At 37.6% G+C, this 144,179-nt stretch overlaps 1 long non-coding RNA gene across 1 annotated transcript; it reads right to left on the bottom strand.

Annotated features, from left to right (window-relative positions):
- Window positions 1–47,179: 47,179 nt before the first annotated feature.
- On the bottom strand, window positions 47,180–142,196 carry LOC106042214 (uncharacterized). Its single transcript, XR_010829582.1, has 11 exons — window positions 140,533–142,196; window positions 112,957–113,116; window positions 97,216–97,257; window positions 95,499–97,107; window positions 93,195–93,250; window positions 89,790–89,822; window positions 87,920–88,010; window positions 58,665–58,723; window positions 50,175–50,230; window positions 48,437–48,537; window positions 47,180–47,877 (listed from the first exon to the last, which is right to left on the bottom strand). It is a non-coding gene; the product is annotated as an uncharacterized lncRNA (long non-coding RNA).
- Window positions 142,197–144,179: the final 1,983 nt, after the last annotated feature.

The following is a 144,179-nucleotide window of genomic DNA, read 5'->3' as shown; positions in this document are numbered from 1 at the left end:
TGTCAAAGGATGGTTTTTTGATTGTGAGTGCTAGTATTTCCACCAGCTTCACTGTGATAACTCATGAATGGCAAGTAGGAATGGTTCCCTCTCAGTTGCTGGCACACAGCTAAACTCAGGATTCCAACACAGCACTATGGTGAAAAAGCAAGCTCACCCTCGGTCTAAGCATGGCATTCATATTCCAAACACCTCCTTTCACAAGGGAAGAAAACAGGTGTCTGACTTGAGTTCAAGAGTCTGACAGTCAGTTACGCTTAAGTGCTTACAAGAAAAGCACTGTGCAGTTAACGCTGAAAAGGAAATACTGGGATTATCACTCAATATTGGGCCAGCAGCAGTGGAGAGCGCAAGTAGACTTCTACTCTGGCATTTCACAAACCTAACAGAGAAAGGCGAGGAATTGAGAGCCTCTCACCTTTTTGGAAAGGCACAACTAGAGAAGAGGATTACCACTCAGGAGAAAGTGATAAAAAAAATCTTGTAATATATGCTGGTAATTGAAGAGCTACTGCTTAATCCTGTTCATAGGTTTAATAGCTTCTGAGGGAATTTAAATAAGTTAAAGAGGTTTAACATTCCCTTGAGAGATGAGTCCATGTATAACCTTGTATTTCATAATTAAAAATCTCTTTGATCTGTATGACCCAGAAAATTGATTATAGTAAATTATAATCTGAGCAACCAACTACTTGATGCTATGAATAATGCAGGAAAACTTCAGGACCAGCTTTAGTATGTCTGGACAGTCTACCAAGGATGTGGGGCAATAGAGGACTTACCTGCACAAAAGACAAGCATGTGCTTTTTAACAAGAAGAATAACATCATAATCTGCTTCCCCTCACTCCTCATTAGCACTATTCATAGAATAGGAAAATGTGCATAATTTTAGCAGTGATGTAAGGGTATAAAAGAACCTGTAATCCCTGAGCTGGGCTGAATGCCTTAATAAAACAAAATTAAAATTAAAAAAAAAAAAAACACTTTACTGTGACCAAGAAATATAAACTGAGTCAAAGGAAGCGCAATGCAAATAAAATAACAGCTTGACCTAGGGACAGATTGTCATGAGCTAGTTTGACTTCTATAAAAATTGTATTCATTTATTTAGATTAAATATTGGACATGTCAATTTAGTAACTAAGCTAGACATAAACAAATGTAGGAGAATACAAATCGAAAGCATATTAATATTTAAAAACAAAAACCAGAATCATTCCCTTGCCTTAAGTCTCCATCTTGCTCTCCCTCATCAACCTGCTTCCAAAAATCATTCCTTTTTCCCAGGAAACTGTATTTGGAATTAGCAAACAGGAAATATGTCATTAAGGTCATAAAGACAAAGACCAAAGACCAACCATGGGAAATAAAGATGAGGAATACAGAAAGGGGTTTTTCAAAGGCAGTGGCAATATGGAACTATTTTAAAGCAAGAACGTTTCAAAGGAAAGGAAAGCATAAAATTCCTACTTCTCAGACTATTCTGAACTCTACCAAGGCAATTGTTGTCCTTTACATTCAAACTGTGATCCCATAGACAATACAATATTGTCAGTCTTTTCCCTATAACTGAGCCATTCCAAACCAAAGAGCTATGCCATAATTTATTCCATATGGGAAAATTATAAAAATAACTTCATTCAGCAATCTGTCCATCCCCAGGTAGTTTTCCTATGAAACCGCATGGGAAATGTATGCTACAAATCAAAGCCTTGTGCAAAATTTGCATAGATAATCATTATGAGGTGTGAAAGAAGCACTATCCATGGGAGTCACACCTTTATTAGCTTTGATTTTTCTTTTTTCCTTAAACAGGTTTTATTTGGGGATGCTTGTAATTTTTTCTCTACAAAGATGAAACCCTTAAAGATGAGCTTTTTGATCTCAGATCTAGGTCCTAAGAAGAAAGCTCCTTAAATATCTTGTTTGTTGGTGACAGATCATAAATTGTTGGAATACAGCTTACATTTTGCCAGCAACTGAATGTTGACTGAATTTCAGTTGTAACAGATTACAGCTGGAAAGAGCAAGTTATTTCTATAGAAATTCAACTAATTGAATTAGTCCCTAATTTCTTTGGCATAAAGAATATAATTAGAATATAATTAAGTTTTGTTGTTGTTGTTTTTTGTTGTTGTTGTTTTTCCCATTTAGATAACATCATACAATTCTGTAACTGCTTAAATAACTTTTGGACTGTTTCAAATTCACCATTTTCAAAACATATTCCAAAATATGTACTTAAATTTCAATAATACGGGTCATCCTATTTAGTCTTATTCTTTGGACTAAAGACATAAGTTTATGCCAGTGTAACTATTAAAGGTAAAATTGGTAGGAGACATATGCTAATCTTAACTAGACTAAGATGAAAACTCGCCTCATTTTTTCTTCAGTAGGATTTTATACTTGGATAACTATGTTCAACTGTGCCTCTCAAAGGAAACATCCTCTTGCATTGAAGACATACAACTTTTTTACTCAGCAGTTCAGCATGCAAAATAGTTTCATAATCTCTACAGCAGCTTGTACTCAATGAGACAGAAGTCTCTTTCCATGCACCTCATTTCAATGTTGATTCCAAAAATTATGACAGATAAATACTTTCAGAATTTTCTACTATTCTTTCTTCCCTCCTCAGTCAATCTTGTAATATTTTTGTTTAATTTCTACTGAGATGCAACTCTATAAATTAAATACATTCCATAAAATAATAATAAAAAATAAAAATCACTTTCTTAAGACAGTATCACTTCTCAGTGATTAGATATCTTTAACAGATGAAAGGCATACCATTCATGATCCCCCAAAATAACAGTAAGTCATCACATAGGTGTTAAACAAAACACATTCACAAAACATCTACTTCAACCAAAATCACCTGGTATCCTATCCTGCAGGCACATAGTCTGCACTAAAGTCCATACTGCATTCTAGCAAGAATACAAACATATACTGTAGGCAATTTTGATTGAATCTGATAAAGCCTATCCTATATTCACCAATTAGAAGAATTTTCTGTATACTTGACTATAACTTTCCATTGTGGGGTTGAGACTTCAAGGTCAAACTTCTACTGTAGCCCTGCCTTTTCTTTTAAGTATCTGTTGCAGTCATTTGATTGCAGCATACACAGCACACAGCCAAATAAATAAGAAAAGCATTAAGCAAAAGCCAGATAAGAGGTGATTGCTGAGAGCTGTGAACTAATGATAATGCTTTTTCCTCTTTTTTTTTTTTAGTGATGTACCCAGCAGTATACCTGCAATAACTAAAGTAGCAGATAATCCCCCTATCTTCTTGTAGAATCCCAATGATACCAATTATTGTCAGAGGACTACATTTTTAGTCTTACAAATAGCATCCACTGGCTTCAATTTTTCCCTCTTAAGAATGCTCAAAATAGCAGCAGCCCTTTTACACTTTGGTTGACACTGCAAATCTATGTCTGCTCATACTATGTCTATGTGATAGTTCTTCTAATTGGATCTATTTGTGGGAGGAGGAAGGATCAGTAACAGAAAGCCACACAGAGGTATATTTTCAGAGATGAGCTAGGAAAAATATTGAAGCAGAATTTTCATCAGTATGACAGGAGCTCTGCATCTAATTTCCATGAATTTGAAAAATAGAAAATTTTTCCTTACAAACATGATTTTAAAATAGACTAACATTCAACTAAATCAGATGTTGCTTTTTTTTTTTTTTTTTTTTAAGTAAGTCTCAAAATATCCATTCAGAACATTTAGGTAAATCTCTGAAATAAATCACCTGTAAAAAACAATGGAGATTCTGAGATACAGTCCTTGATGGACATCAGCAGTGGTACAGGCAGAGGCTGAACTCTTCATAGCCTACAGGTAATTTACATTAAGATAAAAATAAATTACCATACCAGTGAAAAGTATAGTAACCTTGCCATAAATAGAGCTTCTATGCTGCCTTATTACATCAGATATTGTACGAAGAAAAGTGTTCAACTCCTTAACATCTTTTAACAGAGTAATGTCAATGGCCTTTTTCTCACATATGGATTCACAGGAGATACAGATGTTTGGTAAGGAACCACAGCAATTGTTCTGTTCATGACATGAAAACTGTACCACTCATGGACATGGATCTCTGCCAGTACCTTAAAAAAAAAAATTAAATTAAAAAAATAAAAATAAATAAAATAAAATAAAATAAAAAAATAAAATAAAAAATAAATAAAATAAAATAAAATAAAATAAAATAAAATAAAATAAAATAAAATAAATAAAATAAAATAAAATATAAAATAAAATAAAATAAAATAAAATGTGGTATATAGTTTTTTGCCTTGTATTAGTACAGGAAAATGCTAATAGTAGAGGCTGGCAAAAAGGAAGGAGAGAAGTGGAGGGGAGGGGAGTATGAGAGTGAGAGAAGTGTGATGGTGAGGGAAGAAAAGAGGAAAGAAAAAGGGGGAGAGAGGAGAAGAGAAAGAGGGAGAAAAAGAGGGAGGGAAAAGGAAGGGGGGGGCGGGGAGAAAAAGAGGGAGAGAAGGAGTATGGGGCAGGACAGCGAATGTCAAGTCAGTTGAAATGGCTTATTACTTTACCCCAGATACATAATGAGCTTCAAGCTAGAAGAAAAAACAAACAACAACAAGAATTAGGGTTGTTTTGCCAAAGGAAGTAGCACTTAATAGCTCAGCAGTTTTAACTCTATACGAGAATATAGGAGACCGAGATCCTATTTACTGCTCAGCCTGAGGGAGAAAGGATTCAAAGCTCATACTTTTCACCGTCCAAGAGGTGTCTTGGCCATTAGCTAAGGGGGATGAGCTCCACCTCTTGCTGTGAAACCTAATCCGTTTTGTAAAAGCTATAAGTTCAGTGGCAGCAGGAATGGTGCCCAAGTGTCCCAGCTTCCACAGAATTGTCTTACTGGGATATTTTTAGACCACTCTCAACACCTGTCAGATTACATAACACAAATTTTCACAATAAAACCCCACAGTTTTTGGCCTATCATCTTAACAACAGGACTTTGATTAAGTCTTGTAGTACTGGAGAACAAATTGATTGAAGCCAAAATCTCTCTCCTTTTCCCACCAAACTGCATAAATTAAAAATTTCAAAGCCCACTGTAGTGTGTACAAACAAGGTCATTTTCAGTATTTATATAGTATTTTTCTAGCATGTTCTTCATCACATTTTGGGGAGGCCTGGAGGCAGGGGACCAAAAAAGCAACAGCACCTAGAAAGGTTAGTCACAAGTTATTAACAAGTGATTATTTTTGTTTCAGGTGTTTCCAGCACAGACTTTGTAAGGTCAGCATGAGCACAGAAGTATTGTTTAGATGATAATAGCATTTCCATGAGAGTGTCATTCTGTTCTCCTAGTGACTTCCCCCAATCCAGAGGGATATGTTACAATTCTTGCTTCACTGCCTTTAGTTCTGCTTCATGCTAAATTGATCCCATGCTGTGGCATTCTTGCCAATAGCACTTTTTTCTTACAATAAACAACTCTAAACTTAAGAGTTAAAGCCTCTGGTTGCTGCTGCAGTGCTCCCCGAATTTCTGCTTCAGATAAGAAACTTCTGAATCAGCAAGAGATTTAGTATGTAAATATCGGCATCAAGTTTCAGGGGAATGTCTGTATTCCCTTTCACAGAATTATTTTTTGTTGCTTTGATTCTTACAGCTTATACTTCAAGATGAGGATAGCTTAACATTCAAATTCTCCTCTAGAAACTCCAGAGTATTTTTTTGTTAACTGCAAGAATTTCCATTGTTGAACTTTAAACATAAATAAGTCATACTGGTACAGCTGTCAACTTCCTTTTGTCTCTCTGTTCCCACCCCAGTGAAACTGTGCATATCAGCTCACTTCAAGACAGGCATATACCTACATTTCACATCCAACATGGACCACCAAATCTCTCCAGGATGTTTACAAGAGGGCACATTTTGAGAATGACGCTCTCTGCCTTGAAGCAAAGCAGTATAGATGCACACACTGTACTTCTGACAAACACAAGGGGAGCAAGAAACAGCACTTTGTCCCTGGCTGCCCAGAGAGAGACAGCGAGAGTAGCGGTGTGGCAGTTCTTTCCAAAGCTGCTTTCCAAGCTGCATCCTGCAAGCCTCAGGAAACAGTCCAGAGGAGGTTCAGAAAGCAACATAGCCCAAGAGTTCTTTATAAGATTGGCCCATAAGGATGATATATGGTTAAGAAACAGTGGGTCTTAACTACATTCCTTCTGGCACAAGCCTCTCTATTGTAAAATCTCCCAGGAGATAGCTCCAGAGGGGCTCTGGGGCTCTCAGGCCACTGGGGTTCTGACTCCTCACAGTTGGTGGGACAGGACTGCAAGCTGGTGAGAGGAAGAAGCTCTCCAGATGTGGGATATACACAAATATTTCATCTTGTAGAAACTGATCTGTGTCTGTTGTACTGCAGTTAATTATAGAGAAACTTATTTAGCAAATGAAAATATCCCTTTTTTTTTTTGAATCTGTTCAACAGAATCAAAATAGCATTATAATAGAAAAGCTGTTCCCTTTTTAATCGTTCCATCAGAATGAGCCTGCAACAAACACTTTATAATTGAATTACTCGAATAAATATAGCAGTGTAAATCCAGGTACTTTCCCTTATTAAAGAATTCTGATTATCTTCATTATCTTTAATATGAATTCTGGACAGAAAAAAAGAAATAGAATATGCAAATTAATTACGTGCTTTCCCTTTGTGAAATTAACTATTCATAATATAAATGTTTCAAACATCCAATTATTAAATATCTTGTCTTAAAATAATAATTCCAGGAAAATTCAAACCATGCAGAAACCATCAGAAACTCTTCCATTAACTTTAGTTCACTCAAATATCATTGTAAAAAAAATAGCTCCTTTCTTTTTCTCACTCAGCATTACTTTTTAGAAATGAGTTTCAACAGCAAGACAAATACCTCTGACAGCATCACAGAACATACATACTTGAGAGAAAAGAGCAAAAATCTGTATAAAAATAACGTTTATTTAGGGCTAGGTATGGTAGCTCTTTTTGCATACAGCATTGTAGTAAAACCAAAAGAAATGTTTGATCTTGCTATTTGTATGACAGAAAAGAAAATCTGGGGAGTAGGGAGCAAGTTACCACACAAATAACTGGAAATTCTGCTTGGAGTGTTTCACCTGTTCTTTCTCTTTCTATGGATGTTCACACCTCGTGTGTAAAATAACAATGAAGCTTGGCGCATTATGTCATGTATCTTACAAAAGGTGCTGTATATTTGTTGTTTCCATCAAAAAAACACTTACGTCTTGTTTCCTGGAAGAGCTCAATACATGACCAAATGGTGACATAAGCTTCATTTTTTTTCAGGTCACATTGCTTAAATACACGATATCTTTTTTCTTCCCAACATCACAGCACTGATCAACTAGTTGAACATATGGCATTTGAGAATTTATGTTGTGTCTAAATGGACTTGTCACATTAACTTTCAACAGATATTTTATTAAAAAAGACCATTTATAATCCTAGGGTTTTCTTTACATAGATTTCTTTTTAGATAATAAAAATGTTTTGCATCAATTCCTGAATTAATTACACACATTAATAACAATATTTAATGCCACACACAAGCACATTGCAGTACTCAAGAGAAAGCATTTTACCTTCCATTACATTATTCAGTGTTTGATATATCTCTCATATTGCATTAAAAAGTGGCATGATTACAATTACAAGACATGATATTTGATGTCATTTGATGACCTGGATGACACAGGTTCAAGAAAAATAATTTATGGTGCGACCAACTCATTTAAGGTATGCACACGTGAATTTGAGTTGCCTAAAACTTTCGGAAACAAACTAGTCAAGATAAAGTGAGTCCTAGTAAAATCAATGAAAAGACAGCTGTTTCTGAAGATTGCTATAGGATGGTCCAGTCCAGTAATATTTTTGCACGTGTCACTGATTGTGCAGAGCTGACCAGCTAAGATACTCCTCACTACCTGAGCCAGCTGACAGTAAACTCTCACACCCAGCCATAGAGTGTAAACAGGCAGTGGTAAAATCCCTCCCAATATCCACATGCTTACTAAAGGCAGAAGAAAGCCTGACATGATGCAAAACACCAACTGACACTGAAGTGACTTCCATCTTGTCTCTATTATCAGCTCACAAATCTGTTTTAACAATTATTATTATTCTCTTGTCTATTGAATGTATTTGTCAAAGTAAATTTTATTTGTCTTCACCTACTGAAAATATTCAGATATCACCTTCTCCAGTTTCCTCAAGGAACTTTTTAAAACAAAATTTAATCTATGCCCAAATAGCTTGGCATAAGTTTATGGTTTCTGGAGTCGTAGTCCTAGTTGGCATCTGGCTAAAGCACTGGTATCTAAGGATTCTACTTAAAATCCATTGATGCTACAGTAACAAATGTCCCTACTGAAAGTATCTCCCTGCTAACGGATACCATACATCTTATTACCCTCTTCTTTACAATGTATGGTACAGGCAGACAGTATAAGTGAATAGCAGGTATTGTCACATCCCTTTCCAAAGTTATTTCACTTTTTGCATCTTACAGAGTGATAAAAAGAAAGGGGACATGGTCTCTCTCCTCATTTCCATCACAAGAGGACAAGTATAAAACTTGAGAAAGAAGATACTGATCTAGGAGACCTATAAAGGAGGTCTTTTTTTAAATCAGCCTCTTCAATAAAACCAGCACTTTTGAGAAGTTCCAACCGCTGCCTAAGAACTGATCTCTGGACTTTTATTCAAGGAATAGCAACATCTAGGAAAGTCTGAGAAAAAGCCCCAGGATGACAAAGTTCTCTGATATCTTACTCCTTTTCCTGTAAATCCAGAAGACTCTTGTAGGAAATCATGATGGCTAACACTGGTATAAGAAACACCATCATTTTTGCTAGTTTTTATTTTTACTCTGAGAATACCTTCTGATGGCAGCTTTCCACAGAACTATGTCCTTTCAAGTTCAGCAGTGGGCTGAAGGAGAAACAAGAACAAAGGCCCATTTTATTTTAATCTTTTGCTTATTGGGTTTCTTTCGGGGGCAAGGGAAGTGACAATATGAGCAGTTTACTTCATTCAAGTGAATTACCTTTATAATCCAGTATTATAAGTTACTTCCCTTATGACTAAGACAAAGTCATTGTCAGCATCACTAGTAATAGGTTTAAGTAGTTCTTGAAAGTGTTTCTAAACTAAATGTAAGAATATCCAGGCTTTATTCCAGCAAAGTTTGTAATCCACTGCAATCTCACCCAGATTTGATCTTTGGCTGTCTTTTTCCTCAGCTGCATCAGATTCTCATTTAAAAAGAAACCTCAAAAAGAAACATAGCATGTGAAAGAGCTAAGTGGAGAGGCCTTTAAAGCCTCCAAATGAAACACCTGCTTCCCACTGCCAGAAGTGGTTACCACCAAGCTTCTAACAGAACAGGAGCAAACCATGTTAACCCCCCAGATACTTGCAGAAGTGGTCACCTCACCTGTGTTCCAAACAAGCTCACTTGCTGAAGGACTGATGCTTTCCCTTTTGCACTGTCCACAGACAAGGGGCAAGGATAAAGACCTCAGGTAACTGGCAAGGATGTAGGATCACTTACCTGCCTGACAGCCCCGACGCCATGCTGATGGGGACCAGCTGCTGATGAGCTGTATCCCTGTTTTTTTTTGTTGTTGTTTTTTTTCTGATGATGATCTGCCATGAACTTGGCAGAAATCCAAACTTTCTGGCATGTTCTGGTTTCATTGCCCCCTAAGCAAAGTTGTGTAAAATGTGTCACACAGACCAGGACAGCAGCAAAGAGACATAAGTAGGTAATGTGTTGACAAATGAAAGAGGTTATTTATAAAAATTACATACATGGAGAACCCAGCACAAAAAAAAAAGCAGAAATGTTCCTAAGTTTCAAAAAAGAAAGGGCATGCTTGGGCTAAGAGCAATGATTACTGCAAGAAAAGCTAAATTTTAAGATCATACTGAAAAAGCACATTCAATTTGGTAATCTTAGTTTAAAGAGAGAGGTAAACCAACAGATTCGTATGCACAAATGGAATTTTAAATCATCCTAGTTTGGTCATGTCACATATATTTATGTCTTTTTAATCTGATCTGATAAAGAAAATCTCTCTTCATCTTAACACAGATCAGACTAAGAAATATTTTTCTACTATTTATTTTTCATTAATAGGTTTCAAATTGAGCATTCATCTTATTTTTTGATTTGTCAGAATCATATCCGAGCTATTTAATTTTAACACAACTTTATGATGGCTGCTGAGAACGTTTCTGCCTGCAATTCATAATCTCAAGAGGTGCGACACCTTCAGACAAAGAATTGTTATAATTAGTTACTATCAGCTGTTAGAAACCAATGCAACAGACCAAATTACAATGTTGAGGCAAACCACGTTTACTGATCAGTGTAAGTTCAATTGCAATAACCGCTGATCCATGTTATAGCTGACTTGTAATACAAGCCAATGTATTTAAAATACAAAATGCCAGCTTTTACCCAAGCTGCTAATGCCTGGGAAGTAAAAATGCTTAGTTGCATGCATCAAGAGAAATAAAAGTTGCTGAGTTAAAAATATCTTCATTTGAGCTCTACAACCTCAGCAATTCTAAAACAAGCGGGGCCCATTTTATGTGTCTTATATAGCTTTCAACTACCATCACTGTTAGGTCAAGTTCTTTAAAATTTCCCAGAGGAACAGAACTAAAGTCAAAAGACAAGATTTGTAGCCAAGAATTTCAAATGCATGTATTTTATTGCATATTATACCACTAAATACATGGCATTTTTTTGTTCGTTTTACTTAAATTGTTTTTTGTTTTTTTCCACTCTTAGAAAGGTACTTATCATCAAGTAAACCCTTTCCTGTAGCAGGCTTCAAATGTCAATGCTTTAAAAATCACTTTGATACCAATAAAATATGTTTTCACATATATAGTTTCCCTCAAGATTAGTATTCCCACTTCTAGCTCATCATCCTTAACTATCTTACCATTCTTGTGCCAACCTCCTAGTATTTTCACTGGATATCAGTACTAGTGGAAATGTTTTTGTGTCCCTTATATCCTCTTGCGTATTGATGCACCAATCTACAATGGCTGCATACAAAATGTTTCCATGAAGGAATTTTCACTGCAAGGCCAAAAGGAAGAGAGATTGTCAAGAGAACACTTTGAGGAAATTAGGAAATTTCCCACATCCGTATTTCTTAAAAACTCTGTGTCTCCCACTACCCAAATCAGATCATTTAGCTTATTACCCAATATCCTGCATGGTCTTTGATGATACAGATGGAAAGCTATATTTAATCTCAACATCTCAACATCCTTTGACTATAGATCTTATTTTTCTAAACAGAATACTCTATGTTTTCTCAGTAAATATAAGATCAAAATGTCCACATTTATGAGATTTCTCCCACACAAGATTTGAATCCCCCATATCAGGATTTGAATTTCCTATCTTCGTTTCACTAGGATCTAAAAAATAATATGGTAAAAGCAGCAGGCTTTCCTAGCTTGTAGCTTTTATCATTCACCCAGTACAAAGGATTACAAACACTCTTAGTATGACAAATGAAGAATGAAAAAAAAAATAAAAAATGAAAAGAATGCTTTGAATCCTATTCACACAGTCTGTTCCAGCCCCTGCAAGGAAATATACACTCATGATCTTTACTGTGGGCAGTAAAGAAAGTAAGTTTTATGTATTTTTCCTTATTCTTGGCTTCAGTAAGTGTGATTTTGTGTTTGGTAAGTCATCTGATTTTTAAGATGAGTAAACAAGATTTATTTTTTTTCTTCTAAATAAGGAACATGATTCTTGGATCAATTAGAAATATTAGCACAACATAAAAAAGGATCATAAAATCATAGACTTATCTAGGTTGGAAAAGACCTTAAAGATCATCAAGTTCAACCGTCATATTAGGAAAGGGAATCCACACACAAGCTCCATGAAACTCTGTTAACGAAAGTAACCCACAGCCTTTGAAACTTTTGCTGCTATAAAGTAATATGACTATACCTTTGCTCTGCCAAGTTGCTTATGTAACAAATGCTTGTGATTGTCTGATAGCTCTACAGCTTCTTACAGCATACAAAAAACATATTTGACTATCTCTTTCCATACAGAACCACAACTATATCTGCTTCTCTATACAAATAATGGTTGTTTTTTTTTTTATTCCACGACTGCTTACTGTAAGCTGTAAAGCAAGTGAAATTCCAGTAATAAAAAGATTAGAAATGTCTAGTAACCTTCATCAGCTTTAATCTCAACATGACCTATCTTATCTGCTAGGGGTTATAATCATATCGCTTTGGTCTCCTACTTGATTTTAGTGATTTTTTAAATTACTTGCAGTTAAAAAAAAAAAAAAAAAAAAAAAAGACTTCTACCAGGCATCTCTACCTGTTATCTTTTTTTTTTTTTCCCTTCAACCTTGAAACTACAAAGACTTCAAGAGAATACAAAACTCGCAGAAATTACATTGTGTAGGAAAAATCCCAAGTTGGCTGAGAAAGAAATGTGGTTTGCTGTTCCCCAATGAAGGGATGGTGAAGTCTGCAGGAAAAAAAAAAATCCTAACAAATAAACAACAACAAAACATTCCAGTCAAACATGTTTTAAAATAAATTTTTATTCTGTGCTTTTTTATACTAGAAATACCACTTTACAAGTCTTTTACATATAATTGGTCATTTTCTTTTTTCTTATGAATACCTCAAAAACATTTTTTTCAGACATGTTGAACGGTTCCCAACAAGAACAAGCACTAATATACTCTTTGAGGCATCTTTGGTTCCCTGCAGGAATTCTGTAGCACTCTATCTGCTATCACAGCCCCAAAGTGAAACAATAAGACAAAGACGCTAACATTGCATGAAACCTAAACATCGCTTGTATCAACCTTCTCTTTCATTTGGGCTGAGAAACTAACAAGACTCTCTGAGTACCACCTGGAGACTATTTTATAGCTATCAGCACTTTGCTCTTGGTGCACAAATGCTTGGTATTTGTTGATATGAAACTATTAAAATATCACAGCACACCCATGCTTTAAATTCATGACTCCCAGAGAGTATGCCATTATGTTCAGACATAAGAAATCATTAACACACTAACAAGGCAGAAAGAATATCACAGGGAAAATAAAATTTGACTTGGTTATTGGCTTCATAAAATGCATCAAAGAGTACAGATAGTATGGCTGTTTCTGTCAGTGCACTTACATGGCACCATTTGTTACTCTTTTCATATTCTTTCACATCATATTTCTTATTAAGTGATTGGCTTAAATCAGAGATCAACAAGGAAGGTATACCCTGAATTTACCAGTTTACCTATCTGGTGATATAAGAATGATACTGTAATGGGTCTGCACGTGGTGTTGTGGCTAAAACAGTGTTGATAATGCATTAACGTTTTGGCAACTGCTAAGCAGAGCCTTGAGGCACAGCCTTGAGGCTTTCTCTTCAGACACCTCCCACCAAAAAATAACAGGCTGGGGTTGGGCAAGAAGTTGGGAGGGAACACAGCCAGGATAGCTGACCCAAAATGACCAAAGGGATATTCTATATTATACAGCATCACACTCAGTAATAATAGCTCAGGGAAAGGAGGAGGAAGGGGGGAGATTTGTGGTTATGTCTTCCTTAAGTAGCTGTTTCTCCAAATAACTCTTAGACATACCAAGGCCCTGCTTTCCTGGAAGTAGTTTAACATATTAACACTACCCAAGGCAGGTAGTGAATAAGCTCCTTATTTTGCTTTGCTAACACATGTGGTTTTTTCTTTCCTTATTAAACTCTCTATATCAAGCCACAAATATCCTCACCTTGCTTCTGATTTCTCCCCAAACCACGGGAGAGGAGAGTGAGCAAGAGGCAGGGTGGGTATTTGATTTCCAGCTGAGGTCAAACCACCACAGTAGCACCCAACATGGGGTTAGAGGATTCAAGATAACCACAGTAACTGGGAGAGGAAACACGCAAAATGAACCAGACCTTTGTCAGGGAGTAGAATAATTGCAGGGAATTTTTTTTTTTTTTTTTTAAAGCAGTGAAGGGGTGAGGGCTGGAGGTTTATTGTCTGTCTATACTATCCATATTTGTTTGTGTCATGATGACTTTACTTTGATATTAGTGTTGGAATCTGATTTTCATGCAAACGAAGTTTGTGAAGAGTATGTGACAAATGTATATTTAAATGACAGCTCATAAATATGGGTGGAGAGAGGTGTTCTGATTTGAATTTGGTAAAACTCTATTTTAATTGGAAATAAATTAATTTTCTCTAAGTCAACCCTATTTTGCCTGTGACAGTAACTGGAAAATGATCTTCTGTCTTCATCTTAACCCATGAGCTTTTATACTGTATTTTCTCCCTCTGTCCTGTTGAGGAAGTGGTGTGAGAGAGCAGCTGGAGGGGGGAGTCTGGTAACAACCTGATGTCAACCCACCACGGCCATTTTAGATACAGGCTTGTCAATCCCAAACTTGCACTGTGGCCTCCATCAGCACCTTTTATGCACATGTCTCTAAGTACAGCTGTGATAAATCTAACAGCAAGAAAACATTGCCATTCCACATTTATTTCCCACTCACAGCTTGAATAATCATTTCACTCTGTTATGAACATACTTTTAAAGGTCTAGATGTCATCAGTAAAGCTTCTTCCTTGCAAACACTGATATTGAATTACAATATTTTTCACTGCATCCAACATTAGAAAGCAATACTTTGTCAGTAATCCAAGCAATTCTAATTGACAAAAAACACGCTCTTAATGTCTGTCATTCAGGCATCATAATTGTAAAAGCAATTTTCACCAGCACTACCCATACAATGTAATGAATATTATTGCCACTCGAACTAAAGTTCCAGAGAACTGTAGAATTACAAACTGACACAGGTAATGCATGAAGCACATGAAAATCTTCACAAAGTGTTTTGGGTTGTGCTGTATAAAGAAAAAGTCACTGATAAAAAGGCACAGAAATGTGTCTCAGATCAAACCATTATATATATATTCAAATTGTATTCAAACATATTGGTACTGAGGTAAAATTAGGGTCAGATTAAGGTGTTTTAAAATGTAATCTTACCCTTAAATTGAAAAAGACCTCAAAAGAGAGTTGAGGAATATGCATCACATATTAACTGATTGATTAAAAAAGAAAAAAAAATCCTTCATGATATTATCTTCGCAAATTATCATTGCAGAGAGCTAATAAATCTTGCAAATACATGTTTGTGTACCCTAAAGAAATACCTTAGTAAATTAATTAACTGGAGGCTAGGATGAGGTTTTGCATATCTATAGCCTTGCCCTAGGGCTAATCCTAAATCTTATAACTGCCTAAAATATTGTGCTTGGTTTTAATAGAAAATAGCTGCTTTTGCTCCCTTTAATAGCTGACAGCTCAAAAGCGTTCTTTTATATCTCCTGAAATATCTAAACAGTGACAGTAAACGAAAGCTCCTTTTATATATCTCCTAGGTGACACTTAATATGAATTCTATTCAGTTATCCTTGATGCCAGTCAAACAGAGAGAAAGAAAAAAAAAAAAAAAAGCATCTACATTCCTATACTTAAGTAAAGTTATACTAAAACCTTCAAAAAATCAGTAAGCAGCTTCTTCATATTCCTTCAAATTATGGTGAAAGCAAAATTAAAAAAAAAAAAAAGCCAAAGACAATATTAGATATTTAGATTAACATTTGGGCTTGTATGTTAATGGCTTATTCTAACTGATCAGCAACATGTACATTGTACGTAAACACAATCCAACTATAAAACATAGCCATATAGCTAGCTTCTTATTACCGCCTGGGCAATATTGCCTGGAAAATTACCAGCTGGACAATATCTTATTTAGTGCAGCCAGTTCTTGCAGTTTATGACTACGCTATGCTAAGACTGTTCCTCTTTAAGACCACTTTTAAGACCTCTTCCTTTTTTAAATAGGAAGAGTGCTTCTTCATCCCAGTTATTGTTGGCTTACACATTGTATTGTACATGCATCTACTTTAGAATTATTTAAGTAGATCTTTAGAAGACAACTATTCTCTGTCTTCCCAATTTAAGGTTAATCTATGATTCTGTGATTCTGATCACTAAAATACAGTACATATGATTAGCATGTATTGAGCAAAAAGACTATCTAGAAAATAGTTCTCTTAATATTCAGTTTTGATACTCTATTTGGATCTTGAAAATTGAAAGATTTACTGTAGCCCCATCACATTTTTTTCTCACTCTTTCTGTAAAGTTAAAGCCAAAAATGGAATCTTTTCCAGGACAACCTCTACATGAGCTCTGCCACATAGTATATTTATCAATTTTTTACTTGCTTAACATTGAAGGAATTACAAAAAATGGAAGCTTTCATTGCTGATTGAAAATATCTGTTTCTGTAGTCTCTCTTCTTACAAGACCTTTTTGTTCTGTCTTTATTATTTCCCACTGAGAAATGATTCAACACGGATGTTGGTATAACTGCTAGTAATTTTGTTTTCCAAAACATACATTTCAAAATACAGCTGAAAGCTTTGCATTATTATTAACTGTAGCTTTTTTATCAGATATCTTTAGCAATTTTCACTAAAAATTTTTCCCAGCACACATACATTCATGTCCCTCCTCCAAAACTTCAAAACATTACAAGAGATAAGAAAAACTGGATGAATTTTAAAGTAAAAATAACATTGTTTTTTAGTACTAGCTGTTTTTATATCAATCCTAGATGCACAACTCTTCATAGGCCAAGAATAGAAACATTGTGGAGGATCATTGAATCAAAGCTATAGAACTTAAGAATTTCCTCCAAATTTTATAAAATGCGTTTATTATTATTAATCCAAAGCATTTAAAACATCATTAGCTAAGCAGACAAAACCTTTGTTTAAGGTACAATTATTCTTTTTTCTCTCTGATTGACTACAGTTTGGTCAAGTTTCTCTCAAACAGAAAGACCAGAAACCATTTTGAATTACTAGAGCTATGCTTTAGGATACATTTAGGAGGATGTGTATGCTGAGGCACACTTCTGCTCCACTCACACTCTCCTTCAGATGAAATGGGACCCAGTTCTGCTGTAGTAGTGGAGTACCACTTTGCTAAAACTACAAAATAAATTGAGAATATTAGCCTGATCATGTCTATCTTTAAGGCAGCTTCTTAGTTTCTGCATCAGAATATCCAGGTCCTTTGGAGCACCAACTGGTGTGACCTTCTCTGCCCAAATACCTGGTTTTAAAGTGAAAAAAAAAAAAAAAATAAATCTTTAAAACAAATGCTTGAGTTTCTAGTTTAAAATAAACAAGCCTTAATATCAGGTTGCAAACTTTTACACCTCTAAAACCTCATCTCTAAAAATAGGTAGAGGAAACGTGTTTTCTACTGATAATCAAATAAGAAATCTCAGATTAAGGCTGTACATTAGAAATTCTCTTGCTGCTTTACCACACATCTTTTACCGAGGGATGACAGCTGAGATGAGACCTCAGAGGCTGAGAGTGAAGAAGCACCAGAATCCAAATGAAAACTCCAGCCAGCTTGCTTGAAATCTGGGTGTGCTGACCTACCAAGTAGCTAAAACGTGTTAGAATTAAAGCTTCCAAAAAAAAATTCTCAGAAGGAAGTATGTGTAAGGAAAACATTTTAATTTTTCATGACAGATGAAATTACAACATTCTGTTAAAAGCATGTTTTTTCAGTCAATGAAATTCTGTTAAAGGTTTGTTGACAGCTGCACTGAATCAGGATACTAAAACATGCTATAGCTATATGAGGTCTTAAACTCAGTCCAGTGGGTTATCTTAAATGCACACTGGAACTGGAAAATAAGGTTTTCCTCTATTTTTAGCATGCATTTGAGATAACCCTTTTGTTCTGATTACTGGATATTTTTGTCCTTCTGATGGTAATGTAAAATGTTCCATCTTGTTATTGGCATTAATGAACATTGAAATATTTTATCTTCAAGCTCAGAACCTGACAAAAATACTCATATAATAATTGTAGACTGCCACTGCCCCTAATATTTTAGACTGAAAAATGGCCATTTCTGTTAGGTTGTCTAGCCAACACACTGAAAATACTTGCACCAAGTGTATTGTAGCAAACTAGGAAACATACTTTCCCTTTCCCTGCTTTAGCAGAAAGGTGAAAGCCACATTGTTTTTTTTTCTTTTTTTTCTCTCCTGGAACAGGCTTCTTTTCCTGTCAATCCTGTATAAACTTCAGCAAAAAGAAAATATAACTACACATTCAAAGGAAGAAAAAGACAAGGACAGATTTGTTTTGTATCATTTAATACATGACATGAATAACTAAATCTTTTTTCTCTTCAATTTCTATGCACAGATGCCGTCGTTCAGAGTGAAAACACTGCCCCCACTCAGACTGTTTACAGGTGTTATTAGACACCATAAAATCAAAATCACATGCCTGAAAGTCTATTCTGAAAATAGTGAGCTTCTGAAGAGTACATATTAATTATGCAACTTGCCTTGGCATGAAGTTTTAACTTTCTCCATTAGGGACAATTAAAATGTTTCTTCTGGTCTAAAACTTGAGTTAATTTTTTCATTAATTAGCTGTGATGTATAATGCTGATGCACCGTAACTGTGTCATGAAACACTGTTGAAGAAAAATGAAGGAACTGCAACATCATATTTTAGCTGTGTGGAGAGGCACACTAAAAATAAATTCTGAATGCTTTAGAAATGAACACTTAACAACCTGTAAATGAATGATTTAGAAAGTTTGTTATAGGTATGTTTGATAACGTGCATTTACACCTGTCTAATCAGAAAACTATTGCTTAAAACAGTCCCAAGATGCTGATTACCATCAGTACATGAATAATAAAGAGCTAGGCAGCTTTGCTCATAGAGGGAGTTTTGTACATCAAGCAAGAAAAGTTTTTTAATAAAGTGGCTCTGGTAGCTCTGATTCAGAATTGCCCGCAACGCTGTTCAAAGTGATGGGTCACAGTATCACAGTATCACAGATTTCTAGGTTGGAAGAGACCTCAAGATCATCGAGTCCAACCTCCGACCTAACACTAAGTACTCCACTAAACCATATCGCTAAGCTCTACATCTAAACGTCTTTTAAAGACCTCCAGGGATGGTGACTCCACCACCTCCCTGGGCAGCCCGTTCCAATGCTTAATAACCCTTTCGGTAAAGAAGTACTTCCTAACATCCAACCTAAAACTCCCCTGTCGCAACTTTCGCCCATTCCCCCTCGTCCTGTCACCAGGCACATAGGAGAACAGACCAACCCCCACCTCTTTACAGCCTCAGTCAACCTTCATTACACCAGGAAAATACAGCTCACATATAGAATGTTACAGTTTGACATCTTAATGCAACAGACTCCTACAAAACGCTACAGCTGTAGCCCCACAGCAGGAAGTCACCTATTCTTGGCACCCAATAGCTTATTAGGCTGGCACAGCACTGTCCAGCTGGAGACACAGGGGCTGGACCAGGGCCTACAGGATGCTCCTGGTTCCCCACAGGACACTGTGGAGGGAAAGCCAAGCAGTGAGGAAGGGGTTGCCACCACAGCCCAGGCCCCCAGCCAGTGGCAGAGCAGGGATTTGGCAGCGGTGGCTGCTGCTTGCATCCCCGTTGGCAGTAGCAGACTACCTGTCTGTGCCAGACAGAGCACGCAGTGACGATCTCTGGCAGTGGTAAGAGGGTCTGGAGAGAGAGAAAAGAGAAGGGAGTTAGGGCAAAGTGGCCCTAACATTCCTGTAGCAAGCAAGGTTGCAACACAGCCTTAAAGGCAATAAAATAAAGCATGCTGTGTGGATGAAGGCAAGTCCATATCTTCCCTCAGTTCCAAGAAAATATCAGTAGAAAGCGGATTCTTAAGAGCCTGTACATGAAGTCTAGTCTGCTGTGAAATTTACTCATCGCCACTCATTCCTGAGGGTGTTCGTATTTCTGCAGGAAAAAGAAACAAACAAAAAAAAATCAGATCCATTTTTTTCATCAGTTTGTGAAAGAGGTCACTGGATGTACACAAATGCAAATGACCTTAATTAATCCCACTTCATCCCCCTACAATCCTGGCAACGAGCACAGGGCAGGGGCACAACATAGCCACTAAAATAAAGTACCAAATGAGTTCACCTGGAGGGGGAAAGAAAGCAAAAAGTGGGAGCAAATCCTGCTAATGTCTCACCTACTGCCATTTTGCCTGCCCTGACATCTCAGCCCGGGCCATCACTTCAGCCCTTCCTTCCCTTCCTGTTCCATGTAAGACAAGGCTTTTTTTACTTAATGGTTTGCTATATTCAAGCCCAGGATAAATAACAATGAGTGAATTTCAAAAGTTTTCAAGGTTTAATTCAGGGAAACATCTGAACGGGCTTACATCCTCTCAAATTTAATGAGCTGAAGAGCTCATAGGAATCAGGTCTCTGTTGACATTTCCAGTAACCTGTTCTTAACAGCAACTGAAACATTACAACAGCCTCTCCTGGTCCCTCATTATTTCTTTATATTTTCCTATGCAAAATCAGACATAATAGAATATGGGGGGAAACAACAGGGAACAGAATGAAAGAAAAACACCATTCAAAAGTATTTCGAGTTTTGAAAAAAAAAAAAAAAAGGGGGGGGGGGGTTAGCTAGCTAGTTGTAACAGAGACCAAAGAAATGATCTGACTTTTGATCATAATAATGTCACACCTTTGGCAAAGTGTGAGCTCTTCTTCAGTACAGTTTAATTTGCAATTTGCTTGTTCAGGCTACCAAATTGTGCTAAATCTGAATTATCATTCATAGATAACATAATCCTTGTCAACAAGGAGTATTCCTTTTTCACAGGTCATTGACTGATACCTAAGATTTAGCATGGATATAATACAAGGTAGGCAGAACTGACACTAAATTTGCTGTATGCAGCCTTGAAATTAACTTACAGATATGGTTTTTAAAATCTGTGAAGATGATGTCATCAAACTCTGTTCAAATACACAACCTTTCTTAATGTAATGTACATTTTTATTGTGTGATAATTTTTAGTCTTTCCAAAGTGTCAGGCTGTATGATTTCCAAGTTACGTGATGGGAGTATTCATTACTGAAATACCTGCATCCTTGATAACTCAACCCCCACAGGGTTAACTTCAGTTTAATATCCAATTTCAGTCCCATGAATTCTCCGTGCAGAAGCTGTCCCCTACAGCCATGGCACTATGTCACCCTATGGCACCATTAAGGGAAAAACGCATTCTGGAACAGATTGTTCCCTGCTGTAATGCCTTTGAAGCCACTTCAGTTTCATCAAGGGTGAACTCAGATCACAGACTTTTAAATTGGACCCCTTAGTATTTATTGAAGGAAATCTAAAGAATGACCCGTTGTTTCAAAAAAATTCTCACGGACCTTTTTCAAGTACTCTTGTGTATTGTTTCTTGACAGGGTCATTTTATGTATGATATTAGTCTAATCTGAAATGTACAATATCTTCTGAATTTTCCAAAACACAATTACCTTTAAAGTACCTGAAATGAAAAGGTCGTAGCAAAGATGTTCTGAGTGGATTTAATAAACTGAGGATAGGTCTGGGTCTCCAGTTCTTAAGTAGGGCTTGTCTATGATTGCTAATATCCCTAGTTTCAAGCATAAAGAAAAGTTTACAAAAGTTACTTCTTCAGTTGTTAAACCAATTATCCCTACTTTTATCTTAAGTATATCATCTTTTTCCATTCCCTTTCATTTTCTCTTGTATTGGCTAAATCTTTTTGACCTCTGAACAAGGATGTCAGGATTTTTTCCTATTGTATTTGTATTCTATGGTCTGGAGGTTCTTCTTCCATGTTTTAACCTGTATCTAAAAAGGCTGGGAGGTTGTATTAGCCTCAGAGATACAGAAGTAGCTAAACCTTTGCGAGCTTCACATCAACTATAACAACAACAATGGAAGAGAAATAGAATTTTATGTGACTTTACCCCAAATAACCATGCCAGTCTGTTTGAACTGGAAGGGGGAAAGTATGCAATTCCATAAAATCAAATAGTCCATGATATGTTCAGTAGTTTGATGAACTCACAAGGAGGCTACAGTCACACAAACTGAAACACATTAACAGAGATCAGATGATTTTTCCCCCATATAAAATGTTAAAATTACAGAACACATTTAAAAAAAAAAATCTAAAACGACACTATCACAAAGGTATATATGGCTAGGTTGTTTTGCTGTTGCTGTTATTTCTTTGTTTTGTTGTTTCTTGAAATCTAAATACTTTATCCCCAGTAACATGATTTTTTTTTGAAAACTTAAAAATGACTAAAAATCATGGAACAAGACACCTATTTCTTTTTGATTTACATTCAAATAGAGTTTTGCCGTTTGTTAGAAGAGTAGGAATTCACTCATTATTTTGAAGCAAAACACAGCACAATCCCCCTCTCACCCATTAAAATAGCGAGAGCCGCACGCCATCTTTTCTCCAGTTATTCCTGCTAAAAAGGCACCCACACTAGGTTTGCCAAATCTTTCTCACTTTCTCGTACTGCTCCCAGTGCAGCTTGTTCCAGGAGGCTGATACAAGCTTCATGTTAGTGGCACTGATTTTGGCAGAGGAGTGGGAGACTAAGAGGTAAATTTCCTTTTACTGTCTCAGCTAAACCTACACCTGTCAGTCATGTTGTAAAGACTGTGAAAGGAGTTGAAAACAGAAAAAACTCCCTACAGATATCCTCTGCTCGTGCACACACTGTTTAACACCTGGACCTGCACAGAATAACATTGTTTTGGACAAGAGCTATGCTTGGTCAGAACAAGCTCTATCTCACCCACTTTCTTCTGGTTCTGATGATTAACAACAGTAAGCACTTAAGTACAAAAACTAAGCAATTATGTAATAATACTTTTCCTGAATATTCTTCCATCCCTTGATTTCAGAAGGAATTTGTCTAGTGAGACAGTGTATCCCATTTCCTCCTTAAATAAAACAAAACAAACAAAAAAAAAAAGTACAAAAGAAATTGTTGGTCTTCAGAATTAGAAACTGTATTATTGGGGCAACAAATTGTAATGGACAATACACTATCCATATCATAAAATCTCTTGCCGCATTTTTACTGTCAGTCACATAGCTCCTAGATGTCAATATATAATGTTTATGTATAAACAGGGTCCCAGTAGGATTCCACACCCATTGTAATAATTGGTTGTTTTATTTATTATTTCTTTAATTCAATGGAGAAAAAAATGTACTTTTGGGGGCACCTGACCAAGGATAAACAATGCATCAAAACATATTTTTTACTTATTTTCTCACAACAGTCCACCATTAGTAAGAAACACTATTAGGAATAAATTTGGTTTCTAATTATTTGGTGCAACCTTAAAATTGCTGACTTCTCAGATAGATATATTCTTCCCAAAGACAAAAATGTATGCATCTTAGAAACACAGCTTGAATTTTGTATTAAGGTTGTAAAAGTAATTAAGTGTCAGGTTTCTTAATAACACTACTACTTACTATGTATAAATAAAACATCTAGAGTCGGTATGCTTAGTATTATTTGGACATATGCCAAAATTCCTGATTGCAGCTGGCTAATTGCTGTATGGTTTTAGATACTATAACATCCGTTTTTAATTTTGTCATTTGTCTACTGTGACAAAATCACTAACAAGAGCAGAAGCTACAATTAAAACTTCTGCAATATGCAAAGAGTGGCAAGAATGTGAATAATATCCATGTAACAGAACTTGACTAGGTCAGTCTTCAGCCTATGCGTTTCCTGAATTCAGTTGATCTTTGGCAAAGCTCCATTGCGTTCTTCTCACAATATCTAAATGTTGTCACCTGTGACTGAATGAGCTTACTCCCCAGAACCAGAAAAGTAAGGAAAGAATCCACCGCTGTGTTATAAAACAGTTAAGTTGCTATACACAAAAAACGTATAAAATCACCAAATCAAGGCAAAGGAAATGCAAAAAGCCTGACAGTGTCACTGCCTTGTAATGCAATCATTCCACTGCATGCTTTTGTATGTCTTCCTCTGAGACCCTATCTACTAGGAGTTAAGTGACTATACGAGAACATCAAGCCCCATTAATTTCTACAGTCTCTGCCTTCATAGCTGAAAAAAACACTTCAAATTACTACAAGAGTACAGCTTGAGAGGTGAGAGTCAGAAACACATGACTCTAAAGAGTAATTTTGGATTTTTAGAATGATCTTGTGGGTTGAGAATTCACCATTTTCAAATGCTCAAATGTTGCAATGTGACATAAAGCCTTTATTTTGCTTCCTAGACACAAGCTCAATTTCTCCCTCCTGCAACTACCACACATCAAAGAGCTCCACCTTTTCCTCTTTAAACAGCCACTCAAATCAGATTATATCCCAGCTTCTTGAATACTCCTGAATGGACAAGAGAGAGAGTTTGCAAATACAGGAAGGCCAGAATCCTTATGTGATTTGTTCTTACTCAAGTTAATTGTAACCTTGCTCTTGAAAGAAGCTGAAGGACAGTATTTATCAACATTTTTATCATCCCGCACCTGGATCAAGGCACTCCAAAACATGAATACAGGCTGAGTAATGGCTGGATTGAGAGCAGCCCTTTGGAGGATTTTGGGGTGTTGGTGAATGAGAAGCTCAACATTAGCCAGCAGTGAGTGCTTGTAGACCAGAAAGCCATCCATATCCTGAGCTGCATCAAAAGTGTGGCCAGCACGTTGAGGGAGGTGATTTTCCCCCTCTACTCTGCTCTCATGAGACCCCAGCTGCAGTACTGTGTTCAGTTCTGGGGCCCCCACCACAAGAAGGACATGGATGTATTAGAATGAGTCCAGAGAAGGGCCACAAGGATGGTCATAGGGCTAGAGCACCTCTCCTACAAAGACAGGCTGAGGGAGTTGGGGTTGTTCAGCCTGGAGAAGAGAAGGTTCCGGAGAGACCTTATAGCCTTCCAATAGCTGAAGTAGCCTTCAAAGCCTCAAGTAGTCTTCCTCAAGGAAGCCTCAAGTAGCCTTCCAATACTGAAAGGGGGCCTACAAGAAAGCTGGGGAGGGACTCTCTCAGGGAGTATAGGGTTAGGACAAGGAGTAATGGCTTTAAGCTAAAAGAGGGTAGGTTTAGATTAGCTATTAGGAGGAAATTCTATACTCAGAGCGTGGTGAGGCACTGGAAGAGGTTGCCCAGAAAAGCTGTGGATGTCCCATCCCTGGAGGTGTTCAAAGCCAGGCTGGATGGGGCCCTGGCCAATCTGGTCTAGTGGAAGGTGTCCCTGCCCATGGCAGGGGCGTTGAAATTAGATAATCTTTAAGGTCCCTTTCAACCCAAACCATTCTATGACTCTATGATTTGTTATTTAGATAAATAAAACATAAACAAAACCAGCATGGGCCAGCATTTTTAACTTGTCTGTTTGAAAAATAAATAAAAAATAAAACAGAAAAGTCATAGTAATCTATCACTAAGGAAATTATTTGAGAATCAAATATTAAGACCATCTTATGCACTCAGGTAAGAATGGGAAAGATTTCAAGGATCATCAAGGACTGCCCATAATATATTTATATAGAATTCAGGATTACTGTTGGATTTACTACATGTCCCTTTTCACAATTTTAAGTCAGCATAACTGGGAAAGGGAAAGGAAATATCATTATGTTTACTTCCCAGTTAGGATTAGGACACAAATCAATCAAAAAGACCCTGATGGGGATAGCTGCTACAGATCAACAAGAACTGCAGAAGTTAATGTTTCTGAAAATAAGATCTGAGTATCAATAGTTCAACAGTTTAGTATCTAAACATTAATGGTAGAAATACTCTTTAGGAGGAAATTGTTCATTTTCTTTTTGGATGATCACTTCATTACATTAGCAGAAAAGCAGATGGTAATACCCCTCAAGAGATCAGTTGTGCTCTTGTTGAAAAAGACTTAAAATAGCAGGAGAGAGATCAACACTAAGAAACTGTATGTGCCAAAAGCTAACTTATAGTAGTATATGATTACTATTCTTCACTAGGCTTAGAAGAGAAAATTTCCATTTTCAATTGCTTTTAATGTCAACCATTATCACTTTTGGAGGTGATAATTAGTCAGCTAACACTACATGAGGAACATAAACTGAACACATTGTATGTCCTTTTCTAACTAAAATAAGAATAATTATTCTCCCATTGCTGCAACATCCTAAAGTCAATAAGAGAATAGGTTCTGAAAGCTGAGATAAAATAGGTTAAATAGAAGGCATTCATCAGAAGCAATCTTCTCATTTTAAGTTCTAACTTCCACTAGTGGTTGAATTTCTTCTGAGACATTCAGTTCTACCCACATTCTCCTGTTGAACTCTGTCCCTAACAGGTTCAACAGACTGTTCTGCATAAAAATCCCTTCAGATTATCTCAAAACCACCTCCTCAAAATTTAATCATCAAAAATTTACTCTTACTGTATTTTCAGACTTGCTGTTTTGCCGTAATAAAAGTTACATTTTTCATTAGATCCTACTGTATTTTATACCTATTGCACCTTAAGAAACACTAAAATCAGCTTAATTCTCGTTGCTTTAAAACTGAACTCTCTACTAAGCCTATTTCAGAGATAATTTGCTAGATTTATAGTGAAGTATGTGCTAAATTGATCTAATTACAGTGTCTTGAGAATAAAGGTTGCAAGACCTATTCTGATTAAAGCACCAATATTAGCAATTTATGGTGTGGGTTTTTTTCTGAAACTAACTCCTTTGGGACTGAGGCTATTTACTGTTTAGTCTCAGCTCCATAACTTGGAGGAGAGGGTATTGTATCAATCAGCTGTCCTTTTGTCTTTAGAAATTAGCTAGAAGCATGACATTTTTGGTGATATTCTGAGTATTCCTAATAAATGTAAGAAATACCAAATACTTCACAGTAATAAAGACGTCTTTTTTAAAGAGACCTTTATTTACTTCTATTTTTAAGAAAGAGATCCCCAAATTACATGTCAAATTTTTAAAAATATATATTTTTTCTTTTTCAGTTTGGAAACGAAATGGCCTTTTTTGTTGTTGTTTTAGAGTGATAACTAAACTGACATGATGCCATATGCCCATGATATGTTTGAGAGGAGGTGTTTAGCAAGGAGGTGGAGGGGGAAAGAGGAAGGCTGTTAGATATTGTATCACTCCAAAGTGGATTATCTTCCCAGGCTTGCTGTGGTACCTCACTTTGCCAGGGACTTAACTCTGCAAGGTGTTGTTTCTTGGGGGCGCTATTTCAGCAAAAATACACTTAACATCAAATATGTCCTTAAATATGTCTACATAAAATGCCCTGGTGTAATATTCCACACACCTTTAAACCAGCTGGATTGCAAGGAGCTATCTGCCTACAAAATCATTTTGTTGCATGTAACTTCAGTACAGTACAGAAAAGCACCAGACTATAAATTTATGATACCTGCCCTGATATTCAGAAATACACTCTTCAAGACAAACTAGTCTGAATGCTGCCACTGATAACACCACTACCATGGGTTCAAGTATTTCCAGTTTACACTAGAAGCAAGCCATCAGGTAATAATGTTCATAAGGCCCTCCTTCATAAGTAGGGAGAGAAAAACAAGTAAAAAAACAAAAACTAGATAGACTTTCAAGTGTACAAACCAAAACTTTTCTTTGTCTAAATCCTTAGAGCATTATGCCACAAGGACACTCATATTCCAGCATAAAGAGACTTGTAGTCACATTAAGTGTACCCCTGGGCATTTCAGGATCATTGATCATTAACATCCAACAAACTGCTTCAGCACTCACTCGGCAAAGACCAAAAGCACCAACATGATGCCCAGAATGTTAACAAAGCGATGACAATTTACAATATACATTAACTCCAAAACAAGAAGAAAAAGGGCAAAACATTTTGTGCTTTCTGTGTGAACAGCCACATAAGTCTACTCTACTGGTTGTACCTGCCTTGGTATTTAGTTGGACCAGACACTGTTTTTATTCTTTCAAAAATCAAAACCTTAGAATCAACTGCTGATATTATGTCTGTCAATATGTAAATGTATCTTGCTTAAATTAGAGGATATATATTCAGTTGCAAATGCCAAGACAGAAGATGAATTCATTTCTTTTAAAAGTAGGGACAAAGCTAGAAAGCTAGGCATTTCCAATGATGAAAATGTGGTTTAGGATTATTTGCAGAAAGAGCAGAACTAAAAAACAATTCTAATGCTTTTCTTTCCTTCATCTTTTCCTTATAATCAAAGAAAATCCCTTAATTCTCCATTCTTACCCCTGTATTTCACTGAGGAATGGATTAAATGGATCAGACTAAATACAGAGAAAATCCATGTCATAAATAAATCACCTTGCCCAGGAAGGATGTAAGCAAGAGGCTACAGTATGGGGCACTGGTATCAGCATCCCAGGGCAGGTTCACACTTAAAGTGTGCCAGTATTTTCACAGTCATCACCTTTGGTGAAAATTGGATGATTTGTTCTCTAAAACATAAACAACGACAAACAAATCAAATATTTCTGAGGGTTTTTACTCTCAGCCTTCCTAGTTCTTCAGTAATTAACATTTTAACTATAAAAAACAGGACTTTTGAGATCACAGATCACTTGGGCAGTTCTTTTGTTGGCTGAAGAGAAAACACACTGTGCACAAAGATGTTGTTGGAAAAGCTAAAGTGCAGAGTACATGAGTCTAATATTGGCAAAACTGCTGAGCATTAACCTTATTACCAGATTCACATACTGTCAGTACCCACAATGTAGAGAGGCAGGCATTCTCTATTACTATATCATGAATACAACCCTTCAAAATTATCTTTCCATCCACTGTACCAGTTAGTCCTGAGAAAAGTTAGCAAAGACAAGGAGCAGTTGATAATCTTCTATAGTTCACCTTACCCTCTTTTATCAAAGACCCATTTTAAAGAACATCTTATCGATAAGCTTAAATCATAGAATAATTAGGGTTGAAAGAGACCTCCAAGATCATCTGGTCCAACAATCACACTACTACCAATGTCACCCACTAATCCATGTCCCTAAGCGTCACATCCAACCTTTCCTTAAATACCACCCCCAGGAATGGTGACTCCACCACTTCCCTAGGCAAGCTGTTCCAATGCCTGACTGCTCTTTCTGAGAATAAATTTCTCCTAATTTCCAAACTAAACCTCCCTTGGTGCAACTTGAAGGCATTCCCTCTTGTCTTACCATAAGTTACCTGTGAGAAGAGACCGACCCCCAGCTCCCCACCACTTCCTTCCGGGTAGTTGTAGAGAGCAATAAGGTCTCCCCTGAGCCTCTTCCTCTCCAGACTAAACAACCCCAGATCCCTCAGCCGCTCCTCATAGGACTTATGTTCCAGGCCCTTCACCAGTTTTGTAGCCCTTCTCTGGACACTTTTCAGGGCCTTGATGTCCTTCCTGTACCAAGAGGCCCAAACCTGAACACAGTACTCGAGGTGTCGCCTCACCAGAGCTGAGTACAGGGGAACGATCGCCTCCCTGGTCCTGCTTGCTACGCTATTCCTGATAGCAAGAAGTATTTAAATCTCAATGAATTTCTCATGATTTTATCTGCTTCCCTAATTAAAAAGGCCCTTTAGTTGCATAATCCTGTAAAGTCTGGTTGATTTTGACACTGTAACCTTGTTTGATTATGCTCATGGCATCTCTCTACCACAGCCCAGATTGCAATTCCAGCTAATGTGGACATACATTAGCTTGGTATCTGTTCGAAAGGTCAGCTTGGGTTTCACAGAGCCAGAAGTTTGTCCAGAGGCCTTAGTCAAAATGTCTCCCATGATCCATAATTCTCTGCAGTGCCAGCAGTACCAAATTGTCTCTTTTAAAGCCAGACAAGTTATACCTATATGAACTCCAGCCACATCTTGGAACCTCAAAGGTGATGGGTTATTTAGAGGACAGATCAGGAGTGTCTCTATTTTGTGCCGTTACAGTAATTTCTACACACCATAGCTTCATCTAGGGAGTATTTTGATATGAGAACAAAGTAACATTTGAACATTTCTTCATATACTTTCTGAAGGACAGACTTTTGCATTGGATAATACAGATGTAATTCTATCAAGATCTTTCAATAAATATTCTATTTCAGGTATAAGAAAGACCTAGCAAGACAAAGACAGAACATCTCAAATTATGCAAAGTATTACCATTTTTTATTGTGTTAGATTAATGCCTGCAGCAACTTCTAATATCAAACTGCTCAGCACATACTATACAGCTTCCATTAATGTTGTTTAGACTCATTCAATATCTTAAAAAAAGGAAGCCCACATATTACAGGTCTTCATGGGGCAAAGTAAATAAAGGTATTAGAAAGATATCTCACAACAGTTTATGAACATGGTTTCTAGAAGAGCTCATGTCAGCTTTACTCATCTTCCTACATCAACGACAGTAGACCTCAAGGGCAGCCAACATAAATTTATATTTTTAGAATCCTATCATATACATTTTCATTCTTTTTTTTTTTTTTTTCTAGAATACAGCTTAAAAGAAGATCTAGTAACAAATAGCAGCTTGGAGATAAATTTGCCTCCAGTGAAAATAATGATCTGAATACTGTGGCCATACAGTGTTTTAGAAATTTTCTTGTATTCATTTTCACCTAAGAAACATGCTTTATTTTAGGATGACAAAGTTCATCCCTTTTTTTTTTTTTTTTTAACAACATAAAATCACAGGGAAGAAAGAAGGGCCTCTTGGAAGACCTCACACTCTGGTGCACTAACAGTGAATATAGCTAGTCTTAGTTAGCAACCTTAGTTTGCAACCACCATGTTGGAAAAAGGTGACATGCTACACTTTAAGTAGAACTGAGGTACTAATAAAAACAAAATATCATTTTGCTTGAAGAAAAATCATAGGTTCTATTTGCAGTACTCTTTTGAATCACCAGTCAAACCCACTCTAATGAAAAGGTGAGTTTAGACCCTGATTGATTTCTGGGTGCTCTGCTGAAGAGAGAGCATAGGAGCACAGTCCACCCACAATGCACTTAAAGTAATTCAGAACTGACAGGCAATAAAAGAAATATTGTTCCTCCTCTCATTTAGTAGAACGAAAATAGCTGTATGCAATTGCATTTCTGAATTTGATAAGTGAAAAATGACTCATTTTATTAGACAAAGACCATTTAAAAATGTTAAAAAAGCCTGCTGTTATAATTTGCATATTTTAAAATGAAATTGGTTCATCACAGAATGTTTAAATATAGTATTACGAGATATGCAAAAGCCTGCAGGTATTAAAAAAAAAAAAAAAAAAAAAAGCAGTTTTATCATAATACTTTTCAGTTTGGTGCTATGGTAATAGTCATTAAAAGTACACAATAAAAATGGTATGTAACTGTTCAAATGCCATTCAGCTTGTTGGACTATCAAGGTAGGCATGACTGGAAGACCAAATCCAATTGCTCTGAGAGACAAAAGGTACAAGGATGCCTGCCTGACACACAGCAACAAAACAAAAAGAAACAGACTAAAACAGGGATCCTGTTTTAAGTTGTATGCCTCTTTCCTGCATTTACAAATGGATGTGCCCGTCAAAACTGCAACTGCAAATCAGATTATCACACGTGAAGAGTGTACAAGAGGTTGCACATAAATGCATGTTATCTACCTCTTACAGAAACACAGACAGTTTTAACATGTGTTGGTATAGCTGCCTTTCCTCTTTTTGTCCTTTTCACATCTGTGCTATCAAAGTAGAGTGAGTAACATGAATGCAAAATATGGTCACACACAAGCAGAAAACAGTTCAGTGAGGTTGCTTGTGTAGATATTAATATGTAGAGTAAAACCTCAAGACATTTAAAAAAAATCGTTGACACCATTACAGACTCACAACTGGATCACCACTTATAGTCAAAATACATGTTTCCAGTTCCTTAATATAAAATAAATAAAAATAATAATAATAATAAAAAATATAACACACGCCTTAATTTGAGAGGAATACTGGAAAAAACTCTAGGAGTCAGAATAGATGACTTAGTAGTTAAGCCATTGGACTGGAATTCAGGACCCGAAGTTCAACCAAGTTCACTACAGACTTTATGTGATTTAAAAACCATCTAATTGAAACTCTCCATAAATCTTTTGTCTACAGTTTATTCAGGTTATGAACTCTTTGGGGAAAGGAGCAGGTTTTTTACTATAGAAACACAGCACCTAGCTCGCAGGGCCTTGCAATGGCCACTTACACTTGGAAAATGAATCACGAGGTTGTAAGACCTTTGTGCTTCCCACATCACTCATGCCAGAGAGGATCCCCCAGTGAACATCAGCAGAGCAAATTGATTAACCTCCCAAAACCTTCTTCCCTTCAGATGCCTACAAGTAAATTCAACAGCAGCTAGAACTGGTGTGTTCAGAAACCTCTACACCAGCCACTATCACCTCATGCTTTATTTTACTCTCCACATTTTCTCTGTGCTTTTTGGAGGGATATAATCTCTTTGTTATGTCTTTACAGCTTCTATAACAAAGAGAGTCCTGATCCATGACTTGGGATTTTGGTGCTCCTACATTCACTAAAAAAAAAAAAAAAAATACACTTCCAGTACACTGCCCCGACAGCCTTTAAGGAGCCCCCACTGCTCCCAGCCCCCAGGAAGGCAAGTGCCTTCACAAGCAGTGTCCTGATGACAATTTTGATGCATCACTTTTCTCGTTTAAAAAATAACAGTACAGGATAATCCTGTTTAAGCCACCTAACTTTTAGAATTTCTGATTTTATAACAGAAGTGGTAATAGTAAACACCACAAACAAAAGTCTTAAGCAACAAATTATCTGATATGTTGTCTTCTCTAAGTTTTTCTTGGTCTGTGGTCTCTTTACTTCTGTCATGTTCCTTGCTGGAACTCCTGGAACAAGGAGTTCAAGTAGATCATCCTTTGCAAGAAAAAAGAAAAAAAAAAAAAAAGATTCAGTGCAGCTATCTCCCTCCACTTCTTGTCAGGAGTGGAAGGGAGAGGGAGAACTGTAATCAGAACTGTTATAGCAGTTTTGTATTTTCTTTTAATTTTACATTTCTTTTTAAGTAAAAAATCATTTCAATGCTATCTATCTTAGCTGACAAGAAGTTAGAACTAGTGCAAAAGCAGAAACAGAGAAAATGAGCAAACTTAGAAATGAGAAAAGTTGAATATGGAAAAAAATCATAAACAAGGTCTGGAACTGGTTCATTTTTCAAAGCAACCTCACTTCCCATTTTCATATTTTGAATCATCATCACATAATGAATCATTTTCATATAATATTAATATCTCACATGTTTTTTTTTACTTGTTAGGTGATGCAGTGTTAACTTTTATTTATGGAAAACAGAAATTAGTGTTAATAACCTTGTAATGTTAAATCCTTTAGTTAAAGAAGAAACTTGTCATAAGTGTTAATAAGTTTCTTTTTTTCCTTGTTATTATTTGGGAAAAGTTGCACGTATTATACCAGGTCAGAGGCAAAAGTGTTTGTAAAAGACAAAAGGAAGAAATAAAACTGCAGCACCCAAAGGACCATTTCAGCATTTCCTGACATGGGCAGTAACTTTGAGACCATGCTTGGTCTATATAAGAAGTTGGAGAACAGAAAATGAATCAATGTGAGGTCCAGTTTTCATTTGTGCTGTGAGTGTAGTTTCACATGTGATTACTTACAGCCACATCATGACATAAAAAATGTGTAAATTGGTACACTGACACACAGATGAGGTCAGGTTCTGTATTTAACATATGCACAGTAGCCCACACGTTATGGGTTCTGTAGAGAAAAAATTATCTCCTTACGACATTTACAGAAAGTGCAGTAGATTCAAACCCAGTCACATCCAAATTTGGAACACAAAAGTTTGACGGTTTCAGTTTGTGCTCTCTCTACCTAATTACCATTTTAGAGGCTGGAAATGCAGAGAGAGGTTGGGATTGGTACCAATTATTTGAGCAGTATAGCAAGTAATTTTGATTTCAATTTGTAGTTCAGAAGATGGTAACAACTTGAACCATCATGTAAGGATTGCAGGAGGTCAGTAGATAATGAAAGATCCTGTTTACAGAAGCTAAAACATTTAAATCATTTTAATTCTGAGGAAGAAATCATTACCTTGAGTTTAGAAGAAGTGGGGTATTTTTCTTTTGCTTTTTGTAATTTTCTAATTTTACTTTTTGTGATAGTCCAAAGAACCACCTTGTGATGTTAGGGATCCAGTTTTGCATCACGGCAGCCTGAGAAGAAAATTGTGCTTTGAGTTACACAGAGAAGAGGTCTGAATGAGGGCTTCCCCCTGCTCACAACATCTCTATCTACCAAGCTGTCCTTTTTGTCTCTTTCACATTAGTAAATTCTGATTTTGAGAAAAAATCTGAAAGCTTGGAATGAAAAACATAAGTACTGTAGAGCAAAGCTTAGAAAAAATCATGAGAATAGCCATCTCATGCACCCCTGTTCTGGGTATTTGAATGCTGTCAATGAGAACTGTAGGCACAGATGAAGGCAGTAGCTGCTGAAGGCAGGACGCTGCAGAAGGCAGCAAAAGAGCCATGACTACCTGTCTAGTCAGCCTGTGCCAGTCCCCCAACATGCCAGGATTGCTATTGCAGTTGTCCAGAAGGTCTTTCCTTTGAAATATATATATATCCCCTTTCTCTTGTTCATTCTTCACCTTAACTGTAGGTTTACATCAAAGGCAAAAGTAGAAAGACAAAATATGTTCTATTCACAGTCAAATATCCAAAAGCTTATACATTAGACAAGCCAATTCTGGATATCCAAAATTGAGTCCCAAACTATTATCAGCACTTGTGAGTTTGGCAGATGTTCAAATAACTGACTTGAACATAAAAATGGCATTTATGTTTATATATCAAAGATACAGGGCACACATACTCTTGTTATACGTTGGCAAGATGCTTTTGAATCTCTACTTTCTGTGGAAACTTCTCTATCAAATGGTATCTAATTTTAAATTAAACCTACCTTTATTAAATCAAGTCCTGTTAAGCACAAATTGTTCACTATTGACCCAATTATCTAACTTGTATATGTACTTACCTGCCCACATGTACTCTGGCGAATGCTATAATTACCCTCAATGAATCACAAACAAAATTATCATTTTACCTTGCAAGTACAGGAAAGCAGTGGTGAGAGCATGACTTGATTATATAAATGCTACCTTATTTCCTGGAATGACGACAAAGCTGGTAAAAAATCTTGTTAAATATAGTCCTAAATGAGCCACTCTGTTCAGTAGATATAAAACAATCAGAAAAATGGTGAAAAAAATAACAAAAAAGAAAAGACCTGAAAACATCACCAGTCTGCTTTAAAAGCTGAAAAGCAGAGAAAAAAAATTATATATATATATATATATATATAAAGCATTCATAGAAAGGATTTTAAAGTGGAAAGACAGAAAACATATTGTATAACATAATGCTCAAAATGCAGGAAGCGTACAGCTGTGATCCTTCTCCTGCAGTTTTCTAACGTTTTTAAAGCCACTTATTTCCACATAGACAGTATATATGAAGCTGCTGAAGAGACCCAGCTATTTCTCCCAACGTTTATTGAAATTTACATTCAGCACATTACTTCCAGATTTTTCTTTGCCTTTTGTCTGAATACATCTTCAGAAGGGCTTTTATTTCAAATGCCCTGTAATCAGAGGATACAAACATTTAGAGATACGTAATGCTATGGAGAAGTCCAGCCACATTCTGCCTTCAGATAACTATTTAACTCACTGAAAAAAATTAAATAAAAATAAAAATAAAAATAAAAATAAAAATAAAAATAAAAATAAAAATAAAAATAAAAATAAAAATAAAAATAAAAATAAAAATAAAAATAAAAATAAAAATAAAAATAAAAATAAAAATAAAAATAAAAATAAAAATAAAAATAAAAATGGGAGAAGGATGTGGGAACACTTACAAAGGTGTGAAAGAGCTAGACAAGAGCGGCCTTGAGTTCTGCACAGTAGGACCAAGAGATAACAACAGCTTTGGTTTGCTTTGTTTTACTTTGGTTTTACTTTTTAAAAACCAACGTTAGAAAATATTCCCAATATTTGCTTAGAAATTGATTGGTGAACTTCCAGCTGCAGCTACATCTCCATAGAGTAGCATCATGATTTATGAGGTCATCAGAAAAATATTTAAGTAAATACTTCATAGGAGTTTTCTTGGGAGATAAACTGGTGCCTTCTGAAATACCTATTGATGATTATAACTTTTAATCTGAAGGTTATTATTTTACCAATCAAAATCAGTTTGATCGTTTTTATTTAAATTCACATCTTATAAGTATAAACTTAAAAAATTATCCAGAAGAAAAAACAAAAAAAAACTATTTGAATATAACTTCGGTTCTAATGCATGGGACTGAATTTGACGTTCTGTTTCTCCTTTTTTAAATGTCATCTTGATGAGATGTCATTAGGAGAAGGGAGGCATTTTTTTCCTTTTATATTTTTAGAGGAAGATGATACCCTTTTTCCTGGGATAAATACAAGAATACACCAGAACAAATGCAAAAACAGTTTCTAAGCACCTGAAAGTTTAAAAAAATAATAAATAAAAAGATTAGAGCATCAACCAAGATGACTTTGACAAGAACAAAGCTCATTAAACCCATCTAAGTGCATTTATGGCAGGGTAACAGGCCTTGTGAACAGAGGAGGTGTTATACACCTTTACCTCTGACACTGTTTAATGTGACATTTTCAAAGCAAGCTAGAGCAAATAACTCTAGCTGAAATAGCTGTTAGGTGGGTGCAGAGAAAAAATGACTTACTGAGTATCAGTGGTTCACAGTAATACTGTGATGAAAGAAGGAGGTATTAGGTTCTAGTGCTCTCTCCAGGATCTGGTACTGTTAGTACCGTTCAGCAATAATAAGGACTATGGTAAAGGCTTATGAGATTGAAAGAAAATATGAAGCCGAAACAGGCTGCAAGCACTCTCAGGGAAAGATTACAACTCCAAACTAATTAGAAAAATGAGAGAAGAGAAGGGGGAGAGGGAAAGGGAGAGGAAAATCATTAAAGATAAAAGCTCAAGGGAATAACCCAACTCGCACAAATAGAAGATGGCAAAACTGACCTAGTGTGTAGGCCTAGTATGTGAATCATAACCTGAACATAGTCAACATAGTGCTGTAAAAAAAATTTAAATAGAACCGCAAAATGCCATGCAGAATGCATTAACAGGAGTATAACGGGCTAGCAATGCATCTTCTTCAGCCCATACTGACATCTCACTCCATTTGGGGATTCACAGATCAGGAAGGGTACGATCAACTGCAAACGATCCAGGAAATGGTCACAGATCTCAGAAATCTATCTTAGGAGAAAAGACTACTAGGAATGCTGAAAACTTCTGGATTATTCTTGTTTTGGAGAGTTTTTCAAAATAATAGTAGAAATGTTCTCAATTTTCATAATAGACATTGTTCATGTTTGACCAATAACAACAACTCACCAATTCAACTTTTTAAAGGAAACATATGAAGTAGATCAATTTCAAAACTTTTTCTTCAAGATACTATCAAACTTTTAAAGTACAAATGGCTCTGAGTACAAATTCTCAAATATCCCACATCTAAGAGATAATTAAGACATCAAAATTAAGTAGTGCTAACAAAAAGCTTTCATTTACCAGGCCATTCAAAGAACCGTGTTTACTTTAATGTGAACAAATCTCTGCTACTCTGTAATGCCTTTCAAGTATAGGTCATAACGCCATCTTATTCTACATAGGTACGGTTGGTTTTTTTTGTTGGTTGGTTGTTGTTGTGATTTTGTGGTTTTTTGTTTTTACATCCCTCACTTTTGAAATATAACTGCCAACTATGCTATTTAAATATAACCATTTATTTTAAAAGATGTTAACCATCATTATGGAAAGGCTTGATTGCTAGTAACATGACAGTCACGTCTTACATCTCTGCATTAGTAAGTGCAAAGTCACTAATTCCCTTGGACACAATATTAATAATGCTCTAACATTTGCATGCGCTCAGACTATGAAACTAAATGGATGGCATAGGAAAAGGCAGCTATGCTCTGCCAAATCCATTCTAAATAAAGAGGTACATTACATACTTCCTACAGGCATTTTGGCTGTGATACATTACCAGAGCAGGACATTCCCCATAGTCAGTACATGCAAGAGCAGAATTCATTCATTTTCATCATATTGGACATCAAAAGAGAAATTCAAAAAATTATGGCTTTGGAAAAACTTTCTCCAACTTCTTTCAATGCTGCGTCTCTGGTTTATGCAGTTTGGAGGTGAAAAATTTATGTTCCTAGATTAATCATTTTGCACATTATTTCAAATCAATTCTAGGACCACACTGAATTTTCACCCACGGATCTAGCGTAGGTAGAACAGGTAAACTGCAATGAACAACTCCAAATTATCACAGCTGTTCATTCTGTATCAGAAAAATAATTTAGTCTGTAATTGTTATTGTTTAGGCCTAAACTTCTCAAAGTATTTAGCCACTAACAAGGATCTGCCTTTAAATCAATTATACACTCTCATATCCAGTCCTAGATTCACACAAGAAGAGACACAGTCTGCTTTGGGAAACATATGCTATTATGTCTGCAATTCTAAGATGTTCCCATAAATATGTAAAATCTTATGCCTTTCCTACCTTTACCAAATTGTCTCCTGAAAACCGATAAAGTGTTTTACAACAGGATTCTTCCCAATCCCACTGTACAATTATTTACTCAGTTGTAGTATGGTCACATTTTGAAAGGAAAATGTTTTTGACTGTATGCATTAGAAAAATCCAACACTTGCTAAATGCAAAAAAAACCCTCAACAGTCTCCTGTTGAGAGCGCGAGAAAAACAACGCTTCTGGTTGATTGAAAGCATTTATCCACAAACTATAACAGAAAAGATCAGCTAAATTTAAATATATATATATATATAAACTCAGATTGCTAACAGTGAGAACAATACATATAAAGTGAAAAATCTGAACCTCTGATACTCATTACATTGAAAATACAGCCAAATGTCCTAAGTTTGGAAAGTGTTTTCTTAGAGTCAAAACCAATGAAATGTTACATCATCATCTGATGTTAATTAATACCTTTGTGTTGACCTCAGTGAGCACAGGCGTTTTGCAAGGTATGCTCTGTTAAAAGCTATTGATTGGCTAACCACTTTGTAGTAACTAGCTCTGTCTTCCTCCTCCTTGCACTTCTCATGCTGTGAACTAATTAAAACTAGGAATGATTACTAGTATTTAAAGAAACGCTAGTAATTTAATGAAAAAGGCAATCTTCACCCTTGCTGAAATTGTTTTGACTTGGTACAACACATTTTCCAAGCAAAGCTGTAGGCTACACACTAAAGAGCACTGGATGTAAAGAAGGTTGAAATGTCAAATCCAGACTGAAGACAGTGAAGATGCAATCATTCAAGAGTAACATAGAATGGCTGTGGGAAGTGGAGATGAACTTACTTATTAAGCAGTGTTATTAATTTAGCAGCTCACAGAAAGCAATGTTTTGCTGAAGCAAGATATTGCTTTACTGATAATATGTAAGCAAACATCTGAAGAGGCAGAGAGCATCACATCCTTCCTGGCACTCAAAATTACACTGCAAAATATTCATGTTTGAGTATGATTCCAGGAACTGCCTCATCCCTGAACCTAGGCTGTTGTATATCTGCACGTGCACCCCTCTGTTTTGAGAAGTCTATCATATAAGTCCAAGGTTAATACTCAGTCTCATGTTCTGTCTGTGACACATTGATAAGTTACAGAGAGTCTAAGCTGACATATTTTTAGGCTAACCAAAAAGTACACAAGACCCTCCAGCAGCCAACAGCCACACAGCCCTGACATTACATGAAGAGTTGGGTCTTCCTCCACATCCTCTCATAAATCATGGTCTGCAATGCACAACAGCCCCAGCAAAAGGAGCAGGGTGAGAAAAGAAGAACATTCAGACTCAGTATAGCTAATCACTGTTTTCTGTCAACTGAAGTCAACAAATCTGACAACCTTTATATAACTCTCCAAATTTCCAGTCAATAAAATCTCCATTGCAGGTCTACAGCAACTGTAATTCAGTGGTACCAAGCACCCATTGATGTGGAGATGCAGAAGCAGCTCTGTAGTCACGCTTGAAGATAAATCCAGAAGAGAAGGACTTGGGTAACCCTGTAGCGCTCCTGCCAAGGCCACCAACCTTTACATCAGTCTCACACCTCTCTGACCATCCTCCTCATCTCTCTGCAGCACAACTGATGGAGTGAAAGGAGTGCACCTCTTTCAATACAAAGTTCAGCACCCTGCTTAAGACTACTCTTACAGCAGCACTGACTCAGTAGTGGTCTTCTCCCAGAAGCAGCTGAGGTGCAAATATGTTTTGTTTTGTCAACTTTGCAGTGCTAGCAATTACTTCAGGCAGGAAGATGGTAACCCACCACTGGTGAGGACAACGAAATCTTAAAATGCTGCAGCTGCTTGCTGAGGGAATGCAAATAAAATTGCAACTGAACATCCAGGCCGTATCTATCCTAGTCAATTAAAACTGCCAGGAGCATGCCAGTCCTAGAGGCCAACTGGCAAGGATCAGTCTTCATTTATGCTGGTGATCTTCTAGCCTCTGACACAAACTCCCTCCATGCTAACAGCAATTAGGAGCAGACCCTGAAACAGTTTTAACTCTCTTCACACCCAAGTAATATTTCAGTGTGATGCATTCATCTACCTGTCAACCTTCCTGGGGAATACTTAAATTAAAAGTACAGATATGGATTCAGCATATGGATCCTGGTATTGTCAATATCCAGCTTGCAGATGCACAGGTTGGTGTTCTGACTGTGCTGGGTGGGGAAAGATGTTTTCTTTTCCTTGTAACATTAAGGTATCAAAGTGCAAGAGATTTCTGCCAGCAGTGTATCCTAATATCTTTTCTGGATTGGATTTTTTGAATTTATCATAATATCCTATCCTTTTGTCTTTTTCCTTCTTAAGCTTCTAAGTCCAAGTATTGAAACCATAAAATAAGACAAAATTTTCATTCAGCTTCCTAAAAAGCAAACAAACTAGGATTTGCCATTTAAGACAAACTTCAGAATGTCAGACTTTCTTTACATACACTTTTCTTTCTAGCTCAAGTTTATTTATACTTGTAAAAATACTTAGATCAAGTGGTGTTATATCAAAGCAGAAAAGTCAGGTAAACCAAAAACAGGTCAAAGGACTAATACTGTTTTCCCCTCAGTGGAGCTGCAGCTGAACATACCCACCTGCTGTCATAGAGCGCTTCTTGGAATCTAATCAAAGAAAGGCTGAAAATGCCACAAACCCGGCCTACTCAAAAACAAGAGATACTGGAAATTTCCAGAGAGACATGTCCATGACTTTTCTGTCTGATTTTTTTTTTTTTTCAGATTACATTTTGATCCTCAGGTAGAGTGAATCTCTGAAGATGCTGCATTGTGCCCACACTTGTGGACAGCTTACTAACACCTGTATTTATGCCAGCATTGTTTTCAAACTACAGCCAGGTTTGGCAGTCAGGCAGCTGAACCAGATGCTCTAATGCCATTTCTGGACACAGAATGTAAAAATATGACAATTCAAAATCCTGATAGGGAAGAACTAGTCCTCAAAAACAACTTATCTGATCTCCAGAGTACACAGAGCAGGAAGATTCCAGGTTTGGAGGCTATGCATATTGTGGCAGACACCCCTGAATTTACCCAGGTACAAACAGATCAGGTGTAGCAGCATGGACTCAGTTCAGCACATGCTGGATCTGCTGATTTTTTCCAGTTCCCAGCAAGTTCAACAAACTCTGCTGAGCTCCTTGCTGCTGAAGCTATATTGCTGGCAGTCCCTCCATTAGATAGCATAAAGCCTGTCTCAGGTACATACAGATTACACCGAAGCCCTGATGCAATTTTTTTTCTCCCCACAGAATAAGCATTACTATATTCTATCATAACTATGTTTTTCTAAGGAAGATACAGAGATCTAGCTTCATAATTTTTTTTTCTTTTGTAACTGTTCCATATCACAATGAATTGCACTGTTGCAGTCACTATGATAACATACTTCTGTCTATGTTAAGTGAGACTTTTAACAATGTACAGGACAACTTTAAAAAATAAAACAAGCAATTATTTTGTTTCTGCATTTTATTTTTACACATGGTTTCAGTATCTCGAGTACAGCAAAATATCCTATATTGGATAAAAGGCAAATGCTGCTGTGTGGACTTTTTTCACACGGGATTTACCTTTTTTATTCCCCTGAGGAAAAAATATATCATTGGTACTCTTGCTTCTCCTTGCTACCAAAAAGTTGTCCAGAAGTTTTGTGATACCAACACTATTCTCCAGAGGTTAACTTCAATTTGGAGGAAGAAGTCTGGGAATATTTCAGTGTAACTAGACTCCTTTACATACCTAATTACTACTCATGGAACAGAAATAATCCTCTTGCTTTAGTCCATTTCACCCAGGGTTCTCTATCAAAAGCTCTGGCTCAAGAAGGGCGAACTTTCCAACACCCATACCAAACTGTGAAGATACAGTGAGTACTCTAAATCATCTCTTCTATTAAATCCTCCACCACCACAAAGTCACAATATCTGACTTCTCAGCACTAAGCAGGTGGGGTTAGCATTAATATTTTAATGCACTAAGCTTTTTCCTTTTTCAAAATTTCCACACAGTGATCTTCAGCCAAGTATTAAACCATTTGACTATTGTAAAGATGTGCATCTTGATGAAATCTTTTAACACTGAAGTCACTGAAAAAAATTTTTACCGTACCCATAGGCCCAGGTTTTCTCTTAAACTGCAACAAATTAAATAGAACTCATTATTATGCATAAGCTAGATACCTACAGACTCAGGATGGAGTTTACAGATTTGCTTTAGGGAGAGTTTTTTAGTTTTTGTTTTGTTTTGTTTTTTTTTAAAAACTCAGTATCATATCAGTAATCACGTTTATGGTAAGAGTCCACACATTGCTGCATCTGCACAGTTGCAAAGGTAATGAACCACAGCAAAGAAACAAGCCTCTGGGAAAAGAGGAAAAATTTACAGATGAAAACTGGCTCATCACAAGACTATACCCTGGCATTTCTTCTTCCCATTTGCCTTTGAGACACCTTGTTAAAAATATGCATACAGAAGATTTATCTTTTTGCAATAAGCTAAAATAAAATGCCATTCCTTTTCCAGACATCAATATATATTTACACTCATTACACATTAAACAAGCTCCCATCAGAGTCGGTAGAAAGTCTTCTAGTAATGCTAATGAGCTTTGTATCAAAACCAATAGAGGTTCCTGTCATTATTACCTGTTATAACCTTGTATTTGGAAAGCTACATTCATACATTTATAATACAAGTGTAATTACTTGTTGGACTTGCTTATGATCACTTTTAGAAAGTGATAAGAAATATGATTTGATTTATTTGCTTGGCATTTTACCTCTTCCTTATTTTTGCTCCTTTTTCTTTTTTTTTTCATTCATTTAATCAAATGCATATAATTAAGATTAATATAGAAATGCTAATGATTTTGTACAGTACCATGTGTACTAGTGGCCCTGCAAGAAAAGGGTGTTGATTTCACTGTGTTGTTTTTACCCAGGCTCTCAGGAATAGGTAGCAATTTCATTCATTGTTGCCTTTACCTGAATAACCAGCTTGATAACAACAGTACTTCTGCTGAAGAAAGAATGGGAGAATTAGCAATTCACCTGCACAGCTTCAGTGCAAATGTTGCCTCTCTGGGGAATCTTACATCCACACCCTTAGCATAGCTAGAGAGAAAAGCAAGCATCCAGCAGAACAAATTTTTGCAAAAGGTACTGGCTACCAAAACCAGAACTAATGTAGCAAACGTAGCTTAAATCATCTTCTCAGAAGTGTAGGTGGCTTTGGTTTGTTGGGGATTTTTTTTTATTATTGTTTGTGTGTGTACATGAGGTGTTTTTTTTTTTTTTGTGTGTGTGTGGTTGTTTTTTTTTTGGGGGGGGGAAGGGGGGGCTTAGATCAACTCAACTATAGAGAAGAAGAAAAAAGTGCAGGACGGCAAACAATTCTGTCAAATGTCAGATATCAAATAAGAATTTTTTACCTTCACCGGAGGGTAACCTCACCAGAGCAAGGACACTCGAGAGACTGCAGCCATGAGAATAAACAGAGAGAAACACCCATACCCCAGCCTCCCACACTGTTTCATCAGCAGGGCTGGGAGGCACTTAATCTTTCCCAAGGCATTTGATTTTTTTTTTTTCTTAAAGCCTGAATCAGTGATGAAAAGTTTGTTTCAATTAGCAATAGTTGGCATAATTAAGTAAAATCCCAATCTGAGCCAGTTTTGCCTGCAGCAGTGTCCATTACACATACTGCCTATATCTAGCTATTAGCTAAGTACCGATCCTGTACGGTTTTGATGACTTTTAGTGTGTGAGAATTTTTTGTTGCGGTTCCTACCCATTTTTCATCACCACCATTATCAACCAAAAGGCACCTGACTTCTGTTCATGTTCCACTTGAATAAAGAAGAACTGAAAGTACCAAATTCAGGATAACTGTAAAGAGCAGGCCATGGGGCTCTTAAATTATATTTTCCATCGCCTAAATTTATAGAGAAAGGAAAGTCACCCCAAAAAATCTGAAAATGGATAGAAACAATAAATTGCCATTTTTAACAGGGTGCTTTGCTGAAGTATTACATATAAATCCTAAGTAGGGAAGAAGCTATAAATCTTATTTACACATTTTTTGGCATAGGGAGTGTTCCATATAATCCTCAAGTCCCTGATACTACAGTCTTTTGATATATGTATATTTATATATATATGTTTAATCTTATAGCATGAGTTTGTGTGTGAATGCTCATTTGTTTTAAATATATTAGAATGCCAACATGCAAAGATAGTAACAGATGCCAACACTCAGGATTTTACATTAGATGAAATACATCATCACAGCTCTCAGAAATCGTATTTTCACTTGATTTTCTGGGCTTAGATTTTTGTCATGTATTCGAGTCCAGAAATATGAGATTGTAACTATAATATGAAAACAATGAAAACAACAGAAACTTGAAAGCAGAATAGCATTAACTGTCAATAAGAACCCAAACCCAAGTGCTTGATTTTGCTCTTATATAAAATTTTGGGTTCAGAAGTCAAGTTGCATACTTTTACTAGCACAACAACCATTAGGCGTTTAAAAGGATTCTGTAGTGCACTTGTACATGTGTTTTGTGATTCCTCTCACCCACCTTCTGCTGTCAGCCAACAGGTACCTGTAATTGAAATTATACACAGCTACAGAATACCTTTGTGTGCCTAGGTGTCAACTGCCATGAAGGATTCACCTTACTCTGCCTCCTAAAAGTTAAGGATCTGTTCGATGTATGTTCAAAGTAGTACAGCTAGTGGTACAGCTGTGTGGTAACTATTCAGGAATGATCCCTAAGCCACTGTAAGCATGAACAAACTCAGTTTGCAACTATTATGTATTAAAGCTGCATTTAGACAAAGTCTGTTTCATCCCCTAAAGCTCACTATGGGTTTTACTTTTATTTTAGAAACAGCTCCTTCCTCTCCTATGGTGGTTGGTACCTAAAACGTATTCACAAAAAAAAAAAAAAAAAAAAAAAACACTTTGATACATCACATAAGGGATAATGAAAGCTGTGTCACATGTGTGAGAATCATTGCTAATGAATTAATTCCACATAAAAACATTTCCTAATAGTGAGTTAAAGTCTGCATCATACAACTGGTATTTTGGTTAGTTCCTTTGAAAAAAATTAATCCACTCTGACCTCTTCCTACCCACCCAGTCCCCCAAGCCCTTTGGAAAGTGTTTAAGATTACAGCACACCTAGTCTAAGAAACCATCATTATATCAGAACTCATATTTTGGGTAAAATCTAGAAACAAAGTTAAAATAACAGGCCAGCAGAGATGAAGCAACTCTATAATGAAAACACAGAACTGTAAAAATTGGAGTGTTTTCATCTTGGATGAAGAAATGATGATTCTTTGATTTTTGTCACAGGCAAGGGAGTAACAGGAGGCAAAGTACTTTGATACTAGCTAAATTTAGTGCCAGATTCAGAAGTCATGATGATAATATTGCTGCGATTGAAAGGATGAAAATTTCAGATTTGTACCCCACAACACTGATATTCAATATTACGGCTGACTTAACATTAAATATATTTTTATCCCCATCATACCTTATTATATCCTTGCCATAGTCACTCTCTTTTTAATTAAAAAATGAGGCTCTTCACTATCACTTCTAAAAATTATCAGTGACTAAAAGATAGGCTTTGAAAACTGAATTTGCATGATAACAGTTAGCTGAATGTTTAAAAGGACTACCCTGGTAACTTCAACTATAAAGATATCTCCATGACATTTTTAAGGCTTATTCTGCTAAAATCAAAAGATAAAATTGTAAAAATCAAACTAAAAACATGAAAGACTTAAAATTTTAAGAACCATTTTTTAACATGGCTTGGGAAAAAAAAAATTGCTTCAAGACAAAACTGCAATACACCTGGAAATAAATACCAAAACCAAATGTGAGCAATAAGGGCCTAGAGGAAACTTCAGTTAGTGTAATGCCTTGGCCACTATTTGGGAATCACCAGAAAAGTTAGAGTTAAGTTTAGGGTAGAGATAAAAGAAAGAGATTGAGGTGCAGCTGGATTGGAAAGGGGCTACCAGAACTAAGTAGGGGCAGCTGCAAAATGATATGGCCTAGGAAAAAATTTGCATCAGGATAATTCCTCATGCTTTTCAGGTTCAGAACAAAAATTAGCATTATGGTTATGATAGAGAAAAGACTAGGTCTCCTGTCTGCACTGGGGATGGAAGAAAGTAGGCAGAGCCAAGTGTGGGCAGCAAAGGTACCTAGCCCAGGAGAAACTGTGCATCTCAGCAATATCTGAGTGAATTCAGGGGGATCACCAGAAAAAAAAAATAAATAAATAAATAGGGTAAGGAATAGAGTTAAGGTTGGGCAGAGCTCCAACTGCAGTAGAGCTGAAAAAGGACTGCAAGTGTTCCTAAGGCAAGTGTTCCATGCAAAAAGATCTGGCCTGGAATATGTTTTCAGTCAGGACAAAGCTTGGAGGTATTACTTGATTTTCGTTGTTGCTGACGTTTAGGGTTCAGCACAAACATTGTGGTTACTGTCAATGAAGAAGAGAAAAAGCTTTGATCTCCAGGTGTAGTGGAGCTGGGAAGCAGCTGCCAAGGTAATAACCAGGCTGCAAAGGGACCCTTCCTGGGAGTTTTGCATCAGGACCATGTCTCCAGGACTCTGCAGATTTTTTAGGATTAGCTTTAGAATGTGGGCTAAGGCAAAGAGAAAGTCTAGATTTTTTTTTTGTCAGTCAAGCCTCTGTCCTTCTATGTGTATGATACCATTACTTCTGGGCTGGGGAAACTTTTCTTCACTCACTGAAGTGTGTGCATGCGCACGCATGCTGGGGAGTTGTTGTCCAGATTTTTATTTTATTTTTTTCAATGAAAGGTCTTTCTGTTACTATGTTTCATCAGCTTGAGCTAAGCTATGCCAGATGTATTCTCAGGATAGCCCGGTCATCACTCTCAGTGAACTCGACTTCTTCCTCCAACACTCTTTCATATCAATGTTCAGCCGTGAACAACAAAAAAGCCACTGGCCATTTGACATAATATCCTTTCATCTATTTCGCATTTTTAGCTTTTCCATTCATTGCCTGTGGTCATTTTGTTCTATAAATTTTGTCCTAGGAAGGAAACAGAGCAGGGGTTAAGAAGCTCAATTTGTGCTTTGTGGTTAAATTCTCATTTTACTTAGAGTGGCATCAGTCTAGTCTGTTAAGTGAAACAGCGAGGTTATACAATGAGTTATGGGTGAAAACTATCCTATGTCCCCTGAATCATAGAAAATGACGAAGTGTTTCCAGCAGTTCTTAAATCAACTCTTCCCTTCCCCAAGAAGCATCTTAATTTTATCATTATCACACTACCTATTAATTGGTTCACTATCATTAAGAAACAGTACTCTTGGAAGATCTCCAGGCATTATTAATCTAAGAGCAATCACGCTTGTTACAGCCTGCCTCTTTCTGACGCCATGGTTCCCTTTATGCCTGTTCATCTCAGGGGTTCATCTTACCCTGAGCTGGATGTTACACAAGCACTTCCTTCATGGTAACCATGGGAACTGAACTGAGAACGTGATCTGCAAAGTGAATGCTTGGCCAATGTTTTCAACTTACAGTAATGTTTTAAGGACCCAGACATACTAATATAAAAGTTTTTACAGATTAGAGCTTTTCCTACCTTAAAAACATACCGAAGATCAGTTGTTGAAAAACATTAATTCTGCATTTCAAGCAGAGATTCATAGTTCTGCGTAGAAAACTATCCTTTCCAGTGAATAACTGCAGTAATAAGAAAATAAAACCATCTATCAAACACACGCATTCTTAGTCATCCCATGACCAATTTAAGCAATGCATCCATAAATCTGGAAGTCTCGAGTTCTCTGTGTAACCCACAGGCAGTTAACCTTGTTCCAGTCAGTCAAACCACCTATGCCTCAGCCTACTTCTGTGTTAACATGTATTAAGTACCTAAATACTTGCTTCTTGAGCAATTTCATACACTCAAGTTCATTAGACAGATTTCTCATACAGCAGTAGTACAGAAAATCTTAACCTTAAAAGCTGGGACAGTTCATAGGGAGATGGCACAGCCACTACAATTGATCATAAGAAAACCATAACCTACAAAGCCTACTGAGCAGACACAACTGAACTACATAATCTACAAAAAACGTCTCATCTGAGATTTCTTCCATATTTTTTGTTTTGTTTGAAACATAAACATTTCAAATACAATTTATTCCATGCTAGATTGATAAATACGTCTAGAACTGAGAAAAAGAAAGAAAAAGAAAAAGAGAACGAGAATGAGAGCAAGAAAAAAAGAAAAAAGGAAAAAAAACTTCAAAAAGTTTCATGTAGGTTCATTTTTTTTTTGAGAAAGATTTAAGACTAATGACTAGGCTGCAATTTAGTTGCTGATCCATCCTTAATACAATGATTTACCCTTCTTTCTGTTTGTATGGAATGGAATAGTTCAGTTGGAAGGGACCTACAAAGATCATTGAGGCCAACCGCCTGACCAGTTTAGGGCTAACCAAAAGTTAAAGCGCATTACTGAGGTCATTATCCAAATGCCTCTTGACAGGCATGTGGCACCAACCACCTGTTCCAATGTTTGACCACCTTCACCGTAAATAGTTGTTTGCTGTTGTTGTCCAGCCTGAACCTCACATTCTAAATCTTAGCCTTAACCCTCTGTCCATCCTCCCTTTCCTCACTACTCAACAACTACTCTCAGATCTGCACAGAACAACACAGTATGTACTCCCAATGGTGCCAATACTGTCTAAAGAGGCAGTCTAAAGCTCAGACAGATAAAAATATGCCTTGACAATAATATACGAAATTCACAGAAATTTGTATTTTAACTGCAATAGGTTTTTGCTAATAGAAATACAATAACTTATGACTGCTCTGCTTTCCCATGTTCAAGACCCCACCCCCAATTCCAACCTTCCTTGCCATAGAAGTTTCTACTGTTTTCATCTCTGAACCTTTCAGATATCCTTTATCCATTATTTGTAACAGTAATCCCAGATTCCTTTTTCCTCAGACACTACTGCAATATCAGAGCATACACCAAGTCTGACTGGATATTCAAAGCATTCACTAAATAAAATAAAATAAAAATACTTCCTAGACTCAGATCCCAAAGGCAGAATCCATCCTTCACCCCCACACCTCTGCTTACATTACAAAGAGACATATTAAGGAGCATGCTATTAGACATATGTTATGGGATCACGTACCACAGACCCCCAACAAAGTCCTAATCTCTGGCTAGATACTTGAACCAACATAAAGACAATCATGTTATATGCCTTGGGTTTTTCTCCAAAAGACAACCAAGCAGGGAAGAAGACATACTGCTTTTTCACAGATACTCCAGTCTAAGTGACAGGGGTTTGTACCTGTTTGCAGGCAGAGCTGGCCAAGGGTAGCTCTCAGGAAGCAATGCTGACACGGCCTGTAATGACAGAGTATCAAGGTCAATAAAGTTGTTTGATTCCTTTATTTAACATGTTCCCTTCCCCACACAGAGCTATATATTCCTCCACCAATATTGTTACCAGCCTTTTCTCCTAGTCAGACATCCTTTGTTTTGGTATTTTTTTATTCATTCAAACCCAATCAATATTTTTTTTTTCAGGATAGGAGTTCTCTGAGCATCTTTGCTACAGATCCCATATTCAGCATCTGGGTACCCAAAGACAGCCGCTCAAAAACTCTGAGTCCAAAGCAGCTCATGCAAACAACAGATCATGTTTCTATGAATTGCGTAAGTCTCTACAGAAAATAGAGGAGTTCGCTTAGATTTTTTTTTCCATACCTACCTGTGAAAAAAAATAGATATTTGACTGCAACAGATTTTGTGTTTTCTGTGTGCTTTTCTTTCTCTGTAACCAAATTACTTATACTCCACACATTTCTTCTGTTCACAATTCACCTCCAAGCAACACTTAACACAACCCATGAGAACAGTTTACAGCCAAACACAAGGTCAGCAACAAAAGCTCTGATTGCAAAGCAGCACTTTTAGGGAGTAACATTTATCCCATTTGTCTTTTGTTTATTACCATCATTTAAGCCATTTTCTTTTCTGAGGTGTTCTCCAAAGGAATCACTTTCCTCCACACAGTATTATTCAACGTCTGCTGCTCTCATCGTATCTGTGCATTCTCTTCTGTGTGTTAAGTGCCATCACCTCTTATTATGAGCAGTTTCAAGTAACTCCCCTGTGAAAAGTAGTTTTCTTACATACTTGCTTTAGATTTATTAGCTTAGCATGAATGTCACTAGAAAAAAATATTTCCAAAATAACAGAGGTAAAAATAATGTAAATGCAATAAAAACAGCCTACCTATCATTCAATCTGCAATAAAATATTGATTTCAAATTATAAATATATTTATTATATTTATTTTATTTACTGTCTTACCTATAACATTCAAGCTGCATTCTAAGATCCCTCAATTATTATGAATTCACATAATGGTACATGTAGATATTCAATCCCATGTACTACCATATGGAAACTTTAAACATCAGAGTATACATGCTTAGTCACACAAAACGCATCATGGCAACACACACACTGCCATTTTGTTGGCTTGATTTAGTGAATATTGAGCTACCATGAGTAGAACTTCTAGTTAAGAGGGTAGCTTACTCAAAATCACATAATTCTTACATTATCGAAAAAAAAAAAAAACAGGTATGTTACAGAGGACACAGATGACTCCCTGCACACCACCCCCCCACCAGACATCTAAAAAGTCCTATAATTGTCACGAAAAAAAAAAAAATCCAAATCTCTTTTCTTATGTGAACATTATTCTAAAACATGAACCCAGTCTCATCTTCAAAACCAATTTACACTAAATACTCATGATCATGTCTCTTTCCATTTATTTTCGTAATAGCCTATACAAACAACTATACACATAACCATAGAATCACAGAATGGTTTGGTTGGAAGGAACTTTAAAGATCATCTAGCCATGGGCAGGGACACCTCCCACTAGACCAGGTTGCCCAAAGCCCCATCCAGCTTGGCCTTGAACACCTCCAGAGATGGGGCATCCACAGCTTCTCTGGGCAACCTGTTCCTGTGCCTCACCACCCTCTGAGTAAGGAGCTTCTTCCTAATATCTAACATAAACATACCCTCTTTTAGTTTAAAACCATTACCCCTTGTCCTATCCCTACACCCCCTGACAAAGAGTCCCTCCCCAGCTTTCTTGTAGGCCTCCTTTAGGTACTGGATGGCCGCTGTAAGATCTCCCCAGATCCTTCTCCAGCCTGAACAACCCTAACTCCCTCAGCCAGTTTTCATAGTAGAGGTGCTCCAGCCCCTTGATCATCTTCATGGCCCTCCTCTGCACTCGTTCTAATACTTCTGTGTCCTTCTTGTGCTGGCGGGCTCCAGAGCTGAACACAGGACTCCAGGTAGAGTCTCACAAGAGCAGAGCAGAGGAAGAGAATCACCCCTCCCTCGACCTGCTGGCCACACTTCTTTTGATGCAGCCCAGGATATGGTTGACTTTCTGGGCTGCAAGTACACATTGCCAGCTCATGTCGATCTTCTCATTCACCAACACCCCCCAAAGTCCTCAGGGCTGCTCTCAGTCCATTCTCTGCCCAGCCTGTGTGTGTGCTTGGCATTGCCCAGACCCAGATGCAGGACTTTGCACATGGCCTTGTTGAACTTCATGAGGTTCACATAGGCCCACCTCTCAAGCTGGCAAGGTCCCTCTGGATGGCATCCCTTCCCTCCAGTGAGTGAATAATACATGCAAACACTCTTTCACTGGAATATTCTGAAGCTGTGTGAAAAACGGTCAATATTTGCTGATGAATTATGTATTTAAAATCAATGCAAGTCTTTAATTGTTTCACAGGCTTCAAATTCTTTTCACTGAAGACAGGTGTGTGATGATCAATATGCTTACTTACCTCAGACTTTGCATTTTAAATCTGATTTAGCTGAAAGACTTGTAGAAGTGCATTTTAGTAATTTAGCTTTCAGTTGCTTTCATAACTAATATGCAAGTTGCAGATTTTGAAAGACTTCTATTACTACATTTGACAAAATCACTCAGTACTCAAACCCCAGTTTATTTTCAGTTTCTGGTATTTAAAATATCCCCCCAAAGTAGGGGAGATCTTTTGAAATCCAGCATGTATACCAATATCAATTAAATGTCAGGTATATTTGTTCCAAATTCTATTAAATGTCATACTTTTTCTTTTTCTTAAGGATATGCAGCACTGACAACACAGAGAACTGAAGCTGAGTTTCTATATTTAATATACTATTCAGACAGTGGTCCAGTGTCAAAATACACCTGCTTACAAACTTATAAAGACACACAGTAAAAGAAGTATCATAAATTAATCCACCTAAAAATTTGTAGTTTCTGCAAAGCTAGTACAAGTTATGTTGGGTTTTTTGTTTGTTTTTCAAGACGGGTAGTGTAGCAGAAGGGGCAGACAAGCTTTTGAGCGCATGAGCTAAGTCTGAAATCGAAGCAGTGAAGTCAAAAAACAAATATGAACTGACCATTCTTCTTAATTTCACCTGAGTCACAGTTAAACCACCTTAGAGAAAAGCAAGTTGGTCACAGTGAATAAGAGGAATGCCAGCAGAGAAAGATCATGCCATGGTTGGTTAATTCCTAAAAGACACACACCACAGGACACACAAAAGATGATAGGTGAAGACAATTATACTGTGTCACAAGAATGTAGTGTCCAGTAGAATCAGAAATTTCAGGTCCTATGCTTGTTTTTGGATGGCATTCAACCTTTGAGGATCAAGACCACAGAGACCACAGATCTGTTCTGTGAAAGATTTGCCCTCTAGTAACTGCTCTTGGTCTTTTCTGATTATGTGTTAAGTATTTGAAAATGTAAGCAATATACCACAGTATGGAGTTGCTTTAAATTTCCTTTTAAGAACCAAGACCTTACCCAGATAATCAAAACCAGCTAAACAATGATTAAAGAAGAGACAAGAGATTACGGCCTATTAATACTGCTATCTTTCAGGTCCACAGCTAGAGAGTTTTGTAGTGTGTTGCATATGTCCTTTGCTACTTACAAACAACAAAATTAGCCAGAACAACTTGCAAATCAACAGGAATTGCCTCTGTGACTTCCAACAGGCCAGACTCTTTCCCCAAACCCAAAAACAAATTAGAGGAAAAGGAAATTTGGACTCCATGGACAGCTTCACAAAAGAAATGATCAGAAGGAAATGGCTAAGCCTTGATTATAAGAAAAGCAGGGGAGGGAAAAAAAAAAAAAAAGTAACAAAAGAGGGGAAAAGATAGAAAGCTTTCCCAACTCAATGCTCCAGTCCCCTTCCTCTCAAGGGGATTTTTATCCCAATTAGATTAAAACCTTGGCAGCAAGCCTTGTATCAAACATCCCAGAAGTTAAACTTAATAAAAGTTCCTGGTGTCAGACCCGTATCTAAAAAGAACAAATCTGGCCCAAGCTGCATGTTTAGCTCGGGTACTCCAAATATTTTTAATTTCCATGTAATAGATATCTCTTTGCTCTATCCCTTCTTGCACCAACCAGCAAATTCCATAGCAAGGAAAAATCTGTTTCCAGTGTGGATTGGAATTACACCATTATAATCCTGTAACATGCTAGGTGTGGTAAGTACTACAACACAAAAAAAAAAAAAAAAAAAAAAAGCAGCAGTAATTCTAAAGGAAATATCACTGGTCAGCACAGGGCTTCATTTATTCACAGTTTTTGAGTTTTTCACTGTTTACAAAACAGAAGCAGGGCTTTTCATTTTCCAAAGAAGAAAAGAGATTTGTGTGAAAATTAAACTGCCATCTTTTAGCAGATGCCATGTTAGTTTGATATACCCTGGTCATAAAGACAACAAAATAAATGACTGCATATAAACAGTCCTCACACTGCTAAAAGTCTGCAGAAAAATGTGCGCACGCCAAATGATTCAGCACATTTGTTGCCAGTTTTTTAAATGGCTTTACATAATTTAATGAAATTTAAATACAGTGAAAGGATAAGCTTTGATGCCTAAATGCCGATATCAATATTTTCTTTTTCATGAAGCAAGCAAAAAAAAACAATCAAAAAAAAAAACAGAGCAGCTTTGATTAGCTTTGTTCTAATCAGATTTAGAAATTAGACAAATGGATGTCCCAGAATGCATCCACTTTGTTTTGTGTAGAAAGAATTCCTGAGAGAACTTGTGACTTCAGTATTTCCTTTAATGGAAAATAATAATTAATAATAGATAATGAAATCTGAGCAGGAGGACGTCTTACACCAAAATAATTTGCTAAAGATTACCATAGCTGAGATGTTTAGGGTTTTAGAACTTTCTCACATCCCACATCATCTTTTTTTTCCACATTTAAGCGAGTCAAGTAATGCAGATCTCATATCAAATGCTGCCAAACAAATTTGGTTCTTTTAAAAAACACTATTTGCATAAGCCCATTTATGTACTTGAGTTTCTTTCCCTGAGGAGCTCTTCAGCTCCATGCTGTGATGTCTTTTTAAGGGGAAACTTGAACGTTAGGCAAACCTGGGGCAGGAAAACACATTTTTAAGTCCAATTTAAAACTCTAAATAGCACAAAGCTACAATTCTGATGAAAGTACTTAAAATTGGCAAATGACTCCATGTCTGCTCCTATTTTAAGAAGAGAAGCAATGGCTCTGCCCATCTCAGTACAAGCAAAAGACATTGACAACTTTGAAAAGTTTCTCAGTAAAATCTGTCTCCAGCTTGATGTCACATGCTCCTGGTGACGTTTCCACAGTACATTCCCTATTCAGATGTATCAGCACCTCAGGCAACACGTTTTGTAATCTGCCTCTGCAGTGTCCTTCCTCAGAACAGGCTCAAAGTGTTAACCATGCTAACACAACTGTAGCTGCTACTGAAGTGGCTGGGGAATGCACAGAAGCAGAGTATAGCATGCCCAGGCTTCAGCCTGGATTGAGCACTATTCAAACAATTCAATTCACTTTAAGTGCATTTGAATTATCAGTATCAATTTTAGCTAATGAATTTAGATATTTCCTTTCCTGAGCTTTTCAGGGCACCTCACGCATCTGTTCCCATCTTAGCTGCTGAGCTCTTCGGGGATATAGATTGACTACATAGTGCTTTTTGTACAGTTCTAACAGTGATTTTAATATTTTTCTGTACAGGGTCAGTGGTTAACAGGAGTGATCATACAAGCCTTGATCCAGAAAATCACCTAATCATGTCTGTAACTCCAATTTCTTGAGCTGACCATTTAATCTGACAATACCAAGCACATGCTTGAAGTTAAAGACATGTCCCAGTGCTTTGCTATTTATCAGTGAGAAAGTTTAGCACTACGCAAGGAGAAACACAACTTGGTAAAACCGTTATCCCTGCTTTGAGTGAAAAAAACATAATGTTCTCATAATTAAACATTGGAGAATGCATGATTCCACTTACATTAACATTTCCCCTGAAGATATGCTTCAGGACAGGTCTTACTCTCAACTACACTATGAAAAAATCAAGGCACGGATTTCTTCAGACAGCTATCCATAGTCACTTCTTTTTATACAACGTACATAGGACCCAGCAGATTCACTTCAATCAAATGTTCTCTTTTAACCTGAAATCCACTAATGTCATGCTTCTGCCTCTCACTTTCAGCAGCAATTTTGTTCTACATTTCATTATGCTAATAAAAGGGAAAACTTGATTAACCAGAAGGTGTGAAAAGAATTTAGACTTACCAAAAAATCACCTCAGCTCTAAGAAAATTGGTACTGCAATGAAAATGCTTGAAAAACTCTACCAGGGGCTTAACAAAACAGCACCAGATACAAAACTAGACTTTGACATCAGAAGGAAAATGCCTGTAGCTTACAAAGCATCTAACCATTAAACCATATTTCTCTGCTTGCTACAGTATTAACCCCAAACTCTTCTTGCAAAAAAGCTACTCGTATGGAATATACTTATGCAAGGAACATTATGTAAGCAGCCAAACAATTATTTTCAGAAATGGTATTATATTCAGATTGGTATTTATTAGTAAGGCATGTTTATGTAATTCTCAAAATTAGACACAGATACACTGCACACGAACTTCAAAAAAGATGTCAATTAAAATAGATACTACAGGCTAGAACAGAACATAGGAAATTGCAGTAAAGAATCAAGGAAGCGATAATGGAGTTCCTGAGGAAATGATAGACAGCTTGTCCAACTATGACAAGCACCAAATATCGCAATTTCACAGACAACTAGTAACCAGCTTGTTAACTGTTGTATCTTCAGATAAATGGGTAATTTCGAAAAATCTGCAAACAACCTGACACATCTGGTAATATTTTTTTTTGTTGTTTTTTTTTTTTTTTTTTGCCCATCTCTTGCCTTTTTCATCATAGTTATGCATGATGGATTCTGGCTAATAAAGGCAATAATACTTTAATAATCTTATTACTGTGAAAAAAAGTGCAGTTTTAAACTAGACAGTGCCAACTCAACAAGACAAAAAGTGTCTGTAATGTCTATATGCTTTCTAGGAATAGTCAACTCAGATTTCAAGCCACTATCTTAACAGAGGAATACAAGGTACAAGTGGCAGTATGAGGTTCATCCTTTATAATTGTACTGGTGTGTCACAACCCTGTTTTTTAAATATTCACCTCTTACAATTAGCAGATCACTGTTCTCTGCACTTTTCACTGTGTGGTCGCTGTACTGACCACGTTGATAAAAACAGAAACATAGAGACTGAGACCAACAGGTAGATTCACATAGGTCACTGTGAACAGATTTGGTCAACTTCAGCTAAATAATTTTCTGTCTAATAAATCTACATTTCCATCCTTATCCCATCAATAGGACATGTCTGTGGAAGATATTTGGTTAGATTTTGCATACTCACTTTGTGTAAATAGATTCAAATGGAGAGAAACATGCTATAGGATCACAGAATCATAGAATCACAGAATATCTGAGTTGGAAGGGACCAACAACGATCATCGAGTCCAACTACTGGGTCCCCAAAGGACCACCCAAAAAATCAGACCATATGTCTGAAAGTGTTTTCCAAACACTTGAATTCTGGCAGACTCAGTGCTGTGACCACTTCCCTGGGCAGCCTGTTCCTATGATGCAGAGCTCAGAGAAACTAGTATAATTTTAAAAGTGAAGCTGGTTATACCCTTTTGTAGTTGTCTTAACACTTACCAGCTTTAGAGAAAACACAAGAAAGCAAAAAACATAGCAGGAGTTCAGTACAGAACTCCAAAAGTTGTATCCAGTCACTGGTGGCTCTGGGAACAAGAGGCCAGCAGCAGCTTCTACCTTGCACTGCCCACAACACAAGGACCCAGAACTCAGTGAGGAGGAGGAGACAACCAAGTGCAGAAGCCAAACTCCAGCTAAAGTAAAATTAAGAGATTAAAACCAGATAACCACTTTGACTCCTCACACCTAGATGCAGCCTAGAAAATTCACCAGTTTTCACTAACTGTAAAGGCTGTTAGCTCACTGGGATGTCCTTTTTTTTTTTTTTTTTTTTTTTTTAAGGATTTAAAGTTGCTCAGGGTGATTTTAGATTATTATTGTTGTTTTCTCTTTTCCCCTGCCTGAAAACTTCACCATTTTGTGAGACAGTATACATTCAGAGAAATTACAAGGAATCTATTTTGTTTGCTTTTGGGTTTTCTGTCTAAAGCATATAAAACCCCATGAAAAGAGGTTATCACTTTGTCTCCCTAACATACGGCTTTTAAAGTGATTACAGACAGAGAAATTGTCTATGAAAAAATGTAGACAATTGTATACTTTGAGGTAAAGATAGCATATACTTTTAAGTTATTGTACTTTAAAAGCATCACTCTAATTACCTGTTTCTGGGGAGTTGTGCCAGTGCCAGCTGGAAAAAGCACTCTTATCGAGCCATCAGCTACAAAGAAGGAAAACAAAGTGCAAGAATTATTGAGCTTTTGGAGTTTGGAGTGATTGAGACCTAGTTAAAAGAAACATATGCTTCTTTGATTACATAGCAGCGTCTACTCTAGAAGTAAAAACAGCAGTACAGAATATGTTAATTGTATAACAATACTTAAATAAAGATACAAGATATCTAGCAACATAATATTAAACATTATGGAACAGTGAAATTGTGTGAATAAAATTCACATTTACACCACCTCAGTTTCCAGTCCGATGAGTGGATACTGTGTACTCCAAATAAGAATATACTGACTATAATACAAGCCTTCAAACAATATACTGAAAAATTAAACACGTCTCTGCATCCTGCTTGGTTTGGGGGAGGTTTGATGTCATACAACAACATCCTGTGCCTTCTAGAATTATGTATATTGAACTCAATTTGCAAAATAAAGTCACGCTATAGCTAAGAAAGTAAGGGCTTTAGTACATAAGCAGCAACAAAGTCCTATGCAGCAAATTACAGAAAACTTGAAGTGGGTTTTAGATTACATATTAACATTAGTAACTTTAGTAAGAGTATATATCCAAGTGAACAATCCACAAAATTTTGCTTAATTTCTTAGCCAGTTCAGGTCAAAGGTGTCTGTGATCACATTTAACTGATGTAAGGAGCACGCAGAAACCCAGAACACCCAGACGCACTGGTATATTCTACTTGCAGAGTACCAAAACACAGGTTCATGTCTTGAAAGCAGCATAGCTTCAGCAGGGCTACAAAATTTCTGACAAGTGCTAATACACCAGTACAGATACAAGTCAGCCCAGGGTATCTCAGTCCCCATGCTCCACTTGGATCAGTCAGAAAGGTTAGCTGGAAATCTACAGTACTGCTACCGAACTGCCATCACACCAAGGACACTATGGAGTTCACAAAGTATCTAAGGTCCCTTAATTAATTTGCATCTATTACCATCAGCCTTTTAAAGAACCAGCATGTTCAAATAAATGTTTCCTACATCTCATGTGCCCTAGTAATTAAGCAATTAAGTGCTATGAGAATATCTCCAACTTTATTTTTCCTGTGCCTTTGAGTTTTGCAGTAAACTCAAAACTATGTTAAAACAATAAAACAAAGCAAACAAAGGAATACAACACTCAAGCCTGCTGTTGCATTTGCTACATTGTGGGAATACATCTCATTTCTCATCTCAACTCGCATTAACTGGGGAAGGCCCAAGCTCCCCACTTCACTTAAGGCTGCCTTAAGCATTCCTCCATGCAACAGGCAGGGTTTTACAAATCCTATTTCTACATCCATTTTGTACAACAGACAAGTTATATCCCAGAAATTCTATATCCTGAGCATGAAGATGCATTACAGGTGAAATCCTACTTTAAGTTGTTAGCCCTTCTTGCATGTGGTGGGCAAGTCAGATATGGCAACACACAGATGACAGCTGCATCATCACTGACACCAGACCTTTTCACTGCCAGACCACCCAAAAGTATCAATCCAATCTGGGTTTGGCAAAGACATAAAAAATTGCCTTCATGGTAAGGCTGCTATACCCCAAGGTATTAGTTCATTGAAGTTTCATGCTTTCTTTTGTCATTTACCAAAAAAATGAGGATACCTGACACACCACAAAAACAGAACGACATGGCAAAAATGACAGCAGATCCATTGTAAAGACTTCAGTACCTAGTTAGCTTATGCAAGTATTTTTCACATATGTGAACCAGCACAGTAAACTCATCAGCTTTTCAGCACTTTGCCTCATACATTCATGGGTTTTCTGATGTGATCGATCAGAGAAGCCTTTAAGCCCAATGCACTTCATGGTCAGGCTGCAGACTAACCATTGCCATTTTAACTCCTTGGATCCAGGCCTAATTGTTTGGCTGGAAGGAGCATTAATAAACAATGAATCTTGTAATTGCAAGAGGTATAAGGTTTTGCTATGCCTAACTTAGAAAACCTGCTCTCCTAGCGGATCCTCAAAGCTCCTTTTATTATCATTACATACATGCACAGTAATTTTTATAATTCTGCTAATTAGTCAGTATGGATAAAACTGTGGCTAACCTCCAGTTTCCCAGCGTTTTTCCAATTATAAGCTCTTAGAAACTCCAGAAAAAAAAGACTCAACAACTCTTAGTAAAATTCGTGCCTATTTGGATTTGATCCAAGACATCCTACACAATTCCATTAAAGCACAGCAAACAAGGCTAGGCATTAATGCACAACTGAAGAAGGCTTTATGCTGTCAACATGAATCAGATTCAGGCTGGCTCCATTCCAGAATTATGCTTTTAAAAGCTTATTTAGTAACAAATTACACAGAAGATAAACAAGCAATTAACCAATCTCCCAAGAAGCTAACAATCAAAATACTCTGTGCTGAAGTATTAAACATATCAGGTTGTTGCCCTCATCTATCATTTGGTTTGGCAGTATCTATGCTACTATGCTATGTGACTTTCAGCCACAGCAAGGTCATAGTTAATTGACATAAGTGCATTCCACCATTTTTTAATTATAAATTCCATGTTTTAACTACACAGCAATATGCTGAAAGTTAGATGGAATACAGATCAAGGAATGAAAATGTACAGACTCCAGATGTACGCTGTGATTTCCACAGTACTCAGAAAGTGGATTTACAGCTGTGTGGTATGAATGACTTCCAATAACACTACCTATATCTGTCCCTTCATAGTGATGCTAGTTCTCGTTATTTCAAAATTTATATGGGGACAAATCCTAATCATTTTATTCACATAGTTCATTAAAATCAAATAAGAGACAATGCAACTCTGAGTTCAGTTACATCTCTCCACACTGTATTGAGTTATAACCTGTATGTTTTCATTAGATCAGATAGATAGCTTGGAGCTTAGTTTCTTTTTTCTGCTGAAGTTTAGGAATGAAACAGATAGAGTTTAAGACAATCACTTCTGAGTATGCCCAGGAACAGGGCTATAAATCCAAGGTCATTCAGGAAATCTGAATCAATTATTCAAAGTCCTTACTTTGTATGCTTCTAAGGTTAGCAAGGATCCAATTAGGAATGGTAATTATAGACAAGAGTCAGAATAAGTGGCATAACTCTGGATTTATGCCTCTGCAAGCCCACATAAGAAAGATTTCACTACTTTGGAATCAGCTGTTTCAGGTTAAGATTACCAGGTAACTGCCTTGTCAGAAAACATACCTGTCACATAGTGTTTGGGAGGTGATGTATTACACATCTATGACTTTCCTTACAAAGGATCAGCTAGTTTAGATCCCATCAAGGCATTTTGTACTTCTGCCTCCTTCTACTAGACATCTCACTTCCTGTTTTCCATAGCTGTATTATGATTGAATAAAACCTTTTTCAAAAATCCCTCGCATCTCATTTCCACATGTGAGCTTGTTTTCTCCTCCTGTTTCAAAGTCAAATGGTAGTGAGTTATTTGAATTATTATGGTACGCATTTGCCTACCTCCTTGATCAAGCTGTTTTTCACAGGTGCATGCTATTATAGCTCTCAATTGTCAACTTATTAACAAATTTCTAAAGAAACTAAAAACACCTTCCCCCATCCACTCTCTTCTACATCCTTCCCCCCCAAGTGGCACAGAGAAATTGGGAATGGGGGCTGTGGTCAGTTCCTAACACTTCATCTCCACCGCTCCTTCATGGTCACTCTCTGCCCCTGCTCCACATGCGGTCCCTCCCACGGGATGCCGTCCTTCCCAAACTGAGCCTGCGTGGGCTTCTCACAGGCAGTAGCTCTTCAAGAACTGATCCACCATGGCTCCGTACCACAGGGTTCATCCATCAGAAGCAAACTGCTCCAGCACGGGCCCCCCACAGGCGACAGCTACCCCCCCAGACCCCCTGCTCCTGCGTGGGCTCCTCTCCACGGGCTGCAGCTCCGGCCCGGGGCCTGCTCCTGCGGGGGCTCTCCATGGGCCGCAGCCTCCTCCAGGTCACATCCACCTGCTCCACCGGGGGCTCCTCCACGGGCTGCAGCGTGGAGATCTGCTCCGTGTGGGACCCATGGGCTGCAGGGGGACAGCCTGCTCCACCAGGGGCCTCTGCACAGGCCGCAGGGGAACTGCTGCTGCGTGCCTGGAGCACCTCCTGCCCTCCTGCTGCACTGACCTTAGGGTCTGCAGGGCTGTTCTCACTCCTCGCTCTCCTAGCTGCTGTTGCGCAGCAGGTTTTTCCCCTTTTTAAATCTGCTCTCACAGAAGTACAAAGAACATTGCTTATTGGCTCAGCTCCGGGCAGTGGCGGGTCCCTTTTGGAGCCAGCTGAAACTGGCCCTTATCTAACATACGGCAGTTTCTGGTCTCTTCTCACAGAGGCCACCCCTGCAGCCCCCCGCTACCAAAACCCTGCCTCATAAACCTAATACAGCTGGGAAGGTGATGATCAGGCAGGAACAATAGTACTTTTTAGCCATAATCATTGGAAAAAGGACCATCCTGCTGTGTGCAAACACTCAGCTCTAACAAGACACTAGAAACAAATGTTGATCAGGGTGATCTATTTAAGTTGTCAAGTTTGACAGCAAATATAGACTCCTAAGTTGCATGCTGACAACTGATACCATTGGGCTGTCTCAGGGACAACCCTCTGCTAAACAGTGCTGGTATAAAATAATACAAATGCTGCCACACAATAAACAATGTGGTGCAGGTCACAACTTTCTCATGGTTCAAAACTAAGAAGCAGGAGAAGTGCTGAAGAGGGGTTTTGTAAGGGTGTTTCAAGAGTCTGCAAAATAGGCCACTACTGGGGTTCCCCCTTGCTCCATTTTAGGGCCAGTTCTCTTCAATGGTTTCATAAATGTCTTGGATGCAGGACTCAAAGGTATATTAACTAAGTTTGCAGACAACACTAAATTAGGAGGCCTGTTGACTCCCTTGAGTGTAGAGAGGCCTTGCAGATCCTGATAGAGTAGAGGGCTGGGCAATCACCAACCGCATGAACTTTAACAAAAGCAAAAGCTGCATTCTGCACCTGGGATGGATAACCCTGGATATAAGTACAGACTGGAGGACAAGAGGCTAGAGAGCAGCTCTGTGGAAAGGGATCTGGGGGTTCTGGTCAACAGCAAGTTGAATATGAGCCAGCAGTGTGCCCTGACAGCCAGGACAGACAACCATATCCTGGGTGCATCAAGCATGGCATTGCTAGCCAGTCAAGGGAAGTGACTGTCCTGCTCTGCTCTGTGCTGGTGCGGTCTCACCTCAAGTACTGTCTACAGTTTGGGGTGCCACCTTATAAGACGGACGTAAAACTACTAGAGAGCATCCAAAGGAGGATTACAAAGACGTTGAAGACTCTGGAGGAGAAGGCATATGGGGCGAGAGACAGAGGTCCCTTGGTTTGCTCAGCCCAGAGCAGAGCAGGCTGAGGGGAGGCCTCATGGCGGCCTGCAGCTCCCTGACGAGGGGAGCGGAGGGGCAGGCGCTGAGCTCTGCTCTCTGGGGACAGCGACAGGACCCGAGGGAACGGCATGGAGCTGGGACAGGGGAGGGTCAGGCTGGGGGTTAGGGAAAGGTTCTGCTCCCAGAGGGTGGTCGGGCACTGGGACAGGCTCCCCAGGGCAGTGGTCAAAGCACTGAGCCTGACGGAGTTCAAGAAGTGTTTGGACAATGCTCTCAGACACATGGTCTGATTTTTAGGTAGTCCTGTGTGGAGCCAGGAATTGGACTCAGTCATCCTTGTGTGTCCCTTCTAACTGGAGATATGCTATGATTCTAGGTGTTAGATTTGACCACAGCTGGCAGAGTGAGACACTTGCACTTTATCCATTTATGTTACTATTTTTAACATTGCCCTATTCTTTCCCATCTGTAAAAGCCTTAGAAGGCAAACAGTAGCACCATGAACACACTGCAGTTATTAGGAATAGTCCAACTATTCAGTTTATATACTGGAATGGTTGAAGGGACTGTTCACTCAGGTGGGATGATTTCATCTCCCTGTTCAGCCAGACTTTACACATGCCCTAGGCCAACACAGTCATTCTGAAAGTGGGACTACATCCATCTGCAAAGTCAGACTAGTAATACTTCTGTGGGGGTATTACAACCTTAATAGTCTAATCAATATGCAGAACAAGTCAAATCAAGGTTATCATACCTTAAAAGGAAAGCACTGCATGTATTCATTCATACATATCCAAATGAGTGGCAGTACAATTGGTTCAGTAGCTCTATAGCTGGGTCTTTTCCCCTTGTTTTTCTTGCACTTCCCATATCATTCCCTGACATGCACAAAGTCAGAGCAGTAGCCTAAGTGCTGAAGATGCAAGGTAACATCCCTGAGAAGCTGAAGAGCTACAACACAGCAACTCTGTGGCAGTCATTCACAGACCTGTCATACTTGCTCTTCTCCATTTCTTCTGCCAAGTAACAGTGGAAGCACAATTAGGCCAATCTTTGGATGTGCCCTTGTCATGACCACTCGGAGCCAACACATAGGAAGTGTTCTTGTTCTCTCCCTACTAAGTATTACTGAGCTATCTACAAAAAAAATGCATCATGCCTGCATGTCAGAATTCAATGGGATAACACTAGCAAGAACAATGGAAACTTTGAAACTTTACAAATGCACGAACATTTTCTGCATACTAATATCAGCGTTAGCAACAGTAAGGAAGCAATTTTTACATGGTAATGAACTGTTCCTCTGATACACAGCACAAAGCTCTCTCCTTCAAAATCCCGCAAGTAAGTCGTCTTCGTCTCATTAACCTTTTCTCAGGAAAATGTACACCGTAGTCTACAACTGAATAACTAAAAAATTCTGAATTCAGGCTGCTATTACATTTCATTCCTTACTTCATAACCCAGCACAGCACTACAGTGCCTTATGCAAATCTGTTACTCTTCCTTTCTCTTCTCTTAAGTAAAGTGGCAAACAACACTTGGCCAAGTTTCCATGTATAAAATGAGACTTCCTGAATGTACCCACAAGTAGTAGTTGTGTACAAACTTCCCATTCTCAGGACAGAAGGACACAGTCTGCAGGAAAGCATGGCTAACCAGGATCACTGAATCCTAAACTATAGATACGGCTTGCATTCACATAGTGCAGTGGCATAAATAGGTGTTCTAACATCAGTCTAACTTCTATTAATAGGAGGCTGTATTTGTCATTACCAGGTACATAACAGAATAACATCATGTATTCTTGCAGAACAGTTTCAAAGATGAAAAGCCTGCTGCTGCGTCCTTGTAGCTGTATATCATTAGATTCTGCTATCCAGTGGTCATATTTCCACAGGTCCCAAATTAGAGTGATAGAAATTTCTCAAAAATGTGTCAAAACATTTTTTCTTAATGCTTTTTCGTGCATCTGTTTAGCCATCTTTCAAACAGCTCTACCACATTCCACTGTACAAACAGAATTAAGATATAGACCAGATCCTGCAACTCTTACTTGTTTGTATAATCCCTCAAACTATCACAGTATAGAAACTAATGAGCTTCTAATAGAAAAAAAAAATGTATATTTATATAATAAGCACATGTAAACAATACAGGTTTATCTATATAATATTTGTACTGAATTCTATACACACTTATCAATATCAAGACCTGAATCCTTACATCTGACTTTATTTCATCGTAAAAATCTTCTGTGTATTTTACATATCAATTATCCTAATACTTAATCTCCTCTAAAGACAGAGGAATTCACTATGTTTCTGTGTTTAGTTTTACAGGAGAGAAGTAGTCAATATAATTACCCCTTTTCCTGTTAGCAGTTAACACAATTCCATGTTGTGAGAATATAGCCACCTTTAACAGAGCTCTTACCACAACAGTTGTGTGAAATTGCCTTTTGTTGATTAAGTAAGGGACCAAATACAGTGCACATTCAGAGTCAACGCTTGCATATGTTTCACTGACATAACTAACTCATTCCGAACTTTATTTCAAAAAAAAAAAAAAATCTGAAAAATAATTTCTAAAGTTTTGGATATTACTTTCACCGAGATAGGAATCTTACAAAAATAAGTTTATATGCAGAAGGCTTAGATAAGCAAGCCTGTATAAAACCACTAGAAAGCAACCAGTTTGTAGGAGAGAAATATCAGTCTGTCCCAGAACACAGGAACAGAGTGGTATATTAATTTGTTGGGGTTTTTCTGCCAATTGCATACAAAATCTATAAAATTATCATGTCACTGCACACAAGTATGTATATGGAAATGACACTACTTAAAAAAAATCAGAATTTTGCTTTCAGATATGACTATGCAAATGGTTGTATAGTTTAGAGGCCGCATCACAAGAGCTTGGCTAAGCAGCAATAGCTTGACTATTACCACCTTTTAACAGGCAAGCAGATAAGCGAGTTTTCCATCTTCTACTAATTTACTGTAGCAAGTACTTTCATTCTCCTGCTCTGCTTCACCATTATGCTTAGAAGTTGCTCTCAGTTGCTAATGATTTACAAAAAAATACTAAAATACATTGTTTATACTTTTGAATTTCCCATACTACCAAACAACATATTTCTAGAATATATGGTGTAAAAAGAAACAAATAATGCTGACAAATTCTTCCTGAATTCCAGAACATTAAAATGAGATTTTAGGCAGTGTCCCTCTATTGTAAGAAAATGTAGAAAATAAATCATGAAGCCTTTTAAAATATTTAAGCTTATGTTGTGTATTGCATGTTTGGCTTTCATTATCCATGGATTTTCAGAACTCCTAGGAATCTATAGAGAAAACACTTAAGTGGCAAACCAATTTCTGCGGAAAGGGCTCTTTCCTTGGTATACAAGAATAAGCTGTTATTTCTGATAAGAGATAGTCCGATCTACCATACCTCCTAACAGGCAAAGCCAAGCCTTTCCCTTTCTTCTCTCACCCAGAAGTTAAAAATACTTCAATCTTAAAGCTAGGAAGACATTTACTTTGTTCTCTTGCTCCCAACAGCATCTTCTCTCCTAGATTCCCCATGATACTCACATCCTTATGTGTTGCCCCTTAGGTGCCATTGCCTATTTTCTTCCTCTTTACCACCACAGTTCCCAGACTCTGACACCCCATAGGTGTCACAGGTTTTATAGGAAACTTCTAAGTATGTGGGGAGGAAACCATGTGATATTCTGTCCCTGCTCTCTCTATCGCATAAGCACTACCCCCTTATCTTTTGTGTCTGGCTGATGGGAACACTCCTGTGCGATTCCCAGATTCTCCTGCACTAGTATCTCACCCATCAATAGGAAAAAGTAATTTCAAGCACAGGTTGCAGTGTGAGTGAGGTCATTGTTTAATAGGGATATTTTTCTTCATTTTAGTGACATCACCAAAGACCAAAATTTAAGGACTGCCAAATGCCTACTGATTTTGAGACTTAGTTTTCTTTCCTTTCGCACTGACACACGCTTGCATTTTTTTCATAGGTGGAAACACCAGTCTTTGTAATAGACTTCTGTGGGTGATGGGAGACAGTATCTATTGACTCCACTACAACCAAAAAAAAAAAGTTTTATACGTATAGATCGATAAAAAGCAGCTACACTGCAATTAGCAGAAAAAATGTAGATACTCGCTCCTTATGGCAGTAAAAACATTGCTTGCTTGGTCCGACACCTTAAATCAGAAGTAGAATTTCCACTTTCAGTGAGGTAATTGTTAGAATTAACATCAAGTGAAACCACCCTGCTGAGAATATGGTTGAAGAAACACCACCTGCTCAGCACCTTTCATCCTAAGAAAGGCCAACTATGTAATGCCATCAACAGAAAACAAAGTGTAATGCCTAGACTAAAACACTCACCACTGTTGGACAATTCTCTTTGGATAGGAAGAGGATCAAGCATTTAACTACACATAGAAACTTTTCTGCTCTGCTTGAGTTAAAGAGTAATTCAGCAAAGAACAACCTAGCAAAACAGCAGTGTAACTCCCCCCACAAAAAAAAAAAAAAAGATATAAGGACTGACACTTTATTTTCAGCCTGTTTTCAATAGACTCTGAAATGCTCTGAGGTATTACAAGTACTGTTTTCTTGGTTGAAAATGAAGTTTTCTGAACTTCTTACTGTCTCATCACCTATTTCTATGAAAAAGAACTAAATGTTTCATATATCGTTGCTCAAAGACAGGTGCCTATTTCCATAGCTAAAATTGTGAAATTCAATAAAGAAATGGCCTAAATCCTATGAAAAGTGGTTTGTTTGTTTCAATCTAGTAACCTAGCAATTGGACAACAGTGTCTTCCCATCTCAGTCTAGAACTCTAAATATGAAGACCCAATTAGCAGAATCATTAAAAATTTACAACTGTCATGGAAGTAAAACTCAGGATCTCTAGAAAAAAAAAGAGAAAAAAGCCCCCTTATAGTAAGTTATCAGACTTGGGTCCCTCTCCCTTTAAGGTGAGCCTAACATATCACTCATCTTTAAAATAATGTAAGTTTGGAAAAGCAAAGGAAAAAAAAAAAAAAGATCCACAGTTCCTTTCCTCATGACAACTTTTGAAATAATGTTTTGTATTTGAGCAGAAAAGATGGTCTTCTGCACTCATAAGATGACTTTTTGACTCCTGCATTACCAATACTATCAATACAGAGCTCTTATCTGGTAGCATCAGTCCAAGAAGAAACCAGGTTTTAATTTTTCTCTTGGTATATTCCTGAAGATTTGTCAGAAGATTATGCCTTTTCCATATAACTTGCATTATACACAAATAACACTATTTAAATTAAAAAATAAAAATACTACCCTCCAGCAAACCCTTAAGACCTGTCTCTCTCAAAATTATGATAGATCTGTTAGGGTATTCTGAATCACTTCATTTAATGTAATCCCTGCTTTTGCATGCATATCGAGGCATGCTTCTCAGCCAGAGATGCAATGGACAGTCACTTGCTACTGCTACGTCATGTTCCTTTGCTAAATTATAACAGAATAATCAGTATAGAACTGCTGCCATTAAGACAGGAAAGTTATTATATAGGAGCTCAGCTTCCTAGAAAGTTGTCTAGAAGCATTTTGCTGGTTCAATTGGAGTAAGTATCATCATCCTTCTAGAGGTGTATTAACTCAGAAAAATAACTGGCCAGAACACCCCCATCAATTGTAACCCAAAATGACAAATAAAGCCATGTTTAAAAGTAGTGGACTTTATTTCACAACTAGTTAACATCTTACCTGACAGTAAATTCACAAAAAGATTGTTCAAGTCATCTACTTGACTTACTGCAACTATTACAACAATCATTGCAACAGAAAACAGTTCTGAAAAATAAATAAAGAGAACACACAAACACAAATATGAGAATCTTATTAAAAAGCTATTGTAAAAAATTTTATTCCAAGGTTTCCCTACAAAGCAGAATATCAATCTGCTTTTCTCAATCTGGAGCTAAAAAATCTGCTGCAGTCACACAATCACTTTTTTTTTAACATAGTTTTACTATGTTTGGCATCACACCATTGGATTCTTTGGAGATCCCACTACAGGCACAGAATCACCAGTACAAATTAAACACCAAGGATTTTATTGTTCAGTTTAATGAAAACCCTAAGTATTAAAAATATAAAATTTAAGCCTAATTATGTGCTTGTGTGTGTCATGTATTAAATAATACAGATAAAATTCTGGATATGGCCAAAAGAGCCATATCAGAGCTACTGGAGACAAGACTCTGGATATTGTATTTATATCACGCAGAACTAGTTTTAGCAACTCAGTTTCGTGCAAAAACATCCAGCTGAAAAACCCACCATTGAAACCATGCCAGAAATTGACAGGGCTAAAGAGAGAAGCAGAATTACGAGCTCTAATAGGAAGCCAATGAGGTAGGAAGGCTCTAATGTGTTCCATTTGTTAGAGGTTTGTTCTGCTGCAGATGCTGAGCTACGTCTGCTTGCAAGTCAAGCAAACTGCAGAGGTGATAAGGTATATTCTCAAAATCTACTGATTAGTGATTTCATATTTGAAGGTAATGCTGCATGCCAGCTTGGCTCTGCATTATTTTTCTTATTAATGATACTGACAAGAAAAACTGCTCATAGCTGTGCAACTTCAGACGCAGTTTTCTGAACTTTCATTTTAGTGATGGTTTATGATCATGGCCAATTCAAAGGATGCAGTTCATTATGGAAGAAACCAGCCACTGCTAAAAATGGTAACAGCTCATGCCTGAGTGCAAATACTAACTTAAAAAAGGAACAAACTTCATGAAGAGCTTTGTAATCTGAACCCAAACATTGACTGATGGTGTCCATCTCATTGTTTTCAGTCTCATCAGAGTGCAGTCTGTATGGCCTGGAACATCTGCATTATTGTATAATGACACTGGAGGTACCTTTTCATAAAGATGGGGCTATGCAAGGATAGTGAAAAGAGGATTAAAAGCAGCAAGGAATCAAGAGTCTTTCAAAGAATCAAATAAGGATTTATTTATTTTTAAATAAAATCAGTCTCAGCCCTAGCCAAGTTTAAAAGCAAAAAGATATAGTCCAAAGTAACAATGCTTTGAAAATCTGAGTTAAAGTCTTAGCACTGGTGTTATCTTTCTACATGCAATTTATTAAATGTTTACACAAAAGCTGTAAGAAATATTTTTGCTTTGTAATTTAATTCCAAAAACTTTTTAAAAGGCTTGTAGAGAAAATCCTGTAACACACAAAGTTAATGCTACACTATTAAACAAAACAAGCCACAGACTCCTCTTGCTTTAGGAACCAAGCAGCACAGCACAGCACAGCTCTGTTCACACTCACGTGTCTGCAGCGTCTTCCTCTGCTCAAAATATCCCCGATAGCCACATCAGAGCTTCCCACTGGGAACAAATCCCTCATGGTCTCAGGAGAACCATGCCCAGCCAACAGCTGGGAGAGGGCTCATCAGCAGGAACCAAGGCACATGTTGCTGAACAGTGTAAATGCTAGTACTTAAAGGCTGTGTCTTGGACTCTTCTTTATTAGCGAAGGCATAATTAAAGATTCTTTGCATCACTCAGTATTAATGCAATTCTAGTATGTCCCAATCACTCACAATCAATGCAATGAGTCTAGACTAACGTCCATTACCAGCTTATCCATATGTTTATTTTCTTGAAAATACCTGATGTTTTTTTTTTTAAAAAAAAAGTTACACTTTACTAGTTCTATTGGATGTTTTTTTGGCATAGAAAATATCCAGATGATGATATATTTTATTTTCATGTACATGTTTCATGGAGGGTCTTTTAATCTTTTTCAGGATTTTAGCAGTCATTCTACATTATCCTCTCCAGTTTGATTTTTTTAATCCTTGATTAGCATGGAATAATCTCTCCATAAGTGAAAATAAATTCAATCAAAATGAAGAGTTCCTTCAGTGGGAGAGATTTTAATAGTGTTCTGGGAACTCAGACAATTGGCATTGCATTATTTCCTGGCAGTCTCTTGCAGTAAGCCTAGAACACTGCCATAGGGAAAGTGTTCACATATTTCTGGGATTAACTGGAGGTGGGAGAGAAAGGAACAAGGGGAGCAGCAGCAAACCAGAACATGCCAAATTCTTTGTAATAGAAAAAAAATTGGTCAACAACATGCTATTGCTATCCTTTGTTGAGATGACTTCACTGTGGTATTGCTGAGTATTCCCATCTAAAACAAAAAAATAAAATAACATTAAACCAGTGATGGACAAGCTAATTTTATTTTATTTTTTTCCTCCATGAAGAGCAGCCATTGGAAAATACTAAGCAGCACTGACAGCATTAATTTTTAGTGTGTCACAACAAGGTCAATATGTTACTAACTTTACAATTCTTTAGGTAATAGATGAGATATGTTGAAGCAACTTTTGGTTCATTTGGTATTAGCCTCATTATGGCTTTAGCTGGCACACGGGATCAATATTTCTGAACATTACATTATTCCCAAATAGTCAGAAGGACATATTGTTTATTTGGCTGCCTAGTGCTTTCTGACACAGGAGCCTATCAATTATATTATGGTATGAAAACCATTGCCAACTAAAAGGACTCCTAACAGCTCCTGTGGTGTGGTTGCTTCAGAGTTGATTATTCAAGAGCAATCAAAATATTAAACCTAGCAAATAATATTTAATGTGGGGCTGGTTACTATTGCCGTCTTTTTTTCAGCTTTGCAAGTCTACTTGCCATTGACTTTAAATATTTATTTTTATGGGGTATTACAGGATTCCCTAGAATCTACTTGATTTCTGTTGCCAACAGTTAAAGCCTTTGGCAGAAATTATCCATTTAAGCAAATACAGCAGCTAGGCAGGAGATGGAATTACATTACTTTCTTACAGCTAGTTATGTTCTTGCCCAGTGTGTCCATTATTGTCCAGAAGCTTTTATAAGCACCATTACCCTAGACCCTTTAGAAACTGTCTGAATTGCAAGGTTAAATCTCTCAGCTGCACTAAATCTCATTTCAAACAACCTCATTGTTATTACATATGCATCACTATTACAGACACTCATTGTGCATCTATAGTTAAAGCTGAGTTGTGGTTCCATAACAAATATCAGCAGCAGAAATTTGATTTGCATTCAGAAACATCTCCCTTCATCTCTCCATTTAGGTTTGTAATAGACTTTTTTTTTTTCCTTCTTAATGAATCATTTTAAACAAAGAAAAACTTTCCTGAGTTTAGAATTTATTTTAACTATAGTACGAGAACCTGAAGAAGCCAATGGATGCCACAATAATTTCATGCATAAAGAATCACAGAATCGTAGAACCATCTAGGTTGGAAAAGAGATCCAAGGTCATCACGTCCAACCATCAACCTGACCTACCGAGTCCCATTACCAAACCATGCCCCTTAGTGCCACATCCACACTTCTCTTAAATAATTCTAGGGATGTGGACTCCACACTTCCCTTGGCAATCCATTCCAATAATACCCAATCTAAACCTGCCCTGGCACAACTTGAGACCATTGCCTTGTGTCCTATCACTTGTCACCTGAGAAAAAAGACTGACACCCTCCTTGCTGCAACTTCCTTTCAGTTAGTTGTAGAGAACAATGAAGTCTCCCCTCAGCCTCCTTTTCTCAAGATTAAACCACCCCAATTCCCTCAGCCACTCCTCATAACTTTTGTTTATACACACACACACAGATCACACACGTCTTTGCATTTTCTGTTTTGAAAATGGAACAGAGAAGTTTCAGCATATCTTACCAGCTGAATGATTCTGTTACTAATAAATTGACTACAGTATTAAACCTTGGTAGGTTGGCACTACTGAACTGCTGTTCAGGGAAACCTCTTGGGAGCAAAAACCATTCTGTGGGATAGCAAAGACAAATGACCTTTAAAGGTTAAATAACAACATACTCCAGTGTAGCTGTATTCCTTGCTGGTACAAAGCAAACTTCTGTTCATATCAAACTTCCCACTAATAGCTGTAAACGGATATTTTCTGAATGAAAGAATTCATTTTTTGAACTACTGAGTATCACCACAACCACAGTGGAGATTTTGGCTACAAAGCCCCCCCGTGTGTCAACTCCCAAAGTGGACAGTCTTTCCATTTGTAAATCAAGTCTACAAACGAGAAAGCTACCTCTTCTTTTGGTCCACAGTCAGTTTTCCTTTCTCTCTCTCTCTTTTTTTTTTTTTCTTTTTTTTTTTTAATAACACAGCGAGACATTTAACACAGTGAATTCCTCAGGGTAGGTAATCACACACACAGGTACAAATGGCATCTACAAGACCTTTCCCTTTCAGCCACAGCCACTGATGCTACAAGCAAAGATTTTCATCAGGTTAGGCAGAATCCCTAAGAGCTTTTGGTCTTTCTGCAGCTACCCCATGGGGGTTGGAAGGGCTCACTGCTTTCCTTACAAAGGGTGTTAAACATGAAGATAAGTAGCATAGTCAGGATGAAAAGAAGAATAGACAGAATATGTTTACTACAGAGGTATCATGATATAGCCTGCATGAATAGTCCTGAGAAAAGGCAAACATTTAGACAACCTGGAAAATGCAAAGTGTACACAGCACATAAAAATCCAAGGCATCTTTGTCAGGTACAATCTGAGATGACAGAGCCATGAAGATGGAATCAAAGAGAAATGAAATTTTTTAAGAGAAACTATTCAGAACAAAAGTGAAGAAATTCTTCTCTTGCTACTGCTAAAACCAATAATTACACAAGGAAGGCCAGCTTAGGGGAAGGAGAATCAAATAATTTGTTCCCATGAATCAATGTGGTTAGTTTGATTTCAGCAACAAAATGAACTTTAAATACAGAGATAAAAAGACTTTTGCACATACTGCAACAGTTTGGCCTAGTTGTCTGCTGAGTAATGCGTATAGATGAAGTATGAAAGAATGTTTCCACTACTTTAAAATTAAGTCTTTCTAAGGAAATCTCTCGCTTAAATCAGACTGGAAGTTTCAAGGCTTGCCTTAATAAAGAATTTTGGTGCAAGTGTGAAAACTTGAAAGAAACCTGTTGCATTTAAATAGAGAGAACAAGTCTGCATTTAAATGCATTATTGGGCATTCAAAAACTAACAAGCAAACAAACAAAAAACATACTGAACTTCCCCCCCCCCCCCCCCCCCCCCGACCTTTTGGACTTTATTATAAAGTTTCAGGTATTCTGTTAAATTAGAGCGGACTAGAAATAGCCCCTGGAAAACACCTAGGTCACTCTCCTGCCCTGAAGCAGAATCAATTATCCCTAAAGAGAGAATTTGTCTTGAATATTTTTCTTAAAGTTTTTCAGAAACCAAACCGCACACCAGCTGTCATATATACCACTGTTTTGCTATCCCTTTAATATATATATTTTTTTGCCATCCCTTTAATATTTTTTTTTGTCTCCTGTGTAACAGGAATCATCCTAGCTATCCCCTTTGGCATTCCAGGATGGAAGTATGCATCTCTTCCCTTCTTTGAATGAGACCCCAAGTTGGGTATCAACATTTTTAATCATTTTTAATGCAACTCCGACAGTTTGGTACACCTTGCTCTTGTTTTCAGAGTCCGTGACCAGTGACAACAGTCTTTCCAAAACAAAATACACTTTAAACACAGAAACAAAGCATGATTTAAAGAAAATTTGGAAAAAAAAAAGATTTAGAAGATCTGAAAATGATCATAGTACTTCTAACAACACCTTCTTTTAAAATGTTGCTAATGAGATCTTTATGTTAAGGTTGAAGTGAGTTGCAGTCCTTGGGAGCTACTGGGGCAGCTTGCAGCTGGGCTGGAGGCAAGTAGGTAGAAAGCACAGAATTAATGAACCAGGAGTATGGTCTCATCTGCTTTCAATAGCTTTAGTAGTTGGTGTCTTCTGTAATTATTTTCCATTCTTGTTAGTTTTCCAATAGACTTAAATCAATACCTAGGTCAATATTATCCTTATAGCTGATATTAGATCTTATACAGTCACAGAGTAATTTCCCTTATTTAAGAATGTTACTTGGTTATAATAGGCCTGTCTCACTTCTGCAACATCATTACCAAGGAACAGCAATAACAAAGGTCTACAAACCCTAAAAAAAAAAAAAAAAGTGTTTAATTCACTCCTCCACTTTCCAGCCTCTATGGTTGTACATAATACACACAGTGCAGAGTGGTTTTCTAAATAGCGGACTGCCAGTAAAAGATACTCTCATCATCAGAAAGGAAAAGTTACTAAATTAATTGCTGATTCAGTTTACTTCTGTATTTCCCATTCTTGGTATTTTTTTTTTAGAAAACAGGATGTGAATACCCTGCACATCACCATCTCAATTCAACCTAAGAATTAAAAAAAGGTAGTCCACAACTACATCAAGATCAAACTATACTTCCACAATCAGACTTGTTCTTTCTAGAATTAATCTTCTGCTGTGCCCCCTCCTTTTATCTCTCCATCCTTCCCTACCAGCACACTGAAATGCACATAACCTCCCAAGTATAATGTCTCTGTTCCACATCAAACCCAATATTGCTTCTGCCAGTGGTTATCATGAAGAGAAGCTGGCCTGTTCAGCCTTGCAATATTATCAAGATTTAACAGACTATGTACAAACTCTATTCCTCCTACCTCTGCCAAGATTATTAAAAAAAATAATTGTACTTTACTTCCCTGTCAAAAAGAAATTGGTAGACACTTGCAAGATGAGGCTTTTTTCTTGTCTCCCTTCCTTTACTACAGATCACAAGTGTCTCCTCCTGGAGTAACATGGGTTTCAAATCCATGTTAACAACATATACACATGGTAGGTAATGATGAGGCAAATGACTGTTACTGGTAGGTTTTTCAGCCGTTTTTTCACAACTTCATTCTGCTTCTCCTTGGTTTTATTTTACTTGTCTCAAGCCAAGGGAGGGAAACAACACTTTCTGAAGTCTCCCCAGCTGCCCACTTCTATGATTCTACAGAGGCAATTATGCTCTTAGGAAGTGGTCCAAAGTCAATTATAAAGCAAATAATCTCTAGCAATTCTATGGGTTTTATTACAGAACATCATTTTACATAACAGAGTGGTCTTGACTAACTTACTGTGTACTTGACTGAAGCAGTAAAAATAGATTGGACATAGTATTGTTATTGATAATTCCTCGCTATAGCAATAATATTTATGTCAAGATATTGAAAGCCTTTTCATTTAGATATGAAAACAATGCAATAACTTCCATGAATAGGCATGAACATGCCCCTTTCTCACTCCTTCTTGGACATACATAAGTACCATTCCACACAACAATTTTTAGAAGGTAGGCATTCACTCCAAGAAATTCCATTGTTAAGCTTACATTAGTTCCAAACCCTCATTGGTGTTAGGAGCACTCAAAAAGCAGTAGATGAGGGAACCTAAACACTGTATCAGAAAAGGGACAAAACCACAGTTTTAGTTTAGACAACTCAGCCCAACCAATATGAGATGGCCAATCATCCTGCATTTACATGACTGATTTACAAGGGAATTATCATGCTACTTTTCCCATTGCAGTACTTCTTATGCACCTGCTCTGGTCCTTTACAGCCTACTGATAAGAAGGTATCAAAGAAAAAAAAAAAAGAAAAGAAAGTTTACAACATTAGCCATATAAAAACACCCTAAAAACAACTCCCAGGCCAGTGACTTTCTCAGGACACAAATGAATGATAAATTTGTATGACTGAATGGTCACAGAGTCCTTCCCAGAATCTATTAAGACAACATCTGTTTACTTAGAGGATGTAATTAAGCAGTTTGAGAGGTCTAAACTTTCCTCCTTTCAGAACTGGAGTAGAGAGAACTGAGCAATGACACACCATAAACCCTTCAGGACATCACTTCCCCAATGGGCACAAAGTCCATTTGAAAATTCCAGTCTTCCAGTACCTGTCTGCCTTTATCTACAAAAGACAGAACTGAAACATTGTAATGAAGTTCATAATCTTAAAATATTTTTCCATCTATTTGTTCGTTTTTCAAAAATTTTATTTGACTTTCACCCCACCTCTTGCTCAACAAGACTGAAAACAAAACAGCAATACAACTGTGAAAAAATTTCTTCTGGACACCAAAACATAATCCATACCAGCTCATGACACATACACCAGGTCATACTCAATGAATACTCAACTGCATACTCAAAACACAAGTCACCACCTGCAGCACTATAGAGAGAACAGATGGATGTATTAAGATACTTCTGCAGCACAGAGGAAAAAAAAAAAAAGGTAAATTATTCAGGGAGAAAAGCCATAAGGTACTGCATTCCCCTGGATGCCTACTGAGCTAGTTTCTCAGCATGGGCTCTGTTTTTCTACTGGCATTAGCTGGATTCTTCTGTGCTGTCAGGAGTAGTCACAACAACATATTAAAATGAAAGGACCTTTTGCAAGCACATGCTTTTCCCTCCTGCCACATCTCTTGCAATCAAAACCATGTTTGCCTGCCAGCTGAGATGTAGAGAACATTTTGAAGCCAGTTGCAAAAGAAACCCTGGCTGTATATAGGGTAATAGAGATGAGATTGGATGAAACAGCATAATCCATGTCATATACTGCTAGAAATGAGGCATCTTTAGAGATGGCCATCTGTATTACAATACTTCACTCAATATCAAGGTTTTCCTCTACATCTCATGTGACACTTGAAGAGTTTTTAACACTCTTATGATATATAGTGAGTTATATGTTGTGCGTTTTAACAAATGCTACAAAAGACAAATAAAGCTTCCTATATATGGAAAAACTGTAACCTTTAATTAAGACATCTGCCTTTAGAGTATAGAAACACCAGTGAGGAATCAATACAATGTACAGCATCTGTTTTCTTTCTCAGCTTGAAACTACTATTCCCTCAAAATGGGACTGACAAGCTCACAAAGACTCCTCTGGAAGGAGGAGCAGATTACTTCTGCTCTAGAGAGTATGCTGAAGGATAACAGCTTTTTAGATCAGAATAAGGCATGCAGAGTTTTTGGCAGAAAATGAGACCGAAAGGGGAAAAAGCCCTCTACATAGTAAAGAGATTCAGATGGTTTTGAGAGGAACAGGAAAGAAACACACCACAAGGCCTTCTTGGTGGACTACACACAAGAAGGGCACACAGACTTGCTGCAACACAAAAGACATTAAACCTCACAGGTAGGTCCAGACAGAGGAGATGGGAGAGAACGGAAGTTATATGACAAGCCTGTTTGCTTTTCTTACCTACTCTTTATAAGGATCTTTTAAATAAAAGTTAAATGGTTAAGTTTTCCTCTTCATAAAACCTTTTCTAAAAATATTTTTTAGAATTATACAGTTCAGGTTGAAAAGGCCACAGGAGATCCCTTGTTCAGTCTCCTGATCAAAGCAGGCTTAACACTGAATTCAAACCAGGCTGTTGAAGGGTATTGTCCTTTGAGTGTTCTTTGAGACACTCACTGTAATGAAAAATAGACTCACCTCAGATCAATGGCTAAGTACGGATTCTCAGTCAGTGGAAAAAAATATTAATACAAGCATAAGATTCAGGGGAAATGCAGTGGTCCATTTTCTTGTAAAGGTAATAAATACCATTAATAGGTGAAGTTTCCTTGTTTTGGAATAGGAATTGTTTTCTCACCTCAATGCACGACACCTTTTTTTTTGTTGTTTTGTTTTTATATCACCTATGACCTATCCCATCTGTGATACATAACACTAAAAGTCCTCCTGTTTCTGTCTAAGGACTCTCCATTTTACCATGACTCGTACCAACCAGATAAGTGGTTTCTACTGTTTCACTATAATTTTACAGATGCAACAATATACTTTATGACTGCCTTTTTTTTAAAAAAAAAAAAAAAAAGAAAAAAGAAACTTGTTGGAACACACAACTTTGGCCAAAACTGTCAGATTCATTCTTTCAACAATAAAAGCAAGCTTTTGGAAAGGTTAGAAGAAACTGGTCACGGGGCTTTCAGATTAAAGGCAATTTAAAGACTGCTCTGATTTAAAATGTTTTGCAAGATGTTCCTTTTTACCTGTACATAGAAATCAAGTGTTATGAAATTAAATGTTCATCAAATGCTTGAATGGATCTTCAAAGTATTTTAAGATAAAGGTCATTATGCATTCCTCAATATACAATACCAATCAGTGCTGCATGTTAGAAAACGGAAAGATTACTAAATAAGTTATGGGGACAAGTTTTCCAGACATGCTCTATACTACAATCGCATTCATCAATGTTTATCTATATTATTAAGAAATAGCATTTATCAGATCTTGTTTGCTTTTAGTCATTATGTGGTATGAATCAAAAATACAGAGCAAAAGAAATACATAGAAGCAGTCTTCACTCCCATTCTTCTGTTAACAGTGACAGCTAACCAGGTGCAAAAAAAACTCCTTGAAAATTATTGCATCTGCATGTCCCAGACTCACAGCAGGAGTATTTGTTAAGTTGATTGCCTTTCAAAACAGTGACTTCAGACAACTGGTCTGTCACATCGCTTGCATTAGACATGCAACTAACAGGGCTGCCAAATAGGCTAGAATACACAGCCCTTGAGGGACCAAGTTCACGCTTTAAGTTTTCTTAGTTTCTAAACAGGGTTCATAAAATAAATAAATAAATAAATAAATACACTCCTTAGTTTTTCAGCAATACATTTTGATTAGTTTATGAACCAACATGAGTACTCAAAACTACAGAGAGAAATTTTGTCATCTTATTTTCTCATGTAGTAGTTCACTGAATAAATGCTCTTTCTCTAGCTGAAGTGTTCATGCAGTAAGATGAAACACATGGTAAGGGTCACAACATTTATTTGTTGGTGACCAAAATAAAATAGCATTCTTCTAAATTCAAGAATATCCTGGTCATTTCTGAAGAGATCAGGCAGGTTTTACGGATTTGCTAATTGTTTCCATGAGGGCTTCACTTCTGGTTTCCACAGCCATATGTTCCTTTTCATTAGCAGGAAGTCTATTCTGTTGATTTCTAGATAAGCTCCATTTTTTCCTGTCACACATCTTAAGGGCTGAAGCAGCAGAACAGCTGGGATATCAATGGAGCACTAAGTAGAACAGTGGGAAGGTAAATGGAGGAGCAGCAGCCAGCAAACAACCAAAAACTGATGAAAAAAACTTGGTGAATCACTTCTTTCTTAACTCAGCACTGACCTACACGATGGTGAGCTGCCAAAGTACTTATTTATAACATACATGAGATACTGAATCCAGGAGCTAAAGAAGATAAACAGGCTCTTTAGATTTCTTAAAGACAAACTGTCCAGACCAAGAGTATCAATAAAATTTGTCTGTGCTTTAGAGTTTACTGCAGGATGGTCAGGAACCAGAAAAAAGAAATCAGCACCCACATCCGTACTTCATAGAGTCTCTATCATAATATGCAAAGTGTCCCCTATTTCTCTTTTCCCAAGATACAAGCTAAGGATTATTTCAAGGGACAAAAACCTCACCAAACAGCAGAGCCAAATACATAACTTGCAACAAGTTGCAACATTCATTGCATATACATTCGTAGTAACTTTTAACAGAAGCATCAAGGGTGTTATAACTAAGTAGTTTTAGGTAAAATATTGTTCTTCCTCATTTAACTGTAACAATAGATTTTAGCTTTTTTGATATTGTCAGAATGTTTGAAAATGATAGGTAGGTTTATTCTATTTTTACCATTTCCTCTGGACATTACACTAAAGTTGAGGGTTTTAAAAATAAACACAAAGGTTTACTACTAAAACCTTCAAGTTCCTGTATAGGAATGCTACTGTATTCTTTTTACACATCGTTACATGCCATAACCTCTTTTGACTGCACCAGTAGAGGTTACTGCTACCCATCTGATGGATACCTTTCTTCCTCCTCCTCTTCCACTTTCAAAGAGAAAAATGCATCTGAAGTTTTCCAGGTGCTGTTTTTGTTAGCTTTTGCTTTACCTTTAAGTGTGCAGTGAATAGCATTGAAACATGCAAAGCTCAACTAACAAATCACACTTCGGTGCAAGATTATACAGGATAACACATATATATACACAGATGGTTTTAATTTAAGAGACATTCCATTCACACACTGGTTTTCTCATAGCCAAATACTCATAAGATCCCAGTAGTCCATGCAGGATGGCTTGTGGTGGGTGACACGCAGTTTCATGGAACAACAGCTACTGAATTCTTACTGGATCCTTCATGGACTGGCAACCTGGCGGGTTTTGGATGAAACTTTTATACAACTTATGACTTCATAGTGACTGAGAACTTTTGCCTCATAATCCTGTCACCTCTGAGTCACTGAGCGATATACTGCTAATGTATTCACCCTTTGTGTTTCCTCTGCCAGCTCTGGCCTGCCCTTTGTTTTAGGCTGTCTTGGGTGTCCCTAGGTTGAATGTTACTGAAAAACTGCATGCAGACGTTCTGTGATTTTATAAAAATACCGATCTAAATCCCATTGATACATCTCATTCTTTTATCCATCCCTTCTTTCCCTGTTTCTTCTGGTGCTTTCACACTCAAACATTCCAATTCATACTTCCTTTATACCAACAGTAACATTTCTGTTGCATATTTCTAGAACCTCTTCACCCATTACACTTCATGCAATGCTTCAGTCATATGTCTCTACTAAGAATCAATGTCATTCTTTCGAGACTGGAGTCTTGAAACAACAAATTAAAAGTGTCTATCATATGTACAAGAAAATATGAAATATCCAGAGACTCAGAATGATGCTAAACCTAGCTATAGTTCTTAACAAAATCACCTCTTTCAAGAGCATAAATTCATATATGCAAAAAAAGGTTATGGTAAATATAATCACCTGGCCATGTGATGACCCTAATACCTTGATTATCACTAGGTAGGCATTTTTATCTTTTAAATCACAAATAAATCACACTCAGGTGTCCTCAAGGTTATCAGACAATCAAAGGGAAATAAATATTTGATAAGAGTTCTCAGTTTTATTTGCATTTTGTGTGGCTTACTGTTTTTCAATAGCTTAAAAAAAAAGACAAAAAAATCACCAAACAAGTGCAAAACATTCTCTAGTGCCTCACTATGATGCTGTGACAGTGATAAGTCAGTGAAAGACAGTTTGATGCCCCAACCACCCCCAATCCTGTATATATTCAAAAAAATAATTTGCCCCTTGTTTGGACCAATGAGAGATCATTTCATGCATAAACATTCTAAGATAATTAATTGGCCTACAGAGCTAATATAATCACCTGAGTCAAGCAGTAATGCACAGTGTGTTTTGTATGCTTTAATTTTCAAATGAGGGTTAAATAATTGCAGAATATTATAGTAACTTTACTCAAGTTATTTTCACATACACATTCAAAAGACACAACACAAAATAACCTCAGACTTAGTTTATAAGCAGATCATTATTTAAAAGGAAATAAAAAACAACAACAACAAAAAACTTCTACAGGCACTAGATAACCCTATTGTCAACCTGGCAATCCTCAAAGTCTGAAGTTTGAGGCCATAGTACCACCTCTTTATTGACAACCTCAGTGACAGGACAGAAAGCACTCTCAACAAGCCTGTGAATGATACTAAATAGAGGGCAGCAGTTAACATACTGAAAGGCAGGACTTACCTTTCAGGGACCATGAATATCCTGCACATTGAAAAAAAAATAAAATGTTCTACATGTTTTGTGTAGCAAATGTGATGCTATAGAAAATTCATGAAGTTCAACAAAGGCAATGCCAAACTGTGCATCTGGAAGCAACAGAACAGGCTGAGGATGTCTGACTGGGCAGCATCTTTGAAGAAAAGGACCTAGGTGTCTTGGTGGACAAGAAGTAGAGCATGAGTCTATACCATGGCTTTGCAGCAAAGAGGACTAACCACATACTGAACTGTCTTAGAAAGAATATAGGCAGCACGTCAAGGGAATTCCTCGCAATTCAGCAATTGTGAGACAGCACCTGGAGCACCATCTCCACTTTTGGCCTTCCTGGTCCAGAAACACATAGGCGTACTATAGTAGGTCCAGCAGAGGACCATAAATATGATTCGGAGTCTGGACCATATTGTTTGTGAGAAGGGTCTGAGAGAACTGGGTTAGTTCAGACTGAAAAAGAGATTGTTAGAGGTGTGGGGTGAGGTAGAAAGTAGAGCAGAAGATGGATGGAGCCAAACTCCCCTCAGACATGCACTGTGACAGAATTAGAGTCAATACATACAAGTTGCAACATGGAAAATTTCAGTTAAGTAAAAAAAAAAAATTAACAACCCACATACACACTTTGTTCCTTTCAACCTAAATGATCCTGTGAATACAAAAGAACTCTATGCAATCATATCATCCCCTGTAGTCCTATTCATCTGAATATAATCTGGCATAAGAATACAGGCAGAAAGCTTTGTTTGAGAACAATAATAATTTGATTTTTTAAAAAGTTACCCAATTTCTGTCAAACACATTTGGATTCATAGCCGTACTACTTTTGCAGTAGCTTAGTTCTTTTCCAGATATTTTCCAAAGTCCACATTTCAATTGCTACCATCTTCTGCCACACCTGCAAGATGCTTTCCTTTTAACAACAACAAAAAAAATAATAATAATAAAATAGGGAGGAAAAAAGGTCTTATTTAATGAAGACTCCAAAGTTTAACTAGGGGGGGGGATGTCCACATGCATCTTCTTATTCCTGATTTTTTTTTATGAATGCTAACTAGTTGCACACTAAGCTGAAAGGACAAATACCTTCATTTCAAGAATCTAAAGGATGTATTCTCTCTAACCAAAGGGCTCTTTTAAACCATGGCACAAACATGGCAGAATCTATTAACCTGGTATTGAGAACCTGTTTGATGACATTTTTGATGTTGATTAGTTTTCCCTTCTGTTTTAAGCAGTTAGAGACTGCTTCAAACATCTGAAATTCATCTAAATCACAAAGTTGTGATAGTTGCATACTACTCTTTCAATAAGCCACTGTTATTAAAAAGTAGCAACAATTAGACCCAGTAAATATCTTAAAGAAGTGCTTTCACTCATAGATAAAAGTCTTAATTACAATATGTTTCAATACCCACCTTCTTGACAACACAGATTTGTTGAGTGAGGAGCTGTATTAGCAAGCATATCTAGCTTCTCAGCATTCATATGCATAGGTATGCCTATACACAACAGAAATTTTCTACATGCGTTCCTTAATCCAATTCTCCCAAAAGCCTATCTAAAGCTTGAAGACCTTTAAAAACACCAGAAAATACCATGCTGAGAATACAACCAATGCTGACAAGAGCAAACGCAAACAAAACAAAACGTACCATCAACAACAGTCAACGTACTCTTACTATTGCCCATATCATGCTGGTCCTACACATCAATATCTATTCTTTATTAAATTCCTATGCTATTTAATATTTAATAGGTTGTGAAAAGTTTTACTTGAATAACAACCTAAAACTGTATAAGAATTGTATTTCTAAAGCCTTCTAAATGTTCAGGCCAAGAAGGGAAGTTAAAATACTTTAAGTTAAAGTCTTAAGAATTTTAAAAAGCAGTAAAGTAAATTAAATGCCTACTTGTAACTAAAATTCACTGAAGTTGGGAACCTCCTTCCCACCCTTTGGAAAACCAAATTTGTAGCCCCCTATACAGACACTGAGTTTCCAGAAGAACTCAGTGACAAAGTCAGCCTTCCTGGAAGTGAAAACAACTACAGTCTACTTTCAAAATTGAGGACTTTAAGTTAAAAAATAAAAAATTACAAAGTCCAAATCAGAATTCTTTCTAATTTTAGGACTAACCCAAATGCCACTTCCATTATGCTGCCCATAAGTATCTGGCACAGATTTACAGAACGGTGGGAAAAGTCTATCTGAAAACATGCCAAGACCAAATTTAGTCTTAAACAATCTTTAATGATTTTAAAATTTAGGTCTATGCCTTTTGCCTTTATATTTTAACACATCTAAAATCTCTATAAAAATAAATCTAAAATTAATTAAACAATCAAAAAAACCACAAATATCCAGTTTCTTCTCCCCCATCCTCCCCCCTTGTTTTATTTGCTGGCTTGTCTGATCTATGGGAGATTTTTCAGCTGCTGTTACCGTGTTCTGACTCTTAGGCTCTATAAAGGGCTGACATCCAACTCTCTCAGCAAAGGTCACTCTGAGGCAGGGATTGGGAAGTATTAGAGAGCTTACAAGGAGGAAGAGATAATGACAAAATCCAGCATTTTAAGCCCCCTGCCATACCCCTCCCACAAGATCCTCAATGCTATGAGGGTGTTTTGTTGTGGTTTTTTTGTTGTTGTTGTTTTTTTAACCATTAGTTTTTCAATCAATAAAATATTTATTTATTTATTATATATTTTGCCTACAACTCTTCATAGCTGGGTTCAGCCTTCTGGATTTCAGCTAACAAATACAAAACAGATTAAAAAAAAAAAAAGCAAACCTCAGCCTGTAAAATAATTTCTACACAAGCCACTTGGTTTACAAACATCTTTTATTCTCAGAATGCAAAATCACAGGTCAATAGTAAATAATCATGTTTTAACTTTTAGCATCCCAACGCATCTAACGTCCAAAGGAGTAACAATTGTGCCTACCAGATATATGTCTAGATCTGCAGTTAAAACAACTTCTCTCCATGCATTTCAACAGGTATGCTTAATGGATTTGCAATAGGGGCAAAAGTGAAGCAAAAGCAACGGAAGATGCAAAAGCCAAATTCCAAATGATAAACCTTCAGAATTCCAAGTGCTAGAAAACAAACCGCAGCAGTATTTGATAAGTTACTTGTCTGAGTCAACAGATCATTTATTTTGGAAAATATTCAGGTGACGTGCAGATAATTTGACATGCTTCCCAACTATAACGTACTAGTTCTCTGAAGTCTCTATAGTTATTATACTAGTGACATATTTATTTTTTTAATTACTGCATATGGCTAGCTATACAGGGTATTACAGAGTTCCAGTCAACAAAATTGCCTTTGGGGGATTTTAAAAGGAAGAAATTGCTAGCTCATTTTGGTGAAGATAATAATGATAAGCAGTAACAGAGTGCAGTGCTGAAACCTCCAAAATTCCAGATGGGAGTCTGTCTGCACTGTCAACCAAAAAAAATTCCCTGGTGTGTCAGAATGGGTCAGAGGGCCAGTCTGTACTCCACATCCAGCTACTGGCAGGAAAACATGTTTTTAGAGATGCCAAGTTTGAAAGAGCTATGGGCCAGGCTTGATTGCTCCTGGGGTCTTTTCAAAATACATTCTCAAACTCTGCTACTTCCTACTTGACCAGAGAATGTGCCAGCAGAGATAACATACAAAGAAAATACTTCTCCATCTCACATCAGTATTTAATTGATGTTAATCAACGTAAACAATAATGTTTAATGACATCAAACAAGATTAAAAAAGGAAGCCAATTCATTTTAAAATCCATTTCAACATAGCCTCAGGTTATATATATATCAAAATACCTTAATTTAAATTGTGTTGCTATTATATTGCAAAATTAAGCATGAGTGAATTTTTTATATATCAGAAACTTGGATCTTTAACATTTCATTTTTTCTTTTGCAATTTTAGAGTTAACGTTACATTTTTTGCACTTCTAATTGATTTCTTTAAAGTATTCATAAATCAAAAGACTCATTCTTACTTTCAAAATGTTGAAACATGCTTTTATCTATAGCTATTTAGTCATATCTGTGCATGATAAGATTTCATATCAGGTTATCATCAGTTAGAACAAAAGCAAAATTCTGATATAATTAGAGCTATAGATTTTTCTGCATACCTTACTAGGCAGAAGCTGGCACAGGCAAATACTTCACAGGAACTTTTTTCTCCTAATTCTCCATCTCTCTTCTCTCTTCAAAGAGGTTCCCCTGAGAAAACCAAAAGCATCAGTGAAAGCTTTCACCTCAGTTAGAATTTTCAGTTTCTCCTTAAATTGTAATGCCATTGTATGCCAAGCACATCGGGGTATATTTGATCTATGATCTCAGCATTAGTATTCAAATTAAGGCTTCTGCACAGAGCAAGAAAATATTTATTGAATATTCAGTCGCATATTTTAGTTATAATGTTTGTAGCTCTCATATTTTGTTTCTTCATAAATAAATGAGTAGTGACTTTGCAAATATAAATGCTCATAAAATCAGTATTTATTTGTTTAAAAAGAAAAATGTGTAAAGGAAGTGATTCCCAAACCATTCTTAAGTATTTTTTGCAAAATTCAGCATTTACAGTATGCACTGCATCAGTCCACTACCTCATATTTCACTCATCCTCAGTGGATGAGTACTAAAGCCAGTTAATATAGTATGAGTGGCAATTATTGCCAGCTAAGCTACCTGCCACGTTAATTTAGTTATGTGAGTTATCAACTATGCTTATATAATGCACTGGGGGTTATTTAATCTACTGCCCCATACGAGGTCCTCACTGTGTTTCTGCCTACAGCTATCAAACCCTCAATACCATATTTCTAAAATTTGGCCAAAACAAACTTCTACAGTGTAGCGAGTTTACATGGCAAGGTTTTGGTAGTGGGGGGCCATAGGGGTGACTTCTGAGAGAAGAATCCAGCAGCTGCCCCAAGTTAGATAAGGGCCCTGCTGCTGTCCAGAGCCAAACCAATAAGTGATGTTGTTTGTGCCTCTGTGAGAGCATATTTAAGACAGGGGAGAGAGGAGGAAAAAAAAAAAAAAAACTGCTGGACACAGCAGCTGGGTGAGTGAAGAGTGAGAAGCAGCCCTGCAGACCCCCAAGGTCAGTGCAGCAGGAGGGCAGGAGGTGCTCCAGGCACGCAGCAGCAGTTCCCCTGCAGCCTGTGGAGAGGCCCCTGGTGGAGCAGGCTGTCCCCCTGCAGCCCATGGGTCCCATACGGAGCAGATCTCCACGCTGCAGCCCGTGGAGGAGCCCCCGGTGGAGCAGGTGGATGTGGCCTGGAGGAGGCTGAGGCCCATGGAGAGCCCCCGCAGGAGCAGGCCCCGGGCCGGAGCTGCAGCCCGTGGAGAGGAGCCCACGCAGGAGCAGGGGGGCTGGGGGGAGCTGCCGCCCGTGGGGGACCCGTGCTGGAGCAGTTTGCTCCTGGAGGATGGACCCTGTGGTACGGAGCCGTGTGGGAGCAGTTCTTGAAGAGCTGCTGCCTGTGGGCAGCCCCTCAGGATCAGTTCGGGAAGGACGGCATCCCGTGGGAGGGACCCCATGTGGAGCAGGGGCAGAGAGTGACCGTGAAGGAGCGCTGGAGATGAAGTGTTAGGAACTGACCACAGCCCCCTTTCCCTGTTCCCCTGCACCACTCAGGGGGAGGAGGTGGAAGAAGGTGGATGGCAGGAAGGTGGTTTTAGTTTCTTTCCTTTGTTTCTCACTTCTCTAGCTTGTTAGTAATAGGTAATACATTTTACTAAGCTCCCTCTTCTGAGTCTGTTTTGCCCATCATGATAATTGTTGAGTGATCTCCCTGCCCTTATCTCAACCCTTGAGCCCTTTTCATTGTATTTTTCTCCCCTTTCCCTTTGAGGAGGGGGAGTGAGAGAGCTGTTGTGGTGGAGCTTAGCTGTCGACCTGAGTAAAACCACTACATACAGCTGACTCTGAAGGAAAGGGGGTAGATTAAATGAAGTGTGGCAAGGTCAACTGAAGGTGTATGGATTACTTACCAACACAGTTACAGCGCTGACAGTAGTTCAAGGCTATTTTTAACACAATTTGAAAAATGCAGGAAAAGAAAGGGGAGAAAATTAGACTATTAAGCCAAAAAGACAAAGGACAGCAGTACAAACATCCTCAGCTTTCATGTTCAGGTGTTACTGATTCAGATGTTACTGAATGCATTCACACCGGGAATAGAACTAATAGCACTCTTGGGTTCCAAGAGTCAGCAGAAGTTAAGACAGCTCACAAGCAACATGGTTCTCTCCTTGAGCAGTTTTGAGGTAGTACTACTACTGGCAGTAGCAACTACCCAGGCTCTCTGATGTGTTAGTGGATTATTGAAAATGGAAGAAAAATATTCCAGATTAGGGATGCATCATCTCGTTCTAGAAGAAAGCAAATTGTTTAAACAATGATCATTTAGTTGATCTGCAGATTTTCATTCAAAATATTTTCAGTAATTTAATCCTACTACATAATTCAATTTCCACAAAGTTGCATACCTCACCATAACATAGTAAACATGAAAAAAACCTTTATAATACATTGTGGCATTAAGACATTTTCATCCAAAAAACTGTAAACCCCTAAGTACAAAAATAGCTTTTTCTAGGTAAAAGCAACAGACAGTTTTACATGTTAATAAAATCCAGAATAACAAGGTTATTAAGAAGTGGCTATAACTTGAGCCTCTTTCAGGATGCTGTTGATCTAAAGCATATTTCTACCAGTTCCACCTCATTATTCTACCAATACTTTTTCCAGTAACGGGTGAAAGCTTTTATATATGCCAACTGAAACTTCTTATTTTCAGGTGCAATGCGTAACACTGACCTCTCTGCCAAAACCAGCCTGCTCATACAGGCCCTTTCTTCAATAAATACAAAAGATACTTGCAGATTATTTCACAAACGTTTATCCAGTGGTGAGCCATTGCTGCCAACTGGGCACACTGTATTTCTCAGAGGAACACACAACAGCACTGTTGTGGTAGGCTGAAGGGAAAAGACTTATTCTCATTACAAAGCCTTTCTTTCCTTTCACTCTGTGGAAATGTATAGTTTAATATTAATACGGAATGCATTTTTCCACTGACCATCTCTTCTTGCCTCCAGATTAACACTACAGACATTTTCTCCTGCTCGTAATATCAATTACCTTTCACACAGCAGCTGGTTCTTCCATTTATTACTTATTCCACATACAATTCTCACAGTCATTTTGTTAGAAGAAAAATAAATTCAGGCAAACATATCTTCCAGTAAACTATTTCAATCTTAGATCAGAATGGTTATATGCAGGTTATTTTAGGTTAAAAAATATTCATATTGATTTTTCAAATTGGCTGCTAAAAGGAAACAGAACATTAGACAGATGATCTGATCTTGGCTTCCAGGGACTTGCTATACAAGCAGATTTGCTCCTTGATGGCTAAAAAAAAATCTGTAGTTAATTCTTGCCAATTGAGACAGTCCATAGCTACTGATTCATAAGTATTTACTTTAACCCTGTAGTCCAAGTGAAAACCCATATGATTTTTTTTTTTTTTTTTTTTTTTTTACCTACAGATGTATGTCTACGTTTATTTACCCACACAGAGCAAAGGAGATGTCTTACACTAGGCGTCAAGTCTGGTAAGAAATTAATAGAAAATACAACATTAAAGAAAATAGTAAAAATAAATTAAAAATATTGCCATGAAATAAATTTCAAAATTGTGATTACACTCTCAAGTGCACTTTCCCTTCCAAGAAGGTACAATATACATATTAGCACATCATGAAATACTTTGCACATACAGAATCAGAAAGATGTTAACGACTAATGCTCACAAATTTGAAAATTTTTTCTTTACAATATATGTCAAAATGCCTTAAAATTATGTCAAAGAACAAGTAATATAGAAGTCATCTGAGGTGTTCTAGGCAGCTGACTGTTGGGGTGGGAGAGGTTTTCAACACTTATATCAATATCAGATTGTGCTAGGTAACCCTTTCTCTTCACACGCACTGGCACTGTGCAAACAGTCACACAAAATGATTCTGCAGGGAGAATTTTGCATACCTGTCCTGGTACACATCTAACTAAGCATCCATGCTCCTATAAATAGTGAAAAGTTAGTCTTTAAAGCATTGGGTTTAACTTAATCACTTAACACTTAACCCACAGACCTCTGCAGAATGCTTCCTTCGAGTTTCAAAGGCTTTACATTAACTAATTGCATAAAATTTTTCCACATGCCTTCTACAGAAGTACTAAATATTGCCAGAACAGACCTACAGGCACTATGGCAACTGAGGATCTAAACATATTTCCATATGAAAATTATGTTAAAGTTGATATTAATTGTACACATAAAATAAGAGTAAAGTATTTTTTAGAGTATTAATCTCTGTAAAGGAGTGCTAAATTTGCTGGATTCTAGATATGTTAGTTGTGAAAGTGCATTGTTAATGCGCCTATACAACGCAGTGTTATCCATCTCTGAAATTCCTGTGACAGAGTACTCTCTTCCTCTATCAGGGACAATTCATCAGTTATAGAGAAGAATTTTTAAAAATATAGCATTATTACTCTATAAAAAACAATAATTTGCAAATGCAACTGAACAAATATCTGTGTGAATTTTAAAAATTCTCGATACTCCATTAAGATCACCAGGACATAAAAATGGCCTGACAAATACTAATTTTCTGAAAGGGACTGTGTTTAAATTGATTTTAAGTCAAAATAATAAATGGATTTCCTTGTACATTCTAAGAAAGCTCCTTGTGCATCTGAGAGTGGGAACGTGATCTTGTGTAAGAAATAGTACATTTTTTGAATGTGAAGAAACTGAACCCCTGCTTGAAATAGTCTACTACAACCACATTTAACACTATGAACACTATGATTTATTTTTGTTTTACGTTATTTTCTCAGAATTACGGTAATGTCAAGTTCTGTTTCAAAGTTACAGAATTTATCTAGCTAATAGAGAACTTCAAAATGAAAGCAGAAGAGAGGAAAGAAAGGACCAAATCCTATTACTTTACAGTTCTTCATCCAGAAAAAAAAAAAAATGCTATGTGTCTAGATTTTTATGGCTGTTGTCAATGTAATTTCTGAGCTTCTTACATATATTAATTGATTTGTTCTCCAGTAAAAGCTCCAGTACAGAAAAATAAACTGCCGATTTACAGAGAAAGAGCCACTTCAGAGATGAAGTGACTCACCCAAGATCACACAAAAATACTTTGGGCAACACTGGAAACTGAACTTGAATTCAGATGTACATGTCTCATTTCTGAAGTCAGTTTCCCTTTCTGGTAAGAATGGAGATGACAGTAGCTCATGCAATACTGAATAATTTACATGCATTAAATCTCAGCAATAACCAAGGAACAACCCCACGACAGATCTATCCATACCCAGCCAGGCACTCCTCTCACCAGTAGAACTGGAAACAATCATGCTGAACTTGCATCTGTATCAGAAAAGAGTTTACAAAATTACTACATTTACACATTTTGCAGTATAATTTGGCCAGGGAAAAAAAAAAAAAAAAAAAACACCACAAACGTGTGTATGTACAGCAAGAAAGACATTTCACTTTGATTTGATTAACAGGGGATTAGACCAAAAGAAATAAATTAGATGGAGGGCACAGCCATGGCATTTGTGTGTCTCCTCAAACACAGCATTCTGCTTTTGCAGACCCAGGAAATTTATAAAAGATAAGCCCAGAAGACAATGTATACTGCAAATATGCCACATTTTTTTTTTCTGCTGGTTAGCACACTTAAAATGCCTATCCTCCTGAACTTAAGAAATTCTAACTGCAACAAAGCTGTTCAAAAACTGAAAATATGCTGGTATTGTTGCTGCTGTGAGCAGCAGCAATGCCTGCTCTTGAGAAATATCCTTTTAACCTTGAAAAGGATTGATGACTTCATGCAGTGATGTATGGGGATATCCGCTCAATAGTTATGAGCAATCGCTTCACCTTGCAGGCTATAGCTACCAGTAGAGATGCATGCAGTTGCAGAACCTAGTTAATCACTGTGTAGTATGGGCATTGGCTGGATTTATAACCACAGCTCTAATAGTGCAGTTGAGTACAGTTTTATTATTTGGGGAAACTGTATCAAAACCGTGTCAAAATTAGAAGTTTTCAGGAAAAAATAAAAAATAAAGCAAAGATGAGGTTCATTTATGGGCTTCTGAAGCCTATCATTTAGAATCTTGTTGCATATAATTTTAATCCAAGCAAACTTAAAAGCTACTACCATAAGACTGAAAAATAAGCATGCTGACAAACTCTGTTATATCCATGACTTAGGTGTAAAACATCAGGCTAACCATCTACCCAGCAGTGCCCCAAAGTCCTCACGATGTCAGTTTGACTCCTCTTTAGCAGCTTGTTACTTTTCCGTGTAACCTAATAATCAGCTGCTCAGGACAGCAAGAAGGTGGCTCAAGGAGCCTAACAGAAGCATGAATACAGAAGCTAGCAATGAAAAAGGCAATGAAAATTACATTAGTGCCCTAAGATGTCAGAGAACAGCATATATTTCAGCCTTCACTCAGAACATCAAGTGTTTAACTTCTTAAACTGCTGAAAGTCCTCAAGTTTTTCAGCCAACTATCTGGGAAATGCTCTTATAAAATGAAAACCATTACAAACAAGAAAAACAAACAGGAAAACAAAAACCCACAAAATAATATTCCAACACTCACCTTACGTTTTCGGTAGCATCAACAGACAGGGTCATGCAAGTTGATGTTCCATTTCTTGTACATTGATACAACAATTCGCTACTCCTCTACCCTACCCAGCACTAAATAAAAGCTACGGATAGAATCACCTTTGTTCTCTATTTTTATTCAGCAGCCTTAAAGCCTGCTGCTTTAGACTTTCCTGGCCATATCTTCTTTTGCGACTTGGACATTTTTGCTTTTTATACTACCATGTACACAACGTGTCTGGTGCATCTGAAACATGACAGAATCATTGAACATCATAAAAATAAGACTGTGTATGCACTTCTGACCAAGAAATCCTGAAGAACAAGGTGCCATTGTAGGGAGTTAAGAATTGCCCAAGATTTTTCTTTCTACAAAGCACTATGGTTATAGAGCCACACATTACATTTCATGTCAAAATAACACCAGCAGACAACTGAACCATTCTCAAGCAATTCTCCAGACTGTTGTGCAACTCTCTACCTAGATGGCCTTCACAAGAGAGCACAGGTATAGATCACACTGACTGTTAACGCTCCAAGTAACAGGCAGGACAGGGTAAGTGGAAGGGACAGGAAGGAAAATGTGGATGCCAAATCAGCAATGCTCAAGTAGTCTGCGTCCATATGTATGTATGTATTTGTCTCTGCAAGCCTAAGGAAGATCAGTCAAACAATAAGGGAAAGACAAATGCTTTTCCCCGCTATAGATAGCAATATCAGCTTTAAGTTAAGCAGAATGGGACTATTTTTTTCATTACCACCATGGACTCCCAGCTTTCCTCTGACTCTTTATGGTCAGCAACTGCCTTAGTGTCAGGGCTCAAAAAGCAGAAGAGAAGCTGCAGAGCTCTTGAAAATACATGAGCCAGAGACAGGGACTAAATGAATGAGTCCCATGCATAATGCATGAGATTTGACAGATCTGTAGGATCTGCTCCTAAATGATTCACAGCCCTAAGAAAACCAAGCATATGGTTCTTCAGATACCTGCTCTTGAAGGGTTCTTGCAGTCATTTGTTTTCTCAGGGTGGAAACCAGGAGAGGAAAAAAAAAAAAAAGAAGAAGAATTAAAAATTCTTTCATTCCAGTTTACCCTAAAACAGAACACACACACGAGTCCAAGCTCATCTTGCTTTCAGAAATGTGCATGAAAATATGTATTGAAATATGTATTTGAAATTTAGATTACCTCTCCTCCCTGCAGGAGCCAAGCCTTAATTCAGCATTAGATTTTATGCATTTCTATAACCCCTTATTGTTTTGGGATCGATCTCTCATTGCTTTGGCTAACCAAACACTGAACCTGCTTCTCAGTATCATCTTCCTATCACAATTCAACTGATAAATACAAAGGTGCATTCAAATTTGAGGGACTTCCCAGATAAACACTTGCTTGAAGACCTATTCAAAGACCTTGGGAAATTATACTAATTATACTCAAAGTGACCACTTCTCCCCATCTGCAAACTTAAGGAGTTTAACATTTTCATTAAAAAGGAGAAAACACGGTAAGTAAGCAGAATAATGAGTATTAATTCTTAAAGTGTAACTAACGCCATAAAATTTCAGAGTCTTTCCCTCTGGGGAAGCAACTGTTCAGCCAGCTGGTTGCTTTCCCTTCACTCCAGTAACAATCATTCACAGTTTGAGGCTTAAGTCTTCTAGATAGCAAGACCTGGTGTAGGCTGCGCTGATCTCTGGTGCAATGCATGTCAGCCAGGTGCCTGTCGGTCTGCAAGCCATGCCTCATGCTGCCTTTCCCATCAGCAGCTTCCACCAGCCATGCCTTACACCAAAGCTCGTCTAATTTTTTTCTTTACCAGCAATTTTTTGTTTTATTTCTTAAAACATGCATATTATGTCGAGAAGAAAATCTCTCAGGTCACCAGAAACTTTGGCAACATCTGCCTCATACATTCCAGGAAAGACTGACTTGTGCCTTTTGCACTTCTGATGAGTGACCTACAACTTTCTTTTATTTTCCCCTTTTTATTATGCATCTTAAACATACCACCACATCTTGAGAAACACAATTAAGTTTAAGGTCTCTGTAAATTTTTAGAATTAATCATACAGCTGTAAGTCCCAGGTATGCTGTGAACAGGAGAACAAGATTTTTAATCAAGCAAACTGTGTACTAACTAACAACATGCTTGCAAGGCAAAAGTTATATACTGATTTATTTTAAGTTGCTGAAATAGGGGCGATGGGATGGAGTAAAGAAAAAAGAAACAGAAGCCAAAAGCAGAAAGTCAAGCCAAAAAGCAAGCCCTGAGGGGAAACAAAGGTAAGATCATATTTATCTATACAGGTGTAAGAAAGCAAACCTGCTTCCATAGCTGTTGACCCTATGATGATATGGAATAGCCTGTACTGCAAACAGTATTTGATATTTACCAGCAGACTCTCAAAGGAAAATCTCTAGGGGTATTTGAATTTGCTTTTTCTTTTCCTTGACTTGTCAGAGAAGAAAGATGTCTCTCGCTTTTCGCCACCATCAACAGAAAAGAATAAAACTGAACCCACCTAACTCACTCCTCGTGAAAGCAATCTTAAGGATAAATGTTGCTCTTCTCCCATGCACACACACATAACCCTGATGACAGCAATAGAGAAAAAATTTGAGCATGCTTAGGTACCCAAGAAGAACAGAGGGTTTAGGAAGCAAAGTTAAAGGTCACCTAATGTGCAACAACAGTCTTACCTGGATCACAAAAGCCAGCTTTCATTCGTGAGCCTGATAAACCTAAAAAAATAAAAATAAAAAAAAAAAAAGACAAAACCAAACAAAATCAAATGAACAGAACACAACTACTTATGTACAGTATGCTTAAGTCTCCAAATTCAGGTATGCATAGGAGCACTAGTTAACTGTGTTTTTCAGTACATATCTTCACATTTGGAAGTTTTTTCAAAGCTTTTTTTTTTTTTTCCCCCCAATTTAAAGATAACATTCAACTATGGCATTGGTTTGATAACAAGAACTACTGTAGGTCGTATCTTGCATAATGAAGTTATGGCTAATATAAAACACCAATTTAACAGGCTGAAAAGGGCATAAAAAGTCTAATTTTATTCTGCTACAATTTAGTATGCGTTAGAGAAAAAAATATGTAAAGGAATAAGGGAATATACTTATCTGCTACTATTGCCAAAAGGAAAAAGTGTTGACTTAAAAAAAATAAAATAACTAATAGTGGTCATTTCTTTTTCCTATATAGTACCAGAATTTCAAACTTTTAGTACTATAAAAAGTCTAGGAAGTAACTGCCCCTAACTTCATATATTCCAGAGTAGAAAAGTAAGCCAATAAAGCCAAATATCATAAAAGTGGAAATTTTTAAATCAGAAATTTGAACTGTATAGTTTTCAATAAATAATCTGACGTGCTAAAAGATATCTTTTATTAATTTAAGTATTGACATTAAAATAATTTTGTTGCAAAACGAAAAGACTAAAAAAAAGGTTTCTTTCATGTTTCTCCAACTGGAAAATTATAACCAAAATATAGGAGCATATCTGTGAAAGGGTAACTTCAAATTATTACATTTTCTAGTTCAGTTTACACAAATTGTGCACAAAGCTCTCTCTCCCACTCTATTCTCTCATATTTCCTACAGACGCACACATACACCATATTTAAAACAATACCCTTGGTCCGCAGGTTAAATCCTGACCTAGGCCAGTTATCCAGGGAGCTAGATGCTTACTTCCATGTAAAACTTCCTAATATTGAAGGAAGGGTTGAGGCAATCCCAAGCACTCATACAGATTGGGCAAAGAATGGATTGAAGAGATGAGAAGGACCAGGGGGTGTTGGTTGATGAGAAGCTCAACTTGAGCCAGCAACATGAGCTTGCAGCCCAGAAAGCCAGCCGTATCCTGGGCTGCATCAAAAGAGAAGTGGCCAGCAGGTGGAGGGAGGTGATTCTCCCCCTTTGCTCTGCTCTAATGAGACTCCACCTGGAGCCCTGCGATCAGCTCTGGGGCCCCCAGCACAACAAGGACGTGGACATGTTAGAACGAGTCCAAAGGAAGGCCACGAAGAGGATCAAAGGGCCTCACTTCTATGAAGACAGGCTGAGGGAGTTGGGGTTGTTCAGCCTGGAGAAGAGAAGGCTCCAGAGAGACCTTATGGCAGCCTTCCAGTACCTAAAGGGGACTACAGGAAAGCTGGGGAGGGACTCTGTCAGGGAGTATAGGGACAAAGGGTAACGGCTTTAAGCTAAAAGAGGGTAAGTTTAGATCAGATATCATAAAGAAATTCTTTACTCAGAGGGTGGTGAAGGCACTGGCACACATTGCCCAGAGACAGGTTGCCTGTGGATGCCCCATCCCTGGAGGTGTTCAAGGCCAGGCTGAATGGGGCTTTAGGCAAGCTGGTCTAGTGGGAGGTGTCCCTGCTCATGGCAGGGCGGGGGTGGAATTAGATGGTCTTTAAGGTTGCAACCCAAACCATTCTGTGATGCTGTGAAGGATCAGGTGGTAGTAACTCCTTGGGTGAGTTACTCCCACACCTTACAGAAATGTGTTAGAAGAACTTTATAAATGATGTTGTGACAAATTATGCATGTCATCCTGGCTTTAGTGCTTCTCAACTAATGTTAAGAAACATGAGCACATACCCTGGGTTTTGGGGCAGATTTGTATAGCTCACCACAGTTCCAGCATTCTATCCTAATTAGAATTCAGTGGCATGCGCAAAGCACGCTTCCTATATTAGGCATTTTATAACATTACAATGACAAATATTTCATCTTCACAGTGGCTATAGTACTTTTATCCGAAAGCTCCATGGGTAAAAGAGTTGTTTAGGAAAGCACTGTGCAATGGAGTCTCTTCTGCCTGAGGAGGTTCAAATCTACTTATTTCCTTGCAAGAAGAATATCCTAGCCTACAGAGGCTGTCTGGCCTGAGATAATTTACCTTCTCATTGAAGCTGTGCCACTTTGTAAATTGTGATCCATGATTTACTGGACCAGGAAGAGGACTGACTCATTACATGAGTGTGACCCTCTCCTCTGGGGTTATACACATTCCCTTGTTGAGAGAATACTTCAATCCTTTTACCCTACCTGCAGAATCTCATTCTATTGAATGATCATATGATGGTCTTCTGTCAACAAATACTTGACCTTACTTAGGCCTATATGAGGCTAAGAGCTAGCTAAGCTTGACCTTACAGGCCAAAACATAAGTAGAGCCTGTAACACTACAGTTATGAGAAAACCATTGTCATGCATCTAGTACCTATGGGAGGACAGGGATGATCTGAGAGAAGAAATACTAAGATGTAGATGGGTTATTCTGCCACTACCACAGCAGCCCACTGGGGGGCAGATGAAAATTCTTCACTTTCCATATGTCTACAATGAATTCATTAAAAAAAAAAAAAAAGCATTATATCTAAACTGTAAATTAATACATCAGAGGAACATTAGATATTATGATAGGAACAACAAAGAAAGATCTCATTCTGAAACAAATCAATACCTATACCAAAAATTACTCCTTATCTCCAAACTTTGTGAGAATCTATTTTTGGAGGCAAATACTAGACATCCCAACATCTGACTAATTATTTGTAATTTTCTCAAAGATCTTGGTAACTGAAGCTATACAGCTGCAAAACATTACTCAGTCATTACATGATTACGCAAATATCAAAAACAGTCACAGCTTAACAACAGCAATACAAAGCTGTCACAACAGGCTGCAGACAATGTTCTCCCCAGGTTAGTTGCTTTAGTGGCATGTTGGTGCTGCAGGCAGGCTGACATCTGGTCTGGTGGTGCTTCACAGTATATAAGGAATCCTTGAGTTGGGCCAATCCAGACAGAAAACACAAAACCCTCCTCTTAGGCCTCCAGAAAAGAGGACATCACGTTGTTGCACTTCTGTGCTCCACCTGACCTCTGCTCATTCTCCCAGCCCTTTGTAGGTTTTACCATCTGAGAGAGAAGCACCTCAGCCCACAACACGTTTATTTACACTGGTAGCTTACCATGACTGCAGTGAGCTGCAGGCAAGCATGGCACAGATCCACTGTTTGCTTGTCTGGCCTGGGCAAATCAGGCCTGGATCAGGCCTACAAGTGCTCTCTGACTCCATATAATAAGCTTATTTTCAGTTCTTGCCAAACAAAAGAATGAGGAAGATGGAATACTGAAGTTGGAACTAATTCCAGTGCACTTCCGCAGCAGACACTTCTCCTTTCAACTTAACACTCTGGCCTGCATTCCAATATGTTTTTATATAATGCATTACATAGCCTGTGTCCAATATGATGGTGCGCTCTTGTTCAGGTCAATTTGAATTTTTCAGGTAGGATTTCCTGAGACATACTACCATGCATTTCAAGATATGTAGAGGATGTTTCCATTATTCATTGTGTAATGTCATAAGTAAAAACAAATCTTTCTAGGAAAACAATTGCTACCTCTATTATAGCTTATATTGATTAAATACATGATTTAGAAAATTAATGGACAATGAAACAATAAATAGCTCTTTTCTAGGATGACACATTTTCAATAGGCAAGGTTATTCTATCTTGATTTAACTTAGTTACAACTCCTTATAACAAAAATTTGCAATTTTACTTGATTAGTATGCCCTTTAGTGAAGACATTTTCTCTTTATTAGCTATGAGATGTGACTATGGACACAAGGTATGATGAACAGTATTGATGCCATTGTAATGCCCTCTGCGACATGATATGCTCCTAACAGAGAAGTTGGATTAATATTAAAAACTATTCCTTTCTTTCAGAATACAGAAGCCAGATTGAACTGACTTTCCCAAGCAGGGGGAAGTTGCATACTCTAGACCCACCTCCCTGCCCTTTTGTGGTTGTATTTGCATACTGGGTGCCTGATTCTCTCCTATGCTGCACGTTTTATAAAGTAAATATAAGATGCCAGTATGTAGCATACAGTAGGAGAGGACAGATCCAGTTGTGACAGTGCTCGGCTAGCAGAGGTGTTTGTTATGACACCATCTGTGTTTTGTTTTTGTTTTTTTTACACTCTTTTACACTACATAAAGCTTACTCTGCAGCCACCATATGCAGTGCCAGATTCCCCACTCCACTTCAAGTGTCATGATTGCACAGTGGAAATCAATGAAGTTACACAGCCAGAAAATTAGTGAAACACAGATCGACCCCCACGCCCCGAAGGGACTTTAGTTCACTGGTGGGAGAAGCAATCCTTCTAACACACATTTGTCAATCTGACTCCATTTATGTCAATTTTAAGTATTGCTTTTGACTTGAAGGGAGTAGCCACACTTATGTCCTGTTTGGAAAGTCCTCTGGAAACTCTTTCAGAAATCTATTTTAATCAGATAGAGTTTAAAAACCTGTACACACGATGAATGGTATTTAAATGAAGTTAGCAGTATTTTTTAAATGTGAAGACAAAAAGGTATTCAAGTGTTCTAACGAAAAGCAGCAATTTTCTGAGCAACACAAATTAAGTGACTACTGTTAATCCTCTACATCTGAGAAATAAGATCCTTAACTGAGGCACATATAATTTAAGGTTGACAATTTATAGAAGGTAAATTTTAAGTTGTGTGCAAATCTACACAGTCCCTTGTAGAAAAAATCGTTAATTCACATGAAGCAGAAGATACCACGCAGTGAACTACAATTTACCAGCAGAGAGTGGGGGACACATAACTAAATAATGGCTAGTGAATCACACTGTGAACTTCATTTATATTCTCACCAAACAATCACTACTGATGTCCGTTAAATAAAGCACAGGTTGATAACATTATACACTCTAGGCAAGATAATAACCTGTCCCTTCATCCAGTTAATGTTCTTTTCAAGTCTTTCATACTGATCCAACCAAAAAGTTGAATAAAGAGTAGACAATTTTTACCATACAAAATAGGAAAGATCATATAACACGAATAAAGAAATGGATTCTAAATGTTGTTTCTTGCCACTTTGCTTTAAAAGAGAGATCAAGAGACATTACCAGGCATGTAGTTCAACCTACTTGGTCAGATAACTGAGGAACACAGCACAGAAGTAAGACTAAAAATACATAGTGCATTTCACACACACACCAAGAAATATTTTTAAGCAAAAATAAAAGCTAAAAAAGAGAGGTGGGTGTACAATGAGATTTAGCTTTATATTTTGAAAGAGCACAAGAAATTACACAATAGTTAGGGCATACACTGCTTTTAGATAATGAAAATAAAATAGAAATAAGAACAAAACCTGTGTTTTTCATGATGTCATTATTTCAGATTCTTCCTAAAGAAGACTCAGTCTTGCCAAAAGAAATACTTTTTTCTTCTGCTAAATCTGTTACAATAGTACTGTAACTCTTATAAGTATAGAAACATGCTAATTAGGATGTGTGCTAACTATGCAAAAAAGCTTTCTGTAAATTCCAGAAACAATTATTTCACTAGCACAGAGAGTTTTTAAATGAATCTAGGTACTGGAGAATTCAGGTTCTGAAGTAATAGGAACCCTCTCCATCAAAATGACAGAGCTTTGATAGGCACCATTTTAACTTTACAAAGCATTAGTGGTATGAGCGTGTAGTTCATCAGTGTATTAAACAACATTTTAAATTTATACGTATATAGAAAACATAAGGTGGTTTTCGGTATTTTTTGGTTTTTTTTTTTCTTTTTTTACGGCCACCTCATTCGATGATGTGATCTAAAAAGATCTCTCCTCGCTGAAACCCTCAGAATATCATTTTTCAAAGGTGCCTAAGGTTGAAGAGATTACTTCAATAGAAACTCACTGTTCAGACACCTGCCTGATGAAGTTCTATCCCGTTAGCCATATCCATCCTGAAGCAACATTAGACCTACGATGATATCTTGAAAAATTAAAATGATTTTTGAATGGGAAATGAATCTTTTATATAAATAAATATATATATGTATTTGGCAAAAGCCTGAGATATTCCAGAAGTTACTAAAAACAAACATTTAACAGCTATAATCATTAACCACAACAATTTGTTTACACTGTTCAGGAGGACAGAGCAACTGCTGTGCAGTACAAGTAGTTTCCAGCAAGCGTGCTGAAAATACACCAGAGAGTAACACACACAGAGAGAAGCCACATCCACTTATGCAGATTATCATGTATTACTGCTAGATTTTTTTTTCTGTAGGACTCCAGTCAGCATAGCAGCATACATTCACTGGGGTGCCAAGCCCCCTGTTTCCCCCAGCTTGAACAGCAGTGACACACACTCTACATCCTGAAGGAGGGTTCAGTACAGATCTGAGTGCTTAGTGAATTACTGGCTTCATCTAACAAAGCACAGCCGTTTCACATTCTGTTTATAGATGCATCATGGTGATGCATAGACCTTGCCAAAGGGAGAATTATACAGCAACACTCTTTACGGCTAGGGAATCTTAGCCAGAAATATAGGCTTATAGCAAATTGGTCTCCTGTTTCCTTGTGATTCTTCCACTAACTGATTCCACTACCTCCCTAAAATATATTTACTAAAAATAATGCATTATTAAATGAGATATAGGGTGGCTCTTTCAATATACCTTTACACACTTGTCTGTTGTCTGTTCAGCTTCAGAAAGGAAAGAATAGATTTTGTTTGATTTTAGTAAGTACAGTTAGATGACATACTTTCTCACCTGCATCACACAGGAAGGATTACAAACAGGTTGTGGCTGAGCTTGCACCGTAACCTCCAACCCTCATGCAACCACCCCAGGGAATTGTTCATCATTACAGCCTCTGCCTTCCTTTGAGTATGAAGGGAGATCAGGGCTAGCACACCACAGGGAGCCTTCTCTGATGATCAACAAACTCAAAATGGTTCGAGTCAGACACATGAACGAAGGGAAATGGATGAAAAACAGCTCGATCTCCTCAGTATCCAGAGGGAGACCAAGAAGCTGCATGCCTCAGTGCACAGGCAGTACTATGGTATGGATGCTGCCATGAATCTGCACAGTTGCTGGCACAGACTCAAGCTGAATTCTGATGCAGTCTTTCAATATATCTAGAAAAGAAAAAGCAGATATGAGCTAAGTAATATTTTCCTTCATATTTTGACAGGGCAAGGAGTACAGACCACTTTTACGCTTGATGCTATCCTATTAACTGAAAAGACAATATGTTGTATAGGATTCAGTGCCAGTTTTTATGAAGCAAAGGCATTTAAATTTCTCTTCACTGTAATTGAGCACAAGTTGTTTTGTTAGGAAAGTTTAAAATGTACAAGTGATCTGATGAAATCCTTTGTTTGTGCTAGAATATGCACCCTTGTCAAAGCTGGATCTTTCACACCAACACATTGATTCCACTAAAGTTTTGAGCAAGATAAACTCTGTGCACTGGGGTCTGCTTCACACATGACAGAAAACTAAATTAAAAATGTAGCATTCTGATACAATTCACAGAGCATTTGAAAGCTCCTCCTAACTCCACTGTGTAAGAAAAACAAATTTAAAACCCATGAAAGTGATCAGAACATGCAGTATTGCCAATCTGCCCACCACAAAATTTCATGATGTGGTTCAAAGTTTTGGAAACACATATGCACCCCAGCTTCCTTTCTCTACAAGTTTGCAATTGTAGTTTCAAAGATTGTCACAGAACGATCCCTCTCTTTCCTTCTAAGTAGAGCATTTCTATTCAAAACACTGATCAACAATTCTCCTTTTAAACAATAAAATACCACTCGACCATGAAGTGATGCCATGTTTTATGTTGTAGGCCTATCAGCCACCTCATTCTTTGAGCTTCATTGCTCTGAGACAGTTTCAGGCTAAAGTACTTAGATAAAAGACTGCACGAGTATAATGATGGGAACGCAATAAACGGCAGGCAGGCAACAGCATCACCTGAGCACCAAGCACCAGTACGGTGGCAAGCACCATGCTACACTGTAATGGGGATACTTATGTCACAGAAGATGTTTTCATGAACTGAAGTTTCTGGATGTTTACAGGATTGAAAATCCTAATACAACATTTCCAAGAGTAGATGTGCTTCATTAATATGCTATTACAACCATCTTTTAATTCTCTTTCTTCCCATGCATCCTCACAATCTGTTATCTCTCGCACCATCCATGGGGTAGGGCCTGGTGCTGACTCAGTGGGAATTACTGTCCTGACTGCCCCACTGTACATCAGCTACACTAACTTTTCCTTAGAAGGCTCCCAATGAGGTCCTACTGCTTTTATAGTTCAACTTAGATCATGCTGTTTTAGAATTCAGATAGTAAAACCAAACCCTTTTGTCTACTCTTTTGGATGTTTTTACAGAGCCATACTTAAAGACAGCATTTACTTTTATTGAAATCATTCATGCTGTAAGTTTTACTTCACCTGAGTGTAAAGGAACATAACATCTCTAGAGTGCCAAAATAATCTTTTTCTATCCTTCACTTGAGTAGAAGATTTGACTTGCTCAGCTTCTTTTTACGGGTACTAGACACTGGTATCCAGTTTCAAGGACAGCCATCGCTAAAAGAAGTTAGGAGCTGGGGAAAAAAACAATATTATCACATATCTTCTGTTCTTCCCAGCACTTTAGGCAATCCATTTTAGATCCTAAACATTTTGATCCACAGCCTACCGCAGGTCAGCTCAACATTTACCAAGGTCTGCAAGGGAAATGTCCTGGCTCTGCCTCTGCAGCTCCATCCAGGCACAGCTGGGACCACAAAGCCCAGCTACAGCTGGCTCTAGGAATCCAGTGCTGCATCTCCCTGTACTTCTAGTGCCATTCAATTCTCTGCCAACAAAAAGCCAGTTAAGGAAATGCCTTCTGCTATTTCTGGCACAGGGAAGGACTGCAAGGCATTGCTGCATCCATCTGCATTTTCAGCACTGAACAGCCTGTTATTTATTTTGTGTCAAGCATCAGATTTCCCCATATGAAAAGCAAAAATACATGTATAGCCACAGAGAGCCTTTTAGATTACAGGAAGTAAAACAAAGAATGTGACGATAAGAACACCAAGAGAAATCATGCTGGAACATGTTTCTTACAGATGTTTACAGTGAGCTGATCATAGAGTGGCTGCATGTCTGCTGACAGCAGGATGACCATGGAAAACCTTATAAAAACACAGATACTAAACAACAATTACAGCAACCGATAAATGCATTACCCCCTATCTATGTATTATACCCGTGGAGCACTGAGGTACTTGATGAAGACACTGCTACTGCCAGAAAGATCTTCTAACCTGAAATAAAGCATGAATTAATAGAATTCAAGTGATGTGACACAAAATACCAAAGTTTGTCTTTGCAAAGCATTGCTTTGTCTAACTCATATAACTTCATTGCATTTACTACCGTATTTCAGCTCCCAGATCTCATTCCCAGTAATTTCTGAGTTACTGAGCAAGCATCTGCTTCTCACTTTTATAATATTAACATATTTTGAAAAACATGATTTTCCAAAACCCAAGCTTCTACTTAAAAATTGATTTAGGGGCACTTATATTAAATTAGTCTTCCTAGTCTGTAGTTAGTAGATCATACCCTACAGGTTCAAAATTAAACACGCAATGTCTATTCTAGTCTCCTGTATATGATACCAGAAAGAGATCCTTGTGGATTCTGAGTACCCAATGCTCCACTTGGAATATGAAGGAGCTGATGTTTAGCATCTCTACATATCATACATACACAATGCATGTTTAGCACTTGTGTGTGTGCAAATACAGAGCACACCATTGCAGAAAAAAAAAAAAGTCAGCTCAAAGCACAAACTGCTCATATACAGATGTATGTTTTATTGTCGCTTTCCATGTATTAAACCATCTTCATGAAACTCTAGAGCCTAAAAAGAGCTAGGCTGGCCCTCATGCAGAGATAACAGAGCCAAAATCTATTCAGCCACTTCACCCCTGTCACTTCTCTGTTCATTGGCATTCACTGACACGTAAGCAGAGAGGATGTATCCAAGCAAAGTGGCTTATTACTAATTGCACCAGCTTCATTAATACTGCATTGTGTGTCTCTTGGCTATAGAGGGCGGGTAATGCAAAAGATATCAAAAGCTTATCAAAATGTATGTATAAATAGTTGGTCCAATGTTTTACATGAATATATTAGCAGTCTCTCCTTTAACAGCCCAAACAGGAAAGAGGGTAGTTTATCAGCTGTTCACCAGAAACAAAGGGGAAATAGCTCTAATTTCCCAAATACTCAGAGCTATATACATCATTCCTATGCCCTTTATGTAATTAGGCATTACTTCAGAATGAGAAATTCTCTATGTGGTGCAAAGTTATCTGGCTGTAAACAGGACTATCTATGGTGCTTTCATTTGTAGAAAAATCCTAACAACAAAAATGTAGATAAGGAAAGGTCTTTATCGGAGGCATCCAGAACTTGGAGGAAATCACTCCATAAGGACCATAGCTACTTCAAACTCAAAAGAAAGAATTCTAGACAATACCAAAATGGAGGCATAAGCATCTTTTTGCTCAAGTGCAAGACGAGGACTGCTTCTTGCAACTGTTTACAAGTGTCTAAAGAAAAAGTCTCCATGCTAGTGTGCTGACCAAATGACTATCACTCTCCACCTCTGAGCAAAGCCTTATGTTCTGGGCAATTGATATCTGTAAACAGGACAAGTACATGGGAAACATGCTGAATCTTTTATACTTTCCACCTTTCTCCACTTCTCCTGGAGACCAGGAAAGTCAGTGCGGGTTCTGACAAACATACTACTACAAGTTGCATGTGCAACTTTGACCTGCCACAAAGAGCCAAGCGAGTAAATATCCAACTAAATACAGTATTCTTCACCCAAGTTAAATTCTACTACTGTCTCAGAACAGATTCAGCTGCTCCTAAAAATGAAATGAAAGTTTTCCAGAGTCATGAACAGATTTTTGAATTTCAAGTATTTCTTCCCCCCTTTTCCTTACTGAATAATACTTTTTAATACCATTGAGCAGGAAGCCTCACTGAGCATTTCTTACATGGAACTGAAATCCCAGACGGCATCCTGCTGTACCTTGGGTAATACTTTTGTTTGAGCTACAGTTGCCAATAATTAGAAATTATTAGCTCAAGACACGTGTTGTCCCAATAAACCTATCAACCTGTTTTTTAATCTCGAGAAGAAAGTGCAAACACTTTCCATCATGCAAGGGAGTCTATGCATTTCAGGAAATATTTTAGTCATTAATGTATCATTTCAATTACTTATGGCCAGCAGTTTAGTAATTAAACTGAGCATGGAATTTGGAGATGAACTAGTCAATTTATTTTTTTCTTTTTCACTTAATCTCTGATGGGCATCTTTTATATTGTTTAAATGCAACCATACAGATACATTAAATTCAAAAAACTGTTTCCTGAAATCACTTTGTTTTCACTGGATCTGCCAGGGATGGAGTTAACTTTCTTTGCAGCAGCTGATATAGCACTGTGCTCTGCATTTCTGTCTAAAGCAGCGCTAGTTTCGGCAGTCGCTGAGCAGCGCTGGCACAGCCTGGAGACTTTCTCTCCATCCACCTGCCACCCCGCATGCACACACTAAGGCCAGCAGGCTGGAAGAGGGCACTGCCGGGGCAGCTGACCCAAATTGACCAAAGGGATATGCCATACTACAAGGCATCGTGCTCAGAAATACATGCTTAGGGTTCAGGACATCCATAGCTATAGTATTTGTCCTCCCATAGCCAAGCAGTTGTTACAGGAGCTGAGGCCCTGCTTCCCAGGAAGCAGCTAGACACTTACCTGCCAATGGGATACAGTAAATGCATTCCTCATTTTACTTCACTTGTGTATGCTGCTTTTTCTTTCCTCATTAACTTGTCTTTATGTTGACCCATGAGCCTTTTTGCATTTCTTCTGTTTTCTCCCATCCCACAGCAAAGGGGAGTAAGTGAAAAGTAGGGTGGGTGTCAGGCCGCTGGCTGGGGTCAAGCCACCACACCGAGTTTTGTGAATATTTTCTGTAGTTGACCATCCCCCTTGCCTTCTGTGGATTTCATTCAGAGTATCCAAATTGTCTCTTAAGTGATCTAACAAAAGCAATTTCCTGTATAGTTTCTCCAGTTGAAACTAGGCTACCTCTATTTTCAAGCTGATTTTGGTAACAAAGTCACCAAAATCTCAGAATAAAAACTAAGCAAATAATTTAATAAGCAAAGAGTTAATTTGATATACACATATAGATAAAATGTTTTTTCAAATACTGGGTTTTGAGAGATGCTTAAAAAAAATAAGAGAGAGAGAAATCAGGTATGTCTATTGTGGGGATCAATATCACCCTCCAGGTTTGGTCCAAACCGATGAACTACTGAACAATTTCAAGAAACCATTCTTTTATATAGACAAGGCTTTTGCAGTACAACTGTTTAACGTTCCAAAACTAAACATGCAGTGTTAATTCTGTTTAAACATTTACATAAGAGAGGCCCGAGCTCCATCGGAGCCCCCTGTGCTGGGAAACACTCAAAGCTTCAGGAATGATAATGGCCTGCTGCTGCCCCACACCAGCCAGCAGTGGCACAGTGACACCTCCTTTCTTTACTGATAAGGCACCGACACAGCTTGGCAAGAACTTGAGTCCCAGTGCCCAGTTTACTCTTCCGACCTTGCAAATTCAATAGGCAGACTGTAAGGAGGGAGAAGCCAATTTCCATGGGTACACAAGCAAACACGGGGGAAGAGAACAGCCTGCCCATATCTAAGCAGAACGTACCAAATACTGAGATAACACTAATTGAAGGCAGCTCTTAAAATGCTTTGAAATTCCAAGTGCTCTACCTTCACACCTGAAAATAACCTGTTATCTCCAAGTCACACAGTGACCCACACACAAAATACTGAGGTCAATAACTGCATGCATAGTAGCTACAAACATGTATGCCTTTGAAACGAACCATTCCTATGTTTCTGTAAGGATTTGTAACTTTGGCTATTGAAAGACAAGGGCATTATTACCAAGTTCTCATGGAATGGAAATATTTGGCTTTAAAACTATTTCAGAACCAAACATGCAACTTTTTTTTAAGGAAAACTGAAATCATGAGAAACATTCCTTTGAAAGCAAACAGAGGTATTGGAAAGGGAGCTGTGCAAAACAAATGAAGTCAAGATCATTCTGATTTTTTCAATCTTTGCCATGGTGTTGCAGTTTTGATGCTTTATATTTCAAGTCTCAAGGCCTATAGAAAGATTAAGGAAATCCATCTAATGTGTGTCCACCAGAGAAAAGGCTAGAGCAGCTACAGAAATACTGTGAATAGCATTGCAGTTTGTCGTTGCCTAACTATCTGTATGTAGAATGCCATACTAAATCCAATATCCAAAGAAGAATAAAGGAAATTTGTTTTACACATAAAAAAGCAATTGATTATGCTGACTATAAACTGTATGGGGTAGGGAAGGAAAGCAGTGGACAAGCATAGTAATTTGGTTATATGCACAGGTTTAACTGCTGAAAAAACAGGCATACTCTTCAAAGTCAGGAGTAGGAAAGGCTTCTGAGAAGCTTTTAATGCTTTGTTTTAGTGGCTAATAACAATTAAACCCATGAAGACTGTCTGGCTACGTATGCAATATAAAGTAGCAACTTGCAAACATTAACCATTTCAAGAACAACGAAAATGTTTTCAGCATCTCAACTAGCAAAGTGCACAGAAAATTAAAATGACAAAGATCTTCACATAACTGGATTATACCATGTTTGATGATAACAGCTTTCACCTTTACCGTACTTTCAACACTCCTCTGAAGCAGAAAGCTTCTGCTAAGAGGCAGTGGTGGCATAACTCACTGTACAGGGGACAAACAACACATGCTTGTCTTTTACATCCATTTATTGCTGCAGTAATGTAAGAGAGAATACAACAACAATAACATTGCAAGCTCTTTTCCCTGGAAAAATAAATAAATAATGCCCCAGGGAAGCTCATTCACAACATGTAATTCACAGCATAGTTACTCTTAAAGGCTCCAACCACTGCCTGCTAAGGCACTGCAGAAGTGCACAGCTGGACTCTGATTCAGCTGGCGAATGGAGTGAAGAGAATATTAACAAGCATATGGCTTTTTTCCAGTGAAAAAGTTTCTTCATCCTAAAAATTTCCCAAAATAATCCACTGCCTTCCAGCATATCCAATCCCGCTCAGATAGAGAAAGGATTTTGAAACTGAAACTGCAGTCTAAATAGCATCTCACCTTCTGCCTTAGTCTGACAAGGACAGCTACAACAGAGATGAAGACACCAGACCAGAAGAACAGGAAGAAAAGGAGGGAAGGAGGGAAACTATGCTTTTATAAAATATCACTCCTTCTCTTCCATCATATTTTAAGTGAAAAATACTTGAAAGCTCACTCTACAAAAGAGTAACCATTTTCTTGAAAGTAAGGGGCTGATGGCTTAGCTTCCTCCCTGAGGTCGGCCTCCAGGACAGTAATAGGGCCTCCTTACTAAGTAGAAACAGTCATAGTTTTGCAAACAAATACAACAAAAAGGTTACTTTTGAGGCTGGTCACTTTTGGAAAAACAAACCAATTTTCTAACAAGAAAATTCAACATCTCATTCACATTTGTTTTGTGTTTAATACTGACATAGCTTCACTCCTGTTAAAATCTGAATAAAATTGTATTAAACAAACAAGAAGTGGAGCTGGCTTTCAGTTCAACAAAAACACTTAGAAAGTGACAGAGTCATGCAGAACAGCTGTAGTTAGAAAAGTTTCCAGTAATAAATAATATCACAATGCTTTCAGTTTGGGGGGTTGTGGGTGTTCCCACACAATTGGCTAAGAACATGTGAGTGCTGTGGTCATACCAATGGGACTTTAAGCTAAATTGGTTTGGGTATAAACCCTGACTTTGCTCTTGCTTCGTAAGAGTCCTTGCATTTAATTCTTTGCACACTGTGTCTTTACTGACTCAGATTTGCTGACAGTTTTCTGCTGTTCTGGTTTTAAAAGACTCTGAAGTTGGAACAAGAACTAATTAGAACATTTCCAGTGAAACGGGTCAAAAGTTTTCACATGGAAGATATCCAAGAAGTGTCAGGATCAGGTTCTAGCTGAAGAGAACAAAATTAAAATCTTGAGCTTTTAAAATGGAAAATGGTCAACTTCAGTGCAATTCTGTTGTGCAGTGTCATCAAAACATTCCAGTTTTGTTCTTATGCAGGTAAAAAGCCAAAGCCCAAAGCCTCAAAACACCAATGAGAAACAGAACTGTTCTCGCTGGTCGTTTGTAGCAAGTATTTCCATTCACAGAATTAGAGACATTAATAACAAATCTAATCTTTAAAAATACTCAAGATGCTCAATACTGTGAAGTGTACATGGACATTTGAACTACTTTTTCATAATCACATTTTTTTGGAAAAAATAAGGAACCTACTAAACCATTACTTTGCAACTCATTTTTCACTGCAAGTATTGTAATTTAAAAATATTTTCAATAGTTCTTACCTTATTAGAGCTTAGATCACATTTTGAAGTAGAACCTACAAGCCTGCATTACATGATCTCATTTGAAAGTGTCACTGGTATGTTCTGAGGATATGGAAGTAGAGATGAGCTCATACTAGCACACGTTCTCTTATGTAAGAGACATCACTGGGCTCCTGTGCTGTAACAAAATAAGGATAAAAGGAAGTATTAGCCTGGGATCTTCCTTTGTTTCCTCCTGCTTTACCAATTTATATTGCATTAAAATTCATTATGGGCTTCTCAAAGTAAAAGGTTATGAATCAGATCTTATGGGTTTTGCCACATAGCATTTTTTTTTTTCATATTTCGAGCCTAACTCCACGTTAGTTCAGTCACCACATTAACGTAATCACCTAATTATCTAAAACAGTATCAATCATATGCAATAAAATCACAAAAATAAGAAATACTATGTCACTCTAAACAAAAATCATGTGCTGAAAGTGTCTGAGTAAGAGAAGAATGATAAATTCTTTAAGAAATGCTGTTGTAATCTGTTAAATCTTCTAGATGTATTTCACAGACCTTGTCTGTCTCTAATCACTCTTTTATATTCCTTTATGTAACATTGCCAGATACTGAAAGCTTTCTTCACAGCTTACAGTGCAGACACTGGTGTGGTTTTGTACCTAACATACCAAACCACTTTCCCATAAGAGATCTGAAAATCTTATGGAAGGGTTCACATTTGAAAACCAGACTCTCAAAGTATGGAGAATAAAATAAGCAATGAGCACACATGACAGTCTCTTTGCAACATATAGTGTTTTTATCATATTCTGTGAAGAAAAAAAAAAAACGGTGTAATCTGACACATAATGTGGGTATTTTACAGCACATCACACCCAGCAAATGGCTTATGGAGCTGCATTTAGAAAAACCCCACTGATTCTGCCAGCAAAACCGTAACTTTTCTGAGTTGATCCTGCTTCTTGAATTTCTTTATAAACATGGTATATGTAGGCAGTACCATCTACATGGATGGAAATATGAATCACAACACCTAGCCCCTCTAGTCAGACAATAAAACACAGCAGTCATTCAGTCCAGAAGATTGCTTTGCCTACTCTACATGTGCTTGCACAGAACAACCACACGAAAAACTTGCTCAAACCTTGCAACATACTTGAGACTTGCAATAAAAAGGTCCAAAACCACAACTGTAACTTGACACATGAAAAACAAAAAAAAATCATTAGCATTGCCAAGGTCTCGGTTCACTGGGAGTTCAAAGAACCTGTTACTGGAGATTCCCAGGTAATACCAAGAAGCTAACATGCACTACTGCATAAGATAAAACTTCCCCATGGCCTCTTCCAGATTTGGCAAATAGAAGGAAAGCAAAAAAAAGATTTTACTTCCAGAACCACAGATCTGGTACAACAGGTGAACATACCAGTGCACACCAGCCAGCCCCACAGGTGCACCAATGCACCAAGCAACCCACTGTCTTTATTAATAGACAAGTTTGAAGCTTCAGGGAAACAAACGAACAAACAAACAAACCACAACAACTTTCTAAACTCCACTATCACTGTGCCTGAAGCCAGGGGATATCTGCTCTGTCTGGATACGGGCTTTAGGATCCATCCCAAGGCTCCCTTGTTCCATTACTGACCTTACATATGACAAACACACAGACAAAACAGAGTTGAGGTGAGGATTTCACTGCTTTTCACCTCTCATTCCCCTTCAACCCCCGACCTTCTCAGAATATTGTCACTGCTGGCAACCCTCTTGTTTTGCACTTTCTACTAGACATACATATTTCATTAGATGTTTTATATTCTCAGGCCTACATTCACCCCATTTGCACTTACTGATTTCAGTCCCTCTCCACTATTATTGTCTTCTCACAACTGTTATTTGTTGTGAAGTATTTTAGGCTCATCTGTATGAAAGAGCCATGAACAAAACAAACTACATTTCTTTAAATGTTTCCTTAAAAGTTCAATATAGTCAGATTAATTTTCTGCAAAATAAAATATGAAAGGCCTCCACTATAAATATAACTCCTCTGAAAAGTCATCTTATTCCACTGAAAATACCATACTCAAAAATAGAGACTCTTTCAAGAAAACTAGTGGGGGTAAAATGTCCCCGTCTCTTTTGTATTTGTGAAGTTTAAACTTTCTGTGTAGGTTTAAATCTCTTTCCACCTCCTCTCTTCTTTGTCAGCCAGAAGACTAACAGCACTGGGGTCCCAGTGATGAGGAATGACTCACCCACAAGTGCTGAGTCACAGTCACACCGAACACACTCTTACATCTTGATGGAGCATCAAATGCAATAGCTTCGCTTAGTCCTTTGAGTTTGCCGTAATTCCTATGATTCACTCAATTCCAGAACTTTGATTTCAGATGTCTTATTTTTACTCTCAATATATATGCAGTTGTATAATGCTTATACAACTCTTCAGACCAATTTTTTTTTTGCAATTTTTCCATTAATTTCAAGCTATATCCCAAGCTTCAGAGACAAGGCGTGTCACTTAACAGGCCTAATAGGCCTGTGCAGTGCATATTGGTTCTGTTTGGAAATGCTGATCTTCCACTCTTTTGACACCTTAAAAGATTTCCAGCTGACATTTGAAGACACGTGCATTAGGACTTCATCCAGCCCTGACCCACGTCAGCAACAACCTACCGTTGGCCTAGAGGTGGTGCCTTTCTTTAGAAGGGGCCCTCAGTCTGACAAGGTCAGACATGCAGAAGCGAGTGCTCAGTTCTGGTCAAACACATATCCTCCATACAAAATGCTGAACAAGTCAATGCTGGAGTGACAGATTTCCAATTCTGTAGTCACTTCAGTTTGTTACCTTTTGTCCTATCTGAAAGTAGATAAAGCAGAATTACTTCACCCAACTGTTTATCGAATTCTTTATATATAGAAGAAGCTAAGTTTGGCCAGAGCTCAACTAAGGTAATTAACAGATGTATTTCTTTCCACAGGAACTTACAGCAACGCTTTGTCTAATTACTCCTACCATTTCATCCATAATTCCGAGAACTTTTCTAAAAGGTTGCAGACAGGCCAGCACAGGGGGATGAAGGAGACTCATCGCTGACAGAGGGAAAGGCAGACACAATAAATAAATTTCTGATGACTACCACAATGCCATACCTACTAGAGGTAATTATCACCATACTGTTATTTATTTTTACGTCTTCAGGCACAGTCTTTGTGTTTCCTCACTGTCCTTTTCTGTAGCAGCTACACTTACAAGTTTTATGCTGGCTTACTGCTTAATAACTCTGCTATACTGAAGGCACCTGGTCAGTTAAGTACATCTGGAAAATTTTCCCGTGCAAACATACTGTGAGGAAGGCAGGGGTCAAACCTGTGCATTTCTAGGCACAAAACAGAATGTATATGCTCAGATATAATCCACACAAATTCTACAATAAAGGTGGGATATCTTCACCCTTGCTGAGGGATAACTGCAGATTTAAAGCTTCTTTGGCCAGCTATTCTGACCTTAGCAATATTCACTAACAGCATGAAAAAACAAAAAGCCAGCTGAAAAAGCAAACATTTGGCCTTTAGTCATACAAAATTAAGTTGCAGGCCACACCTTCTCCATAGGGTGCAGGTTCCCAAGCCCTCCTCCAGACAATTACACAATGATGTGTTTTTTTTTTTTTTTAAATCCTATCCATCTTTAGCTACAAGCCTTAGCTATAAAATTTTGCTGTTCTCCATTATGCATATGCAGTATCACTAAATGAGATGCATTCTGATCCCAGTGACCAGGCTAACAAACCATGCAGGAACTGCTTTTTTCTGTAGGCACCTGAAATTCAGCAAGCAATCCTGACACTATTGCTTTAGACATCCAAGATCTACTCCTTATACATAAAGCACAGCCACAACAAGGCAATTGCCACAAGGCAATTAGTTGCAGCTCTTCCTCCCTCCCCCTAGGCTAAATTACTGTATGTGTGCGTCAGTGAGAACATGAAGAAAAATACCTCAAGAGAAAAAATGAGACCCACCCCTGAACAATTCATATCTTGGTATTGAAACACTCATCTTTTTCTGGGGACTGGTCTGATCCTGGTAGAGGACAGACATGAATCCAGGCCTCAGACTATGGTGAAGAGTTCTGTGTTGTACAGAGAAGAAGCCACTTTGGCACTTGGACCTCCTTTTTAAAAGAAAAATTCCAGTTTATTCAAGAGCTGAAAAACTTCAGCACAATACAACTATCATGAAGCTGTAGACATACAGGTGTCAAATTTGGACATGCTGATTTTGTTTCCTTTGAGAACAATACTTCACCAGGAAAACATCAACTACCTTTATCCAAAACTACCACCTCGCTCATTTATAAACACAAACCACATCTCCATCTCAAAAGAAACACAATTATATTTCTAGTCATCAGTGCCAGAAACTGTGGGACAACCAGTTTCCTTTTCTGAAGCTCTGGTAAGACAAATGTTTGAAAGCTGCTACTGATTTAAAAAAAAAAAAAAAAAAAAAAAAAACTAACCATCAAGATCTTGCCTGGAGAGAAAAAATGCATAGGATCAGGGCAAAAGTAGTAAACACTGTATGTATAACAGACTTTTATAAGGGTCCTGTTTATTTTTTCAAACTGTAAAAAGATATATTTTTAAACACTCAAATTCTATTTTTATCAGGGCTATCTTGCTCATGCAGCTCAGTGACCTTGATACACAGTAAAAGCCAATACAGTTGCTGAAGACTGATTTCAATAACTTTCTGGAAAGAGTCCAGGGCAGATTTTCTTTTGGCAGTCTCTATATCAAAGGCAACATTCAAGCACAGCAAAAGGAAGACAGACGGTAGCTGCTCTTACCTGGTGTAAGAGATCTGCCGTTTGCTGCTGCCACCACAAACTTCATTGCAACATCTTTTCTGTGGGGAGTGTCAGAAGACAACTACATCCTACCTGTCACTTACCATGGCTATGTGCAGGATAGCAATGAAATACCACATTTCTATTCCTGCATCAAAATGTGCAAAATTTGCTTAAATAGATTTTTTTTTTTTAAAGAAATAGAAGAATCTTACTTAAGAAGGGTTGGATGTTTTTCCATTATAAGCAGGGGAAAGTGCTGCAGTGCTGCTGTTTCATTGCTACCAGTTTCATAAGAGTAAACATCCCCTAATTTAAATATAGCCAACTAGCCAGCTACCAGAATATTATTATACTACCACTGGAGTCATCAAGATAAAACAAAGGAAAAAAAAAAACACTGATAATCTCTGCGTTAGCCAAGTGTACCATGATATTAGCCTGTCTACACAAACAGCCTTCTCAGTCAGCCTACAAATGTCTCCAGCCCCGAAGTGCTCCACTAGAATCCTTGGACTGCATCTCTCTGCACACAATTTAAGCTGCTTTCTGCAGGATGCCAAACAAATACATTCACAGGGACAGAGCATTACTAAAACAAATATCAAGACATGAACAAAAGCAGACTTGAACCAGTAGCTGAACAGAGACAGTCCACCCACTTCTTTGATAGCCCTGCTTATGACTCCTTTTAACATCTCACGAGAAATTATTTAAAACATTAGATTTTCATGTTTGCTTTCAGATTTCTCTATGAAATATTTACTCATGGCCAAGTGGACTATATTGTTTATTTGTCATTGGTCAAGCTGAGGCTGTTCAGCCTGGAGAAGAGAAGGCTCCGGGGAGACCTCAGTGCAACCTTTCAATACTTAAAGGGGTCTTATAAGAAGACGGAGAAGGTCTCTTTACATGGGTAGATAATGATAGGACAAGGGGGAATGACCTTAAGCTAAAAGAGGAGATATTTAGACTAGACATTAAGAGGAAATTCTTGACTCTGAGGGTGGTGAGGCACAGGAAAAGGTTGCCCAGAGAAGCTGTGGATGCTCCGTCCCTGGAGGTGTTCAAGGCCAGGCTGGATGGGGCCTTGGCCAACCTGATCTAGTGGGTGGCATCCCTGCCTATGGCAGGGGGTTGGAGTTAGATGATTTTTGAAGTCTGTTCCAATCCAAGCCATTCTATGATATAAGTAGTGCTTTTCTATTCACTGGATGATGCTTGCAATGAAGCTTGAAGTAGGGAATCTTGCTAGAACTCTAGAGAATAAAGCCTGGAAAGATCAAGATTCACCAGGCTGTTAGTTCGCACACAAAAAAAGTCATTTTAAGGTGCTTTTCAAGCCTGGCTTCAGAGCAGAGGCTTCAGGAAGAGGCCTGAATGTACTCTCAAGCCACCTACATGGTTACAGGTGATAATCATAATGAATACTAATTAATTATAAATTGTAACAAATTTTGCCCAATTAGAAGTAGACAATATCTAAAAGTTTTAATGATTTACTTAATGACATGCTGGTAGCATAAAGCAGCCAAAGCTAGTACTTTCTTCATGAATCCATTTTGTGAGTATAATATCACACATATCCTTTATCATATTTACTCATGCACACTCATCTTTCCTTACATAAGTACCTGAGATCAGCACTGAACTCCCCAAACATTATTACACATTCCATTAAGGACTGCATCGCTTCAGTTTTAATAGCATTAATACAGCATTCTCCCTTGCTCTCCCCCCGCCCCATCATAACCCTGCTATTCCAACTTTTCTTCTTTTCCTACTAAGCTCAATTCTTGAATACACTCGTGGCACCACCTAATTCATTTTTACAACAGTGCCAATGAATCCTCCAAGTGCAGCCATACCACAAGTACAGAATCCCTCAAATCCAGCACATAAGTGTGCTTTTCCTCAAGCAATTCTAAACAGAAGGCAAAGGACCCCAAAATTTGCATCTTTATCAAGTTAAAATAATTATTTTTCAGTACCAGATTCAGGATCCTAAAGCAATATCTAGTAGTGGCTCCAGGTTATAAACATAAAAATGGCTTGTAAATAACTGAAATAATCTACTGAGAGGAAAAGAAAGCAAATCAAGTTTTATCAAGTTCTTGAGGACTTAAAAAAACAGCAAAAGGGAACATTTTGTAATGTATCTTTATAGTGGAAAAAGTCCAAGAAAAAGGAAAAAGAGGGGAGAAAAAGGAAAAGAAAATCCCACTATTTTACAGCCCTTTTAAAATTTTGATCTTATAAAAGGCAGAAGATTGTTTATACAATATTTCTGGCCAAGCTGGAAGCAAAAAGCCCAAGAAGGAATTTAAGATATTTTGTTTGCATGAAATATCTACCTTAGTTTTGCATATCCAAGAGTGTAAGTAACTAAAATATATTTGATGAAAACACTTATAGGCTAATTTCAGTTTTCCTAACATCCTAGAAAAAGCTGTTGATGTTTACGCCACCTCAGAGCACAAACAAAAAGAAGCTCTTCTAGCCATCTCCAAAAGCTGTAGTGTATGCATTATGTGAAAAAGAAGGACAAAAGATGTCATATTTTAAGTGTTAATATGTCACACAATGTATTTGTACAATCTTTTCAGGACTGTCACAATATACAGAATATTTGCCATCAAAAAACTGCAGTAAAGCAATACCATACTATCATGACAATGGGGCCAATCAGCTAATCTCACAACGACTTTGCAACCTGGAAGATGTGGATTAATGATGACAATTCTGCTGACAACGAGATACCGCTGGCAGGAAGAAATGTGCTGCAATGTTACTCTCCAGCTGGGCTCCACAGACAGTGATGCTCCTGTATTTTGTCGTACGTACAAGGTGCCATTGACTTCTCTGATCCAATTGCTTAACCAGAGTGAAAAAGCTGATGGAGGATTTCAGGTTTTTTCGTTATCCACTTCGTTGCTATTACTGTCGTTTGTCTTCCACCTAGACATACTTGTTAGTCTGATAATACAGCGCTGTAATTACTAACAAATGGCCCAGTTCTGAAAGTTCCTACCTTACTGTAGTCAGATGGGGACAAAATATAACATCTTTATATAGCAACTGCTATAAACACACCAGAACTGCATATAAGAAATTCCCAAGTATTTGGGATCTTTATGTTAAAAGATAGATATAGCCCTGCACATCACTTTCACTTCCTTCTTTCCTGCTGGATTTTTACTTTTTTCTGCGCATCATCCCTCAGTAGGTTATAGCAGGGAGTAAAAATCTTTCATCTTTTATGGACACGGTAAGGTAGCAAGAGAAAGAAAGTTTGGGGTAGAAGTAACAGCTATCAAAAAGAAGCTTTTATTTTTTTTTCAAAGTGAAAACCATATTGGGTAAACAAAAAAATGTCATTGTCTCATCTCTCTCATAATAAAATCAAAGTGCTGGAAAAGTTTCTGAAGATGGAGTGTGTCCTCAGGCTGGATTATTCACATTTAAAGCGGAATGTATCATATGGCTAGTTCAATCCACTTACAATATCTAATCACTTCACACAAGTCAAAATTCAGTTATGTAAAATTAGTGATGTAGAATGGAAAGCCCCAACGGAAATAGAAGATAGATAATTAACTCTGGAACAGGAATAACTCTCACATTTCTGAAGGCTAAACAAAATATTTGATAGAGATGATAGGTATTTTTCATTCCAAAGTAGCTTCCAAGGTTTTCTTCCTCCAGCATTACTCCTTTTTTCTCTAACCTACCCCGTGAAAAACAGAACTTGCCTTTCTGAAGTGATTAAGAAATGCAGTCTGTCCACTAAAGAGACTTGGGGCATTCCAACCCCTTCTTCATCATTCTGTGGAGCAGGAGAAACAGTTTGGCAGGGTGAAAAAAAAAAAATAACAGCCACAGGAAGCTATTTGGGTATGAAAAAAAGTTTTGTTAAAGAAAAAAAAAATCTATGCACAAAGCTCAATTTATTTTTGTAGAAATGAAAATCATCAAGAAATGAGAGATTTGTTTCTATTTAGCCTAGACTGACCCCAAATTCCTTCTTGTATTTTTCATTTACAAGAAACAACCTACAACAGAAAGCAATAATTTTGCAGAAATATACAGACCCAAAAGCTATATGTTTTGTCTCATAAATCTGTCAAAGAGACAGAAAGAAAGACAGAAGGAAAAGGATTTTCCCTCCTCACAAGATTTCCCCTCAAATTTCCTCATCCCGGCCAGTGAAATCAACTGGATTTAGATCAGCTCCAACACTGCCACATGCAACCACACAAGAGGCTCAGTTCACTCTAGCTTAGAGATAATCATTAAGCTACTGCAGCTTTCGACACAAACAGAAAGTAGGACTGGCTTTGGAGAAGAATCAAATCAGAGAAAACCCCCCTATTTAGATGAGAGCCTTCAGATGAACTCAATTTTGTCAGCACCACGAAAGAGGCATTCTCACAGTTGATAAAGAAGATGGATCTATTCCCATTCTGTGTTGCAGAAGAATTAACTGTTGAAATCTCAGCCTATGCCAGTCCACCCCATCTGTTCATACTCACTACAGAAGGACATATACAGTGAAATACAGGGAGGGAAAAAAGGGTATTCACACAGACCACCCTTTGAAAAAGAGAGGATAAGATAAAGATTTTTTTTATGCCTCTAGGCTACAACACAAGTTAGGATTGGCCTCTAATGCTTTATTTATCATATAGGTCATTAAGATCTTTGAGAGATTTTGCTGTCCATGCAACCCCTAGACTAAAGCAAGTCCTCAAAAAATGGCACTCGTTATCCGAGGTCCAGACAGCATCTAAGCTCAGAAGAGAGTAGAGCAAATGCAAACGGACTTGTCTGCTTTGGCTTTCTGAAGATTATCTGTACCTCTTAGCAGGAGCAGCTGGGCCCTCTATTCACAGTTAAGTACTATCTTTTGTGGAAATCCATAGAAGGGATCATGAGCGGCTTCTCCCCATGCCGCCTTCCTTTTGGCTCTGGCCACCATCCAGAAGCTCCCCTGAGCTGTGAAGGGAAGATCCCCGCATAAGTGACCCTCTCCTCATGAGACCTGGAGAAGCCAGCTTGATCCACAGGATGACCATGCAACCTACCTCTAGAAGCCTGACATAAGCACACTTCCCCAGTAAGACAAATCAAGACCACTTTTCCTGGAGATAATCTTCCTGAAGACATCTTCACGTGCAACAGTGAATGACTTTGCACAAGGTGTCATCCAGGGGCGGTCCAGAGGCTTCATTTGCAGATAAAAGCACTACTATAAAAGCATGATTAGATTACTGTACACAGACATTGAATTAAGTCTGCCCATTGCCAGGCAGCTCAGTCTAATAGCTCATAAACAACAAACAGGATTTACCTCATCATTTTGTTTATTTGTTCAGCTTGTCTTTCAAACCACAAAGTACTTGAGCTACCTGACAAATATTTGAGGAAACAGCACATTGCTCACTGTAACTGAGTAGTCTTAAGTTCATATAAAGTTAGTCCCGTCCTGGTATTATCAATACCACAGCTTCTTTTTTTTTTTTTTTTTAAAAAATGTTTACCTCTAAAATATACAAACCATTTTGCCATTTTGTAAGCCGGTACAAATGCGTTTTTCTCTCCCTCAATGAACTTAGCCTCTAACAGATAAAGAAGGCTCTCCTAAAAGAGTTCTATCTTGTAGCCTGAGCAATTAATCATCTTTATAACACAGCAGACTACAGAAAAAGTCAAAGAATGTACTTCATAAAAGCAAACCATATGTTTTACTGTTTCTCTCTTTAGAAAATACAGAAAAAAAGTTAAAAATAATACTGATGAACTCTGAAACAGTCCATCTTCAAAGCTTTTCCCAACTGGAAAGACATACTGTATGGTTAATAAATGCATTCAATAAATAGAAAGATGAACTGCTAAAAAGTCACAGCTTGCACACCAATTTCTTAAAAAGATATACTGAGCAAGGGCATATGACCCAATATATACTTCCGTAAAAATATCACTGTTGCTTGCATTGGTACCAAATATTGAAAAGCAGTTTTCAAAAAATAAAAATAATCAAGAGATCCAACCAGTAACCCAAAACAAGCAAACAAACCACATTATTACAGTTGCACAATGCAAGCTAACCAACTTAAGCCACTCACTAAGAGGCTATACAGAGAAGACCAGTATCGCTATTTAATAGCCGACATGGACCATTGAGTAGGCAAAGCATCTATGTTATGCAGTGTGAAAACTGCTTGCCTGGGATAGATCTATTAGGCTGAACAGCTTCACCGATAGGGACAGAATTATAGACATAACAGTACCACCAAGGATATTAGATCATAAAGGAATGAAACTAAGAGATTACTGTAGTAACTGATGGACTGTTAAGGCCTGGCAAGTCTATTATTTTTTCCACTCCTGATTTCCTCACATTGTCATTCTACAGCTAATTGCCTAATTAAAAGAACTGTGTGAGCTTAACAGCACATCTACTTCTCGTGGAGAGCTGAGAAGATTCAAGATTAAGAACGCATTGCTTCTTGCCACTTTTGGAACAATAACAGAAGCAACATTAGCAAAAGAAATAATGTGTTTTTTTTTTTTTTTGTTAAGAACTAACTAAATTCTCTGAGAACATCAGATTCACAACCTGTTAATATACAGAGCACTTGCAAGTTACCCGCAGACATCAAGCAAACACAACACACAATGAAATGTATGTTTTACAATCCTGATATAAGATGGGAGGAGCTAAGACTTCAGGAAGTCGTAGTAGGCAATTCATCTGTCATTTTGGGTATTACAAACCATGATTCATAGTGTCAGCATATAGGTGCAAGCTTTTACTAAGCAGCTTGCAAACAACTGTCAAGAAAGGTTTTGAGGCGGCGTGGTTTGCTGACAGGCTTGGGGTGCAGGCAGCACTCTTAATGGGCAGCAGAGACCAAGAATCCTGAAAGCAAGATTAGTTCACAAATTCAAAATGGGAGCATAGCTTGGTGCACTGCCTGGACTTCAAACACAGCATTTGTTAACTGAAGAGCTGGGATAGACAATGCCTCACAGAGGAAGCATGAAACGTTTTCTATTTTGAACCTCTTCTTCCTAGCAGGATGGTTCTTCTAAAGCAGATCAAATTTCTTTAAAAAAAAAAAAAAAGTATTTCTAGCTACTTTGTGCCAAAATGATATGAGTTTATTCATTAAGATTTAACTACTTTACCATATAGTATTGATACAGAGTTGCTTAATTTTCAAATGTTCAATTAGCAGCACCTTAGACTGGTGGTCTTTTCAAAAGCAAAGCAATAATTCAGTATTTCTAGAGAGGACAGATTGGAATACAGATGTTTCACCTGGTGCATAAAATTGACCCACGCAACTTCTAATTACTTTTTAAAATAGTGGCCTTAGTGTTGAGCAAAATAAGTAACCAATCGGGACAGTTAAAATTTTTCTTTTAGCCAAAATTACAGAAATGCACCCATTTTACCTCCTACTGATCCCTTCTATTTCCAATTTCCTCCCTTGTTTGCCATGCTTCCAAAACACATAGTCAGCACTACCCACAGAGTTATTCAAACAAACAAAACCACAGCAGTGGGACAGTTATTGATCCCATCTCTACAAGTTTTAGATTGTGCTCAAGAACCAAAAAACCCTGTTTTTACTTTGATTGCTCTATGGTCAATAGGATTATACCATACTTCACAGGCTGAAGGATTGATGCACGTCATCATAAAATACTTTGTTGAATTTCTTAAATGATGTGAGATTTTTTTCATTATGTTATCACAAAGTTATTAATTTGAGCACATATCCATGTGAATAAGTGGTCAATTCATATGTGGGATCTACAGTTTCAGCTTTATAGAGTCCCAGAGTTAGACATACTGCCTTTACTTCTGTCAACTTAAGACTTTAAAGAAAATCTTTACAACAGCTTCAGTTTAATGAGGTTCATCATTACTGTTGTTTACAAGGTTAGATTCTGGAATACTGCAGAAGTTTCAGCACTTTATAGTGCTGCCTAATATTTTTGAGTCATACTGCAGAAACTTATCCTTCCCATCAAATGTTTCTAGGCATAGCCTCTAGGAGCCAAATTAAAAATCTGTTCTTTATCAATTTAATCATGTTGAAAAAAGGTTTTTACATCAAATTTTTACAGCTACTCCAAGGAACACAAACGTTCTCTGACAACACAAATTAACCACAGTCTGTTAGTCCTTAAGGTACATGAATCTCCAATTTAAAAAACAACTAAGTTGCAGCATGCTTGTCTCAAAAAGGTCAAGCTGAAAGTGCAGTTAGAAAGCTCCATAGAGTTTTCTCCAAGTATGAAAGACTATTTTCATACTATTACTCATCTGTGCTATATAGGGTACAGAGGATTTAACCTAACAGCACATATAACCATTGAGCAGAATAACTGCAAATTTACTTCCAAACTCAATTTGGAATATTACAAGTAATAGTTTCCACTATATTCTACAGCTGAGATTATCAGGTGACAAAACTTAATGTACTTGAAGAAAATAACAAATAAAACCACTCAGCTCATTTGTCTCACAAACCAAAAAGCTTGTCAGAAATCACAAAACTCAAAATTTGTTCATTCAGTCTGAAGTCTCCGCAGTATATTTTTACTAACTGCACCATCTACTGGCAGAATCTTGCAGTTGTTTTTCAATCGATTCTTCCTCTACACAAATTTTGATACTTCAGTGGTTCTCCATCCTCTAACAACCTTTGAAAGATCACAGGCAATTTCTCTGAGGTTCATAAAAGGCAACAAGAAAAGCAAATCCATTTTCAGACTTAAATTAGCTATTAGTGTGCCTTCACCTCAACTGGAAAACAGTACCTAAATCAAAGAAAACTAAAAGCACTGTCCTAGTTCAATTACTAAAATAGCTTTAGTAGTGCCTTTCCACCAGCAAGACCTCCTCCCCCAAACAAAGAAACAACAAAAAAAAAAAACTAATTTAAAAGATCCAGAAGACACTTAAATATTTCCAGAGATTTGTTTAGTATAACATCCTTGGTGGACACACAAAACAGGTCAAAGAAGTAGGACCACAATAATTAAACTTTGAAAAAGAACTTCATGAAAAAAATAATCTAGATGGTGAACACAGTAACTGGAATAGACAAGGAAGATATTATCGTTCTTATTTCTGCTCTTTCATGCATTTTAAGTTTACAACTCATACTCATGCCAAAGCAGGAAAGTGAAGCAAATAAGTCATCTGTGTACCATCTAGACTATAAACATCAACAAGTACATACATTATACAGCAGCACCATAGCAGTAACGTATCACTGACAGGCTTTCCCCAAATAAAATGGTATTTGTTTGCCAGTATTTTACAGTTTTAAAAAGAGTTTAGTAATGCAGACTGGATGTGTCTTAAACTGTATAGCAACAGGAACAGCAAAAAAAATATGCAGTTCATCTTCAGAAACAGTCACTGAATGCACTAAGCTTCTCCTTTCATTTTTATAAGGTCATTTGCACCCGCTTCTGTCCTTAACTGTATTCTGGGCTCCAAATCTTCCCCTGTAATTCTTTGCTGAAAAAAAACAACAACACTGGAACAGTGTTGACATACAAGAAATGCTGGCTTCTAATAGTGTGCTGCATTGCAGCTTGCTCTAGGTACCTGGCAAGGATGCATGAATACTTTCCCTACTCCCCGCAAAGCTTCCACAGCAGGTGTTGATCATAAAGACTGCACCCTTGCACATATTAGAGGGCCAAAATGTAACCATCACATGCAAATATAGGGAGCAGCTTGTCTGCATCATGTGTAAGGGATGAAATTCCAAAATTGCTGCATCTCACTTTGAAGTTTTAGCCATCAATCTCAACAAAATACAAGGCTAGACAAATTACTGTCCCTATTCAGAACAGCAACATCTATATTCTTCAAAAACTACATTACTAATGGATTGTTTTTACCTCAGAATAAGGGACTAAATATTCTTCACACACACCAATTTCTATGAAATTACTATAAGATCTACTCCAGCCCACACAAGAATCTATTTGTATCCTCACTGCAGCTTTGGCAGTACATCAATTACTTTGACAATCCTCACAACTGTAAGAATATGTATAAACCCTGATCCAAAGATGAAATACTGCTTTCATTAGCTTTAAATAGCATTAGATAAGCAAACCTGCCAGCTATATTAGGACACTTCATTATTTTATTATGTTCTACAGGAACCACCTCCTCCCCTTCACCTCTGTCTGTCTTATAGCTTGCAGCAATACACCAGGGGATACAAAGAACTCAAAAGCTGCAGCAGACTGTGACAATTCCATGCGTTAGCCACACTATTTACACAGAAAGTCTTTTATTCAAATTTAACAGCTTGCAAACATTCACTGTCCATTTGTCAGATAAAGTTAAAGTGGTGATCTTTTGTTCTACACAATTTAAAAAAGTAGATAATTACAGACAGATAATCATAGGTATAGCCTATAGCCTACCATCACTCCACAAGAACACTCTTCTGACCTGTAATGAGACAGGAACCAGTGTCAGAAATTTACTGTCTTATGATTTAAAAAGGCCCCAGGGGAAAGGAGGTACCACATACCTCTCAGTTTTCACTTCTTCTAACTAGAGATTATTTCTGATGCTTCCATGAGACACTGTTCTGAAATACTCAGTGACTAAATAAATCATTTGTGCGATTTGTCTTTGCCCCTGCTACTTGTACAGCTAAGTAATTTGTCCCCCTGAAAAATGTAAAGCTGTCTTAAGGATTTCTCAAGATTATACGTGACCTACTACACATCCCCTGGATGACACCAGATGCCCCAACAGTAGAGTTCAGAATTTGGCTCTGCAGCTTCTGCCTGCTGCCACTTTTCCCAAACTTTCCAGTGTCATCCTTATTAGAGTCAAAGAGACTGCTTTGTCCTGGTCACAGCCCTGCAACTCCTACTACCCTGAAAAGGTTTTCTTTATTGTAAAGGGTAGCAAACCTTTAGAGAAGAGTAACACCCAGCTCTCTACCACTACTGATTTGGGAACCATTACCCTTAAAGGTTGAATTATGAGTCTACTTCTGTTGTCAGCTCTACATCTCCACTGCCACCTCTGGAGAACCTTCATTGTTTTGTCTGGGGTCTTTAACTACTTCCCTGACTCTCCAGGCCTTTATATTGCCAGAACTCTTCTCCCTTACAAAGCACATCTGCGTAGAGTATATCAAAGCTAACTGGAATGTAAAAAAAATAAAATAAAATAAAATAAAATAAAAAATAAAACAGATTGTCAACAAGAAGTCAAAGATTCCAGATGCAGAGTTTTTCTCTCTCTGACATAATCAAATATTCAAACAGTCTAATTTGGAAGGCAGGTTAATATAGGTCCCATGAAACACCATTAAAAAAAAAAGTTAATCTTACCTTTCAAGAATTGCCGAGAATTTTGACAATACACGATTACAAACTGAAAGGATTTTCTATTGTTACTACATCATGAATACTACAAAAAAAATTTACATTATTGATACTGCAGTAAGATCGTTAAAGATAATAAGACTACCTAGCAAACACTGTCCAGCAAATACATATTCAAAGATTATCTAAGAATAAAAGATTGACAGAATGAGAGATAAAGGAAGGAAAGAAGAAGGAAAAAAACCAATATTTATGGCAATTCCTTTGATCCAGAAGTATTTCACTATACTTTTATGATAAAATAGCATTTTCACAATACAATTACGACACGGAAGTGGGAATGATTTCACTAGAAATTCATAGGCTTGCCTTGCTGGGCTTGAGCAAGACAGAAAGAACTTTTATCTCAATATTTACTGGCGCAATATTTCTACACTAAGATAACCACTTCTAACTTCTTTAACTAGTTTTACATCAAAATCCATATACATATATAAAATAGGAACTGGAAGAATGTATCTTTTCCTACAGTCTTGAAAGAAGAAAACATCATTTTGCAAACTGCACGCTCCAAGTGCAAGCAACATTAACATCTGCATGCTCTCACCTAACCTCCATCGGTCTTGGGAAGCAGATGCTCAATCTTCATCCACATAAAAATCAAGTAGTACAGAAAATCGTAGAAAAAAGTAATAAGCCTATCTAGGTTTAAGTTTCACTAAAACATTAGCAGACACTTGCTACAGATGTGTAAATTATTCCAGCATAATAAGCCTTTTGCTAGTTCCTCTGATATTATGGTTTCGTTAATTTGCAACATTCATCCTAGATGTGTTACTATTCCCTCTGTGCCTAAAAGAACTTAGAAAGTTCTCATTAGCTCATCCTACCACTCAGCAGTACAGAGGAAGGACTGAAGACAGGTATCAGGGAGCAGGAAGCACGGGGCTGCTCCACAAGGGAAGCCAAGCTGTGGCCACAGGCCCTGAGCAGAGCCAGGTTGGTGACAGCAGCAGGGGCTGGAGCTCATTACACAAGGTGAGGTAGGGCTGGGCCAAGGGTCGAGCCACAACATCCAGTCACCAGGTCAGGCTTGCAGCAGGCAGGGCTGCTGGCCTGTACTGCGGGTCTAGGCCTGAGCTCTGACTGGGGCTCCTCACCGTGGATGGAGACCCCAGGTGAGGCTGGTCAGGATGACTAGTGCTCTCAGGTGCTCTCTAGGCCCTGATAGTAGGCACTCATTGCAAAGGCGTGATGCCACAACATCGACCAAACTTGGAAGGAAACATGACTGTAAGCGGGCTAGTTAAAAATACCTTTAAGTTAGCCTTTTTTTTTTTTTTTTAAATCATTCAACTGATATTAGTTCCTGATGTCTAAGAAATTTGAATGAAAGCTTATGTGAATGAAATCCAAAAGTTCAGAAACACCAAATATATGTTTGTATATACAACCTAAACTCTTTTACTGCAAGTGACTTATCAGTGATCAGTTAGGTCCTTGCATCTTTTCTCTTCCTACAGGTTTCCCCACAACGCCTACCCAACATGTCATCTTGACCAAATGGGGGAGCAAGTGTTGTAAGGATGTAAAAGCAAAAGCTAGCTGCAAATTGAATGTATAAAGAGCAACTTGTTCACCTGCATATGATTTAGCCTACTGAATTCAATTCAAATCCACAGCCGTAATTTAGACCAAGCACCTTCTAACAAATACATGGAAACAAGACTGCCCAGAACTGATATTTCACAATACTAAAAGCATTTTAAAAATTCTTATTTCATAGCGTGGAAGAATTATCTGGTGCATGTCAAAATGAGTTGATGTTCAGGGAAGTTATCCCAGCCCTACCTAGTGTATGAATCACACACTTCTTTGCCTTATCTGCAGATGCCAGCATCTGCACCTTATTTTCAACACACTTCTAACTGTAATTGCCTTATAAATCTGGAATAAATCCAGTAAAGTTAATGAACATGATTCAGATTTTTATCAGTTTGAGAGTAGTTTGGGACTTTAGTAGACAAATGGACCACAGGCTGTGAAACCAGCATATTGAGAATGAGAAAGTCCATTTGTTTAAGGACAAGGATGAAAATAAACATGAACAGCTGTCTCTGTCACTAGGCAGTCCATCTAAATGAGGCAAGGTTCCAACTGGAAAGAGTTGCACAAACATATTATAGTGCATATGAAAGCACTAAAAGTTTCAGAGGCAGCTTTACTTTTGATGTTTCCTGAACTGTAGGATCTACTTTGCCAAATTGGAGCCTGTTTGCAAAATAGACTCCATAATTTTACATTTATTTGAGTGAGTGCTTAAATTTTGAGGACTTCTTTCCTTTCCCTACTTAAGTAAATCAAAAGATATGAACTTAAATTAGACGTACCAGGAGAAAGCTACTTTAATATGAAGGAAAGCTAGGGACACAAGGGATAGAGCAGATGTGTCTAGGGGTGAGCATGAAAGGGGAGATTCTCACACTTCTCCTATAGAAAACAGCATGACTTGCAGAAGTCAGTGCACAGTTGCAGCATTACTGGGATTAATTGAGAAATTGTGAGTTAGCTCCCATGGAGGTACAGAAGAAGGTCCCTAGGAAAGATAGGGTGGGCAGGCATGGAGGAGGAATCACACTACAAAAGCATGTCTTGAGTGTATGCAGCTTTGCCATGGGACATAAAACGAAGAACTTAAGAGCTTGTGGGTAAGAACCAAAGACCACACCAGCACAAGTGATGTTGCAGTAGGTGTCTGCTACAGATCTGATCTACAAAAGCAAGCAGATGAAGCCTTCTTTAGGCAGCAGGAAAAAGCTGCAGTCACAGGCACTGGTACTCTCAGGTGACTTTAACCACTTCAACATCTGCTGGAAAGCCAATGCCACTGGACACAATCCGGGAGACTTCCAGATTTCCTGACGCAGGTGGTCAGCAAACCAACCAGAGGAGGTGCTCTGCTGAATCTGCTATCCACAAACAAGGAAGAGCTTCTGGATGATATAAAGGGCAAGGGCAGTGTTCGCAGCACTGACCACAAGACTGCAGAGTTTAAGACCCCGAGATGAGTGAGCAAGACAAAAAGCAGAATTAAAAACCCGGTCTTCAGAAAAACTGTGTTTGGTTTGTAAAGGTATCTGTTTGACAGGATCCTGTAAAGAACTGCCCTGGAAAGTGAAGGGGACCAAGAAAGCTGGCTAATTTGCACGGACAACCTCCTCTGAGCAGAACTGTCCTTTCCAGCGGGCAGAAGACAAGCACTGCAGAAGGCCAGTATGGATGAACTTGGATCTACAGACTGAGATCAAGTACAACAAAGAAGTACAGATAAGGCAGGTGCACATCAGGGAAGGCTCAGCATTATTTAACACCTATCAGCCACAGAGATTCTGGTACCCAGCTAGAGTTCCTAAACACTTAAATAGTGTAATTATAAAAATAATACCTCTGTACAAGAAGTTTGTGAAGTTAGAAATCTAACATTGTTCCCATCATATTCAGAGCTATCCGTATAGTTCTACCATGCTCTTCACTTAGGTAAACACAGTAGCAGAAACCATGTTCCAGAGGGACTATTACAGTAACAGCTTCTTCAATTTTCAGTTTTTACAGAAATTTCAAGCAGACATAGCTGATGTATGTTTTCAATGATAACCAGTCAATGGCCTTGAGCGCAAAAATCTCCAAAGAAAAAATCTCCTGTGCCCTGTTAAGTGATTTTATAGTAGAGACAGAATTACTCATATGAAGTGCAGGCGCTGCCACCTCTCAAATGTAGTCTTACGTCCTCATCCTCCCATCCCTAATGCCTGCTTGCTCTTTGCCACTTAGCCTATTTTAAATCCCGAAGAATAAGGCAGTAATTCACTTCAGTTATGACCCACAAATATTGTAACACAAGTAATCCATATCCAGCCTGTAAAACCAGACTGGAACAGCAGTTAACAGTAATTTTAACATTCTCAAAAAATCACATTAAAGGCTAAGAAACTCATTTAGCACAGTGGTTTTACTTGAATGTTTAAGTCTTCTGTCTTGCAGGAAGTAACTGTCCTGTCTGGGCAGCTCAGCAGCTTAAAATAACCCGTGTCTGTACATGGAAACTAAGAAAAGAAAATATCTGTGAGTTTTCTAGAATTTCAAGCACCACAATGTCAAGTGTCAAGCTATTATATAAAAGTCCACAGTTCGATTTGCTGTAAAGTAGCAACAAAACTGGATACAGCAGCTTTGAAACCCACTAACCAGCATCAATCGTGGGTGCCATTATCAACTGGCACCATCAGCTGCCAGTGGAGAGAGCTCAGCGTGCTTGTGGTGTGACCCCAGGATATTCATGCTGAGGCACAGCACAGAACTGCAGCAGTCTGTCACAGGAGCTCTGATTGAGGATTTTGTTTGGGGGCGATTTCATCTTCTTGCAGATACCCTCTCATATCATACCAAGGAAAGAAAGAAGAGTACAATGCAGCAGCGGATGCCTGAAAGCTTCTACAGCAGAAAAAATAACTAGAAGGAAAGCACCAATCCTAACAGCAAACCATTGGTCAGGATCACACAATAGATGCAGTTTGGTCACTCTGCCACAGGTGGCTGTCCTCTCCCAGCTAATGCTGGGACACTGCATTGAGCAACACAAATTTCCCAGAAATTTAGGAAGATGAGAAGTAGCTAAGCATGCAGAAGGGCATACTGCAGTAGCTAAGAACAATGAACAACCTTCTTTCCTTTTAACTGAATGAATGATTCAATGAGTAATCTCCAGTATGCATTAGCAGTGCCCAAGGAACAGAAGCAGAGTACAAGAAACACACACAAAGCTCTTATCTGCTACAAGTTGTCAAATTTCAAATAAGATAGATGAAATACCAGTGATCTTAGGGTAATGCAGCTCATTGAATTAATCACTAGACTTCTGAATGTTTTAGAAGCTATTAAAAAAACAAGAGACTACTACTACCTCAGTAAGCTTTAGAACAAGACCCAAAATCATTGAATACTCAGGAGATTTACCTTTGCTTAATTATTCCTATTCAATTACTCAGGATTCCCTAAGCTGCATAAAGAAAAAAAAATGTCTTCACAGCAAAACTCAGCATATGTTTTTGTTCTCCAGTCCATGCTGTGCTTGTCTAGTTTTCTGGGTATCACAAGTACAGCATCTTAGGTCATTCAGTACAACAAGTTCTCTGAGCCAGTGTGATGCTCATTGAAGCTTTTCAGTAAAAATTATAACTTCCTTGGGGAAAAAAAAAAAAAAAAGCAGACAGACATGCATGACTGCCACCAAGAAAGCACCAAAGTTTTGCAGTCAAGGAAAAACAGCTGCATAAGGAAAGATTAATTTTATATATTTGCAGCGCATTCTGCAGGTAATGTAGATTTGAAACATCAATATCCCATTGGAAGCAATTTGACAAGCCATGGGAAGATAAAAAAAGGAATCACAAACCAAGCACTGTCATTTGTTGACAAAACAGATAATAGCTGCTCTGCTGGATAAATAATAAACTTACCAGAACATTAGCAGATCATCATTCATCCCAAGCATCCTCGGTAAGCCACATGGAAATTATAACCTATATATACAACTATAACCCAACATACCCAACTTTATACACAAAACTATGCAACTCTACACCACGTGCATACGCACACACACACACACTCCCTTTCATTAAATTACAGCCACTGAAACAGCCACCAACATAGCAAATACTTAACAGCAAACACTTTTCTTGCATATTGAATCCATAACTTTCTCCAAGAGCTGCCAGATTCACTCCACGTTCACTCAGCAGTATGTGAACCCTGCTGCTTGAACGTGTTTGAGCAAGTCAGAAAAGAATCTGTCCAGCTATAATCCTGCTCCATAAACAGCACAGTGCTTATTCTGGAGCATTTCAGCATGAGATGGGCCAAGTATCTTCCAAATCTTAGCCAAGAAATCTGCACAAAGAAGCTATATTAATTGGTATTTATCTTCTTCATTTCATTCCAACTGCAGGGAGATATATCTGTGTGTCTCAGACCAAACCAAGAAGAGACTGTGCCATGGAGCAGCAGCATTCCCTCTGACTCTGGGAGAACCCCTGTATTTAATAGCCCCAGGCAGCTATGAAATTCAGTAAATTAAGATGTACTTAGTTCTGCCATGATGGTCTAATTTATCCTCACTTGTCTAGGGCATAACCAAGTTCAAATCTTCTCAGTTCATTCCAGTAAATTAGACGCAGGTCCTTTCCCCACAGACGTATCACAAACAGTGGTTTACCACTTCAAAGTCTCCCACACACCTTTGAATGGCCAACTTTCAGAACACTTAATTTTCACTCTCTAAATGATTTAACTCAACTTTAAAAAGCTTGTGAGTATATCTAGATACTTGGTCAAGAAATATGAAAACTGCACTTAGAAAAGGAAACACTGAGAAGAAAGTCAGTGAACGTGACACTGAAAAACAGTATTTTCAAAACCAGATTACTACAGTCCACATCAAGAGGTATGACTACGTACTAGTGGGAAGAACATGATTTGTAAGAAATCTTATCATTCCAGAGCTCTGATAAAGTTTTCTGCTTTATGTAATAGAAATAGATGGATTGGAAGCATTTATCAAGTGTCAGGCAGCTATTCAAAGATCTGTTGCCAGACTTCTGTTCTCTGAGCAGGCAGAATAAACCAAAAGTAACAACTGAAATGTTTTCCTGAATTCAGTTAATTTCAGTTACATTGTTCTTTTCCTTTCAACAGACAGACTAACAATGAAAAAAAAACATTTCAGTTTTTCAACAAAATATTCTAGAAAGTTGAATAGAGACCTTCACTGCTATAAATCAATACATAAAATTTATTCAAATCCAAGCTCAAGAGGTAAAGAAGTCTCAATCTATGCACCAACAGGAATTGAAAACACACAAAAGTAGATAATGCATAAACTTAGGCACAAAACCAGATAGTTTTACACTCAAATAAGCAAAAACACTAACCGAGTGAGATCAGATACAAGGCAAAAAAGATAGATAGATAGATTTTTGAGCTTGAAAAAGAAAAAAAGCATGCTTCTTGAAATACAAATAAGATACTCTTTCATAAACAGCTGAGTATCTGTATTATATGCTAGACAAAAGTGAGAGGGTAATGCTAGGAAAGTCTCTCTATGCAATCTGTACATGTGGTAGGGACTGGGTCATGCAACATATGACAGTACATCCCTCACTGTGTAATAGGGTAACAGTGGGAAAATAACCCCTCTTGCTGCCTTCATAACATTCATTACTATACAACAAAAACACAACTGAAAAATCTCACTTAATAGGCTGGCCAATATTTTTTCATATATATATGAATATATATATATATGTATATTCTACATGAGAAAGCTGTAGAGACAATTTCTAGTTGAGCTGAATCAAAGAATAGCAAATTAGAGCAAAATAGCAAATAGAGTTGAGCAAATTAAAGAATAATTGAAGTTAAATTGAATTTAAAATTAACAAATTTGTATTTGGTAAAGTAACAACTAAATGGCAAATGTGTTCAGCAACACAGATTCTTGACAGACACAGCCAGCAGTCAGGAAATCCCAAGGTCAAGGACACTGCACAACCTGTTCTCTAAAGTAAATTTCATATTCTTCCACTATCCTCCCCTCTATTCATTGGCATGGTTAATATGAAGCATAGCTCCCTTGTTTGCCAGGAAATAAAGTAGCACACAGAGCACAAGTGTTCAGTGAGTAAGTCAAGTGGGATTGTAGATATCTAAGCCAAAAAATGGGATGCCACGTGCCAGCTGCTATAAGAGCAGTTTCTTGTAGGAGGCACATCAGCCTTGCAGCTGAGAGACAGTGAAAACGATTTTGTGCATGCACACGCACAAACATAAGAAAACAACCCTAACGACCTTTATATCCTTTTTATCCATTTTTTTGTTTAATCACAGATCTACTTTCAAAAAACAACCTAGTTTTTTTGAAGTGAAGTTTAAGGAAAGTCATTGCGGTATATCTCAGACTGATAGAAGAGTGAACACAATATAACATTTACAGCTCTGTCAGAGTTTAGCACTGCTCAGGGGTGCACTTCATTTTAGCACCTACGATTGATTCTGAAAGACTGGCGGCATAGATGATCCAGCTTATCATTCAGGGCTACGTGCCTTGGAACTGCCAGATTTGTCCAGGACTGTATGACCTCTCCTTCTTTGGCCTGATTTCAAGTTACTTTTCTATCCGGGCAGTGGCAGGTGGCACCATTCCCTTGTACAAAAGCCAGTGAATGCCTTATGCCCCAAATGCATGCTGTTAAACCTCGGGCCATTTGCTACACCCAATTCTGAACTCCACCAAAATACTGGGACTATCAATGAGAAAACTGATCCTAGAAGCGTTAACATGACTTTCAGTAGCTAACCATCTGAGCTCTTCGTAGCCCTTTCAGATTTCTATTTTCAATGCCCATCAAACAGCAGAGGTAGTGAGGAAAGAACAATTCCTTAAGAAGCCTCAGAGATGGGAGCTGAATGACCTTCTATCTCCAAGACTGACGCCAGCACCGTATTCACTGAGGCATCCTTTCTTTCTGTATGTTCCCCCCTGCTGAAAACTCACCCTTGTAAGAAAGTCTTCTACAAGCAGTTAACTTGGCTTAGTTTACACTATTTCACAGCCTCAGAATGGAAAACATCATGAAATTGCTCAAAGAAAAAAAATAATAAAAATCTGCACCTTTCATTCTAGAACCCTGTCTCACTGGGACACCACTACAGGGGCATGCTATGATATAACACTGAAGCCAATGCTGAATGTCACTCCTTTGGCACCGAAAACTACAAATTAAAAAAGGCCAACTGTGTGTTGACATTTTGTGTCCAATTCACACATTTATACACCTCATTTGCTGGAGTCACTATTTGTTTTCTGTCAAAATAAGACTGAAAAAAGAGCTGTTTCACTTATTGAAAATTGAATTAAAACAAAAATAAGTGAAGCTTTAAAAAAATAGTAAAAGAGCTTATTCTCAAGGCATCAGGACTATTTCTCTGCTTTTAAACTTCTCAGCTTACAATTTTCACATAAGACTAAGTCAAAAGTCATACCAATATTCCTGTCAAGTCATACATTTTACTTAAAGAAATGGTTATTTAATAGTACACTTATACCATCGCATATATATCATATTATGGAAACAGATAAGAAGCCATTTGGTCTTGTGGCAGTCCTTAAACTCAGGTTCTGTTCTATCCTGGTACTCAAGAGATTTTGTAAACTTGTAAGAATATTTAAATCTAGGCCTGGCTCATGGGAAACACAAGTTCAAACAGCTACTCTTTGCCAGAGGCAGGAAAATCTAGGCTAAAACCTCTGACTGAAATTGAGCAAGAACTTGAGTCTGTGTATTCCAACCCTTAATATCTAATTGCTAGACTTCTGTCCCCATCTGTTTACCAAAATCTCTGCTCTTTGTGCCTGACCAATATTACCTATTACTTCTACCCAGATCAAGAATAAATCCAAGATCTTTGAGGTAAATATATATTTTTAGCATTTATTATTCATAACAATCCTTCAACAGGATTGTGTATAAAAGTAACAGTATGTAAGCACACTAGAGTATATTAGGAAATCCCAAAAGATTACACAAAATTTAATGAACAGGGATGTATACCGAGGACTATAACATCAAAATCTGAGTTTAACAAAAAATGCTGCCAAAGATCCTGACAGTGTAGTGATTACCTTCTGTCTAATCAGCTGCTATCAGTAACAGTGTCAGTTTGCTGAGGACAGGGATCGTACAGTTCTGATGATCATTGTAGTTTTAAGTGACATTTGTTCATTTTTTTAAATACAGTAGTGTGAATAGAAGCATTATCTAAATCTCAAGATCTGAAAAACAATTGTTGGAGACATGGACTGCATTTTAAATGAGGTGCTTCTGTTTTGTTTTGTTTTTTTTTAAATCGAAGAAATCTACTTTGGAGGTGTTTGGAATGTCATGGGGTGTCAGCCATGCATTGGTAGTAACTTCCCATCAAGAGCTATCACATAAGAGCATGGAGAAGAGACAGCACCATCAGCTGAGCCATTCTCTAGGTTTCAGGTACCTGCATCTACCAAACCGTTTTAACAGAGAAGTTCAGCTTCCCAAGTGTACCTAGACTTACACGATATTTCTCTAAACAATAACTTTTGCTTGAAACCCAGCTAGAGAGTATGGTGGTCTCTCTTTCTGGTAAATTAAGAACTGAATTATTTTGATAGGCAAGCAAATTGAGGAGATCGACTGAATTTAGGAAGTACTGAGTTCTTTGCTGCCAAAGGCAGTTCCTCTAAGTTCTGCTCTTCCCTTACTGGTATGGCATTAAATACTACATATTCCCAAAGACCAGAGTTGCTCCATCTGATTCCTTCAAACAAGAGAGCTCCTTTTCATAAATTAAAAACAAAGAAGCCAAACTTACAGTCTAGTGACAGAGGTACCATATCTTAAAAATAGCTACTGGAATACTATGTCATCACCTAATTACAGCAACACTCAGGCATGTAGAAACCATCCCCTGAGGGAATAACAAAATTGTCTGAAAAGCTCATTTATCTAGGACAGTAAGAAATATGCATATATTAATGGGTTTATTCATCAGAATTAAACATTAATTCACTGATTCAGCGAAGCAGTAAAAAAAAAAACCTTGAGTTTGCCTTTGCATGCAAATAACGTTTATCCTATTTAACATACTATTGGTTCACACTTCCTCTACACTTTTGTGAAGAAAATATCTTTACTGTTTGATACGTATTTTTGACAGTCATCCTCTTCTTCTGCGCACTATGTCAATTAACCTTTTGTGAAAACCTACACATTTCAAGGTACTTCTTGTCTCATTAGAAAGCTAATGCATACCTAGCAGCCACAGAAATCCCTCTTCTCCCCCAAGAATCTTTGGGGTAGCTTCACGGATTGCTTCCACTCCTTCAACTTATTAAAGAAATAGTCTGACTGCACTATAATGGGAGAGACAAACACTTACCAGTCCTCTGTGGAAGAAATGCCACTATCCAGAAAGTAACAAGCAGGAGACCAGTTCTCTAGCCTTATGATCAAGTGACCTTTAAATGGGAAGCTGGACTTCCAGTCCCTGCTCCCAAGATGTTACTGTCCTGATTCTTACCCTCCCACACCTTATACCCTGGCCCTTGCTATATATCGAATGGCTCACCAAAAATCAGGTGACATTTACCTTGCTCTTTGCCCACATTCACAGCAACATGAAAAAGGTCCCAATGAGGAAGAAAAAACTGTTCCTCACTTCTGTGCAATAATTTATTATTGACTCACCTAAAGGAGATGAGGACAGGTTCAACTTCCTCTACAGCTGATAGAAAGCAAGCTTTTCCTGTGAGACAAAAACAATAATAATGGTATTGCAAACTGCATTTTTCTGATTATTTTTGACAGAACAACATAGATCTGTCCAGGTACAACAGGTATGATATGAGACTGAGCTTTTGTAGAAGAAACATAACTGCTATCTGCTGCAACCTACTGTTGAGCTTCCAGAGGAACAAACCAGATGGAGGCAAGACCCTCAGCTTACGGCAGATCCTGTCATGAAGAATTACAGAACAACGGTAAACTTCTAAACTCCAGAAAGAACTAGATTTCAAGTCAGAGAAAGTCCAGCTCCAGAATAAAACAGGCCCAGGATGTTTCTGGTTCAGTACTTGGAGAAGTGGTGAAGGAAAGGATCGTCTTGTTCTTAAGTAAGAATCAAAAAAGCCACACAATTTGAATGCCTCATCCCTTTTTCACATATAGCTGCAGAACCAGTAATATTATAAACCAATCTGACCATAGTAGGCAAAGACTCCTCAAGCGCCAGACAATCTTAGTAAGACTGACATTCCTCGTCCAGTCAGGATTAAGAGAGTTCATCATTCAAGTCTGCAATGTTTCTCCACAGATAAGAGAATAATAAAAAATCTACTGCCAGAGCACTGAACACAGCACTGCCTTCCACACTCAGAGGTCTTCAATCTTGGGAAGGCTCATCCAACAGAATATCTTGTCAAGCTCCTGACAGACTCAGGAATTTATGTTCTGGTACTTCCATTACCAACTTCCATTAGCCAAAGAAATAATAAACAATACACAACATATGATTCCCTAGTGCAGAAGGAAAAATCAAACCAATCCTTATTTCTGTGAAACTGTCATCATTTTCATGGAGAATGAGCTGCTGGTGGCCATCTGCTCTCACCACTGCTATTCAGCAAACAGTTCATTACTCAGTAATAGGGCAGAGACCAGAGATGTTCATCCTACTGACTTTCAATCCCTGTTTCTAAACACACATACACAAAGTGTTGCACTTCCAAGTTTCTCTACAGTTATTAATGTTTATTCTCTCAAACAAGTGAGGTATTCTACTATCAGGCAAAAAAATCTATAAATATAGAGCGTGCCCAACTTTCCTAAGAAGCCTTTACTTTTATTGCAGGGCACAAGTCTTGAGTCTCTCTCTCTCTCTCTCTTTTTTTTTTTTTTTTTTTTTTTTAAGATCTGTAAAGTAATCAGCTGCTCTTCCCAGTATTTTTACCTTAAAAGCAAGGCAAGTGTTAATTCTTACACATTTCTCACGTACATTAGAGTTGCTTTCAGGGATACTCTTCGTTTTATTACAGAACCTTGCTTATTCTCACATTTTCTACTTGCTCTTTCCTACCTCATCAGTTTGGAAAAAAAAGAAAAAAAGTGAAACGTCCTTGGCCACCAGATGCCATGCAATGCCACCTACTACAGCCATAAGCAAAACTCATCCTACTTTCATAGGAATCAGCTGCAAAAGAATGAACATCTAAACCCTTATTTGTCATATTTTGGTACCAAAATATGTTAAGTGTACATAAACCTAATTGTTAAAAGGCTACATATCGTCAAGTACAAGGGTATTTGAACATCTTTCCTCATAGAGGAGTCATTTTCAAATGACACCTCAACCACACACTGAAATCTGGGAGAGGAAGTTCACAGAAGTGCTGATGAAAAAGGGCCAAGTGCAGCTTCATCAGATTCACTGGTTTGATTCAATACTGGTGGCTAATATAAAGTTTTCTACTCATATGCATTTTTGTATTGGAAGAAACCTATTTAGGTGCTTAATATTCTGTGAGTCACTTCTTTAGCATGCAATGCTTCAAACATGATTTTGTCTTTTCTACTTCAAAATTTTCCCTTTAACGGGGATTAAGTTATGATTTAAGGGAAAAAACAAAAAAGATGACTAAACAGGATTACCAAGGATGCCCACATATCCTCACACTCAGAATCATCAAGTAATTGCAGTGATTATTCTGACTTTGTAACTCAATTAGACAAGGATGCTAACAACAAAAAAAAAAGTCATAAGTCACCTTACTTGATTATGTATTTTGTTTAAATAGTGATTTGGTGTTCATTTGCACCTTCTCTAGTCACAAGTAGCAGACAGAACTATGCCACTGGTAATTCTTACCTCTGCTTTTCATAACTGTTAACTGAACCAAACAATGGTGGTAAAACAGCATAGTACTGACATCTTCTGGCATAGTTGTATTGAAGACCATGAACTGCACAGTCTGACCAATTTAATCAGTGGGCTGAACTCAATATTGCAGACATAGATCAGATCCAGTCAAAAAATATGGATGCTTTCAACTCACCCCAAGAAAGGACAGTTCCACTGGTAAAGAAAATGGAAAGTTACTACCATCTCTAAAGTATAATGCCATGCAATGGTTATCCAGCACATTCCAAAAAATCATTTGCAAAGATTATTTCCAGTGCTGCCATCTACAAAATGCCTCATATTTTATTATTTATATTTATTATATGATTGCCCAAGATAGACTTGCTAGTATCTTAACATCAATGAACTACAAAATCTCAGAAGAAAATGTTCAGGGGAGTTTTGCAGTTGCTTCACTTTTATCCTCTACATATAGGAAGATGCAGGACTGAACACCAGAAATCTTAGCCCCCTAACATTAAGCAATTTACAAATTATTGTGAAATCTTTAAAATCATGAATTATTTAGAAGGATTCTGCTTACATTCACCCCTTCATATTGCAAATTGAGAAGAATAATGCATCTCTTTATCTCATAAATGACAACAGGCCAAAAATCCTTAAAGACAGATTGGTGTCAAAAGACAGCCCAAACCTCTTCTTCAACTTACAGTTAACAAAATGATACATACAGCGGTTTCATATTCTATTTGATCTTTTCTATCTTACCTTTATCTCTCCCACCTCTGAGAAATCCCTGCCTAAACACCAACATCATGCAAGAAACTGTCTAGTCAACCAGTATAGCCCGTGAGAAAAAGCAGAAAGAAAAGTTTTCTGTTGTTTGCTAGAGCAACTTCTCTCCTCTCCCTGTCTGAATGTCATTTGAAATAGACCCATATAACCTATTCCGCCTCCTTGCCCCTGGAGGGAAAAAAAAAATAATCAAGAATACCTTTTCCCAAAATATCTTGTAGATAATGAAGAAAATAAAGAAACATTCTTGAAAAACTCTGAACGTGATGGCTTTCAGGGCAGGATTGTCTCCAAAACTACGTAGAAATATTCAAATTTTTGGCACTTCTGAACTTGGTTTCACTACACAGAAGCGGTCTGGACAACAAACAAACTTCAGAGTATTGGGTTATCCTCCTGGTGGTTCCTAATTTGAGAAAAGTAGAAATACAAAGAGAGCTTTTAAACATTATGTGGGTTGGTGATGACCATTCATCAACTACAGTACCATCCCTAAAGTGCAGGACTGAAAAAACTATTTTCTCAGTTGTAGTCGTAGCTTTTATAATTTCTTGTTCTCAAAGCTATTCTAAATAACAAGTAGACATTGTCAACTGTCAAAAGCTGCTGAAGGCATAACTGAGGACAGGAAAAATGAACCTGACTAACTGCATGGTTGCCTCCGTATCTGCCAGGCATCCAA

Source organism: Anser cygnoides, chromosome 2 (genome assembly GCF_040182565.1).
Source record: "Anser cygnoides isolate HZ-2024a breed goose chromosome 2, Taihu_goose_T2T_genome, whole genome shotgun sequence".
Classification (NCBI taxonomy): Eukaryota; Metazoa; Chordata; class Aves; order Anseriformes; family Anatidae; genus Anser; species Anser cygnoides.
Note: the sequence above shows the minus strand (reverse complement) of the source record. Positions and strands in the feature narration are given on the sequence as shown.